Source organism: Arachis ipaensis, chromosome B5 (genome assembly GCF_059453495.1).
Source record: "Arachis ipaensis isolate K30076 ecotype BB chromosome B5, ASM5945349v1, whole genome shotgun sequence".
In the NCBI taxonomy this organism is placed as follows: domain Eukaryota; kingdom Viridiplantae; phylum Streptophyta; class Magnoliopsida; order Fabales; family Fabaceae; genus Arachis; species Arachis ipaensis.
In genome coordinates, this window is record NC_142440.1 from 125153097 (window position 1) to 125258650 (window position 105554).

The 105554-nt window shown below is 35.7% G+C and overlaps 2 protein-coding genes, 2 non-coding genes and 2 pseudogenes across 8 annotated transcripts; 5 read left to right on the forward strand and 1 right to left on the reverse strand.

Annotated features, from left to right (window-relative positions):
- The first annotated feature begins 4903 nt into the window (after positions 1 to 4903).
- On the forward strand, positions 4904 to 7559 carry LOC148565682 (uncharacterized; annotated as a pseudogene).
- Positions 7560 to 8656: 1097 nt separating this feature from the next.
- LOC107640928 (uncharacterized) lies at positions 8657 to 25648 on the forward strand. The gene is made up of 8 exons (XM_088487213.1): positions 8657 to 8906; positions 10029 to 10276; positions 10368 to 10518; positions 24412 to 24473; positions 24549 to 24641; positions 24722 to 24823; positions 24929 to 25095; positions 25537 to 25648. Exons 1-8 carry the CDS (start codon positions 8657 to 8659, stop codon positions 25646 to 25648), a joined length of 1185 nt encoding a protein of 394 aa, XP_088343339.1.
- Positions 13412 to 13519, forward strand: LOC148565683 (small nucleolar RNA R71). Its single transcript, XR_015884242.1, has one exon. It is a non-coding gene; the product is annotated as a small nucleolar RNA R71 (small nucleolar RNA).
- Positions 19978 to 20085, forward strand: LOC148565684 (small nucleolar RNA R71). Its single transcript, XR_015884243.1, has one exon. It is a non-coding gene; the product is annotated as a small nucleolar RNA R71 (small nucleolar RNA).
- A 15423-nt stretch (positions 25649 to 41071) lies between the features above and the next one.
- LOC107642003 (uncharacterized) lies at positions 41072 to 47835 on the reverse strand. 4 transcript variants are annotated; one of them, XR_015883778.1, is made up of 5 exons: positions 47381 to 47835; positions 46482 to 46661; positions 43067 to 43793; positions 42575 to 42930; positions 41072 to 42469 (listed from the first exon to the last, which is right to left on the reverse strand). XR_015883778.1 is itself a non-coding variant. In XM_088489063.1 (3 exons), the coding sequence occupies exons 1-2, from the start codon at positions 47717 to 47719 to the stop codon at positions 46482 to 46484; spliced, it is 519 nt and encodes a 172-aa protein (XP_088345189.1). In that variant the 5' UTR covers positions 47720 to 47835; the 3' UTR covers positions 41072 to 43793. The 4 variants fall into 4 exon arrangements, 2 of the variants coding, with proteins under 2 accessions (XP_088345189.1, XP_016200828.1); XR_015883777.1 differs by having other exon boundaries at positions 42575 to 43793; XM_088489063.1 differs by having other exon boundaries at positions 41072 to 43793.
- A 9724-nt stretch (positions 47836 to 57559) lies between these two features.
- On the forward strand, positions 57560 to 60353 carry LOC107642004 (putative calcium-binding protein CML25 pseudogene; annotated as a pseudogene). Its single transcript, XR_015883627.1, has 2 exons — positions 57560 to 58347; positions 59864 to 60353. The product of XR_015883627.1 is annotated as a putative calcium-binding protein CML25 pseudogene (transcript).
- The last annotated feature ends 45201 nt before the right edge of the window (positions 60354 to 105554 follow it).

The window sequence follows — 105554 nt, forward strand, 5'->3', positions numbered from 1 at the left end:
ATGATTTTCGTGGCGGTTTTAAACCGCCGCGATACCTGCAACATATTTTTTTTAAGAAAAACTAACTTATATATAAACTACTTTCTAATGCTTCGATCCTAATAAAAAAAATGTACTACAATATTAAAATCTACAACTCAAAATAAAATAGAAAAAAGTACCAAAATAATATGAACATTGTATTTCAAAATATAATATATATTTAATAAGTCTTACATAATCATAAATCAAACACAATCAGTGTTTAACAACTATATCACTACAAAAAAAAGACTATATTGTAGGAGTTTGTTAACGGAGGTTTTAAAAAAATCCTACAAATTTAAATTTAAAAATAAAAAATTATCTTTTATCTTTTTAAAAATTTTATTAACAACATTTTTTGTTTTAAATATTAGGATTTTAAAAACCCCCTCAAAATAAAATTATTTCCCTCAAACAATTTGGCAAATACATAGCCAAAAATCTTTCTTCCCGCGAGACTCAAATCTCCTGCCCCTACCATTTTCTGCTTCCACTCTCATCATATTCTAACTGCTTCTTCATTCTTCATTATTTGCATTTCTTCATTGGTTGCTGCTGTTTTCGGAGTTGTGCCGCGCCACTGGAACTCACGTTCGTGTTTCTGCTGCTGTTCACGTTCTGGTTAATGCAGCTGTTCGCGTTTGGGTTGCTCCTGCTGTTCCGTGGGTTCCATTGTTGATGCTGTTCGCGATCATAGTTGCAGGTTTTCTTCTATGCAAAGGTATGTCTATGATAGCATATAGAGATAGAAACTATTAGGGTTCATAAACTAATTATCCCCCTTCTGATTATAGTTTTGTATCACACTATTATGAATTTGTAGCTGTAAATTTAAGTTTAATCTTATATGGAACACAGCCTTTCAATACTTCTCTCCTGTTCTCCACGTTTCACAATGACCCCTCTTTCTGTTTCTGCAGTTTTCAATCTCTTTCTGAATACAATTAGAGATATTAATTAATTAAAAGCATGAAAAAATTTAGTTGATTTAATTTGGAGAATTCTCATCATTAATCAATTGCTATGACATAGTAATAGTTAAAGACTGTTTAGAGAAGATGTAGATGTTGTCGATTTGAACATAATTCTTAAGTAAGACAATTGAATTGATCAAAAGGAAATATACCTTTCTGCCATCATTGATACATTAAAGAACCAAACCCTGATTACATTGTGAAACAACGCTGACATTGCTATGCTTAACTAAACTAAATAACTAATTAAAAACTAAGCACACTCACAAGCTTGGATTAGCATTTAATACAATGAGTTTCAGTAGTAATATCTACTCTTTTTAGTACCATTTATAGACATAGTGACTCATTTATGGTTTCAAGCACAAATTTAAATTATTAGAAACTATTGATCCATCTTTCATTTCAATTTTACATAAATTTGAATGGCTGAAGTGATTCACCATCTAAGTAACTTTTTCATCACTCATGTAATTAGTAGTTTTCTTGGCTCTGTTCCCATATGCGATCTATATATATATCAGAATGAACAAACTCTAAAAATAAGAAATCACAAGTAACATCATGATCACCATCTTTAGTTTTTTCTATAAATGTGTGTAAAATTTTAATTTCAATTTTAAATATTCAACATTTCACTTACGTCCCAGGTTTGAAGTTTTAGTTTCAATTTTAAATGTTCTGCATTTTATTTACGTCCCAGGTTTTCTAAAAGCAAGACTGACTTAATTGTTTTCTTTCTTTTTTTCTTTTTGTTTTCTGATCTGAATAAGAATAATATTAACTTGAGAAACTTGAATAGAAATATTATTTATTTGACGTCCATACTCACTTTATTGTTATTTAATTTCGTTAATGATCATCATTCATTACTAGTTAATTTTTAGATATTTGAATTAGGAGGAATATTGCTTGCTATTGCTGTGCCTAATTTGGGATAGTATGTTGCTAATATTAATTATTAGTATTTTTTATAACTCTGTGGGTGGGGATTGAAGATGATCTCTTAGTAAGTTTGTTAGTGTTATTGATTTTTTCCAATTTGATATTTGGCTTGTTGAAAGGTGAAATAATATTTTAAGGTTCCAAGCTCATTTGGAATAGAGAATGCTTCATGCTTTATTAACTTGGATCTTCTTCAGTTTCCAATTAAATTCTGTTGAGAAAATTTGAAGCAAATCTAATCCTGGGAAATTTAAAGCTTTCAATTTTTGTAAATATTTTTTTTTCTGTTTCCCTCTTGTAGACCTATCATAATGTTCTAGACTGGGAGTCGTTCAAGTTGAAATTTAAATAAATTCTCCAACATACACAAAACTTTAAGCTTTTTGTTTAAACTGAGTAGCGTTTTTATACAATTATACTCCACACGTTTCTCTTGAGTTTAAATAGTCTATTTATGCTTTCTATAAAGCAACAGTAATAAGCTTTTGACTTAATTATTAGTAATGCTAAGTAACCAGAGTAATTATTAGTCAAAAATGGAATCAAAGTATGAGCTTCTTTGTGTACGACTCAATACATAGCTAAGTCCAAATCATGCCTTGATTTTTATTTTATATTCTTTGAACAGTATGATAGGATTTGTATATATGGAATCAGGAAATAATTCATGTATTATGCTCATAATTCCTTTTTGATCTACAACAAATAATACATACAATTGAGCTTTATCTTTTTACCTTTTAAGGAAACAAAAAACTACTAATACAACAACTCAGTTTCCTTATTTCATGCGATGTTACCTTTGTTTTCACTTTTTACTTGTTGTCTCTTTTTTATATTTTCTGTTCTGTTTTCTCTAGTGGTCAAGAAGCTTATTTGCGTTCTGCAGGGTCAGTCTTGTTGTCCAGTTTCTTACCAAGCTTTCATTTTTCTGTTAATTTTGAATGCAAATCCTCCTCAGTATGTTTAAAGTTCCAATTTTTCTTATCTGGGTCATCTTGGTAAAAACAGAACCATTCCAATTTTCATTTAGCTATCATTTTTCTTGTCTTAAACAACTTATGTTGAGTTATTCTTTAGCTTCCATTTTTCTTGTCTTAATCAGGAATTATTTGTATTAGTAGTTTTTTTTTCCTTAAAAGGTAAAAAGATAAAGCTCAATTGTATGTATTATTTTAAGGTCTTTCTTAGTTTTTCAAATTTGGTTTTTGTTTAGTTTATTGTTTGCAAGAAGTTGAGAGTAATAGAATCAAGTATCTCAGAGATTGGATTTTGTTCTTGTTGGTGCTTTTCTGAATCATCATCAAATGCTGCTGCATTTTTTATGTTATTGTTCTGCATATACCATTTAACGGTAGTGTATGTGTAGTGAAACTATATTAATATAGGGAAAGAAATTCAAGTTAGGTGTAACTGCAACTTGATTAAAAGAACATTATTTTTTGTTGTAGTGAGAAATTAACAAATGAATAGTGGTAGCATAAGACTCGGCGTAAGAAATCCTTTTCTTGGAAGACTTTTAATTGGATGACCGTTTCGTTCTTTGGAGTAATAGTAACTTCTTTCTTCTTTATTTTGGTCCACAAGGTTGGCTTATTTATATATAGCCGCTGGCAGGTGACATTTATAAGAGTTGAAACCAAATTGATCTAGTCACTTGGATTAACTATATGAGCTTCAATTTCAATGCTTATGTTTTGTCATATCCACATAAGATGAAGATAACACTTGATAATATTATGTGCTTTTATGGACTATACTAATTAATATAGCCATATAGGTCTAATATGATAAAATTTTAAACTAATTTTTAAATATAGCTTATCAAAAGTCATAACAATTATATTAGATATTGAGTAGTTTCGAATATTAATTATTGGCTCTTGCTTTGTGTTTAGACAACTCTTAAAATTGATCACATATATTCGTTGATTGCTGCTGCTTATCGCGGTTGTGTCTCTGTTACCCGCGCTCGTGTTGCTGCTGCTGTTCGCGTTCGGGTTTGTGTCGCTGAAGCTGTTCGCGTTCCATTTCTGCTATAATTGGCGTTCCTAATCGCAGTTGTGCTTCTATGCAAAGGTAACAATTTGATAGCATATAATGGAGCTTAGTAATTTGTTAGTGTTATTGAATTTTTCCAATTTGATATTTGGCTTGTTGAAAGGTGAAATGATAGAGCTTAGTAATTGTTATTGTTGAATTTTCTATGTTATAGTGATTTGTTTCTTTTTCTAGTTTTCGGTTTATTTAATTGATTGGCAATGATAGAGCTTCAAAAATATTTTTGAACAGCGAAAACTTGAACATAAAAAACACATAATCATATTTACATGAAAACAAAATTTATAAAATAAAACTCTTTTTATAATTTCTTACCGAAATGAAAATAAATGATTACATGTATAGATAAATATTTTAATCTACATTTTAACATACTTTTGAATAATATTCTTTGAGTCTTGAATGGTATAAAATATCCAATAAGTTAATTAGAACTTAACTTTTTATAGTTAGAATGCCTGACATAAAATATTATAATATTTATTAAATATTGAATATATTCATGACTAAAAACTTAATTAAAAAACTAACCAAGTATAAAACAATACCAAATTAATTACATATAAAATAATGATTCAAATCCTTAAATGTGATATGAAAAATATATTTTCTTACAATTTAGTGTAGAAGATTAAAACTTAAAAAGTTGTAACATGTTAAAATTCTCTATCAGTTTACACCAATAAACGACACCAATACTTAAAGAATATTTTAATAATTTTGTGTAAAAAAATTAAAGAAAATCAATGAGACATAAAATAGCATCAAAAAAATAAATTACTTATCATAATGATTATGAAGACTAGTTTAATGTATTAATTACTTTAAAAAAATAAATTACTTATTTCTTCTCTATGTTACAACTTTGTTTACTTTTTGGTTGAATAAATTAGTTACAAATGGATAGAACTTGGATTGAAAAACCTCGAACAACAAAGGAATACAAGGATGGCATAATTGGATTCCTTGATTTTGCTTTTGCGAGAGCGGCCATTTCGGATAGAATATGTTGTCCATGTCCACGATGTACATTTGGAAAATGGCATAAAAGAGACACAGTTCAGGATCACTTGCTCCTAAAGCCATTTCCCAATAACTATGTTGCTTGGAATCGTCATGGTGAGATACAACCTGCTGAGCCAAGTAGTATAGAAGTGCAAGAGACACCATCTCAAGAGAATCCATTAAATACATTAATGAATGATGTATTCGGCCACCATGGGAATGAAGGTATAACGGGAGTGAATGATGCAGTTATACACGATGGAGACGAAGACATCGCAGATGAAAGATTACATGAGGACTCTTTTGATGATGGTGGCGAGTTCAATGAATTTGTCAAAGATGGAAATGAAAAATTGCACGAGGGCAGTAAATGCACAAAGTTGGAGTTTATAATCAAATTGTATCATATAAAGGTCTTGTGTAGAATAAGCGATAAGGCCATGACTATGATCTTGACTTTGTTGAGAGATACTTTTGATGGAATACAACTGCCTTCTAGCTTTTATAAGGCCAAGCAAGTCATTTGCAAACTTGGCTTGGATTATACCAAGATAGATGCTTGCCCAAATGACTGTATGTTATATCTGGATGACACTCCAGATAACGTACAAGATACATGCAAGTATTGCGGTATATCTAGATGGGTCCCTAAGAAAAAAAGAAAAAGCAAGCTGCAAAAGTCATGCGATACTTTCCACTGAAGCCAAGGTTGAAAAGATTATATATGTGTAGCAAGACAGCTGAACACATGCAATGGCATAATTCTACACATGCAAAAGATGGATTACTGAGACATCCAAGGGACGGTGAAGCATGGAAGAATTTTAATGCGACGCACACTCTGTTTGCCGAAGAGCCGCGAAATGTTCGCCTAGGTCTTGCAACTGATGGTTTTAATCCTTTCGGATCCCTGAGTTCTACTAATAGCGTTTGGCCTGTGTTCTTGATTCCATACAATCTTCCACCTTGGATGTGTATGAATCACACTTCCTTCATCTTATCAATGGTTATTCCAGGAAAGAAGTCCCCGGGAAATAAGATAGATGTGTACTTGCAGCCCCTTATAAATGAATTGAAAGATTTGTGGATTGATGGTGTGGAGACATTTGACTCATCATCCGGAAACACATTTAGAATGCATGCAGCTCTTATGTGGACAATAAGTGATTTTCCCGGTTTAGGTATGCTATCTGGTTGGAACACACACACCGGTTTAGCTTGTCCCACTTGTAACTTTGATTTTTTTTCCCTGTTATCTTCGTCATAGTTCTAAATGGTGCTTCATGGGTCATAGACGTTTTTTGGGAAGAAATCATAGATTTAGACTGAATCGTGTTCGTTTTGACGGAAGCATAGAGGAGCGTGGTCCACCTAAGAAGTTATCAGGTTTTGACATTCTTGAACAGCAACAGGATGTTGAAGCACGAGATCAGCAACGAGAAGAATCTCATAGCGGTGGGAAAAGACCTCGACGAGAAGTTAAGCAGTGGAACAAGCGAAGCATTTTCTTTGATCTTCCGTACTGGAAAACCAATTTGTTGCGTCATAATCTAGACTTTATGCACATTGAGAAGAATGTGTGTGATAACATTTTGTACACTTTGCTTAATGACAAAGCAAAATCAAAGGACAATCTTAAGGCACGGAAAGATTTGAAAGAAATGGGCATAAGACGTGATCTCTGGCCAAGTGATAATGGATCGTATCATTTATCTTTATTTTCACTAACACGTGACACCAAGAAGCTATTCCTTTCGACATTGAAGAATGTTGTGCTACCAGATGGATACTCAAGTAATATTTCGAGATGTGTGGATGAAGGACAGAAAAAAATTTTTGGATTAAAAAGTCATGACTGCCATATTCTTTTGGAGGAATTGTTACCAATAGCAGTTCATAATTTGCTGCCAGATCATGTTACCGCGGTATTGGTTGAGTTTGGGTCATTCTTTAAGATCCTTTGTGGGAAAAGCCTAAGTACTTTTGAACTTGACAAGCTCCAACAACGCATAGTGGTTGTCCTTTGCCAGTTGGAAATGTTATTCCCTCCATCATTCTTTACCGTCATGGTTCACTTGACAGTCCATCTAGTAGAGGAAGCAAAGCTCGGAGGTCCAGTGCATTATCGATACATGTATCCAATTGAGAGGTAAAATGTTTAATATATTTAACTAAAGATCAGTAGAATTGCATCTCTTGTCATGTCATTTTTACTTGACTTTGATATATTATTTTAGGGAGTTAGGCCATCTAAAATCCCATGTGCGAAGTAGAGCACAAGCAGAAGCATCTATAGCCGGAGGATACTTAGCTGAGGAATGTCTCACCTTTTGTTCTCGCTATTTTGAGGATATAGAGACAAGGTTCAATAGACCTAGACGTGTATGTGATGACCCACTTGACAGGGAATGCTCAGAATATTGTCTCTTTCCGCCAGTGGGTAAAGCAGGGAGTTCTGGTACAACTTTTATGTTGAGTGAAAAGCAAAAGCTACAAGCCCATAGATATGTATTGCTAAATTGTCAAGCCGTCAAGGATTATGTGAAGTGAGTAAAGATAGAGGTTATTTGTAGTAATATATTCAGAATCTATATTTGTGGGTGACATACTCTGAATCCAATTTAATTTCTCATGCAGTGAATTTAGAGAATACATAACAAGAAGTTCAAAGGGAAGGAGACCGAACCCCACAGACATAGAGAAGAGAGTATTTAAGGATTTTGTTTCGTGGTTTGAAAAACGAGTAAGTTACTTAATTATTATAGTTTATGAAATGGGAATGGTGTTAATATATAAACGTTTTAAACCTCATAACTTATCCCTATTTCAGATAATGAACCCGGATACCATAGAACAGCTGTCTACTGATATGAAATTTTTAGCCCGAGGCCCCTTATCAAATGCAACGAGATATAGTGCTTATAAAATTAATGGTTGCACCTTTCGAACTATTGCTCGTGAAGAAGGTTTGAGGACACAGAATAGTGGAGTATATTTAACCTCTAGTACACCATGTGTTGCAAGTCGAGTTGACAGAAATTTAAGACAAGGTGATGTACCCTATTATGGCAAGTTGGAGGATATAATTGAGGTTAGCTATTATGGGCGATTCACTGTTGTTCTCTTCAAATGTAAATGGGCTGATTCCACTCGACATAGAGGATATAGAAGAGATCAATGGCATTTTCATTGTGTTAACTTTGATAGACCAATTCATACTGGTGAACATGAAGAAGATGAGCCTTATATTCTAGCGTCACAAGCATCAATGGTATACTATGTAGATGATGTCGTTAACAAAGGATGGAGTATTGTTGTTCATTTAAAACCAAGAGATTTGTATGAAATGGGTGATGAAATTGAAGAGGCTGAAGATGAGGACGAGCCACATCAAGAGCAAGCTCTTGATCAATTTTTTGGTAACAGTGATGAATACATTCAATTGGCAACAAACGACTTGATCGATGACGTAGTTGACTCATAATGAGAAATCTAAGGTTTAAGCTTATTTATATATTTGTTAATTTTAAAGTTATGGTTAATCCACTGATTTGTTCATAAAGTTTATCTTTGGCCTACTTTTGTGTGAAATGTAACATGCTTTTTGAGTTATTTTCTCTAACTTGTTGTTAAATTCATTTACAGCAATGCCGAAGTGTAAACGCTTTACTAATCCTTTGCGATCAGCTCCTCAACCTAAAAATGGTTTTGACCAGTTTAATGACGATGTAGTTCACAATTCACCTACGGATGTCTCACCACCTAATCATGATTCAACAATGCAAAGCAATCCGGATAGTGCTACGGATCATTCACTGCCTAACCAAGGATCCCAAGAACATATTAGGCACTTTGGTGGACGTCAATCTTCTGAATATTGGACTGTGGAGACAGTAGGTATGGTGCACAATAAATTTGTTTTTTCATGCTGAGTTGCTAAATAAGTGCTTTCTATATAAATGCAGATTTTTATTTTTCAAACATTATATGTAATATTTTTTTTTGTGCAATCTCTTGTATAAAAGTAGAGAAGTGATGCATTGATAACTGAACATGCACTATGCCAATTGTTATAGGTCAAACTCTGATCATTTAGCTTTCTATGTTGCTATGGTTGAATAATGCTAAAGTTTATTTATTTTGAGGTATATGGTAAAAATTTCAATTGTACGAAAATCTAGCCCAAAAATTTTTTTAATAAAACTCTTAAAATTTTCACCCACCTCCTGAGGCATAAAATGAAAATACAAAATAATACAACTCCTATAATATCACTAGATGACAAAGTGATATGCATATGCATGGTTTTGGGTTTTTTGAAATCACATAATTTATCATCAAATCATCGTGATCTGTACCCTTTTCTTTTTTTTTTCTTAAGGTCAAAAGTGTTATTTATTTATCATCTTTCTGAAGTAATAATGAAAACTCAGTAGGAAATTAATGAGTGATGGTGTGGTCAATTATGCAAATTGCTTTGTCTCTCTCAATCGGCTGTCCAATTAATTAACTTGTGCATTAGTTGCTTTATAATTTAAATAGTGTAATGATCATATTCAATAGTTAAGGTGGCCAAATTTCATTCTTAATTAAGTGATATCTCAATCCAATTAGGCCCTTGGTAAGTAAGACTAAACTACTTTTGGGCAACGATTTTTTTAAATAGTTTAGTTATGTATTTTTATTCAGTGGTATATGGTTTTCAATTTGTTTATTTCAGTTTCGTTTTTATTTTTTTTAGAGGTACTTTACTAATGTTATGTTGCAATCTTAGTCTTTGCCCAAGTGATCTTATTCGTTATTGATCCTAGTGTCTAGGAGTGGAATTTTATTCTGGGCTTTGTGCTCCTTTGTGTTATATGTGAATTTTTCATAATTGTTTAAAATTTAAAAGCTTTCAATTGTAAAAGGTTAAAAATTTAATTTTTTAAAATAAATATATACTGACATATAATTAATTTTATATGCAAATACTTTGTGTTAAAATTTTTAATCTAGTTTAAAATTTTTTAAATAAAGGCACAGATGGAACTATTAAAACTAGAAGGCTAAAAGTTAAAGAAATGGATAACTTATCTAGAGATGAGCAAGTTGTTGTAAACTTTGAAGATCAACAAGCTATTGGAGAAGCCCAAGGTTTGCTTGCTGGATATCTAGGAACATTGGCAGTTGATTGTAAGTTATTTCCAATCAATTTCTCAAAGTGGTCAGGACCTTTGGGTGTACCTCGATCTAGATTTGAAGAGTGTTTTAGTAACTTGCTGAAGGTATGTATTTGAAATATTGAGTTTTATCAAATTCCTATTAATATTATCTATTATTAATGATATCTTGTTTGTGTATGATTCTTTTTTATAGCCGAAATTTCATTTCAAAATTTCTGAGGGCATTGCAAAGCGATATTGCAAATTGAGCCTTGCAAAAAAGTGGTCACAACATAGAATTAAGTTATGGAGTGAGTTCTATGATCCATGCATGAGTAGCCAAGAAATCATTGATAATGTTTGGTGCACAAAATTGTGATGTCCAGGCTCAAACAATCCCTGGCAACGTGAGCAACTTGGTACGCGTAATCGTGATTACACATTCATAATTTGTCACAACTTCGATACAACTAACCAGCAAGTGCACTGGGTCGTCCAAGTAATACCTTACGTGAGTAAGGGTCGAATCCCACGGAGATTGTTGGTATGAAGCAAGCTATGGTCACCTTGTAAATCTCAGTCAGGCAGATATAAAGTGATAATGGTGTTTTCGAATTTAATATAATAAGATAGGGATAGAAATACTTATGTAAATCATTGGTAGGAATTTCAGATAAGCGAATGGAGATGCTTTTCGTTCCTCTGAACCTCTGCTTTCCTGCTATCTTCATCAAATCAGTCTTACTCCTTTCCATGGCTGGCTTTATGTGATACATCACCACTGTCAATGGCTACTTTCGGTCATCTCTCGGGAAAATGATCCAATGCCCTGTCACGGCACGGCTAATCGTCTGGAGGCATCACCCTTGTCAATGGCTTCATCTTATCCTCTCAGTGAATAATATGCTCACGCACCCTGTCACGGCACGGCTATTCATCTGTCGGTTCTCGATCATGCTGGAATAGGATTTACTATCCTTTTGCGTCTGTCACTAACGCCCTGCAATCGCGAGTTCGGAGCTCGTCACAGTCATTCAATCATTGAATCCTACTCGGAATACCACAGATAAGGTTTAGACCTTCCGGATTCTCTTGAATGCCGCCATCATTCTAGCTTACGCCACGAAGATTCCGGTTAGGAGATCTAAGAGATATTCATTCTAGCTTATTTCATGTAGAACAGAAGTGTTTGTCAGGCACGCGTTCATAAAGGAGAAGGATGATGAGCGTCACACATAATCATCACCTTCATCACGTTCTTGGGTGCGAATGGATATCTTAGAAGAGAAATAAGAAGAATTGAATAGAAAACAGTAGTACTTTGCATTACTCTTTGAGGAACAGCAGAGCTCCACACCTTAATCTATGGAGTGTAGAAACTCTAGGGTGTGATTTTTCTTCTGCTATTTTTGATTCCGTTTTCAATTTTTCTATTTATTTTGTGACTCCACATGATCATGAACCTAAGAAAACATAAAAAACAATAAAAATAAGAATTAGATAAACATTGGGTTGCCTCCCAACAAGCGCTTCTTTAATGTCAATAGCTTGACAGTGGGCTCTCATGGAGCCTCACAGATGTGCAGAGCTTTGTTGAGACTCTCCAACACCAAACTTAGAGTTTGGATATGGGAGTTCAACACCAAACTTAGAGTTTGGTTGTGGCCTCCCAACACCAAACTTAGAGTTTGACTGTGGGGGCTCTGGTTGACTCTGCTTTGAGAGAAGCTTTTCAAGCTTCCTCTCCATGGTTGCAGAGGGAGATCCTTGAGTTTTGAATACAAGGGAGTTCTCATTCCATTGAAGGACTATTTCACCTCTGTCAACATCAATCACAGCTCTTGCTGTGGCCAGGAAAGGTCTTCCTAGGATGATGGATTCATCCTCTTCCTTTCCAGTATCCAGGACTATGAAATCAGCAGGGATGTAAAGGCCCTCAACCTTTACTAAAACGTCCTCTACTTGTCCATAAGCCTGTTTTCTTGAACTGTCTGCCATCTCTAATGAGATTTTAGCAGCTTGCACCCCATAGATTCCCAGTTTCTCTATTACAGAGAGGGGCATGAGGTTTATTCCTGAACCAAGGTCACACAGAGCCTTAAAGATCATAGTGCCTATGGTACAGGGTATTATGAACTTTCCAGGATCCTGTCTCTTCTGAGGCAATGTCAGTTGATCCAGATCTCTTAGTTCATTGATGAACAAGGGAGGTTCAACTTCCCAAGTATCAATGCCAAATAATTTGGCATTCAGCTTCATGATTGCACCAAGAAACTTGGCAGTTTGCTCTTCAGTAACATCCTCATTCTCTTCAGAAGAGGAATACTCATCAGAGCTCATGAAGGGCATAAGGAGGGTCAATGGAATCTCTGTGGTCTCTAGATGAGTCTCAGATTCCTTTGGTTCCTCAGAGGGAAGCTCCTTATTGATCACTGGACGTCCCAGGAGGTCTTCCTCCTTGGGATTCACGTCCTCCTCTCCCTCATTGGGTTCGGCCATTTTGCTTATGTCAATGGCCTTGCACTCTCCTTTTGGGTTCTCTTCTGTATTGCTTGGGAGAGTACTTGGAGGGATTTCAGTGATCCTTTTACTTAGCTGGCCCACTTGTGCTTCCAGATTTCTAATGGAAGACCTTGTTTCATTCATGAAACTTACAGTGGCCTTAGATAGATCAGAGACTAGATTTGCTAAATTAGAAGCATTTTGTTCAGAGCTCTCTGTCTGTTGCTGAGTGGATGATGGAAAAGGCTTGCTATTGCTAAACCTGTTTCTTCCACCATTATTAAAGCCTTGTTGGGACTTTTGATCCTTCCATGAGAAATTTGGATGATTTCTCCATGTTGAGTTATAGGTGTTTCCATAAGGTTCACCTAAGTAATTTACCTCTGCTATTGCAGGGTTCTCAGGATCATAAGCTTCTTTTTCAGAAGATGCCTCTTGAGTACTGTTGGATGCAGCTTGCATTCCATGCAGACTCTGAGAGATCATATTGACTTGCTGAGTCAATATTTTATTCTGAGCCAATATGGCATTCAGAGTATCAACCTCAAGAACTCCCTTCTTCACAGGCGTCCCATTACTCACAGGATTCCTTTCAGAAGTGTACATGAACTGGTTATTAGCAACCATGTCAATGAGTTCTTGAGCTTCTGCAGGCATTTTCTTTAGGTGTATGGATCCACCTGCAGAAGTGTCCAGTGACATCTTTGATAGCTCAAATAAACCATCATAGAATATATCCAGGATGGTCCATTCTGAAAGCATGTCAGAAGGACACTTTTTGGTCAACTGTTTGTATCTTTCCCAAGCTTCATAGAGGGATTCACCTTCTTTCTGTCTGAAGGTTTGAACATCAGCTCTAAGCTTGCTCAGCTTTTGAGGAGGAAAGTACTTGGCTAAGAAAGCCGTGACCAGCTTATCCCAAGAGTTCAGGCTGTCTTTGGGTTGAGAATCCAACCATAATCTAGCTCTGTCTCTTACAGCAAAAGGGAAAAGCATGAGCCTGTAGACTTCAGGATCTACTCCATTAGTCTTAACAGTATCACATATCTGCAAGAATTCAGTTAAGAACTGAAAAGGATCTTCAGATGGAAGTCCATGAAACTTGCAGTTCTGCTGCATCAGAGAAACTAACTGAGGTTTCAGCTCAAAGTTGTTTGCTCCAATGGCAGGAATGGAGATGCTTCTTCCATGTAAATTGGAATTAGGTGCAGTAAAGTCACCAAGCATCTTCCTTACATTATTGTTGGGTTCGGCTGCCATCTCCTTTACTTGTTCGAAATTTTCAATCAAGTTGTCTCTGGATTGTTGTAATTTAGCTTCTCTTAATTTTCTCTTCAGAGTCCTTTCAGGTTCTGGATCAGCTTCAACAAGAATGCCTTTTTCTCTGTCCCTGCTCATAAAAAAGAGGAGAGAAAAAGAAAAGAAGAGGAATCCTCTATGTCACAGTAAAGAGGATCCTTATTGTTAGTAGAAAAGAAGAAGAAGAAATTCGAACACAGATAGAGGAGGGGGTTCGAATTTGGTGATGATGTGAGGAAGAGATGTTAGGATATGAATGAATAAATAGAATGAGATGTGGGAGGGATAATTTTCGAAAATTATTTTAAAAAAGAGTTAGTGATTTTCGAAAATTGGTTTTTGAAAATTGTTAGTAGTTTTTCGAAAATTAAGATTTAAAATTTGAAATAATAGTTAATTAAAAAGAAATTTTTGAAAAAGAGGGAAGATATTTTCGAAAATTAGAGAGAGAGAGTTAGTTAGGTAGTTTTGAAAAAGTTAAGAAACAAACAAAAAGTTAGTTAGTTAGTTGAAACAAATTTTGAAAAGATAAGAAGTTAGGAGGTTAGAAAAGATATTTTGAAAAGATATTTTTGAAAAAGATAAGATGAGAAGATATTTTTGAAAAGATATGATAGAAATTAGTGTTTGAAAAAGATTTGATTTTTAAAATCACAATTAATGACTTGATTCATAAGAAATCACAATATATGATTCTAGAACTTAAAGTTTGAATCTTTCTTAACAAGCAAGTAACAAACTTCAAATTTTTGAATCAAAACATTAATTGTTTATGTTATTTTCGAAAATTTAATACAAAAATAAGAAAAAGATTTTTGAAAAATATTTTTGGATTTTTCGAAAATAACTAAGAATTTTGAAAAAGATTTGATTTTTGAAAAAGATTTTGAAAAAGATAAGATTTTCAAATTGAAAATTTGATTTGACTTATAAGAAACAACTTGATTTAAAAAATTTTTGAAAAAGTCAATCCAAATTTTCGAATTTGAGGAGAGAAAAAGGGAAAGATATTTTTTTTTATTTTTGAAATTTTTATGAAAAACATGAAAATTATGCAATGCATGAAATTTTTAGATCAAAACATGTGATGCATGCAAGAATGCTATGAATGTCAAGATGAACACCAAGAACACTTTGAATGCCAAGATGAACATCATAGCCACAATTTTGAAAAACTTTTAATGCAAAGAAAACATGCAAGACACCAAACTTAGAATTCTTTAATGCTTAGGCACTAAGAATTCAAAAATGCATATGATAAACATGAAAAGACACAAAACAAAAAATCATCAAGATCAAACAAGAAGACTTACCAAGAACAACTTGAAGATCATGAAGAACACTATGAATGCATGAATTTTCGAACAATGCAAGATGCATATGCAAGTGACACCAAACTTATGATATGACTCAAGACTCAAACAAGAAACAGAAAATATTTTTGATTTTTATGATTTTCTAATTTTTTTTTTGGATTTTTTCGAAAATTTATTGAAAAGGGAAAATAAGGATTCCAAAATTTTTTAATATGAATTCCAGGAATCTTGCATTCTTAGTCTAAAGCTTCAGTCCAGGAATTAGACATGGCTCACTAGCCAGCCAAGCTTTCAAAGAAAGCTCCAGTCCAAAACACTAGACATGGCCAATGGCCAGCCAAGCTTCAGCATTTAACACCAGAGTATATTGCTCTTGATAACAAATTGCTGCTCATCATTTATCAAGTATGTAACTTACCTCTGATGGTTTGGAAGCCTCAGTCCAAAAGAATTTAGACATGGCTTTACAGCCAGCCAGGCTTCACATGCTTCATGAAACACTAGAATTCATTCTTAAAAATCTTGGATAAAATTTTTGAAAACATTTTTATTTTTTCGAAAACAGATGAGAGGTTTTTGAAAATATTTTTGAAAGATTTTTGAAAACAAAACGAAAAGAAAATTACCTAATCTGAGCAACAAGATGAACCGTCAGTTGTCCAAACTCGAACAATCCCCGGCAACGGCGCCAAAAACTTGGTGCTGTTGCCGGATCAAACTTGGCACTGATGTTATCGGACCAAAAGCTTGCCGAAAACTCAAACAATCCCCGGCAACGGCACCAAAAACTTGGTGCACGAAATTGTGATGTCCAGGCTCAAACAATCCCTGGCAACGTGAGCAACTTGGTACGCGTAATCGTGATTACACATTCATAATTTGTCACAACTTCGATACAACTAACCAGCAAGTGCACTGGGTCGTCCAAGTAATACCTTACGTGAGTAAGGGTCGAATCCCACGGAGATTGTTGGTATGAAGCAAGCTATGGTCACCTTGTAAATCTCAGTCAGGCAGATATAAAGTGATAATGGTGTTTTCGAATTTAATATAATAAGATAGGGATAGAAATACTTATGTAAATCATTGGTAGGAATTTCAGATAAGCGAATGGAGATGCTTTTCGTTCCTCTGAACCTCTGCTTTCCTGCTATCTTCATCCAATCAGTCTTACTCCTTTCCATGGCTGGCTTTATGTGATACATCACCACTGTCAATGGCTACTTTCGGTCATCTCTCGGGAAAATGATCCAATGCCCTGTCACGGCACGGCTAATCGTCTGGAGGCATCACCCTTGTCAATGGCTTCATCTTATCCTCTCAGTGAATAATATGCTCACGCACCCTGTCACGGCACGGCTATTCATCTGTCGGTTCTCGATCATGCTGGAATAGGATTTACTATCCTTTTGCGTCTGTCACTAACGCCCTGCAATCGCGAGTTCGGAGCTCGTCACAGTCATTCAATCATTGAATCCTACTCGGAATACCACAGACAAGGTTTAGACCTTCCGGATTCTCTTGAATGCCGCCATCATTCTAGCTTACGCCACGAAGATTCCGGTTAGGAGATCTAAGAGATATTCATTCTAGCTTATTTCATGTAGAACAGAAGTGTTTGTCAGGCACGCGTTCATAAAGGAGAAGGATGATGAGCATCACACATAATCATCACCTTCATCACGTTCTTGGGTGCGAATGGATATCTTAGAAGAGAAATAAGAAGAATTGAATAGAAAACAGTAGTACTTTGCATTACTCTTTGAGGAACAGCAGAGCTCCACACCTTAATCTATGGAGTGTAGAAACTCTACCGTTGAAAATACATAAGTGAAAGGTCCAGGCATGGCCGAGATGGCCAGCCCCCAAAACGTGATCAATAGATCAAAATATAATCCAAAGATGAACACTGGATTAAAACTGAGACCAAAGATACCTAATACAATAGTAAGAGGTCCTATTTATAATAAACTAGCTACTAGGGTTTACATGAGTAAGTAATTGATGCATAAATCCACTTCCTAGGCCCACTTGGTGTGTGTTTGGGCTGAGCCTGAGTGTTGCACGTGTAGAGGCCATTTGTGGAGTTGAACGCCAGTTTCTGTGCCAGTTTGGGCGTTCAACTCTGGTTTTGGATCCTTTTCTGGCGCTGGATGCCAGATTTGGGCAGAAGGCTGGTGTTGAACGCCAGTTTACGTCGTCTATTCTTGGCCAAAGTATGGACTATTATATATTTCTAGAAAGCCCTGGATGTCTACTTTCCAACGCAATTGGAATCACGCCATTTTGAGTTCTGTAGCTCCATAAAATCTACTTTGAGTGCAGGGAGGTCAGAATCCAACAGCATCAGCAGTCCTTCTTCAACCTCTGAATCTGATTTCTGCTCAAGTCCCTCAATTTCAGCCAGAAAATACCTGAAATCACAGAAAAACACACAAACTCATGGTAAAGTCCAGAAATGTGAATTTAACATAAAAACTTATGAAAACATCCCTAAAAGTAACTAGATCCTACTAAAAACATACTAAAAATAATGCCAAAAAGCGTATAAATTATCCGCTCATTAGGGGTCCACAGATCCTGAGTGGATCAAGGATTTACATCCCTACACCCATTAGGCATGTAAAAATGCCTTTGTACCCAACTCTGGGCGTTCAGCGCCAGGTTGGTGGCCATTTTGGGCGTTCAACGCCCATTTGTGTGCCATTTCTGGCGTTGAACGCCAGAACCATGCCTGTTCTGGCGTTCAGCGCCCAGAAGCTGCCCATTTTGGGCGTTCAGCGCCAGGACCATGCTCTGTTCTGGCGCTGAACGCCAGACAGATGCTCCTCCAGGGTGTGATTTTTCTTCTGCTATTTTTGATTCCGTTTTCAATTTTTCTATTTATTTTGTGACTCCACATGATCATGAACCTAAGAAAACATAAAAAACAATAAAAATAAGAATTAGATAAACATTGGGTTGCCTCCCAACAAGCGCTTCTTTAATGTCAATAGCTTGACAGTGGGCTCTCATGGAGCCTCACAGATGTGCAGAGCTTTGTTGAGACTCTCCAACACCAAACTTAGAGTTTGGATATGGGAGTTCAACACCAAACTTAGAGTTTGGTTGTGGCCTCCCAACACCAAACTTAGAGTTTGACTGTGGGGGCTCTGGTTGACTCTGCTTTGAGAGAAGCTTTTCAAGCTTCCTCTCCATGGTTGCAGAGGGAGATCCTTGAGTTTTGAATACAAGGGAGTTCTCATTCCATTGAAGGACTATTTCACCTCTGTCAACATCAATCACAGCTCTTGCTGTGGCCAGGAAAGGTCTTCCTAGGATGATGGATTCATCCTCTTCCTTTCCAGTATCCAGGACTATGAAATCAGCAGGGATGTAAAGGCCCTCAACCTTTACTAAAACGTCCTCTACTTGTCCATAAGCCTGTTTTCTTGAACTGTCTGCCATCTCTAATGAGATTTTAGCAGCTTGCACCCCATAGATTCCCAGTTTCTCTATTACAGAGAGAGGCATGAGGTTTATTCCTGAACCAAGGTCACACAGAGCCTTAAAGATCATAGTGCCTATGGTACAGGGTATTATAAACTTTCCAGGATCCTGTCTCTTCTGAGGCAATGTCAGTTGATCCAGATCTCTTAGTTCATTGATGAACAAGGGAGGTTCAACTTCCCAAGTATCAATGCCAAATAATTTGGCATTCAGCTTCATGATTGCACCAAGAAACTTGGCAGTTTGCTCTTCAGTAACATCCTCATTCTCTTCAGAAGAGGAATACTCATCAGAGCTCATGAAGGGCATAAGGAGGGTCAATGGAATCTCTGTGGTCTCTAGATGAGTCTCAGATTCCTTTGGTTCCTCAGAGGGAAGCTCCTTATTGATCACTGGACGTCCCAGGAGGTCTTCCTCCTTGGGATTCACGTCCTCCTCTCCCTCATTGGGTTCGGCCATTTTGCTTATGTCAATGGCCTTGCACTCTCCTTTTGGGTTCTCTTCTGTATTGCTTGGGAGAGTACTTGGAGGGATTTCAGTGATCCTTTTACTTAGCTGGCCCACTTGTGCTTCCAGATTTCTAATGGAAGACCTTGTTTCATTCATGAAACTTACAGTGGCCTTAGATAGATCAGAGACTAGATTTGCTAAATTAGAAGCATTTTGTTCAGAGCTCTCTGTCTGTTGCTGAGTGGATGATGGAAAAGGCTTGCTATTGCTAAACCTGTTTCTTCCACCATTATTAAAGCCTTGTTGGGGCTTTTGATCCTTCCATGAGAAATTTGGATGATTTCTCCATGTTGAGTTATAGGTGTTTCCATAAGGTTCACCTAAGTAATTTACCTCTGCTATTGCAGGGTTCTCAGGATCATAAGCTTCTTTTTCAGAAGATGCCTCTTGAGTACTGTTGGATGCAGCTTGCATTCCATGCAGACTCTGAGAGATCATATTGACTTGCTGAGTCAATATTTTATTCTGAGCCAATATGGCATTCAGAGTATCAACCTCAAGAACTCCCTTCTTCATAGGCGTCCCATTACTCACAGGATTCCTTTCAGAAGTGTACATGAACTGGTTATTAGCAACCATGTCAATGAGTTCTTGAGCTTCTGCAGGCGTTTTCTTTAGGTGTATGGATCCACCTGCAGAAGTGTCCAGTGACATCTTTGATAGCTCAAATAAACCATCATAGAATATATCCAGGATGGTCCATTCTGAAAGCATGTCAGAAGGACACTTTTTGGTCAACTGTTTGTATCTTTCCCAAGCTTCATAGAGGGATTCACCTTCTTTCTGTCTGAAGGTTTGAACATCAGCTCTAAGCTTGCTCAGCTTTTGAGGAGGAAAGTACTTGGCTAAGAAAGCCGTGACCAGCTTATCCCAAGAGTTCAGGCTGTCTTTGGGTTGAGAATCCAACCATAATCTAGCTCTGTCTCTTACAGCAAAAGGGAAAAGCATGAGCCTGTAGACTTCAGGATCTACTCCATTAGTCTTAACAGTATCACATATCTGCAAGAATTCAGTTAAGAACTGAAAAGGATCTTCAGATGGAAGTCCATGAAACTTGCAGTTCTGCTGCATCAGAGAAACTAACTGAGGTTTCAGCTCAAAGTTGTTTGCTCCAATGGCAGGAATGGAGATGCTTCTTCCATGTAAATTGGAATTAGGTGCAGTAAAGTCACCAAGCATCTTCCTTACATTATTGTTGGGTTCGGCTGCCATCTCCTTTACTTGTTCGAAATTTTCAATCAAGTTGTCTCTGGATTGTTGTAATTTAGCTTCTCTTAATTTTCTCTTCAGAGTCCTTTCAGGTTCTGGATCAGCTTCAACAAGAATGCCTTTTTCTCTGTCCCTGCTCATAAGAAAGAGGAGAGAAAAAGAAAAGAAGAGGAATCCTCTATGTCACAGTAAAGAGGATCCTTATTGTTAGTAGAAAAGAAGAAGAAGAAATTTGAACACAGATAGAGGAGGGGGTTCGAATTTGGTGATGATGTGAGGAAGAGATGTTAGGATATGAATGAATAAATAGAATGAGATGTGGGAGGGATAATTTTCGAAAATTATTTTAAAAAAGAGTTAGTGATTTTCGAAAATTGGTTTTTGAAAATTGTTAGTAGTTTTTCGAAAATTAAGATTTAAAATTTGAAATAATAGTTAATTAAAAAGAAATTTTTGAAAAAGAGGGAAGATATTTTCGAAAATTAGAGAGAGAGAGTTAGTTAGGTAGTTTTGAAAAAGTTAAGAAACAAACAAAAAGTTAGTTAGTTAGTTGAAACAAATTTTGAAAAGATAAGAAGTTAGGAGGTTAGAAAAGATATTTTGAAAAGATATTTTTGAAAAAGATAAGATGAGAAGATATTTTTGAAAAGATATGATAGAAATTAGTGTTTGAAAAAGATTTGATTTTTAAAATCACAATTAATGACTTGATTCATAAGAAATCACAAGATATGATTCTAGAACTTAAAGTTTGAATCTTTCTTAACAAGCAAGTAACAAACTTCAAATTTTTGAATCAAAACATTAATTGTTTATGTTATTTTCGAAAATTTAATACAAAAATAAGAAAAAGATTTTTGAAAAATATTTTTGGATTTTTCGAAAATAACTAAGAATTTTGAAAAAGATTTGATTTTTGAAAAAGATTTTGAAAAAGATAAGATTTTCAAATTGAAAATTTGATTTGACTTATAAGAAACAACTTGATTTTAAAAATTTTTGAAAAAGTCAATCCAAATTTTCGAATTTGAGGAGAGAAAAAGGGAAAGATATTTTTTTTTATTTTTGAAATTTTTATGAAAAACATGAAAATTATGCAATGCATGAAATTTTTAGATCAAAACATGTGATGCATGCAAGAATGCTATGAATGTCAAGATGAACACCAAGAACACTTTGAATGCCAAGATGAACATCATAGACACAATTTTGAAAAACTTTTAATGCAAAGAAAACATGCAAGACACCAAACTTAGAATTCTTTAATGCTTAGGCACTAAGAATTCAAAAATGCATATGATAAACATGAAAAGACACAAAACAAAAAATCATCAAGATCAAACAAGAAGACTTACCAAGAACAACTTGAAGATCATGAAGAACACTATGAATGCATGAATTTTCGAACAATGCAAGATGCATATGCAAGTGACACCAAACTTATGATATGACTCAAGACTCAAACAAGAAACAGAAAATATTTTTGATTTTTATGATTTTCTAATTTTTTTTTTGGATTTTTTCGAAAATTTATTGAAAAGGGAAAATAAGGATTCCAAAATTTTTTAATATGAATTCCAGGAATCTTGCATTCTTAGTCTAAAGCTTCAGTCCAGGAATTAGACATGGCTCACTAGCCAGCCAAGCTTTCAAAGAAAGCTCCAGTCCAAAACACTAGACATGGCCAATGGCCAGCCAAGCTTCAGCATTTAACACCAGAGTATATTGCTCTTGATAACAAATTGCTGCTCATCATTTATCAAGTATGTAACTTACCTCTGATGGTTTGGAAGCCTCAGTCCAAAAGAATTTAGACATGGCTTTACAGCCAGCCAGGCTTCACATGCTTCATGAAACACTAGAATTCATTCTTAAAAATCTTGGATAAAATTTTTGAAAACATTTTTATTTTTTCGAAAACAGATGAGAGGTTTTTGAAAATATTTTTGAAAGATTTTTGAAAACAAAACGAAAAGAAAATTACCTAATCTGAGCAACAAGATGAACCGTCAGTTGTCCAAACTCGAACAATCCCCGGCAACGGCGCCAAAAACTTGGTGCTGTTGCCGGATCAAACTTGGCACTGATGTTATCGGACCAAAAGCTTGCCGAAAACTCAAACAATCCCCGGCAACGGCACCAAAAACTTGGTGCACGAAATTGTGATGTCCAGGCTCAAACAATCCCTGGCAACGTGAGCAACTTGGTACGCGTAATCGTGATTACACATTCATAATTTGTCACAACTTCGATACAACTAACCAGCAAGTGCACTGGGTCGTCCAAGTAATACCTTACGTGAGTAAGGGTCGAATCCCACGGAGATTGTTGGTATGAAGCAAGCTATGGTCACCTTGTAAATCTCAGTCAGGCAGATATAAAGTGATAATGGTGTTTTCGAATTTAATATAATAAGATAGGGATAGAAATACTTATGTAAATCATTGGTAGGAATTTCAGATAAGCGAATGGAGATGCTTTTCGTTCCTCTGAACCTCTGCTTTCCTGCTATCTTCATCCAATCAGTCTTACTCCTTTCCATGGCTGGCTTTATGTGATACATCACCACTGTCAATGGCTACTTTCGGTCATCTCTCGGGAAAATGATCCAATGCCCTGTCATGGCACGGCTAATCGTCTGGAGGCATCACCCTTGTCAATGGCTTCATCTTATCCTCTCAGTGAATAATATGCTCACGCACCCTGTCACGGCACGGCTATTCATCTGTCGGTTCTCGATCATGCTGGAATAGGATTTACTATCCTTTTGCATCTGTCACTAACGCCCTGCAATCGCGAGTTCGGAGCTCGTCACAGTCATTCAATCATTGAATCCTACTCGGAATACCACAGACAAGGTTTAGACCTTCCGGATTCTCTTGAATGCCGCCATCATTCTAGCTTACGCCATGAAGATTCCGGTTAGGAGATCTAAGAGATATTCATTCTAGCTTATTTCATGTAGAACAGAAGTGTTTGTCAGGCACGCGTTCATAAAGGAGAAGGATGATGAGCGTCACACATAATCATCACCTTCATCACGTTCTTGGGTGCGAATGGATATCTTAGAAGAGAAATAAGAAGAATTGAATAGAAAACAGTAGTACTTTGCATTACTCTTTGAGGAACAGCAGAGCTCCACACCTTAATCTATGGAGTGTAGAAACTCTACCGTTGAAAATACATAAGTGAAAGGTCCAGGCATGGCCGAGATGGCCAGCCCCCAAAACGTGATCAATAGATCAAAATATAATCCAAAGATGAACACTGGATTAAAACTGAGACCAAAGATACCTAATACAATAGTAAGAGGTCCTATTTATAATAAACTAGCTACTAGGGTTTACATGAGTAAGTAATTGATGCATAAATCCACTTCCTGGGCCCACTTGGTGTGTGTTTGGGCTGAGCCTGAGTGTTGCACGTGCAGAGGCCATTTGTGGAGTTGAACGCCAGTTTCTGTGCCAGTTTGGGCGTTCAACTCTGGTTTTGGATCCTTTTCTGGCGCTGGATGCCAGATTTGGGCAGAAGGCTGGTGTTGAACGCCAGTTTACGTCGTCTATTCTTGGCCAAAGTATGGACTATTATATATTGCTGGAAAGCCCTGGATGTCTACTTTCCAACGCAATTGGAATCACGCCATTTTGAGTTCTGTAGCTCCAGAAAATCTACTTTGAGTGCAGGGAGGTCAGAATCCAACAGCATCAGCAGTCCTTCTTCAACCTCTGAATCTGATTTCTGCTCAAGTCCCTCAATTTCAGCCAGAAAATACCTGAAATCACAGAAAAACACACAAACTCATGGTAAAGTCCAGAAATGTGAATTTAACATAAAAACTTATGAAAACATCCCTAAAAGTAACTAGATCCTACTAAAAACATACTAAAAACAATGCCAAAAAGCGTATAAATTATCCGCTCATCAATGTTCCAGTTGGCATCGACAGAGATCAATGGGCATCCTTTGTTCAGTATCGATTTCTACCTTCTACAATGGTAACATGCTAAATTTTTAAAAATATAATATTAATACGTAATCACTTTTCTAATCTTTATTTTATTTTTTTATAGGAGATGTGTAAGAGAAACAAGGAAGCTCGCAAGAAGCAAACAATTCCCCATACTGGTGGCTCGAAACCTATCTCAAGGAAAAGACATGAAATAGTATAAACCATCACTCATTTTTTATTTTTACTAAATTATCATATGCTCTTTAACTTTTTTTTTTATATTCTTTTGCATAGTTTTTAGAAACTGGACGAAAACTTAGCCGTGGAGAAATGTACATAGAAACTCATAAGAAGAAAGATGGGTCGTTTGTGACTGATGAAGCAAGGGACATAGCAGTAAGTTGTACTTTTTGGTCTATTTTGGTAAAAAGTATAACTTCAAAATTTGCCACATCTTAATGTTATTTTGTTAAATTTTTGTTGTTTAAATCTCAACTGTAGGAACAAATTGAAGTACTTATGACTCAAAATGAGAGAGATGAATCAAGCCCATCCACAAATGATGCTATTGGCAAAGTGTTTGGAGAGGAGCATTCTGGTAGGGTGCGATGCATGGGAATGGGAGCAACACCTACTAATACTTTCAGAAATGCCAATCATCCTAGCCAGTTTTTTAATTCTTCAACTTCAAAGTCATCTACTACCAATTACTCGCAAGCAGATTTTAAACGTTTGGAGTCTAAATTTGATGGGACATTGACTGCATTCAAGGCTTATTTTCTTGCTAAAGAAGGAAGAATTCCTGTTGAACTTATTAGTATATTTGACCACAGAGCTCAGGTAAATTGTCTTCTCTTATCGAATTTATGTTGCACTATTAATTTTAAAAATTATGATAAATAATATTTGTTATATTATGCTAATGTTCTAGCATGGTATTAGTCTCGTATATTCTAACCTTACATCCCTTCTCTTACTAATTTGTATTTCAAGTTTTTGACACAAGAAAAGGTTAATGTCTTCTAAATTTTTTTTTCTTTGGATTGTTGTTATAGTGTCATAGATATGGTAATTTTTATGTTGACATTTTTGTTTTTAATTTATTTTAGGATGATGATGTTGAGAACGAAATTATTATACCGACAACAGGAAGGACATCATCAGATGGAAGTAATGAAAATTGTGAAGACATTGTTTAGTATTGCTTTAAAGATTGATTAGTTGTTTATTGTTTTACATTTGTTAGGGTATTATGTTGCATTTTTTTACTAAACAAGGTTATTCAAGTAGTGAACTTATTAGTGGTGGTTGTGAGTTTATATTATTTTAGCTTTGTTTAATTTTTAGGATTAGACATATAAAGACAGTGAAGATTCAGATATTATACATTTTACTATAATATAAAAAAGTTATTATTTATTTTAATGGCTTACATTTTAGAATTATACTTCAAAGAAGTTTACTTTTATTAAATTTTGCATTCTAATTAAAATTTTATAAAATAAAAAAAAAAGACTATATATAGCAAAGTATAAATATTTTGGTGTTACATTTCGAATTGCGGGAGTTCACAACTCCAACAAAATAAAAAGCTAGTTTATGTATAAGATTTTTGCAGGGGTTTAAAACTCCCCACAACTAGAAATAAAACTCCTGCAACATAGAACCATTTGAGATCTTTAAAAACTCATGCAATTTAATTGAAACCGCCGCAAACAGCGGGGGGCAAAAAACTCCCGCAATTCTGAGTTCGAAATAGCGTCGGTTCCAAAAAAACTCCCGTAACTTATTGCAGGACACCTAACTGCGTCATTTTACTAAACCCCCGTTACGCAACTTGCGTGGGTTAAAAACCCCCACAAAACAAAAAAAAACTCCTGCAAATTAGCGTCTTTTTTGTAGTGTATATTTACATATCAAAGTAAATTCAAATAACGCAATCCTAAAATTGAATTAGAAAAGAGTTTTGCTTCTATTATTTAACTATGGTAAAAGCCTAAAATAAACAGTCACTTTGATAACAAAAGTCTTCAGTCAATTCAATCATAAAACTCTATAATCAAGTCATGGAATAGTAGAAGGTGGCCTTGTCTCCATTAGTGAGTCTGCAACCTAGGATTAAAAATAAATAAAAATACGTTAGAATAAAAACAAAGACCATTATATAATTTAAGTCTAACATTAATAGGCATAAACCATCCGAACAAATAAGGATAATGACCAACAATAACTAAATAATTGTTTTACTAAATCATTTACAATGAAAGATTCAGGAAAAAAGAACAAAGTATAATATTTACCCCATTATTTGTAGTTGTAGGAAAGTCATGTGGCACTTTTTCATCCATACAATGATTAATGAAATATGTCACATGGGCTTGTAATAAGAAAATTGTTGCTTTATTCTCTTGTAATTCTACTTCCATAGAGCAAACTTTAGCCATATCAAAGTCATGATTGCATGAAGAAGATACCCCTCTTAAACTATTTTTTTTCTTTTCTTTTCCTGTCGTTTCTTTTTAGAGCATTAATGATAAAGATAAATGCAATTGCAGATTGTATCTGCATGCAACTTCTTCCTTTGAACATAATCCATCACATATTTATGTTGTGTGACAATACACATTGATGCCACCATAACAACTTACACCCAAATTGTGGTATTCACACTATTGATGATATTTTTCCTTATCAATGATTTCAAAAAGGTAATGACAAGGCAATAATTGAACAAAATATCAAATAAAAATGGCCATTTTTTTAAGAATTTAAGTTCATCCTTATTAAACCACTGATGATCACAATATTTGTAGTCCTTGTCAAACTGACGAACCACTGAGATATCATTTTCTTTTCTTTTCTCTTTTCATCTAAATTATTAGAATTCAAAAATTGCAAGTTCAACCTCAACTAATTTAATTTGAGTTAAGTCCTTAACATTGATTTCATATTCAGTCAAATAAAGAGATTTAATTTCCATAAGTTACGTACATAGCAAAGTGTTTGGAGTTGAAATTAAATTAGGGATATAGAATTGATTTTGATATTTGTAAGAAAAAACTAATTATGTATTAGGCTGTAACTCTAAAGAGAATAATCTAATCTATATCAATAATAATAAAAAAACCTTATAAGATTGACCTTTTATCCAAGACTAATTAGAATAAAAATGAAAATACTGATGCTTTCTTGGAAGAAATTCTTGGAAGACGTTGCTTTCTTTGTTACATTATTTAGTACTTAGGATCCATCTGGTAAAAGCAACATTTCTGAAACAATAAGCAGCTTTTACTTACAATCATAAACCTCAAAAAAGATTTATACTTCAAAAAAAAGATTTATACTTATAAACTATTTCGCAACTTAAAAATCTATCTTTTTACTTACCAAACTACTAGATTGTTTCAAAAAACTGTTTATAGAGATTATAAAACATGCTCTAGGTGTATTAGTAATAAGGGGTTCATTAGTCCTAATCTTTCCATCTAATTTTTTCAATTTTAGCAACACCACACTTGACTTCATCTTATGGATTTTGACTCAAAAACATATTTGAGACAAATACAAAAAAGGAAAAAGTATGCAGGCTGAATGACTTGCTCAATTTCTCAACTGTCACAGGTTCACTTGAGATTTGAGAATAAAGTACACATAATCCTAAACATATCAACACACACAAACTGCACTACATCTCTTTGTGTAAGTATCTATATAAGAAGATATATATAAAAAGTCTGTATTAACATGAGAGTGCTGAGGATAAATTTGTTAACCTTGTTTCCTCCTTGCTTCAGCTTTTGCAAAGAATTCTCTCCATTCATCAATTAGAAAAAAATTGGCTCATCGTCTTCTTCCTCGTTATGTAGCTCCACATGCTCCAGCTCTTGTGAACTCCTGATACGAACAAAAAAGCATCAGAATAAGATCACCTTTCAAAGATAATGTAATCACAAGCTTATTTGTTTTGTGCAACATTGTATGAATGACTTCTAGGAGCTTGCGGATTTGAGGGAGGAAAAAGATAGCCCTACAGCAACTGTTCTACATACTCGTGAGATACAAAAATTGAAGTTGGAATTGGAGCAAGAACGCAATAAATTGGCAAACATTGAACTAAAATACCAAGGTCTATATTCAGCACTTCAGTATTTATTAGATTTTGGCGCATTTTGGGAGTGTAAACTAAATAATTGCTAACTATCATGTTCTTTCTTTCAATTTCAGAGGAACAGAAATTGAACAAGTCTTTTCAGGATGAGCTTAAATTATCAAAGCTGGAAAGAGAAAAAGTAAGTTAGTAAACAATATAAAGTTTTTTATGATCATGCTGCTAAAACACTACATCTTCTATGTTAGAAGCTTCCCGACGAAACCCATCATGTATGGTTATAGTATTTAGAGAATTTACGAGCTATAAGAGCTTTTGGAATAATCAATAGGCTTATATTATCAAACTAAAGTATAGTTATACTTCAATTTCTGTGTAGTCTGGTGTGTCAATTTCCAACTCTTCAAAATCTCCAAATCATTATCTCAAACTGGGAAGGAATAATCTGATCATTTTATTGAAAATTTTAATTTTATTATTGCCACAAAAATAGAGCTTGTAACTCTTACCTTTTCCCACTTCACTCTGTCTCTCATCTGCTACCCAATTTCTATCCTTACTCTCTCCCATTCTGTTATTAGTGTCCCCTCACTTGTGTCTCAAACTCTACAACAAACACAGAAGGTATATGCTCATGTTACTTGCTTCGTTGCACTTACACAATTTGAATTCATTATTTTTTGGGTCATTCTTGCAACAAAATATTATATTTCCATATCTGACATCGCTCTATCTTAATGTATGAGAAACTACAGAATTAATCAACATTTTTCAATCAAAAGGTTATGTGATCATATTATATATAACACTTTCTAAACTTACACACTAAATTATCCATCAAAAACTGTGCGTAAGAAAAGTAGAGAGGGAAGAAAATCCTAATAGAGAAAGAGACAGAGTAACCTTAAATTGAAGAAATTTGCACTTCCAAGAGAGAAATTCGTGCGTTCAGAGTGATGAACAAGAAGGAGAAACAAAACAACCAGAGAATAAGATAATGGGTTATCGGTGATTGTTAACTAGAAGAAGCATAAAATTTAATCAGAAAAGAACAAAGAAAAACACAATTAGCTTACCAGGGACAAGAACAAATGCGTATAGTTTTGCTAAGCAATGATTCGTTGCAGATTTTCATTTTGCACGAAGATTTTCTTTTCACTGCACTTGGGATTCTGGGTGTGCTAGGTTTGGGAAGAATGAAAAATTGGGGTAATGGCAGATAGTAGTGGGTAGTGGAGCTAGCGAGAAGTGTGAACGAAAGAGGAATTAGGCGGTCTGAGCAGGTAATGGCGCAAATTTCATAAACCGCCGTGGAGCGAACGTGATGGCCGCTGCCGGATTTGTGCTTCAAAGGCAGTTGCATTTTACCGCTGGTATGTGAAAGTAGGGATTGCAGCGACGACAGTTCTATTTGACCGCTTCCCCCAAATGGTCGCTGGAATTAGGTTTTGTTGTAGTGGAAGACGTATGAGATAATCTTCTGGGGAATGACTTTTGGGTTAGGAATAGTGTGTCGACCATGGATGGTAGCAGCCATTCTTTGTTTTGTTAATTGGTTTCTGTAAATGACTATGTCAATGCATCTAACTTCTAGTTTGAACCTATGGAGTATTTCGTTTTAATTGCACTTGAATTTTGAATTACTTTGTGTACAGTGATGAACCGATTATCACAACAACACTATCGTCAGTTAATATGACTATAAAACCCAGCCCGGGGGGGATCTAAGAGAAGCTTCCAAGTTGAAATAGAGGTTAACAGTACAACATAAAGATTGTATAAAACAAAACATTAAAGGGGGCTAAAGTAAAGAAAATTTTGTTCATTAGTGGTAAACAAAAGTGGACAGTTGCTGTGGAGACCATAACTAAGCTTGGAATTATACATTATACAAAACAGGTTTAGATAGCGATTTACAAGCCAACCAGTTGCCCTGCGGACCACTAGCCCAAGTAACTCCATGTAACTGATTTGTTGTATCTGTAACCAAATACAGGGGGTTCCATAACCCTGGCCAAACTCACATAGCCACATTTGACCTCCTGCAATAAGGCTTAACAACCTGTGGGTTAACCATCAGGTGCTCCCTTGCCACTCCATGGGCTGGCATGGATGTTCGGATCGGCCTTACTTTGGTCACAAGCCACTCGATTGGCCTGCGGAGCTTGAGAGGGCCAAGACTACTAGCCCACGTAACTCCATGTAAGCGATTTGCTGTATTCGTAGCCAAATGTGAAGGGTTTTATAACCCCGGCTAAACTCACGTAACCATATTTGACCTCTCGCTAGAGGGCCTTACAGCATATTGGTTAACCATTAGGCACTTTCCAGCCACTCCACAGGCTTCCATGGCCATTCGGGGTGACCTACTTTGGTCACAAGCCACCCGATTGGCTTGTGGGGCTTGAGAGGGCCAGAACCATTAGCCCACGTAACTCCATGTAACCAATTTGCTGTATCCATAACCGGATGCGGGGGGTACCATAACCCTGGCCAAACTCACATAACCGCATTCGACCTCGTGCTAGAGGACCTTGCAACCCGTGGATTAACCATCAGGCACTCCTTGACCACTCCACCGGCTGCCATGGTGTCTGGGATGGCCCTACTCTGGTCACAAGCCATCTGGTTGGCCTGCAAAGCTTAAGATGGCCATGACTACTAGCCCACACAACTCTATGTAACTGATTTGCTATATCCGAAATCGGATGCGGAGGGTTTGATAATCTTGACCAAACTCACATAACCGTAATCGTCTTCCTGCTAGAGGTTCTTGTAACCTATAGGTTAACCATCAGGCACTCCTCGGCAGCTCCATGGACTACCATGGCCATCAGGACGACCCTACTTTGGTTACAAGTCACCTGGTTGGCCTGCGAAGCTTGAGAGGGTCATGTTCACTAGCCTACGTAATTCTATGTAACAAATTCACTGTATGCATAACCAGATGTCGGTAGTACCGTAACCCTGGACAAACTTACGAAACCATATTCAACCTCTGGCTGGACGGCCTTGTAGCCTGTGGGTTAACCATCAGGCGCCCCCCAACCACTCCACGGACTGCGATGGCCGTCTGGAATGAAACTTGGGTCACAAGCCATTGGTTGACTTGTGGAGCTTAAGAGGGTTAGGACCACTAGCCCATGTAACTTCATGTAACCGATTTACTGTATCTGTAGCTAGATGCGGGAGGTTTTGTAACCCAAACCAAACTTATGTAACCACATTCGATCTCCTACTAGAGGGCCTTGCAACCTGTGGGTTAACCATTAGGCGCTCCCTGGCCATTCCACCGGCTACCATAGCCGTCTGGGACGACCCTACTTGGGTCACAAGCCACCCGTTTGCCTGCGGAGCTTGAGAGGGTCAGCACCACTAGCCTGCGTAACTTCATGTAACTGATTTGCTATATCCGTAATCGGATACGAAGGGTTCCATAACCCTGGCCAAAATCACTTAATTGTGTTCGACCTCCCAAACTCCATGCCAAGTAATCAATTTTTATTTTTACACATAGTTGGCCATGCTTGTTGGTAGGGGTGGCAACACTACCCGAACCCACGGGTACCCACCCCGCCCCTACCCGCTCGGGGCGGGTAATTACCTACCCCCGCACCGGGGCGGGTTTAACCGAGGCGGGTTCTTAGGCGGGGTCGGGTTTAGGTTAAACCCGCCCCTACCCGCCCCGGTATATATAATATATATATTTTTAATATATAATATATGTAACATATATAAAATAATTAGTAAAATGATTAATAATATTATATTATATATAAATTTTTACTTTAATTTATGTTATGTATGTAAATTGTGGTTATATAATTTTTAAAATTTTATTTTATTTGTTGGATTTAATAATTATAGGGGCGGGAAGGGGCGGGGCAGGTACCCGCAGGGGCGGGTTAGGGTTTAACATTTTACTACCCGCGGGTAGGGCGGGGCGGGTTTTATGCGGGTTTTTTGTCAGGCGGGGCGGGGTCGGGTAGAGCAAAAACTCGCCCCTACCCGCCCCGTTGCCACCCCTACTTGTTGGTGTTAGTTAATTGTCATTTAACTATTCAATTAATTAATGGACAAGTTATATGGTAAATAGTCATGTGTAATCACAACTACAATGAAATTTGTTGCCCTGGTATTGACCACTGTTCCTCAGGACTTAGGGTTCATTCTGCAATGGCCTCCCAAAGTTTAACATATTCTCGGAGCCATTCCAATGCATCGAGGAAGCCTCTTTTATGTGGCCACAAGGAGTGGCTTGTACTGCGTATATCAGACATGAAAGAGAACCCTGACCAGCAATTTTGGGATTCTGCCTACTATCAGGTTCACGATAATATTTGTGTGTTGGCAATCTGTAGGGTCAACTATCATATCTTTTTCCTTTATCTTATTCGTGTTTGGTATCTGCAGGTTTAGCAAAGAGTGTCAATTCTTTTGCTGGGTAGACTTAGAAATAGAGGAAGAGGATCCACAGGTTAAGAAGTTAAGGAGGAAGGTGTCGACTCTGAAATTGAAATTGAGGGAAGCGCTATGAAACTTAAAGTTTGCTGGGGTAGTGGGTTTAGTTGGTCGGGTTGGTTTGTTATATTTTTGGATGCAGCACACTAAAAAGTTGACTCCACCATATGGACTGTCTTATTAGGTTATGTTATTTGAAGGATGTATACTGTCTTGTATCACTGATCAACAAACAAATATAAATATGGTTAGTGTAATCTCATGTTGAGTTCATGATTAATGGATATTAATGTTTAGTTGTCGTTATTTATGAGTTTTTTAAGTTGGGGTATCGTTAATTGGATCCATGATATCAGAAAGTTCCTACAAGTATGGAATTATAGCTAAACCTCAACACATTACAGATAACTGAAACACAGTATTGTATCTTCAAAAAGAGGGTGAGAAGAGTAATCGATGTAGCATTCAAGGAACTTTCCCATAACATTCATCTGGGTACAACAGTTTATATCCAACTACAAGATTTTAATTGTTCCAAATCCCAAGCCACATCAGCATCGGGTGAGGTTATAAATTAGCAACCTTTATATGTAAATAGCGCTCCTCACTGGTATGCCATTTGACATCATCTGCGTATATGCAAATCAAAGACGTACGTGATGAACGGAATTTTGATGGTATAGAATTTCCAATTGAAATCTCGTCGAAGTATAGTTTCTAAATCAATCAATAATCCTTTCATACAAACATTGTTTGTCACAAGTAACAAACCCCTAAAATTATAAATCGAAGTATTTAAACCTCGGGTCGTTCTCCCTAGGAATTGCAATAAAGTGTTCTTGTTATTGGTTATGAGGTATGTTTTGGGGTTTTGAGATAAGAGACATGAAATGTAAATGGCAAAGAAGTAAACTAATAGCTAAAAAGATCTTGGCAAGGTTTGGTGGTCAAGGATCTCTATCCCTATCACTAACCACAACATGAGAATTGGCAAGGATCAATCCCATTAAGTCATCCTCTAACTAGGTAAAGGAAAGTCAAATGAGCTATATCAATCCAAGTCCATAAGTCCTAGCTCTCCACCAATTCAATTAGTGAGACCTAGAGTTAATGGCTCCCAATCATCAATCACTTGGACATTAGTAACTCAAGAGTTCCTAAGTTACCTTCCGAAGCCAAGAGCATAAAATTCTACTCTAAAATCCAACTAAGCATTTTATCAAACACTTGGGAGGCATAAAAGGAAAGCATAGTAAAATTGCAAGAAAAGTAAATCTACACTACTCAATTGCAAGGAATTAACAACAATAAAGCAAATCAATAAAGGAAATCAAGACATAAATTGCATTAAAGAGAAAATAGAAGAGCAAAAGTACATCAACATAAGAGTAGAGAATTACAAGAACTAAATGCTAAAATAGAGAAAGAAGACGTAGAAGAAGAAGAAATTGCAAAGGAAAAGTAAATCAAAGCATGAAATTAACCTAGATCTAAGAAATCCTAATCTAGATCTAACCTAATCCTAATTCTAGAGAGAAATAAGAGCTTCTCTCTCTAGAAACTAACTTTCTCTCCAAAACTTAAACTAAAACTAACTAAGTGTCTAAGTGTGTAAGTGTATCATCCCTCTTCAATCCTTGGGTTAAATAGCATCAGAAGTGAGTTGGATTGGGCCCAAAATGCTTCAGAAATCGCTGGCCACGAGTTGCACTTTAGTGAGTCACATGCAACATCGGCACGTACGCATATAGTGCACGTGCACGTCTTTAAACGCGATGAAACTATGGCAAATTTTATATTATTTTGATGCCCTAGATGTTAGCTTTTCAACGCAACTGGAACCGCCTCATTTGGACATCTGTAGCTCAATTTATGATCGATTAAGTGCAAAGAGGTCGGGCTTGATAGCTTTGCAATTCCTTCATTTCTTCATGAATTCTCCATTTCTACATGCTTTTTCTTCATTCCCTCAATCTAATCCTTGCCTCCTAAATCTGAAATCATTTAACAAACATATCAAGGCACCTAATGGAATCAAGGTGAATTAAATTTAGATATTTTAAGACCTAAAAAGCACGTTTTCACTCTTAAGTACAATTAAAGGAGAATTTACGAAACCATGCTATTTCAGTGAATAAATATGAGAAAAGGTTGATAAAATTCTCTAAATTCAACACAAGATAAACCCTAAAAATGGGGTTTATCAGTACGCATGCATTCCCAGACTTAGAAAATTTTACAAAGTTGCAGAAATCTGTTTTAAACCCCAAACTTTAAACATTCATAATTTCCTCTACAAAAAATCTATTTTCATCAACCTTTATATCAATTTAAAGATCTTTGAATAAACTTTAATTTAAGATAAATTTCAACTAATTTCAAAAACTAATTCTCAAGTTATGATCCGTCAAAGTTCACCAAAAATCAAGTTTTACATAAAAACATCAAAGTTCTCAAATTTCCAAATTCCATAACCAAAACAAACCAAAACATACCCAAACATCATAAAACACTACCACACACTACACCTTACCGTTCTATTGTACTTCCATCACTTCCACACCTAATACACTCAACCTTCCCACCATAAATCAACACAAATCCATAATTCCCAACTTAAGATCTCAATCATCAACAATTTGTACAATTCACTCATCATAAACATCATTCATCACCTCCAATCATAAATATTCATAATTATCATTATTCAATCTCAATCTCCATAATCAATACCATGAACATAAATAACACCAATACTCATCATATTATTATCATAACTCATATATCACACATTCCAACACTCCATATCATACTTCTCATCATCAAACATAAATTCACATATAATTAATCATACACAACCCTCATTCAATCTTATCTAAGGGTCAACTAGCCTAAGTGTCCAGAAACATTACATATTACATAAAGAAAACCAAAACCATACCTTGGCCGATTCCCAAAATGCACCAAACACCAAAACAAAGCCACCAAGCTCAATCCAAAGCCTCAAACCAACTCCAACACGCACCAAAACTCAATCTAACATCACATAACATATAAACATCAAACCTAGGGTTCATAAAAATAACTAAACACAAGGGTTTAGTGACACCTAACCTTATCCAAAGAGATTAGGGGTAAAACCTAACAATATTCCAATGCTAGATCACCCCTAAACAAATAAAACCACAAAATCTACTCAAGAACTAGAACCAAAAACGCAGAACTATTTGGGATGGAAACTGGAGCATAGATTTCGAAAATCTTACCACTTTTTTTAAATAGAAATGAAGATCTCGGCAAGAGCTTCGCGTGGCCGCAAATGACTCGTCAATCGGAGCTCCATAGCTCAAGTTATGGTAACCAGAAGTTGGATGTGAATAGTGACCAAACCCTTTTGCTCTCTTCTCTCTCAAGATGCGCCCCCTTCTTTGTTTTTGGGCAAAAATGAGCTGAAAACTCATTAAACATATATATATATTGGGCCTTGGACCCGGTTTGGGTCTGGTCCAACCCGTTAGCGTTTTAGGTCCATTTGGCCTACTTTGGGCCAAAACCTTTAAGATTAGTGCCCGGTTTTCAATTCTAAATAATTTTTGTCCTTTAAAAACAATAATTCAATTTTCAAATTCTTATTTTCCAAAATACGTGGTACTGGACAGATTAGAGCCAGTACTGCCGGCTTAAGCGCCAGTACGCATTGTTACAAAACTTTTTGAAAAAGATACATTTTTCAATTTCAGAAAAATTCATTGAAATCAAATTTTACCTTTTTATTTTCAATTTAAAACTTTTAAATTTTGAATCTACTCCAGGAACTTAAGAATTATTATTTTATTAAAACGGTTTTACGTGAAAATTCTGGTTCTTACAAGAAGCATAGGAACTGGCGTGCAATGCCTTCAATAGCGAGTAAGTTGGCATGTAATGCCACCACAAGGCATGTAACGCCTTCAAGGAAGAGGAGAAGTTGGCGTGCAATGCCAAGCCCAAGTGTGCAATGCCTTCAAAGGACACTAAGTTGAAATGCAATGTCAAATAATGCTGTAACACCTAAGAAGCCATGCAAGAGGTGGTGTGCAACGCGAAGCCCAGGCGTGTGACACCTTCAAAGCCCACAATAAGTTAGCGTGCCATGCCACAATGCCAAGTGTAATGCCAATCAAGACCCAATCCCGAGAGATGCAATTTCGGTCAAGATTAAGGAAGATTCTGTTAAGATTGGATTTGATGTGATTTGGTTTTAGTTAGGATTTGAATTATTGTTATTAGTTATCTTATTCTTCCTAAAAGATAATGATAAAATTTTGTTTTAAATTTGAATTTTAGGTAGAAGTAGAATATAAATAAGTGAACGTAGTTCACATAAGGGGGAAATCCTTTCCAACATAGTTTTCATATTTTGTTTTCATCTTTCTCTATGAGTAACTAATTCCTTTTTGTCAAGGGTTAAGAGCTTTGTTTACTTTTTCATGGATTATTATTCTAAGTATTTTATTTTAAAGTATGCATTAATCTATTTTCAAGATTGAGTTTTCATTCTTCATTCTTTAAAGGTTAGAAGTATTGAAAAATATTCTAATTCTATTTTGGATTCTGTTATTACTTCAAAAATTTTAATATCAGAATTAGCTTGAACATTCTTTCTCATGACTTTTTAACTTAACTAAAAATAATATTTTAAAGAGTGTGCGACTTTTTCATTCTCATAATTCTCAACTATTTAGGACTAGTTTTGAATATGTGACATATAAGTTGAACTAGAACTACTTTTTTTTATTATTATTTGAATTTAAATCAGAATTGTGCTAAACCTCTTTTCTTAATTAGTTGACCAAGGAATTGGCGATTAGTTAATTAAAGAAAAATTGAATTAATAATAATTTGAAATTCAATTATATATGATTTTTTGTGAAAAGATCTTTGCATGCATTAAAATAGATAATCACACGTATTAACATTCCCAACCACTGCTTTCTCTCAATCAAGTACATGTTAATTTCTACCTTCACAATCATTCAATTATTAAAGATTCATTAAAATCCCAAAACCATTAAAAGTTTCTATTACGGTGTCTCTTCCGAGTTCTCTTAAGGAAGAGCTAATAAAAGATGACTTTGCCTATGACACTTCCGAATTTCAAACACAAGAAGCTTCTGTTAATGAGTAAGTTGCACATAAAATTCTTTCTATTAGATTTAATGGTATAGGATAATAATTTGGGGTCATTATTGAACTTTTTTACGTTTAATGCAGCAACCCTCCAGAACCGCAACAACAACCGTGCCAAGAAGCTCTGGCGGCAGATCAATCGGAAGAACAAGCACACATTGATAGGTAAGTTTTACTGCTTATTTAGATCTGGGTAAATTTTGGTTCATTACATGCTCTATTTGTGGTTCATCAGAATCCAGAAATCAATTACTTTTTGTTTGTTACAGTTGTCCTCCGAACTCGAAAAGCAGGTGGGCGAGGAATCTTCCCCGAGGAAGGCAGAGCCAGAACCTCTGTTGAATGTGTAAGTTTTAATTAATATCATTTTTGTTAAATTTTGTCTTATATGGTACTGCTTTTTCCTTATTGCTTGAAACTTTCCTCTGTCGTCTTGCAGTGCTGCTTGTCTTAGACAATGGAAAGATGATGTACCTTCCTTGCCATGGGATAAGTCCCCCAGCATCTCAACCAAATCCCCCCTCTCAAATGACAGTGACTCAACCAAGTCAGTCCTCTCAGCCGACAGTGTCACAGCTTGAAATCCTGGCAGAGACGATGATAGATGCTGGGGTAATGGCGGCATTGAAATTTGCTGAAGCAACAAGTACCGAGACGAGCTTCACAGCCGCTGAAGTTTACAAAACTCCGAAGAAAGAGAAAGAAATCACGGAGGAGTTGAAGGAGAAGTGTTATCATTGGATGACACATGTGAAAAAAACCAAAGATAGTACCAACAAATATGACCCCATATTCATCTTGAAGCATCAAGTGAATTTCAAGGCGGTTAGACATCATTTTAAGTCTCTAATGCCCAAACAATATGTGAAAAGAACGGTAAATATTTTCCTATTGCATTAACATTAATGATTTTTCTAAAGACTCATATACTGCTAATATTGTAAATTTTCTTCCTGTAAGTGGTCAATGCACATTGCATGATTTTCAACACTAAAATGTCCCCAGTTTGAGAAAGATATATACCGTGTGCCAACGGATATTGTGGTAAGCCAAATTTTTTATTCCTTGCTGGTTGAATGTTTATCACATTTTTTTCAGCACATAAATTGCATTTGGTTCAGTGGAGTTGGTCAAGTTGATTCATTTGATTGTCAAGTGTTCAGTTGAGTCCTTTTGCATGCAGAAATATTTTTCTTGATGATTGAATATTTATCATGTTTTATTCAAAACATGAATGGAGTTCTATTCAGTGGAGTTGGTCAAGTTGATTCATTTGATTGTCAAGTGTTCAGTTGAGTCCTTTTGTATGCAGAAATATTTTTTCTTGATGATTGAATGTGTATCACATTTTATTCAGCACAAGAATGGTGTTCGGTTCATTGAAATTGGTCATTTTGATTCACTTGATTGTTAGTATGTTCAGTTGAGTTCTTTTGAATGCAGACAAGTTTTTCTTGATGATTAAATAATTTGGTTTATTTGTGATTTAACTGAAATTTATTTTGCAGATGTTTATGTTGGGGACCCATGGCGAGAATTACATTGATCCAAAGACCAACAAGGCCTACCGGATGGATGTCGATCAATATGCACAATACCGCCAGTTTTTTGACAAAAGAAAACTCGCATCGCATCCATTTGTAAGTTGTGATTTCTAAAACTTCTTTGATAATTCTCTCGTTTGTTATCGTTTGGACTGAGATATTCTATCATGTTCCCAAACATCAGCTGTTTGTGTCGATTTGCAATGGAGGGCACTAGTGGTTGTGGATTGCCGATGTCCGAAAAAAGGAATTCTATATGCTTGACCCTGTGAACAAGAAGAAAGATGAAATACCTGATTTGAGAATTGAACTGAACAAATTTGTTGTAAGTTATTTAAATGTCTCCCTTGTTGATTCAATGTTTATGATGTTTTATTCAAGTCATGATTTGTGTTCGGTTCAGTGGAGTTGCTGATTTTGATTCACCTAATTTTAATTCACTTTTTTTTATCACTTTCAGGGATCAATAGTCTCCTAGATGAGAGTTTACGCTGGGGCAGAACCCTTAATGGAGGACGGAGAGGGAGAAGAAGCAGAGCATATCAGGCTGAATGGTCAACATACAAGGTAAAAATCTTTCTCTGCTATAGTGCTATTTTTAATGTGTTTTATTTTTGTATACTATTAATCGTATTTTACTTAATTCTTGCTTAGCTATGATTGTGCGATATACGTCATGAAATGGCTTGAAATAATCGATCATCGAAAGATCAAAAGTGAGAAGAGTATTAATATAAATCTTGGACACAAGTAGTTTCTAAATTCATAAAATTCTTTCATTTCTTATTTAAGTTAGGTTCATTTCTTATGTAACTAATTCCTTTCAATTGAAATGTAGCAAGATATTGATGCCTTCAGGCTTAAATATGGTCCAAATATTCTATTGCACAAACTGAACAAATTTAGAGACCAAATGATTCAGGTATATGAAGTAATATGACTCCCAAAGTCATCTGCTGCCCTCTCCAGCCCTTATTGTAAATTCACGTCTGGGGATACATATAGTAAATAGGATATACTTTGTTTGACTAGTTGTAATTAACACTATTTTATTTAAAAAAGCAAACACTGCTTCTTTCAATGTATATATGTGAATATTAATGTAAATGTTAATGTATATATCTAATGTTAATGTTAATGTATATATCTAATGTTAATGTTAATGTATATATCTAATGTTAATATTTATATCTGATTCAAGATACATTAGTTCTTGTCCTGTCAGTTTGAGATGTTAATGTATATATCTGTTGGAACTGTCTGGCTACTGTTTTGTTCTAGGTTGACAGTGAATGGAATCAGGGTGTTTATCAAACATTAAGAGCCCCAAATAAACAAATAAACCGAAATTAATACACAGGGTGAACAAAAAAAGTGCATACATCAATATAGCAGAGAGATAATTTGAAAAAAAAATGTATAGATCAGTATTCAGTTTCAAAAACACCTGAACTCTCTGACATAGCACAATAAATTGACTATTCAATAAACAAAAAGGTGACTATTGAATAAAGAATTTCACAAAAGCTAATATCAAAAACAAAAAAAAAGTGACTATTCAATAAAGACTAACAGCAATCCGAAATTAACCCTCCTATAACTTTAGTAAATCGAAATTTGCTCATAGATGAAAGGAAAATTATGTTAATAAAAACTGAAACTCCTATAATCCTCTCCGGGATAATTCATATCTGGTGCAATATAAAAGCTGGAGCTTGACTGAATCATTGATCCGCCGTCTAAAAGGTTCAACTAAAAAAAGAGAAAATAAATCATATATTAGCAAAATGCACAAATGAATGTTTGCCTAAGCCTAATCTCAATATTACCCCACTTGGAGATGGCTTTTTCTTTTTCTTCGTGGTGTTTGAGATCTTTTTTCCAGGTTTGATCCCAGTCTGTTCTTGGGTCGGCCTCTTGTTCTAACACGTGGCGGGTTTTGAAGGTCGTTCACATCGCTCAACGTCGCTTCTTCGTGGGATAAAAAACTTTTTTTTTTGCTTCTTTTTTTATATTTTTGCATCTCGGCCATCACATTGTCAAACGCCCTGTGCAGAATTTGGTCAGCTCATCGGACTCTGATGCAAATTCACATATATTGTGTGATCGAAACACCAAATCATCGAATCTCTTGCTTCTCGGCTCCAGTAGAGGCTCGTCTTGGCTGCTCTTGATGTGTGTGTGCCTCCTCTTTATGTTCTTGCTCCAGCACTCCAGTATGTATTTTGGTGCCACGTTATCTACTCGCTCGAAGCTTAGGACGCACAGAGAATGGCGGCAGAGTATGCCCCTTGACTCAAACAACAAGCGCTGGCACTTTACCTCTCATGATGCTGTGTGGTAGGTGACGAAAAACTTGTTGAATGTGGAGTTGGAAACCTTCTCCATTACTTCGTATATTGTGAAACCTAGGGTGGAATTCTTTGATCTTGTGATGCAGTTCACCTTTCCTCTGAATTGTCCTTGAACTTCCCTGAACTTCTCGTCGGTATACATGTGCTGAAATTGTGCCTCTATTACTGATTTTGTTGCGCACGGTATCACTGTGTGAAGATCTACAGCGTTGAATTCTCTTTCTTTGCTATCTGCTTGCTAGGCAATTGTCGTATTGTTTCACGAATTGACTCAAGGAGCTGTTACGTATGCTGAACTTGTTGAAAAATGCATGCATGCTCTCGCTTCTTTGTGTGCTTCTCATCCCAGCCCAGAAGTGGTGATCTAGGTAAATTGGAATCCATATATGCCGATCCTCGTACAACTCTGCAGAATGAACCGAACAAATGAGCTGTGTTAAACCAAAATCTGTGCATGTTTTGACCTAAAAAGTAACGACATGAAAATAATTCAAATTAAAATCTCGGTTACCTGAGAGCCACTTGTTGCCTCCGAGGCCATACTTTGTGAGGAAATCATTCTAGTTTTTGTCGAATGCATCTTTTGTGAACCAGTTCCAAATGACGTGGATCATCTCTTGTTCAATTTCTTCGTTTCGCTTGTAGCCATTTAGTTTGTTTGGGATCTTCCTCATGATGTGCTAGATGCACCACCGATGAGTTTTTGTTGGCATGCACATCTCGATGGCCCTTTGAATCGATGCGCATTGGTCGGTGAGAATGCCTTTTGGTGCCCTTCCCTCCCATGCAACGAAGCCAACACTCGAATAGCCATTTGAATGATTGGATGTCCTCATTTTTCATCAGGACACATACGAGAAGTGTCGACTAACCGTGGTGATTCACGCCAACAAAAGAACAAAAAACCATATTGTACTTGCATAAATGGACACTCTCACAATGTGATGAACCGAAATGTGTGGATTTAGTGAATGTAAATACTTATTTTGGGTGAACCGAATACCTGTTTGTGTTGTAGGTGGTGTCTAATGAAACAACATCTCTGAAATATTCGCATGCAACCCTGCTTCTTGCGTTGGCCCGAAATGCATTTTTGATGGAGTGATCGCCTTCGAGGTTGAGCTCGAAAAAGAAATTTTGGTTCTTCTCTTTCATTCTTAGTAGGTACTTCCCGAATTCTTCGGCATCTTCTTGTTCGAAAATATTCTGTACTTCCCTTGTGATGTAATTCCTCACATTTTTTTCTATAAAACTTAGTTTCCAGTGATTGTCGACTACTGCTATACGAATGATTGGTAAGTTTTTATCGGTCTAATTTTGGCTTCCTCGTTGGTTTCGATGGTGCGACGCAAGAACATGCTTAGCTCCCTGTGTTATTTGAGCATCTCTTCCCGGTCTAGACAGCAAGGGTGTGAGTGATTCAGAACAACTTTGGAAATTATCCAAAGACCGACGTCCTTCAATATGTGTACGTAGATCTTGGCTGGATAGTTTATGCCAGCTGAGGGATTTATCTTTAGAGTAGGAGATATCTTGGATTTTCACCTTCCCTCTCTGCTGCATACGATTAGTTGATTCTTAATCTCATCTCCCTTCCAAGTCGTATTCCTTATTTTGGTAGAAAAACTGGCAAGTTTAAAATAATTTTTGTAGAACTTTTCGGCTTCTTCTAGTGTCTTGAAAATCATCCCGACCTTTGGGACAAATCGTTCATCCACAACACACCTGGTCTGCAGAATGAACCGAACATGTTATTATAGTGAAACAATTGTATAGAACTAAATGAATGGAACATTATCCATTATATAAATTCATATTCAAACAACTTTCTGCATAATGAACCGAACACGTCATTATGGTGAAACAATTGTATAGTACTAAATGAATGGAACATTATTCATTATATAAAATCAAATTTAAACAGATTTTTGCATAACAAATCAAACACGTGCTCATGGTGAAACAATTGTAGACTACTAAATGAATATAACATTATCCATTATATAAAATCAAATTCAAATAGCTTTATGCAAAATGAACTGAACACGTTATTCTGGTGAAACAATTGTATAGTACAGAATGAACGAAATATTATCCATGATATAAATTCAAATTTAACACACATGTGTCTACAATTTAGAGATTATTAATTCAATTCAATTCAGAACATTTGCGTACCTTCAATTCAATTCAATTCAATTTAACAATTGTATTCCATTCAATTCGATTCAAAAAATAATCCAAACTTTGTCCTCTTGATTCGTTTCAGAATAATAATCCAAAATGCTCTCATTCAACTGATTTGAAGTTGAATCATTCATTGTTTTGATAGAATATTGAAATCTGAAAACGAAGAAGATAAATCCACAAAATCGAAGAAGAAAACAAAGAAGAATAGGAAGAAGAAAGATGAGCAGTAGAGAAGAACAACGAGCAGAAGAGAAGAAAAAAGAAGAAGAACGATGAGCAGTAGAGATTGCAGATCCGAAAATTACAATGCAAATCGTTAACGTTGAAGAAGAGAAGAAGAAGAAGAATGCTTACGTTGAAGAAGAGGTTTACGTAAATCTGTTACATTAATAGGAGGGAGAGGGGGTGCGCGTGTATTTCAAGTAACTTGGGGGGAGGGGGAGGCGCGTTTAAAAAAAAATGCTTGGATGACTTGGTTAAGTTTTTAATATGGATGTAGAGCATTATTGGAGTAATTAAGCCTTTTTTTTTTTAAAGAACAACACGTTATGAAACAAATTTTTTCTTTGTTTTAATAAAAGTACTATAAAATGTTTTCAAATAGCCTTATAATTTTATAAAAGTACCTTTCTTTATTAAAAAATTAATGGATTTTTTTTAATAATTATCCAAATCAGTTTTGAGAGTTTTTAAAATTGGATATTTCAATCTCTCAGATTTTAATACACAAAATAGCTCCTAACGTTTATTTCTATTAAACAATATAATTCTCTCCGTTAATCACTAACGGTAACTGCTGACATGGAACGTTAACTCACACATATAAACAAATCAGTTCTTATGATAAAATACAAAATAATTTCTAAAAATTTTAAAAACTCTCAAAATAGTTCGTAAAAAAAATTTAAAATTTTAAATAGTCCTTGCTTTCGAATTATGTATATATAATTATTTCTAAATTAATAAATTTTAATTTTTAACATTTTGGCCTATTTATCCCAAATTTAATTATTTATATACAAAATTTTTTTATGTATTTTCAATTAGAAAGGCACTATTTCAAAAAAGGATAATTTAAAATAAATGAATCAATATTTATTTTTTACCATGCAAGATATTAATTTAATTTAATTTAATTTAATTTATAGGTACTATATTCTATGATCATTTTTTAATGATGAATAAGAGAATGAACTAGTGTTGTTTGAAGAGAGAGAAGAATTTTTATTTAACATAAACATAAATTTTTTCTCATAAACATTTGAAAATATTTGTGTAAATGTTTATGAAGGCAACACTTTAGAACTTACATGTAATGCGAACCAAGTCATCTATGAAGATAAATTTGTAAGTTTTGGTCAACCATAAGGTAATGTAAATAATTTACAAAAATACAAAATTCTATTGTGAAGCTCCTAATACTATGCAACATTTGAAGAAGAAATGTCTTGGCAAATTTAAGTATTCTATTCATGTTCATTAGAAATTAAAGTTTTGGAATTTAATATTTGTAATGCTGCACAAAATAAGCTTGTAATTAAAACTGTTTGTAGAAACACAATTAGTAATTATGTCAAGAAAAAATAGATTTTTTATTTAGGAATATTTTTCTAAATTTATTTACTGTCAATATCTTAAGAATTTAGATATATAAATATTGTTATTCATAATTCAATAATCTCTTAAATTTAGTTATTATTATTCTAGTTTCTATTTTGTACATTACCTCGATGTAGGTATTATAGATTAATGATTAAATAATATTATTTTTTATGATATTTTAGTATTAATAAAATTATGTTTTAATATATATTTTTTTATTTTCTGTATTATTTATATATTATATATTTTTTAATAATATTTTATTATTCTAATTAACAAAAATATTATATGATGTTGATTTTTGAAAAAGATTAAAAATATTAGAAGGAACTATTTTAAAATTTTTAAAATTTTCAAGAATTGTTTTAAGATTTTTTTTTTATTTTTTTAGAGATTGTTTTATACTTACTCCGAGAACTAATTTGCTCAGTTCACATATGTGAACACTTAATGATTTGTGTACGAATTAATGTTTCACGTCAACAGTCATTTCTAATGACTAACGGAGAGAACTATTTTACATATTTTAAAACTTGAAAAAGTATCCTATTTTAAAAATCATTACTGATTTGGGTATTTTTTTTTTCACTTTTTTGTTGCTGAAAATTAACGCAACTGAAACTCACTTAATTAGATAGCAGATTTGTCTTGAAATCTTCCCATGGTACATCTTTTTGCAGGTACACTATATTGTTAGGGTCGAAAGGCCCTTTGATTCTATCTATGGTCTTTATCACTGCCCTTTCTGGTAGAATGCTTCTAGTTAAGTCTGGGGAGGTACTGTAGCTCAAGCTTGAAGAAAGGCCCTGAAATGTAATTATATATTGTAACTAAATTATATTTGCCTTGACAAAGCAATTATATTGTAGCCAATAAAACAAAATTTGCTATTAAAAGGAAAAGAGAGCTATGTAGATTGGTCCTAATTATTATTTATGATTTTTTTTAACCCAAAATAGCAACTTGGGAGGGGGATATATAAGAGTGGAAGAGGACCCTAGATACAAATAAGAAAATCACTAGGCTGTGAGTTCATCACAACATTTTTTACTCTAGGTCACAGTTTTGACCATAGATATAACAAACTATGACCTTTGATCTATGGTAGTATATTTTGAGCAAAAGTCATGATTTTTAACTGTGGCTAATACTATACCATAATTTAATAGCCACAGTTTCATAGGCAAAAGTCACGGTCCTTTTTTTATAAAGTAAAAAACGTGACTATAGATTAAACGCAAGTATATTAGATTTATACTAAAAGTAATTACTAGTATAAAATATACATTAAAAATGAGTTAGATATAATAATTGAGTTTACGGGTTAATTTTAATGTACAAATTAAATAATATTTTTGAATTAAAAGGTCACGTTTATGACTATGATCTTAGCCGTTCTATGGTCACGTTTAATTGCATTTGTTTACTATTATTAATGATAGAGCTGATGTATTGCTATATTGGTAGTTAATATAATAATCATATAACAATCCAAATCTAAATATGAAGCAAATAAACAATCGACCTTGAAGATGAGCAGATCTACTTCCTCTTGGTCCACAATGGCATGAACAAAGAGTACTTCATCTCTTGCTGATTGACTGTACAACTCCAACATTGCGATTTCCTTATTGTGCCCATATTCATCATCATCATCAATATCCCCATCTTGATATCGAACCTGCCTTCTTGCTGCACATAAAAGACTCGAACCTCTTCTGTGGTTCAAATCCAAAATTCTGAGGGGACATGACAAGTTGACATCGTGTGTAGTAATGTCCTTTAGAGAACATGGTATGGAAAATGGAAATAATAGAATCATCCTAGAAAGTTTGGATACCATGGGAAGTGCTGCAAGATGCATGTTGCATATAATAAATATAGGAGATGTATGTTTAATTCTGTGAAATTAGAGGCCAATAAATATACGGGAGTTAAGGATAAGGCTAGGATGGGTCTGAATTCAATCATAGCAAGTTCGCCACGCCAGTTTGGGCTCTAAACAAATGTTCTTATTGGTAGCATCTTAAAAGGGGAACATAAAACGTTTTTTGTGTGGAGTAACTGAGTTTTCTTCTTAGAAAAAAAATTAAAAAACCTGAGTTTTCTTCTCCTAACATTTTTTTAAAATAATTTATTTCTCCCTTGTTTTTTAATAAAAAAATTTAAAATTTAGTACGTAAGATTTAGAATTTAAAATTAAAATTTAATTTTATATATGCATCACTACAAAAAAAAAATATTGAGTATCGTCAGATTTAACATCGTATATTAGCATTGGATTTACCAACAGATTTATGGACGGTTTTAATGTGAAATTCGTTTGGTCAATTCGTTACTAGCAAATTTCAGTTTCCAACGGTAAATTCACTGGTAATACTTGGAGGGATAATGGAGAAAATAGGAGCGAAATTTAGCACGGGATTTACTATCGGAACAATCCGCCAATAAACCCAATTTAGTGAAACGCTGCGTTTTGATGACCCGGCATAAGTTACCGTCGGATTCATCTATCAGATTCATCCGCCGGTAAATCCGACGGTAACGAGCCCTAAAATTTTAAGCGTGAACCCTCTCCCCCTTCATTTCGAAATTTCCTCTCTCTCTCTCTCTAACCTCTTTTCTCCATTTCTCTCTCTAACCGCCGCCTCTCCTCGCCGTCCGTCTTCAGCCTTGCCGCTGCCTGCCCCTCTGTCAGCTCCGTTAGCCCGTTCGTCTTCTCCCCTCCATCGGCTGTGACTCCCTCTTTCTCTTTGTTCGTTTGCCGTCGTCGCCACCCAACACCATTGCTGTCGCTGTCCAGCACCGACGTTGTCGCCGTTCATGAAGACAAAGAGCAGAGTGGTAAGTAGGATTTACTGGCGAATAAATCGTCCGACGGTAACTTGGCACCTAAACACGTGATATGGCGCCAAAGTTACGGTCGGGTTAATCCGACGGTAAACATCAACTCAGTCTCAACAAATCCATTGAAAATACCAGCGAATTGGTAAAGATCAACTCAGTCTTGACAAATCCATTGAAAATATCGATGGAAAATCCGCCAGTAAATAGCGTCGAACAAAAATAATCCGCTGGTAAATAGTTTTAGACGTCGTTTATACCGTCAACTCCAGTACAACAGTAAATCCGATGGTAAACTTTTTACCGGCAAATTTATTTGATGAATCCGACAATAAATCTGACGGTACTCAATATTTTTCTTGTAATGCATCTAATTATGTCATATCATATCAAAAAAACAATTATATTTTATATTAAATACGTGAATAATCATCCAAAACAATTAAACATATGTGATTTAACGATTATGTAAATAGTTTATACTATAAATACATCAAAATCAAACTCTTAAAATTTAAAGTAAAAATGTAAGTATTTAATTTTGATTATATAAAACGTTATGTGAAAGATTGATGTCCAACTTTTTATTACTACTCTTCATTATATATAATTTATAATTTTTTTTATTGTATATAAACTTGAACCCAAAAGTTTTTAGTTAAGTTATAAACAACCTATCATCTTAACTAATTTAGTTTTTAATATTTTTAAATACATTTAATAAATAAAAATAAATACCAATAAGCACTCTAATAATAATGGAAAATTAGTGCTAAAAATCATTAAGAGATTTTAATTAAAAAAATCAATTATATTAAAATTATTAAAAAAAAACAAATAAAAATTATATTAAAAAAGAATTAACAAATAAAACTTGAAATGACAAAATTATTCTATTATTCTCTTCTTCACTCCCTGTTCCTTGCTTTGTGTTTTTTCTCCTCTATCATCTTCATTGTCATTGTGTTTTTTCTTCCTCTTTCTTGGCATATTTTTTTCATTTCTGTCGGTTTTATCTTCTTGTACACAAATGCTTTTGCCATACTTAGGTGACTCTGTTATGCCTTTGTCACTGTTGGAGCTCTTCTCACGAATTCCTCTTCGCCCCTGAGTTCTCCATAAATCCATTTTCTTAGGTGAACTATATAATTTTTGCCAAAATTACTAACTTCTTTTTTATATTTGGCTTGATGGATTTTGGACTTTAACACTTGTTTGAATTTAATGCAGGTACCTAGGTTTATTTATTTGTCTATGATGAATAGAAATAGATATAAAAAAAATTTATATATGTTCCATTTTAATTTCATTTTGCTATTGTAAAAAATATGTAATTTACTTTGTTGAGTACATTACCATTCTTGGTTACAAATTGCAATAAACATTTGACTTGAAGTCAAAGTAAAATTCAGCTAGTGTTTCAAAAGGTCCTTATATTCTGTTTATGTTAGGAGAATTTAAAATTTTTTAATCTTATGTTCTATATTTTACTTTTCTTTGTATTGATAATCTCTTACCCAAATTGAAAAACAATATCTCATGAAGTTTTCATAGTTTTGTACTTTGTTTGATATGTATAGTGGATTGTAACTTCATAGTTTTGTTTTTAAAATTTAGAAAATGAAAAACTTTTTAACATAAGAAAATTCTCAAATTGCTTTATGCAGTCTAATGGATATTCTCATGCATTAGATAATCAAGACTGCTTCAACTACAATTCAAGTTTAATTTATACTTGAAAGATCATTTTTATTTGCATACTATTGAATGATCAATTATAGTATATGTTTCTATTGTTAGTCTAATTGTTTTATTTTGAGTTTAATAGAATCCTATTCATTATCAAATGGCTCTTCATTCTTATCACGGAAGATAAACAAGTAAGAAAAACGTGAGCTAAAAGACTTAGGGTTTGTTTGGGTGAGTTTCTAAGAAAAGATCTTTTTTCGAATTATCTTTTTTTAAAAGATCTTATAAAAAAGTAAAAGTAATTTTATGTTTGGGTATCTCATGCAAAAAGATTTTTTTATCTAGCAATTATGTTTGGGTACAATAATATAAAAATACTTTTTTGTTTATTTATTACATGAAAAATATCTTATTTTCAAGGAAAAAAGATCTTTTAAAAAAAGATGTAAATTACAACTTCTCAAAAAAGATGTTTTTTTTTTTATTTTTCTAGTACTTTTACTTTTACTACTAGAAATTTGCCAAACACGCTAAAAAATAAAAAAAAAATATTTTTCATTGAAAAAAGATCTTTTTTTATCAAAATAATGGCGCCTAAACAAACACTTATTACTAATGGTGAATTGGAGCTTAGGGGATTCACTAACAACAAATTATTGTTATAGATGAAAGTGTGTAAATAAAGACTCGAATATAATAGAGAATAAAAAAATATGTTTACAAAAAAAATAAATAAAAAATTACCTAAAAATATGTCTTTCTAAAAAAAATTTGGTTTTTCTAAATATTATAAAAAATAGTTATTTTTAACAATTTTAGTATTAACCATAGTTATTAAAATTGGACTGGATCGACCGAAAAACCGATGAACGAGATCCTATATTGATCTAGGTTACTGTTCTAACCGTTTAAAAAAATAAACCGGTTAAAACCGATCAAAATCGGCACAAACTGGTCCGATCAAATAATCAACAAGTAAGATCAACCGGCGCGCTGATGACGTCAGCGCAGAATTGAGAAATTTGTAAAATCACATAGCAAGAGGTGGAAGCCAAATTGTAAAATCACACCGCAAGGGGTAGGAGTCGAACTTGACTCTTGGCTCTTCTAATATGAAGAACAAACTAACAACCACTGCACTAATATTTTTTTGTATCTTTCATGGTCTTTATGGTATATATTGCATTTTATATAATATCCTAACTAATATATATATATATATATATACAGAAATACTTAATTCAATATTTTTTATATTCAACATTTTTTAAATTGATTAGTTTTTTAATTGAAGTACAAATTAATTAATTTTAAAATAAAAATAATAATTAATATAAAATAAAATAAAAAAATACTTATTCTGAGAAGAAAAATAAACTTATATAATTATTTAATTATATAAAAATTTTCAAACTTTGAAATTACTTTTTGGATATAGTTTATGCATTGTTATTCTTATTGTGTCCAATTAAGATGTTATTATGGTAGTACAGATTAATTTTATGTCTATCTTTATATTAGTTATTTTTAGAATTCGAAACTTAATTATTTTTAAAATATTAGTAAAAATATATATTTCAAATTTTAATTTTAGATTTTTTACTATTTTTTTATTTTTTATTTATATATGACCAATTTTTCCGGATGGACCAATAACTTATCCGTCAAACCAACAAATTAGTAATCTGATCGATTTGATCGCCGGTTCGATTCTGACAACTATGCTATAACGGTCCTTTTTTAATAATTAAATCTCTCATAGGATCCTTTATAATAATTTTTCCTAATAATAATATGAAGGTTGGATTCATCTCATGAGGGAGGAAAAGCGTTACACTTCTATCTTATGAAGCACGGACACTTCGTTGCGTTACGTGTCTGCGAGTCAAATGTATTTTGGACACGATATTCACTAACATTCATAAGACATGTGTGTCTGCTGTGTCCAATTGTGTTTTAATAAAAAAAAAATTCTTTTTTGGACACTCTTGGACACACTAAATACCATCACGTGTCAGTGTATCCAATCTTATTCTTAATATGTATTCTCGAAATAAATTTAGAAATAGTATATATTATTATTTATTAAAATAAAAAATATTTTAAATACTTTATATAATTAAAATAAGACATTAAAAATAATTAAAAACTTAATTTATGTTTTAATATCAATAAAATATTAAAATATCATTACGATTTATCGAAAAAATATTTTATATTTTACATGTATACATGTCTCAATGTCTTATAAGATTTTAAAATTCGTGTGTCGACGTATCCATGTCGTGTCGTATCCCATATCCGTGGCAGTGTCCGTACATCATAGCCTGTACCCAGCATAGAGGATATTGTGAACAACTCCGCTAGGGAGACAATGGAGAATTTAAACAATGTCAACAATGGGCTGTAGATTTAGTCCAATACATGTAAAAAAAAAATACTCTACAAATTACCTAAACAAAAAATCTACTTAGTTATTCTAAAAGAATAACCATCCCAAACCCTAATTTACCAAAACATTTCACTCAAATACCCTCTTCTTTTCCAACCGGTTGCCACCCCCACATTCATCAATAATCATCCCACTTCATCGTCGCTGTTTGGCTTGCCACACGCCGCTACCGGCGTCGTTCACCCCTAGTAAAAATAACCATCCACTTAATGATAAAAATAATCATCCGCATACCTAATGAATTGAATATCCAACATATTTTAATTATATGTAACTAAATCCAATCTAATCCAAATAATCATCCACATAAGAATTAAAATAACCATCCGCATACCTACTAAAATGACCATCCTAAACTAGCCATTGAAGTAGAAGAAGAAGGAGATGAATGAACAGAAGAAGCAACCATGATCAAACTCCATTAGCCGCGTATGTCCCTGTATATTGATCGGGTATGTCGCTGATGGTGACACTGGGACGGTGAATGTAGTGGGCTGCGGGGGAGGCTGCAAGGCCGGCGGCAGGTGGGCAGCGCAAAGGAGGCTGTCCGAGACTGGTGCGGCGCGATCAGACGTTCGCGGAGAGGCTGGGCGGCGGCGGGTGGGCAGCGTGAAGGAGGCTGTCCAGGGCTGGTGTGGCTCGATCAGACGTCCACAGAGAGGCTGGGCGGCGTCGGCTGAAGGCTAGGCAACGGCGGCTAGAGTCTGGGCAGCGTCAGACCGGAGAACGGGGAATTGAAGCAGCAACTGAGTTACTCTGCAGACCGGAATTCGTGAATGGAGAAGGGAGGTTAGCGTAATATTGGGTGTAACTGCACCGTTTGTGATTTGGTTTAATTTAAAATTTTTATTTTTTAAATTTCAAAATTTGAAATTATTAATAATTAATTAATAATCTGATTTATGATTTTAATTTTTTTTAATCTATTGTTCATGTTGTTTACCATTCTCATTGTTTTCCTATACTTTTTTTTACTAGTGTTAAACCCGTGCGATGTACGGACTTACATTTTAATTTGACATGATAAATTGAAAATAATATTTTATAATCATAAATTTCTTAAGTTTAGTATAATATTATCATCGTCTTATATAATAAACATGCTTAATATGTTGTTTTATCTTTATTCAAAGTAAAATGCAAATGGAACAATTTGAAGTCTATAATATTCTTGAGCTATAAGGAAAGAGACCTAAAAAAATAAGAACATATATAACCGTAATAGTAGCATGTCAATTTTACACTAAATTTTATATTATAAGGCTAATGGAAATTTATCGAAAACCTAGTATTTTACTAACCTCATTAGAAAAGCAATTGGCATATAATGTTGTGCTCCATGTTATACATTTTATTTCAAATCTAAAAGTATAGTTAATAAATTAGTTATATATACGACAAATATTTGTACAAAAGTATAAATCATAATATGTTACTAAAATGAAAATATTATTTTTTTATCTAAATATTATTAAAAATTTTGTTGAACACGACATTTGTTGTTGATGACTTTGGATTGCTGTCTTCATCTAGAATTAGAATGTTCAAACTATTGTGACTCTTAACTTTTGACAAAGCAACGTAAAGTTACTCATTGGTGAACACTAATTTTGGCAAGTAAAGTCCTATATATGATAATAATTTACCACATAGTGAAATACCTTAGTTTTTCAATATTTTTCTCCTCATATATAGTATCCCATCAGCCAATAATATCTAAGTTGCATTCCAAATACGATTTGGTTTATTAACACAGTAGTCCCATAAAAATAGAAAGCATCTTGAAAGTTAGGATATGTAATCCTGTTAACTGTTCTAATAGACTCATATGTTGTGTAACCTTTTTGAATAATTAACAAAATTCTCATATAGTAGATATCACATGTACCCGGTGGAACACAGTTTAACCTCCTGATAGAATATTCTCTTACGTGAATATCATTTCCTTTCTTCTCTATCATAAACAAATTGATTTAGAAACTCAGCATACGTTAAAGTTTGACCTACTTCAAATTTTTTCTTGGCCTCTATTCATACTAAGAATATCGTACATTTCTTTTTCTCTTGATCGGGGATTTTCTCAAGATTGTCATTGTCTTTAAATATGATATTTTGCTTTTCAGGTAAATAAAAAATTAATCTCATCACTAAAAACCATCTCCGATAAATATCATAAGTCAAAGTTTTTCACACAGCCTCCCGTAGAGACAAATATCCACAATCATAAAATTATTTGATTTTATAATACATTTTTTTTAAGTATGCTTTATCTTCTATATTTTCAATACTAACATACCAATAATAACATTTTAAATAAAAAGATACAAATATTTATTCACCGAAAATAATTTTTTCCTCAACAAATTAAAATCTTTCGAGTAAAAAAAAGTTTAATATTACAAAAATATTTATAACAAAATAAAGTTAAAATAACAATCTACATAAAAAATGCTAAAATAAATAAATTTAAATTTATAGAAAAAATTCTTAAAACAAATCTAAATAAATAAATTTACATTGAAGCCAATATTAAAATTTCTAAATTTCATTTTACTCATTTAATATGTGTATGTTTATATGAAAAAAAACTAATTACAATTTAAAAAATAACAACAATAAAAAATTATACCAAACTGCATACATATATATTTTATATTTAAAAATTTAAAAATTCATAAAATTTTAAACACAATTTATAAATTATTTTTAATACTTAATTAATTAATTTAATTTTATAAAGAACAAACGACGTACAGTATTTTTTTAAAGTATGTTTATTTTTTATATTTTTAATATTAACATATCAATAATAATATTTTAAATAAAAAGATAAAAAAATATTTATTTTCAGCAAAAATAAATTTTTTTAACAAATTGAAATCCTTTAAGTACAAAAAAAGAATTAATATTATAAAAAATTTTGTAACAAAATAAGGTTAAAATATCAGTCACTACCATCGCTTTAATTATGTTGTTGCCAAGTTCGTTAACTATTAACTTTGTCTTGTTGTATAAATTTAAAGTCTGATATATGTTTTGCAATAGCATTACAGCAATTTTGACTTCAAAGTCAACGTACGGTTAGATAGTCCTGAATATTTAACATCATTTAGGAACTCTGGTGTGAACCACTCTTGTTGTACATCTTTATTCTCATTAGCTTGACATGTTGTGTCAGAACTCAGAGACCCCTTTCTCCTTTTCCATCTCTGAAAAGATTGTTAAGACGAAATCGTTTACCTTCTTGACACTCTCAAGCGTGGGTGCTAAAATTACCCTAATCTAAAAATATCTGTAATTTGACATATTTTGCAACAAATCTAGATATGCAAAGTTTACCAAATGAGGGAGAGGATCATCAGTAGTTGTAATCAGCAGATCATCTGAAATTTTAACTTCTAACTCATCACCATCATGTTGATCTAAAGAAGACATTAAAAATCCCATGTTTGTATACAGCTTCAGAACCTAATAAAACAACCACAGATGGGATGAGTTAATAGCTGATGACAATATATCGTGTCTACTCCCTTTTGAAATTACCGGAAGTATGTGTCTGAAATCACTTCCTAAAACCACAATCTTACCACCAAATAGTTGATGTGTCTTATGTTGCCATAAATGATTTTTTAGTTTCATCACAAGTAGTATCGATCTTATTATTTGCCAATAAAAATAAATAAAATTAAATATAATTTGTAAATTAATAATTTGAAAAAAATATTTTAAATTTTTTGAAATACTAAATTAATTCAATTTTATCGAAACAACATTAGAAACAGAATTAAGAATAAAGGAATGTCAAATTAAAATTTTCTTTTAAATAACACAAATAACCTCATATTTTAATAAAATTGGTAATTTTATTTATCAATTTAATATAATCTTTTGTAGTTATTATATTTGCTTATAAATTATATAAAATTTTAAAAATATTCTTAAACTCATTTGTTTACTTAAAAATTTAAAAAAATTATATTTTAAATTTAAATTTAAAATTTTAAACATGGTACTTTAATTAGAAATTTGAATAAAATTTTTTTAAATAAGTACATATTAAAAATTAATAACCATATAAAAAATAATTCATATGAAAAATTTATAATTTTATGAATAACCTAAACAAATAGCTTAACTTAAGCAAAATAATCTAAGTAAATAACTTAAAATTAAAAATAAAGTTAAAAAATGTCTGGTGATTAAATTTTCAGATAAAATAAATATAAACTTATTATTAGTCTCTTTTTTTAAAGAGTAACATTGTCAATAAAATAAATTTTATAAATAAAATGTAACTACAATTTAAAAATTTAAAAAATAACAATCTAAATAAATAATTTTTAATTTATAACTATTTTTTTAATTTAGTTTAACAATATTAAAAACTAAATACCTAACAACCTAAGAAAACATATTTTAAAATTTAAAAAATAACAACCTAACTAAATAATCTATTATTTTATAAATAAACATTTTAAAATTTCTAGTGACGACAACTAAACAAATAAATTCTTAAACTCAACGTACTCCCATTTGTATTACACTACTACTACAACTAGAATACTATAAAGATAAATATAAAAATAAAGATTCCAAAATATAATCAAAAGTTAAATTTAACTTGAATTTGTTTTCCTAAATAAAAAAATAAGGAAGGAATGAATTAACAAGAAACAACCTCCTAAACCCGATTCCTTTGCTGTAATCACGCATGTCTATCGCCAAACATAGCAAAGATGATATTTAGAGAAATAAGGCATGGCAAAGCCCCACCACGTTCGAAGGAGTTGGTTCCCATTGGCAGTTGCGCAAATAACTAATTCGCTTTGCACTGGGGACTCTCCTCCCAATAACCCCTTTGCCGTCTCTTCGATTTTCCTTCGTTGCCTCCCCCTCTTTCAACTAAAATCATAATGGGCTTCAGATCCCTCTTCAACCGCAAGAAGAAACTCATCAACAAATCTTTATCATCGCCATCCGACGCCGCCACCGCCGGCACCACCGGCTCCCCGCTCATCTCCCGCTCGCCGTCCTTGGCGGTGTACACCCGCGCCGAGTTCGTCTCCGAATTGGAGCAAGTCTTCAAGAAATTCGACGTTAATGGCGATGGCAAGATCTCTTCCTCGGAATTAGGATCCATAATGGGAAGCCTTGGGCAATCTGCAAGCAAGGAGGAACTTGACAAGATGATTCGCGAGGTCGATGCAGATGGCGATGGATTTATCAGCCTTGGCGAGTTCATTGAACTAAACACCAAAGACATTGATCCCAATGAGGTTCTAGAAAACCTAAAGGACGCGTTCTCCGTTTTCGACATCGACGGCAATGGCTCTATCACTGCGGACGAGTTGCACAACGTCATGGCCAGCCTCGGCGAATCGTGTTCTCTCGATGAGTGCCGGAAAATGATCAACGGTGTTGACAGTGACGGCGATGGCGCCATCGATTTTGAGGAGTTCAGGACGATGATGACGGGTTCTCGCTTTGTGTCACTTGAAAGTTAAATGGTAAAACAATGTGATGATGCTTTGTGTGCTTTTTGCCATTATTATGAATATAATTACCTTTTACATGAATTTGGGAGATTTTGTTTTAGCTTGTTTTCTCTTTGTTTCGGAGAAATTGTTGGTTGGAAAGGGTTTTGGTCATTAATTATCTTGTTTACGGGAATGACATTTAGATTTTAAAGTAAGTTAATTTGACCGGTCCTCCATTCTTTTCCTCCGTTCATGGATGCCATCGTTTTCTAAAGTCATATTCTTATCCTAGTCTTATTTTTCCTGCAGTGGGTATTAAAAAAAAAAAAAAGCCCGCCAGAATTTTTTATTTTTTTATTATTATTTAGTTATTTATTTAATTTTTTAGTCTAATAATTTAATAATATATTATATTTTATATTTTTAAATATTGATAATTAATTAATAATAAAAAATAATAAATTTTTATAATTTTTTAATATTTAAAAATAAATGTTAAAATAAATGTTAAAATTAACTACTAAAATATATAAATAATTAAATATATATAATTTATTTTTTTATGTAAATTTTATATTTTATTGTGTATTTTTTATATGTGATTGATTTTTGTAGTTGATTTTAATGAATCATATTAAGTATCCAATTATCAAATTTAACTATCTATATAAAATATAATATTAGAATATAAAATATATATTAAAAATAAAATCAATAACATATTTATTTTTTATAAATAAATTGGTGAATAATTTTAATAATTGATTTAATGTACACATAATACACATAATATTATATTATTTTTTACATGGTGATTATTGTTGGTATTAATTAGCGCAGCTATTATCTAGTTATCTGAGAGCTGTGAAATGAGTCATGTTCATAACTTTATAAATTATAATCATACCACCAACGTGGTTGCCGGAGACTTGATCAGACTTGATCTTTTAGACCACCCATTGATATCTCTAACAATAATGTCATATATGACCATTGCCCAATATTTGTATACACCCGTCTGTAAGTTTTTTATTTCTTTTTATATTTAAAGTTGATATGGTGGTTATAACTCCGTTGATTGTGCTCATAATTTGGATAGAAAAATACTAGGAAAATCAAAAGAATTTATTATTTTTAGTCAACAATTAATCATTAATATTTAAAATATAGGCTAAAAATATATTTAAAATGTTAGATTAAAAAAATTGAATTAATAGTTAAAAATAATAGTAAAAAATAATAGTATTGACCTTCTAGTATTCTTTATTTGGGTATGAATATACTTCATTGTGCCTTATATATCGGTTACACAAGAAATGTTTATGATGAGTAATGATTTGATTAACAAAATAGTAACCAAATAATGGGATATACAGATGCCATACTATTTATAAAAGAGAAATTCATACAAGAGAATACGTTGTTAGAAATTCATTTAGATATAATTTTACAAAATATTAGAAACTAATTTGAATGTGGTAGTATTTTTTGCAGTTATTCATTTTTGGTATTTTTCTTTTCCTAACGTATACTTTATCCATTCAAGGCATATCAAGTTTGATTTTGGTTCGACGAGCTTATACCACGAACGGAGATTTATCAAGCAAGAACAGAAGTGATCAATAAGAAATGAAAAAAAATATATATCTTTTATAGTGATTATATATGGGGTGTGATCTAGTATGAAGATGATTTAATGGCTATTGTGACTACATAATTAACCATGCAATGAGGGTACAACTGCTGGCAAAAAGCATCAACTTTAATCATTATTACTAGCATCAGACTAATCCGTGCCCATGAATGTTTTAATTAGCAGTAAAGATCTTGAAGTTACCACATGGACAAACTAGTAAATAGCAACGCAAGGCTATTCATAATTTGTGTGATTTTTATCCTAGTGATTTTGTGTTCTTTTATTTTTGGTGCGTCAAATTTTTGGTGTACCAAATTGGTCTGGACAAGTTCTAATCACAAAATCTTTCAATTGTAAGAATTAAATTAACCTTACATTTAGGAAGAAATTAATTTTTATATTTGTAGAATATAGTTTCCGAAAGAGAGATGAATTCTTTCTTACCATGGGGGGAAATGTTATCAAATTATCATATGTTGTATTTATGAGTAAATATTTTCATAACTCCCGGAATTACATTGCTTGTGACATGAGGGAAATGTTACATCTATCCTAGTTTTTTTCTAATCAAGTTTATTATTTAATAATTAATTAATTAAATTTATAATAATTTAAAATTTAATTTCATAAGAAAATTTTTTAAAAATTATTAGAAGATAATACACTTGAAAAATTAAGATATCTAATTTAAAATTTAAAAATATAACAACAAAAATTTTAGTAAATTTCTAACCGATAATAAACCTCTTTAAATATTATCGTTACGATTCATTTCATACTTATTGGATTTGAATAACCTTTGGCTATATGAAAAGATTAGAAAACTAGATTTATTCTTTGAGTTCAGTAAAAAAAAATCAAATTCAAATTCAATTAGATAGATAAATTAAGAAGAAATTTTTTTTTTGCCCCTATTTTGGTTGCGTATATATATCCTTGTTTTTCTTCGCTTTTCTCTTTCTTCTCTTTTGCCACCTTTTCTATTCTCTGTTTGGTTTCTCCAAATTTCTTTCTTCCTTTCTTTGGCTCTCGAGACTTCATTAGTTGCGCTCTTTTGTGTCTCCTTCATCTCTTCATCCTCAAGGTTATTGTTGTTAAATCCTTTTTCTTTTCCTGTGTATATGAATGTTGCTGTTTTTGTGCTTTTCTTGCGTTTCCTGTATCCTCTTTAGTAAAGGGTTGTATCGATCAATTTTACTTTTTCTTTTATAAAAAATATTTGATCTTAACAATTTTTTGTCTTATTGGTGTTATTTGCTTTGATTTCTAGAAATTCTTCTAGTAAATGCCTTCTAGTTTCTATTTTTCATGTGTTTTGAGTTTTTGTTTTGGTACTTGGGTTTTCTTTGCCCCGGAGTAGTGGTGTCACCTTTTTAGGGGATAGTGTCGCTGTTACCATGTTAGTAGAAGCTGTGGTTTAATACTTTAAAAGGGATTCGATTTGTTTTGAATGTATCCAACTTTTTTCCTGTCTTTAGGCCTTTCTTTTTTCTTTTGTAGGTCTCGGTAAATCCATGTCTCGTTATATAGTTGTCATTATGCCTTCAAATATATATACCAGAGATTTTTATGTGGGTAGATTTGATCGTGTTGAGTGTTGTTTTTGTGGTGGGAACAAAAATGTCAGCGGAGTTCCGACTTACTCGGGCTTTTTGTAAAAATCAAAATGAGGAGGAGAACTATGATCTAGTAGCACTTGATCCTTAGGAGAGAATGTGTTACCTTTTTCTTGACAACTCGGAGCCTTATTTTATATAATATATGAATGCTTTTTTGATAGGATAGGAATTAAGATCCCTTTTACTGAGTTCGTAATGGGTATTTTATTTTCCTCCAAAGTATCTCCTTTTGAACTTCACCTCAATTCTTGGACATTCATGCGCATTTACCAGGTTGTATGCCAAGTCCTTGGACTTATTGTTTCTCTCTGATTTTTTTTTTATCTTTTTACTTGACAAAACCTTTTAGCTCAACCAAAAGACAGTAATGGACATCCTTCCAAGCTCAGCAAGGTCGAAAGATTTTTTTCATCTTTTAGGAATCCTTTTATAATTTTAAAAACTATTATTTTAATTTTCAACCTAGGGGAAACTTCCGACCTTTTTGGCTAAATGAAAAATCAGAATATATATTTCATTTGTACTAGAACTCTGAACCCGAGGTTGTTTGTTATCATTTGGATGACCTAGATGAGGAAGATGCTATGATTGTGGAGATGTTTCAATAGTGTTGTGGTCAATCTCCTAATCTACCCACCAAAACCTTACTAATTAGTAAGCCTAGTTACGTGTAAATCAAGTTAGGTAGGTTTCTGTAGATTCAGTTTCTGGCTTTCCTTTATGTCTGTTCTAACTGGAAATCATTTTTTCCTTTTCAGAGAGAATGATTAGTTCTTCAACTTCATATAAGAGGTTAATAGCTTCCAAAAAAAAAGTGCCTAGCGCCAAGCCCAGGAGGATCAGCAGGTGCAGCAGGTCAGTCAATCATCAAGCCCTTCTCCGACTTCTTCGCTTGTTCCTAGAACAGCATAGCCCTAGGTATAAGCTCCTAAGACTACTCCTAAGCTCCCTCCTACTCCAAGAAGAGAAATACCTTAAGCAGCAAATATAGGAGCTTCTTTGAATCTGATTTGGATGCTCAGGATTTTGTAGACGAATTCGTGATGCATGGCAGTGTTGTTGCTGTCAATGATGTAGGCTCAGGGGAGAATTAGGAAAGTTTAATAAAGGGTGGGATCTGTACGTTTGTTGTATGCCAGACTATATAGAAGAAACTAAAAGATTCTCCTATTAGGGCTTTGAAGGTTGAGTTGTTTGCATTGAAGACTTAGGTGGAGACCCTTTAGAAGAAGAAGAATCAACTTGAGACCGAGAAAAACGCCCTCAATTCGAACAACACAATGCTGAGAGGGATGATGAAGCAGGCAGACACGGATTATGAAGCAGCGTTGGTAGCTTAAAAAAAAGGCTAAGGAGAGCCATGTCCGAGTTTTTAGCAAAAAACTCAAGTTGGAGAAGGAGCTCGAGAAAATAAAACAAAATTATGAAGACTTAGAATACGCGTCAATGAAGTGCTTGGATGATACAGTAGATAACTTGAAAGCCCAATTTCAAGTCTTAGTTCTCGAGTTCAATATCTCAATCATAGATCCCGACAAGATCATGGTCGGTGATCAAATTGTCCTTATCCCAGAGGAGCCCAAGCTGGACAATCCTTAGACTTTTTCTTCTACTCTTGCTTCAACTGATGAAACCTCCCAGCCTGTTGAGGATGAAGCTGCTCCTACCTCTTCTTAGTTTCTTTTTCTTTTATATTGTACATTTGATGGCTTAGGTTGTGGGCTTTGAACACTTTTATTCTGCAATGGTTTAAGTACAATTTTATCTCCTTTTTTATGGCTTTTAATTTCTTGTTTATTTTCTTTTACTTGGCTTGTTACTTTTGTTTGTTGTTTTATATAACTTAGATTGTAAGTTATTTTGCAATTTTGGTTGTAGCCTGTATTGCGTATATAACTCGTACATCCCAACTCAGGCCTCGTCGCTTTTCTGTGCTGGCCAGATAAGGTCGGTTACAACTTTTGTGTTTTCTCGAGCTTGAGTGGGTGTGATTAACAAATAAAAGAAAACAGTTGAATGAATTTACTTTTTTATTGATGAAGTAATTTTACAAAATATGTATTAGTTGCTACTAAGAGTCTTATAAGTATCCACTCCTATTCCTTGCTTTGATGCCTCATTAAATCCCCTCCAGTAAAACCCCTTGGAGAAAAACTATGAAGTCAGAAAAAAGACTGCAGCTCATGTTATGCTTTTCTGGTCGTATTGAATACTTTCTGTAGGTCGGACACCAAGGTTGATTACTCCCTGCTCTTAACAAGCATGTTGTCCACATATACTTCCATTAGGGACCTGATGTGCTCGTGGAAGAGTTTGTTCATTAAAATTTAGTATGTAGATCTTGTGTTCTTTAGTACAAATGGCATTACTACATAGCAGTAATTCACCTTTGGAGTGATGAATGAGATCATCTCCTGGTCTGGGGCGTGCATGGATATTTTGGTTGTACTCAGAGTAGGCATCCACGAATGATAAAAATCTATAACCTGATATTGCATCTAGCAAGGAATCAATGCTAGAAAAAGGATAGGGATCTTTAGGACATACTTTGTTCATGTTAGTGTAGTCAACACACATCCTCCATTTTCTATTTTGTTTCTTGACCAAGATTACATTGGCCAACCAAAGCAGGTGCTCAATTTCCCTAATTAACCTGGTTTTAAAGAGAGCTTCCACTTGTTCCTATACTACACGAGTCCTTTCTTCACTTAATTTTCTTCTTCTCTATTGAATTAGTCTTGAACCAGGATATATTGATAGCTTTTGTCACATTAGCTCGTGCAAGATACCAGAGATATCAGACGCTTTCTATGAAAACAAATCCAAATTCTTTTGTAGGAGTTGGATTAGCTCCTGCTTGAGTTCTTGATGTCGTTTTGCTCTAATTGATGAGCGGATATTTTATACGCTTTTTGGAAATATTTTCATATAGTTTTTAGTATGTTTTGTTTAAGTTTTATTGTGTTTTCATAGGTTTTAGTGCAAAATTCACATTTTTGGATTCTACTTTGAGTTTGTGTGTTTTATGGTGATTTCAGGTATTTTCAGGCTGAAATTGAGGAGCTTGAGCAGAAGTCTGATTCAAAAGCAAAGAAAGGACTGCAGATGCTGTCAAGTTCTGACCTCCGTACACTTAAATGAGCTTTCCTGGAGCTACAGAAGTCCAAATGGTACGCTCTCAACGACTATGGAAGGCTAACATCCAGGGCTTTCCATATATATATATATATATATATATATATATATATATATATATATATTAGAATTGAAGGCCCAAAACTGGCGTTCAACGCCAGCCACCAGCCCCATTCCTGGCGTCCAGCGCCCACAAGGGAGCAACTAGAGTTCAACGCCCAAAAAAGGGTCCCTAGCCAGCGTTCAACGCCCCTAAGGGACATTAGCACATGGCGAGACACTCAAGCTCAGCCCAAACACTACCAAGTGGGCCCCAGAAGAGGATTTTCGCACTCCTAAGTCTAGTCTATCATAATTCTGTAATCCTTAGTAATTAGATTAGTATATATAGGAGAAGATCACCCATATTTAGGATCTTCTTCCTCCCCCATTCGAATATTTTCATTACTTTTGTACAGTGCCTCCTAAGGTTAAGGTTAGGAGCCCTGCTGAATTTTATGAATCAATAATATTACTGTTTTCATTTAATATGTCTGATTCTATTCTCTTATGCAACCTCGTTCTTCATCTTATGAATTGAGGGTGACCCGTGACAATCACCCTTGTTCTACATGGGTTTCGTGCGATTCCTGACCCAGATAGCGTTGAACTAAAGCTAGAGATTGCATTGCGGATTCCTATAGAGCATCTGAGCAACTTTGGATATGTGACATATAATCCCATTGACTATAGGTGCGTGAAGTTTTTGTGGCGTTAAGGCTGGAATTAGAGAAGTAGCACTTTCTGATCTGGAAGATCTGCCTTGTCTGTGGCACCTTGAGTAGGATCGTGAAGGGAAGTGAACTGCTTAGAGTTTCATCTTCTGCTACAGTGAGAAACCTAGAGGTGGCTTGATGAGAGGACATGAGTCATCTCAACATGGTGGATTGCTGCAGTAGAGGAGGTTAACTTGATGAAAGGACATGAGTTAATCACTTACGGCTGCCATTGAAGGAATCAGAAGGTTATTGAAGAAGACAGTAAGAAAAGTTCATCCGGAAAGACAAAGCATCTCCAAAGCCTCAACCATTCTATACCACTGAATTCTCATCTCATTAGTAACGTTCTATTTAATTATTCATTTTATATGCTTTCCGTGACAACTTATAATTTTCTATCCGCATAACTAAAATCTACAAGGTGTCCACTGCTTGCTCAAAATAACAATCCTCGTGGGATCGACCCTGACTCACCTTAGGTATTACTTGGACGACCCGGTATACTTGCTGGTCAATCTGTGCAAATTCTGCGAAGCCAGTTTCGTGCACCAAATTTTTGGCACTGTTGCTGGGGATTGTTCGGATTTGACAAACTACCGGATTATCTTGTTGCTTAGATTAGGTACTTTTTACTATTTTGTTTGAGTCTTTTATTTTTCTTTTTTAATCTTTATCCTTTTGTTTGAGTCTTTGTTCTTGTTCTTGTTAAAGTTTCAAATTTTCTTGCTTTCTTTTAAAAAAAAAATTTTCAAAAATAGTGTCTTCTGTTTGAGTCTTGTATCAATCTTTAAGTTTGGTATTTTTTGAGTAATCTTGAGTCTTTAAGTTTCTTTTCTTTTCTTTTCTAAAATTAGAGTCTTTGATTTCAAAATTCTTAAGTTTGGTGTCTTTGAGTATTTTCCTTTAAAATTTTTGAAATTAGTGTCTTTGATTTTTCAAAGTTTTTAAGTTTGGTGCCCTTTAGTTGTTCTTTATTTGCTTTGAATTTTTGAATTTGTTCTTTGTGTTCTTTCTTGGGATTCAAGTTGTTCTTGTTTCTTTTTTTGTTTTGATCTTAAAATATTTTAAGTTTGGTGTCTTTTGGTGTTTACTTTCTTAATTTTCGAATTCTTTTTTTCTTAGATCTAAAAATTTTAAGTTTGGTATTTTTTGGTTGTTTTTCTCTTTCTTCATTAATTAAAAAAATTAAAAAATATATCTTTTCTATCTTTACTCAAAATATTTTTGAAATTTTCAAAAACTTTTTTCGAATTTAATTTTCAAAATCTTATCTTATCTTAATTCAATTTCAATTTTCAAATTTTAAAATTCAAAATTCAAATTTCAAATTTCAAATTTCAGAATTAAATCTTTTTCAAATCTTCTATCTTTTCTTGTTTTCAAATCTTTCTTAATTAGTTACTTGTTTTTTCTTTCTTCTTTTTAAAACTTTGTAACTAATTCTTCTCTCTCCTATTTTCGAAAACTTCATACTTCTTTCTCTCTCTTCTTTTTTCGAAATTCATCATCCAATTTTCAAATCTTTTTAGTTAATTAATTTTTATTTTCGAATTCAATGAATAAATAAAATAAAAACAAAAATATTTTAATTCTAGTTTCTCTTTTCACTTCTTAATTTTCGAATTCTCTAACCCCTTTTATTCGAATTCTTCTTTTCTTCTCTCCATCTTCATTCTTCTTCACATCTCACAGGGAGTCCTATATTCTTTGACATAGAGCTCCCATTATTCTTCTTTCTTGTTTTCTTTTTCTTGTTTATGAGCAGGAACAAGGATAAAGAACCTCTCTTTGATCTTGATCCTGAACCTGAGAGGACCCTAAGGAAGAGTTTACAACAAGTTAAAGCACAACATTCTAGAGGAAACCTCACAAAGCCATTTGAACAAGAGGCTGAAAACACAGATATGGCAGCTGAGCCGAATAATAGAGGAGATGCAAGGAAGGTTCTTGGTGACTTTATTGCACCAACTTCTGACCTCTATGGAAGAAGTATCTCCATACCCTCCATTAGAGCAAATAATTTTGAGCTAAAGTCTCAGTTAGTCTCTCTTTTGCAACAGAATTGCAAATTTCATGGACTTCCACTGGAAGATCCACATCATTTTTTATCTGAATTCTTGCAAATCTGTGACATTATTAAGACCAATGGAGTGGATCCTGAGGTCTACAGACTTATGCTTTTTCCTTTTGTTGTTAGAGACAGAGCTAAGATGTGGTTGGATTCTCAACCTAAGGAAATCCTGGACTCTTGGAAAAAGTTGGTCAATGCTTTCTTGGCCAAGTTCTTTCCACCTCAAAAGATGAGCAAGCTCAAGGTGAAAGTTCAAACCTTCAGACAAAGAGAGGGTGAATCCCTCTATGAAGCTTGAAAAAGATACAAGCAACTGATCAGGAGGTGTCCTCCTGACATGCTCTCAGAATAGTCTATCTTAGGAATCTTCTATGATGGTCTATCTGAGATATCCAAGATGTCCTTGGATCATTTTGCTGGTGGATCACTCTACTTGAAGAAAATGCCTGAAGAGGCACAGAAACTCATTGAAATAGTTACAAACAACCAATTCATGTATACTTCTGAGAGAAACCCTGTGAACAATGGGATAGCTCAGAAGAAAGAAGTTCTGGAAGTTGACACTCTAAATGCCATATTGGCTCCGAACAAGATCTTGACCCAACAGGTCAATATGATCTCTCAGCACTTGACTGGATCATAAGCTGCAACTGGTAGCACTCAAAATACCTCCTATGATGGAGATGCCTATGATCCAGATCAACCTTCAATGGAGGAGGTGAATTACATGGGAGAATCCTATCGAAACACCTACAACCCTTCATGGAGGAATCATCCTAACCTTTCATGGAAGGATCAACAGAAGCCTCAGCAAGGCTTTAACAATAATCAAGGTGGAAGAAACCAAAATAGGTTCAACAACAGACCACCATTCCCATCTTCTCAACAGAAGATGGAGACTTCTAAGCTAAGAAGAGCCTTTCTAACTGAGCAACCATAGTCTCTGAGCTCTCTAAGACCACTCATAGTTTCATAACTGAAATAAGGTTCTCCATTAGAAATCTGAAGGTACAAGTTGGTCAGCTGAGCAAGAGAATCCCTGAAACACTCCTAACACTCTTTCTGGTAATACTGAAGTGAACCCAAGAGAAGAGTACAAGGTCATCACAGTGGACATTCAGGTCAAATCTGGAGGAGAGGAACTAGCATTAAATGCCAGTAAGAAAGACCTTACTAGGCGTTCAACGCCCACAAAGGCATCATTACTGGTGTTGAACGCCAGTAAGGAGGACCTTACTGGGCGTTCAACGCCCAAAAAGGCACACTCACTGGCATTGAACACCAGTCAAGGGACACAACCTAGATGTTCAACGCCCAAGGAATCACCATTATTGGTGTTGAATGCCAGTAAGAAAGCCCTTACTGGGCGTTCAACGCCCACTCAAGGCTTCCCTATTGAAGATCTGAAGGCAACTAAGGATCATGAGGATACTATAGAAGTTTCCTTGCAAGCCTTGTTGCAAATCATGGATTATGAGGATCACTCTTCCTCTGATGAGGAAGAGGAAACTAGGGAAGAGCAAGTTGCTCGTTACCTAGGAGTCCTCATGAACCTGAATGCCAAGCTGTTTGGCACAGAGCCATTGGAGGAAGAACCTCCAGTGCTCACCAAGGAACTCAATGCCTTGGTTCAGCAGAAACTACCTCAGAAGCTGTCGGATCCCGGACGCTTCCTGATTCCCTAAACCATAGGCACTATTACCTTTGATAAGGCTCTGTGTGACCTAGGGTCAAGCATAAACCTTATGCCACTCTCTGTAATGGAGAAGTTGGAAATCTTTGAGGTACAAGCTGCAAGAATCTCACTAGAGATGGCAGACAAGTCCATGAAAAGGGCTTATGGATTGGTAGAGGATGTCTTAGTGAAGGTTGAAGACCTTTACATCCCTACTTATTTCATAATCCTAGATACTGGGGAGGAAGAGGATGAATCCATCATCCTTGGAAGACCCTTCCTAGCCACTGCTAATGCCATCATTGTTCAAGATGCCTAGCCCTAACTCTCCCCCTAACAAAAGAGAAACAGTTGTGCAACACCTAGTGTTCCAACCTTCTCTCTCAGTGTAAAGTTATACAGAGTCCCTAGACACCAATTCTAACTTTGGTGTTGGGCAGCCATTATCAAGCACTGAGAACACAGGTACTAAGAAGAAAGTACCTAAAGGCTAGAGGGATAAGAAAATCTCCACTGAAGGCCTCTCGCCAGGCATGAGAGTCATTTTCACTGACAGTCCAGTCATTCCATACACTGTGAACAGGATCCTATCTCTGGAACATGTGGAACTTATCCATGAGAGCATAGGCAAGAAGTTCACTGTAAGGGGCGAAATTTTGAGCCCCTATCCATCTCCGTAAGGAGCTAATCGTCAAGCTAGTGACATTAAAGAAGCGCTTGTTGGGAGGCAACCCATCAATAATTAATGTTTTCTTGTTTTTCTTTAAGTTTATTTAAGTTATTTCAGTTTAATTTTCATATTTGTTCAAGTTTGTGATCATGTGTAGTAGTTAGAACAGAAACAGAAACAGTCAGAGCTGGAAACAGACCCCCCGAAGCAGAGACTTTGTTGACGTTAAACGTCAGCCAGGGAGCACATTGCTGGCGTTGAACGTCAGTCAGGGGGCAGAACCTGGGTGTTCAATGCCCTGACAGAGGCACAGACCTAGCGTTGAAGCCAAGAAGGAGGTCCCTCAAGGGCGTTCAACGCCTAATAAGAGGCATATAGCTGGCATTGAATGCCAGCCAGGAGCAAGAGCTAGGCGCTCAACGCCCATAAGGGGGGCAGGAAACTCGAATTCCCTAGCCTCTCAGGATCAGTAGGTCCCATAAAATATCCACCTACCCCACCTTTTTCTCTCTCTTCCCTACACACTCTTTCCTATAAACCCTAATATAATCATATCCATTTCACTTTCCAAAACCATCACAACTCCCATCAACCTATCCCACTCCTATATATAACCCCTCATACCACCTCTCCAACACACACCATTCATGCACTATAGCCCTTCTTGGCCGAATCCACTATCCCTCCATCTCCTCTATTCTCCTCTTTTTCTACTCTTTTCTTTCTCATTTTTCTCAAGGACGAGCAAAGCTTTTAAGTTTGGTGTTGGAAAAGTCTTGCTTTTTGCTTTCCATTCACACTTATGGCACCCAAGGTTGGAGAATCCTCTAGGAAGAGAAAAGGAAAAGCAGTTGCTTCCACCTCCGAATCTTGGGAGATGGAGAGATTCATCACCAAAGCTCATCAAAATCACTTCTATAAAGTAGTGGCAAAGAAGAGGGCAATTCCTGAAGTCTCCTTTAGGCTAAAAAAGAATGAGTACCCGGAGATCCGAAGAGAAATCCGGAGGAGAGGTTGGAAAGTCCTAACCAATCCTATCCCAGAAGTTGGGATCTTGATGGTGCAAGAGTTCTACGCCAATGCATGGGTCACAAAAAACCATGATAGAAGCGTGAACCCAAGTCCTAAAAATTGGCATACCATGGTCCGAGGGCGTCTCTTGGATTTCAGCCCAGAGAGTGTAAGGTTGACACTATATTTGCCAATGATGCAAGGAGACCCACATCCTTACACTAGGAGAGTCAATTTTGACCAGAGGCTAGACCAAGTCCTTTCAGACATTTGTGTGGAAGGAGCTCTGATAAACCATTATTTTATGATTTATATTGTGTTTAATTGAGTGGTTTTATCAAGTCTTTACCCACTTATTCATATGATTATCATGATATTACAATTCCTTCCCAAAATGGTTCCATGGTTGAAAACTTGCTTCCTAGAAATCTTTTAATTATGTATTTTAATTCTCCTTTATACCATTCGATGCCGTGATCTGTGTGTTAAGTGTTTCAGGCTTCATAGGGCAGGAATGGCTTAGAGAATAGAGAGGAAGCTTGCAAAAAAGGAAGGAACACAAGAAACTAAGGACATGACCAGCGAACACCGACACGAGCGCATGGCTCACGCGAGCACGCAAAATAAAAAAATCACAGCGACGCGAACGCGTGGATTGAAGTCTGCACGAATGATGCGAACGCGTGGATGACGCAAACGTGTGACAAGAAAAATCGCTGAATGACGCGATCGCGTGGACGACGCATACGCGTGACATGCGCGATCTGCAAAAAATACAGAATACGCTGGAGACAATTTTGGGCCGTGTTTTAACCCAGTTTTTAGCCCAGAAACACAGATTAAAGCTAGGGAACATGCAGAGACTCAACACGCATCCATTCACATTCAGATACATCGATATTAGGATTGCTTTTAGTCTTAGATCTGAATTTTTAAGAATTGTTTTTACATTAGTAGTTTATGCTTTTGCTTTGAATTTTGGATGCTGAAGAGTCATTACCTCCGTTGAAGACACTACTTTAAGTTTGTTTCCTTATTCCTTTACTCTTTTCAGTTGAACATTGACCCTATTAAAAAAAGTATGTTGCATTTTGGATTTATTAATACATAGAATTGCTTTTACTTTTAATTAATTTTAAATCTATATTTTATTTTATTTTATTCAAATATGTCCTCTTATATTTTTATGAATATTAATTCCATGTCAATGGAGTAGATTTTCTACTTGACATGGGGGTTGATTAAGAGGAGACACTTGAGTTGGAATGCTCAAGTGCTTAGTTAAATTGAACATTGTTGGCTAATTCTATACCCACTAACACTAGACCTTCCCAAGGGAAAGGACTAGGATCTGCGGATAAGAATCAGTTCAATCACTTGACTTTCCTTTACTCAGTAAGGATTAACTAAGTGAAAACAACAACCGCTTTACATTACACTTGAGAAGATTCCAACAAGGATAGAATTTCCAATTAATCAATTCCCCAGTCAAGGCTTTTTATATTAATAATAATTCTTAGTTTTATTGCTTTAATTTACAATTATTTTAATTACTCATTATCCAACTCAAACCTTCTGGAAAATTTCTAATTAATAAATTAGCACTCTTTCCTGCAACTCGTTGGGAGACGACCTGGGACTCATACTCCCAGTAATTTTAATTCTAATTTTTTGTGACAACCCCTTTTAAATTGAGAAGGCAGATCTTAGCTGGTTGAGAACTGTACTTGCAATGCATTTCGTTTCTTAATTTCTTAACTGGTCAATTTTCGCCACCATCAATTTTTGGCGCCGTTGCCGGGGAGTTGCAATAGTGTGCTAAATTATTAATTAGTGTACATATTTTTATTTTTATTTGCATATTTTATTTTTTTTATTTTGTTACCATGAGCTATATGTCTTTCTCATTGAATGACGTGTTCATTGCCTGATCCGGGCTTGGCCGCTTTTGATCCTGAAATTGAAAGAACTCTTTCACGTATTAGGCGAGCTCGACGTTGGTTAGCCTCTGAGGGTGGTGAAGTGATTGTTATCGATTCACCAGTCTCATCTGAGGGCGAATCTGAACTGCCATCTAAGAGTGAGACAAGCTCCTTTACTACTAATTCAGTTGATTCACGTGCAGGTAACATGGCAACACCTAGGAGGATTACTCTCTAAGAAGCTGGAGCCCCAGACTTCACCCTGCAACCGTATCAAGTGCGTCATCCAAACCTGGCTGTAGACTTTGAACTGAAGACTGCACTAATCAACTTGATGTCCAAGTTTCATGGCTTACCTGCTCAAGAGCCTAATAAGCACCTTAGGGATTTTCAGACATCTTGTTCTACTGTTAGGCGTCATGGTGCAGATGAAACCTCTATTCTGTTAACCGCTTTCCTGTTTTCTCTTGAGGGAAAAATGAGGGAATGGTACTACACCCAACCTGAAGTGACTGTTACTAACTGGGATACGCTTAGAAGAGAATTTTTGGAAAAATACTTCCCAGCTGAAATTACTGATAGATTGAGGAAAGAGTTTTTAATGATTATTCAGGGCGAATCTGAGACTCTCTATGAATATTGGGAGCGCTTCAACAATCTACTGGACCCATGCCCCATCACATGATTGATAGACTGGTATTGATCAGCTACTTCACTCAAGGTATGAACCCCCAGAATAAGACAATACTGGATGGTGCTAGTAATGGTTCCCTGAAAAAGTACAGGACCGCAGATGAAGCATGGCAATTGATCAGCGATTTAGCTGAATCCACTAGGAATCACAGGCCGAGGCGCAGCCACTCAAAATCTATTGCAGAGATCTCCTCTAGCGTTGAAACTACTGCTCTTACCCAGAGCATATGTGAAATGACCAACCTACTGAAACAGATGCAGATAAACCAACAACAAACACATAAAGCTCAGTCTCTCCCACCACAGCAAAGCCAACAGTTGGTTCCACAAAGAGTATACAGGATCTGTGCTTATTATAGTCATTATAATGATGAATGTCTGCAGCTCCAATAGGAAAACAACACTGTGGCAGCCACTCATAACTTCTATGACCACCCAAATCAAGGATACAATCAACAAGGTGGCAACTACAACCAAGGTGGAAACTATAACCAAGGATGGCAAGACAACTCCAACCAAGTTTGGAGGGACAACTATAACAGAGGAGGCAGAGACAACAATGGAAACCAGAGGTGGAATAACAATAATAACAACAGACAGCAGAATCAGAACCAACCTTACAGAGTACCTCACCTAAAACAGCCCCAAGGACCCCAGCACAACCAACAGCAGGTTCCTCAGATCACTTACTCCAATTCCTCATCAAATGACGAGATGCTCCGTTCTCTTGCACAAGGGCAACAAGACATGTAGACGCAACTGAACTCTACTTTAAATGGTCTGACTGCCACTTTACAAGCTCTTGTGTCCCGATTAGATTCATCACCTGATTCCACCAATTAACCTTCAAGCTCTAGTGGAATTCCTTCTCAACCTCTACCTAATCCCAAAGGTGGCATCAATGCCATCACTTTTAGGTCTAGAACCACACTGCAAGAGAGGAACCATGAGGAGCCAAGCTCACCAGAACACGTCCCAGCTGAGGATGTAGTGGAAGTGGAAGATGCTGAAGAGGAAGAGGACGTGCAAAACATAGTTGAAGAAGAAGCAGCTCAACCACAAAATGAAACATCAAAGGATGCAGAAGCTGCAAGTAATGCCATCCCTATCCCATTTTCACACCTTGCAAAGAAATCCAGGAAGCAGATGGAACTTGACCCCAAAAGGTAGAAATATTCAAAAAGGTTGAGATAACTGTTCCCCTTTTTGATGTTATTCAGTAGGTACCTAAATACGCAAAGTTTCTAAAAGATTTGTGCAGACATAAAGATAAAATTAATGAATTAGAAATTATTCCTCTAGGTAGTTCTATATCTGCTTTAATGGGAGGTATACCTGAAAAATGTAGTGATCCAGGTCCATGTATGGTTAACTGTACGATTGGAGGTGTAATTTTTTCTGACTGCATGTGTGATCTAGGAGTGTGTTAGTATAATGCCTTTGTCTATATATGATACTTTGAGACTCCCTCCCTTAAAAAGGTCGGCAGCTCATTTTGTGTTAGCAGATAAAAGCATTATTACAGTAGTTGGAATTGCTGAAGATGTATTAGTGAGCATTAAGGGGCTCACATTTCCCATTGACTTCTATATCCTGGAAATGCCCCTTAATAACTCAAGAAGACCATCATCAATCCTGCTTGGAAGACCATTCCTGAAGACTTCAAAGTTCAAGCTTGATGCATTCTCAGGAACTTACTCCTTTGAGATAGATGGCAGAACAGTGAGTTTCAGTTTAAATGAAGCTATGAAGCACCCTCCAGAAGATCATTCTATCTTCCAGTGTGACATTATTGATGAAACTGTAACTGAAGTCCACCAAGAAGAAATAGAAGAGAAGCACATGGAGCAAGGCCCAAGTGTGGGGACACTTTCTGAAAATAATGAAGACCCCTTGCCATTATCACCAGCCCCGGATGATCCAGAACCTAGCTATGAGCAGAAATCGGAATTAAAGCCCCTCCCTCCACACCTCAAGTATGCTTACCTTGAGGATAATAAAAAATTCCCAGTTATCATTGCAAGGGAACTTACCTCTCAACAAGAGGAACAACTGCTCAGTGTGTTGAGAAAACATAAGAAAGTAATCGGATGGAGCTTGGCGGATATAGTAGGCATCAGCCCCTAAGTTTGTGAGCACAGAATATTCTTAGAAGAGAGATCAAAGCATGTCCATCAGCCTCAAAGAAGATTGAATCCCACCATCTTAGAAGTTGTCAAGAAGGAAGTGACCAGGCTATTTGAAGCAGATATCATTTATCCCATCTCAGACAGTGAATGGGTCAGCCCAGTACAAGTAGTGCCCAAGAAGTCTGGAGTCACAACAATAAAGAATGAGCACGGAGAGCTCCTGACAACTAGAGTGCAGAATTCATGGAGAGTTTGCATTGACTATAGGCGTCTCAACAAAGCTACTCGCAAGGATCATTACCCCTTGCCATTTATTGATCAGATGCTTGATCGCCTGTCAGGTAAATCTCATTATTGTTTTTTAGATGGTTATACAGGATACTTTCAAATTCATATAGCTCTTGAAGACCAGGAGAAGACCACTTTTACATGTCCCTTTGGAATGTATGCTTATAAAAGAATGCCTTTTGGCTTGTGTAATGTACCTGTTACTTTCCAAAGATGTATGATGAGTATCTTTTCAGATCTTATTGAGAACTATATGGAAGTTTTTATAGATGATTTTAGCATATATGGTGATTCATTTAGCCTTTGCTTGGATAGTTTATCTAGAGTATTAGACAGGTGTGTTAGCACAAACCTTGTGTTGAATTTTGAGAAATGTCACTTTATGGTAAAACAAGGAATTGTACTAGGACACATTGTGTCTAATACTGGTATTTTTGTAGATCCAGCAAAAATGGATGTCATTTCTAGTTTACCTTACCCCTCCTCCGTGAGGGAAGTCCGTTCATTCCTTGGCCACGCAGGTTTTTACGGGAGATTCATTAAGGACTTCAGTAAGGTAGCATTGCCTTTATCTAGATTGCTGCAGAAAGATATTGAGTTCGAGTTCAGTAAGGACTGTATGCAGGCATTTAATAAGCTGAAGATTGCCCTAACTCAAGCTCCAATTGTGAAAGGACCAGATTGGAGCCAGCCATTTGAAATTATGTGTGATGCTTCCAACCATGCAGTAGGAGCGGCCTGGCTCAGCGCGAAGGTAAGGATCCTTTTGTAATTGCTTATGCATCTAAGACTTTAGATGCTGCTCAATCTAATTACACTACTACTGAAAAGAGCTTCTAGCTATTGTTTTTGCTCTGAATAAATTTCGAGCCTATTTACTTGGTACTAAGGTAGTAGTGTACTCAGACCATGCAGCTCTAAAATATTTATTAGCTAAAAAGGAGTCCAAACCAAGGCTAATACGTTGGATACTACTGCTGCAAGAATTTAATTTAGAAATTAAGGATAGGAGTGGTAACCAGAATTTAGTGGCAGACCACTTGAGTCGCCTTGAGCACACTAAGGATGATTCCACTCCTATAAATGATAATTTCCCATTTGATAGCTTACATGTAGTATCTGAAGTAGTTCCTTGGTATGCACCTGTAGCTAATTATCTAGTTAGCCACACTTTTCCTCCAAATTTCACTAACATCAAAGAGACAAACTGAAAAGCGAGTCTAAATACTTTATATGGGATGATCCATATTTGTGGAGGTGTGGTGCTGACCAGGTAATTAGACGATGTGTGCCTCAATCAGAATTTCAGTTCATTTTAGAGGACTGCCACTCATCTGAAAGTGGAGGACATTTTGGCCCTGAAAGAACAGCTAGAAAAATTTTAGACTGTGGATTCTGGTGGCCTACTCTTTTTAAAGACGCTGTTGAATTTTGTAAATATTGTTCCCCTTGCCAAAGGTTTGGTAATATATCTAAGAGGGATGAGATGCCTCAACAGATTATGCTTTTCTGTGAAATTTTTGATGATTGGGGCATTGACTTCATGGGTCCATTTCCAAATTCTAATGGTTACTTTTATATACTGTTAGCTGTAGATTATGTTTTTAAATGGGTGGAAGCAATTCCTACGCGTACTGATGATGCTAACACTGTTGTTTTCTTTGTTAAAAACTATATTATTTGCCATTTTGGATCACCACGAGCAATCGTGAGTGATCAAGGCACTCACTTTTGTAATAGGATTACTGAAGAGGCATGGGATAATTCACAAAGTAGCAACAGCTTACCATCCCCAGACCAATGGGCAAGTAAAGGTCTCTAACAGAGAGATAAAGCATATTCTGGAAAAGACAATAAAACCTCATAGGAAGGATTGGAGTGCCAGGCTACAAGATGCACTCTGGGCATATAGAACAGCATACAAGACACCCATTGGGATGAGCCCCTTCTGCTTAGTATACGGAAAGGCTTGCCACCTTCCAGTGGAGGTGGAACACAAGGCTTTCTGGGCTGTGAGGGAGTGAAACATGAATCTTGAGAAAGCTGGTGCTGAAAGAAAGCTGCAACTAGCAGAACTAGAGAATCTTCGCCTAGAAGCATATGACAACTCCAGGAGATACAAAGGAAAGATGAAGGCTGTCCATGACAAGCACATAAAAAGGAGAGAATTCAGACCAGGGGAGTTGGTTTTTCTTTATAACTCCAGACTGAGGCTTATGCCAGGCAAACTGAGATCAAGATGGGAAGGTCCATACAGAGTAGAAAAGGCAGATCCATACGGAGTTTTCTACCTGGGTCATCTTTCTAGCTCCAAATTCTTAAAGGTCAATGGACATCGCCTGAAGCTTTATCATGGTGAAAAGATGAAGAATAACAAAGAACTAGAGATTTTTCTCTTGGAAGACCCACCAACAGAAGCAGAATGAGCCTAACGAGCGTCCAACTTAAGGACGTAAAAGCAAAGTGCTAGGTGGGAGACAATCCACCATGGTATGATTGTTCTTTTTCAGTCTTAGTTTTATTTTACTTTATTCTATTTTTATTTATGATGATGACTCTTCTCATAATCTCAGCATATAGCTGCATATAGTTTACAGTTGCATTTGCATTCTGCATAAAAAAAAGCACGCACGCGAAGCGTAAGTGTCGCTGACGTGACGGTGTCATAGGTGCATTGGCAAGAAAATATAATTGAACAGAAAGTCACGCGAAAGCATGGCTGGAGGCGTGCCTTAGGCACAACCATGCCCACGCGACTGCGTCAATCACGCGCCCGCACCATTTTGGAAAAAGCGCCTCCCACGCGTCCGCGTCACCCACGCGACCGCGTGCCCTTAAAAAATCGACGTAAAGGAGGTGTATGGCAGCAAGTTATGATGGAGCTGGGCTGGAATGATGCTGGAAGCACCAGCCCTACCACGCGACCGTGTGCCCCACGCGACCGCGTCGTTTCAAAATATGGCCATTCACGCGATCGCGTCACTCACGCGAACCCGTTACCCTAAATTTTGGCAAAATGAGTTTGAAACAGAGAGTCGCACAAATGCGAGGCTGCTCTTGCGCCACTCGCACAAATCAAGTCACGTGACCACGTGACCCACGCGTCCGCGTCACTTGAAAAACATCGCACATCATGCGACCGCGTGACTCACGCGTCCGCGTCACATGCGGCGCACAGCTTATCCAGATCAGCCAAAATATCTTATCTTTTCTTCCCCAAATCCTAATTTTTCTTTTCCCTTATTATTTCTTTCTTCTCCCTTCTTCTCTCTTTACTCTTTCTCACTTTTTACTTCCCCATCCCTTATTTCTCACATCCATTATCAAGGTTTTTTCCTTTTTTTTCCTTCCCTTTTTACTTTTCTATTATTATTCTTATTTTTATGTTTTCTTTTTCTTTTCTTTTTACTTTCATTATACATGTTTTTCTTTTTTCTTTCTTTTTTTTCTTTTATTCCTTTAATTGGTGTTAGATATTTAACTAGGTGATTCCTTTCTTTTATATTTTGCTTGTGAGATATTGTGGAATTGTTTGACAATTATATATTACTTTTTATAGGGTTGCTTGCATGTTCAATTTAATACTTTCAACAGCATATTTACCATGCATGCTAAGCGTTTGTGAAGAAGCCCGTATGGCATTTTGCATTTTTTTAAAAAATATTCTATTCTACTACTCTAATGCCTGTTTTTTCACAAAACCCCTTTTATATTTTATTAATTAAATATAATTGTCAATACAAACAGATTATTAGTTTGAAAGGCTTGGTAATCTAACTTGGACATTGAATGCTTGATCTATGCTACTCATGCCTTTGCCAGCATGCCAATAACATCTTGCATTTAATTGCCATCACATGCACTTACTTTATCACCTTTGATGAACTTTTCACATGTAGTCTAGACCATGTGTTAACGACATCCTTCTTTACCGTGCATTGATTATCACCCATAATGTTCGCTCCCTTGCTTGAACCCTTAGCTTTACATATTACTTTCTTTTTCTTTTTTCAGGATGGCCACCAAGAAAAGTAAAGAGAAAGCTACTCCCAAACCACCAGCAAGGAGAGGAACAAAAAGAACATTAATGGCAGAACCATCTTCAACAGCGGTGAACCCCTCAATAAAACGAATCAAGAGGATCATCAAGGTCGATAAAAAAGAGAAAGCCTTTCCAGCAAAGGACACTGCGCGGTTCACTAACCGCTAATGTGAGCAGATGTTCCCCATCCTGGCTGCAAGGAATTATAACAATGAGTACCTTCTTATCCTCCTGACCAACATTGCTGAAATTGTTGAGCCCCACATTGAGCAAAGACAATGGGAATTCCTACGGAGATAGCCACGGCAGGTTAATCTATCATGGGTAGTTGAATTCTACTCAAATTTTTACATGCCAACCATGCAGTCTGTCTATGTCCGTCAGAAGCAAGTCCCCATAACTGAAGAGGCCATTCAACAAGCTTTAGATCTTACCCCTGCTCCAGAAGGATTGGACGCATTCTAAAAAGCTTCACTCAAGCGCCAGACATACCAATTTGACTGGGATGCCGTTCTCAGAGTTATCGCACAATCTGGCAGTATATGGATCTACGGATACCATCGTTCCCGACCTAAGGGAATATTGGCTTTAGCACTCATCTTGTAGGCTCGCGTATGGGCACAGATCATGTCCCATTATGTCTTTCTGAGCACTCATGAGTCCTCCTTCACTGCAGATATGGCTGGTTTACTCTGGTGTATCCTTACAGACCAGCACCTCAATTTACCAAGACACATTCGGCATGCTATGGGACACGTACAAATTACGGGCAACTTACCTTTCCCTACCTTAGTTTCAGATCTCGTCTCAGCAGCCGGAGTCTCCTACAGGGCTGGGGATACTAAAGCCATGATTCCACGAGATGATCAATACGTCCCTAACGGAAAGTATATCAGACCTCCAGCAGCCACTATCAACCGGAGCACAGAACCAGTAGAAGACATTCCTTATTCTTCCACACCACAAGCACCTTCAACAAACCAACTGCTCAATCAGATACTTGAGAGGTTAGAACGGCTTGACCGGAAAGGAAAGCAAAGAGAGCGCCGTAACAAGCGCAGATTTACATACCTCAAGGAGCTACTTGTTGGTTCCCACCCACCTAGAGAAGACCCAGACACCCCAGACTCCACTTCATTTACTAGCACATGGAGCCATGACGGTCTCAATGGTGGAGATGCTGCTACCAACCCCCCTTTGTTTCTGATAGATGGCACCGAGGACGGTGCAAAGCTTTAAGTGTGGGGAGGTCGGTCAGTACCTGACTTCCGGAGGTAATTTCTCTTCCCTAACACCAATAAAATAGGATATTTAGTTAATTTTTCTTTCATTTAGAATAGAATAGATTGCATAGTAATAATTAGTTGCATGCATGTTCTACTTGATTGAAAAATAATAAGTTTCTTCTAAGACCCTATTTTTGAAAATTTCACTGATTTAAATTAAAAATTTTTGTTAAAATTTGTTAGAAGTTGTATTTGGAACATAGTTTAAAAAGCTAAGAACACACAACCCGTAAGATTTTGAGACTAATTACATGGTTACATTATTTAACTATAAATATTTTATTCTTGTGTGTTTACTTCTCTATGATTGTAATCTTTATTTTGTTTCATTCTATATGTCCAATGTTTAATGTGTTATATGCATGCATGTGATTGAGGCCATTACTTGTTTAGCTCACTTATCCCAAATAAGCCTACCCTTTAAGTCACCCTTGTTAGCCACTTTAAGCCTTTTAAATCCCATCTGTTCTATATTTTACCACATCACTAGCCTTAAGCAAAAAAACAAGTAATACCCCAAATTGAATCTTTGGTTAACTTAAGATAGAAAGTGTGTGTCAATTGAGTATGGGAAGATTATGGGAACATGGGTCAATAAGGGAATGTGTCATGATAAAATAACGGGAATTTGGGTACCTACTCATGTGAAACTAGAAAAAAAATTGAAAATCCATGTGCATTGATAAGCTATGTTTATTTTCCTAATTAAAAAAATCTAAAAATATTCAATTAAATAAGTAATTAGATAAATGAATAAGGGGGCAAAATTACCCCAATGCTAAGTTAAGTTAATAAAAAGATCAATGCATATGTGATACAAGTTAAGAGAAAAGGTTAACACATGAGTATGTAATGCAAAAGTGAAAACTATGGGTAGCTAGGCATGAATTAGAATTACATAGAGTATGTATGTTAGGTAAGAGCTTAAGTTAAGTTAAAGATTCAATTTATAGCTCATTTAGCCATATGTATACCCTTACCCTTACCTTAGCCCCATTACAACCTTAAAAGGACCTCATGATATTTTGCATTAGTACATTAAATATTGTTGATTGGTTAGGTGAAGAACAAAAATTTAGAAAGCATGATTAGAGAAGGAAAGAGTGATTACCCTATACACTTGAGAGACTAGAGTGCACATACACCATCAGTGAGGGTTCAATGCTTAACTCTATGTTCCCTGCTTTCATGAGCTATCTTCTTGCATTTTTATCTGTTCTCACTGTATAAATTGAATTAGTGGAATTTGATCTATGTTTGTTTTGAAGAGCTTATTTACTTTTAACCAAGTAGACAAGAATCATATAGTTGCATTCATATATATAAGTTGTATTGCATTGCATGAGTTTTACATTTCCCTACTCATTTACTTTATCTCCCTAAGCTAAGCATGAGGACATGCTAATATTTAAGTGTGGGGAGATTGATAAACCATTATTTTATGATTTATATTGTGTTTAATTGAGTGATTTTATCAAGTTTTTACCCACTTATTCATATGATTAGCATGATATTACAATTCCTTCCCAAAATTGTTCCATGGTTGAAAACTTGCTTCCTAGAAATCTTTTAATTATGTATTTTAATTCTCATTTATACCATTCGATGCCGTGATCCGTGTGTTAAGTGTTTTAGGCTTCATAGGGTAGGAATGGCTTAGAGAATGGAGAGGAAGCTTGCAAAATGGAAGGAACACAAGAAACTAAGGAGATGACCAGCGAACACTGATGCGAGCGCATGGCTCACGCGAGCGCGCGAAATGAAGAAATCACAGTGACGCGAACGCGTGCCTGACGCAAACGCGTGGATTGAAGTCTGCACAAATGATGCGAACGCGTGGATGACGCGAACGCGTGACAAGGAAAATCGCTGAATGACGCGATCGCATGGACGACGCGTACGCGTGACCTACGCAATCTGCAGAAATTATAGAATACACTGGAGACAATTTCGGGCCGTGTTTTAACCCAGTTTTTGGCCAAGAAACCCAGATTAAAGCTAGGGAACATGCAGAGACTCAACACGCATCCATTCACATTCAGATACATCGATATTAGGATTACTTTTAGTTTTAGATCTGAATTTTTAAGAATTGTTTTTACATTAGTAGTTTATGCTTTTGCTTTGGATTTTGGATGCTGAAGAGTCATTACCTCCGTTGAAGACACTACTTTAAGTTTGTTTCCTTATTCCTTTACTCTTTTCAGTTGAACATTGACCCTATTCAAATAAGTATGTTGCATTTTGGATTTATTAATACATAGAATTGCTTTTACTTTTAATTAATTTTAAATCTCTATTTTATTTTATTTTATTCAAATATGTCCTCTTATATTTTTATGAATATTAATTCCATGTCAATGGAGTAGATTTTCTACTTGATATGGGGTTGATTAAGAGGAGACACTTGAGTTGGAATGCTCAAGTGCTTAGTTAAATTGAACATTATTGGCTAATTCTATACCCACTAACGCTAGACCTTCCCAAGGAAAAGGACTAGGATCTGCGGATAAGAATCAGTTCAATCACTTGACTTTCCTTTACTCAGTAAGGGTTAACTAAATGAAAACAACAACCGCTTTACATTACACTTAAGAAGATTCCAACAAGGATAGAATTTCCAATTAATCAATTTCCCAGTCAAGGCTTTTTATATTAATAATAATTCTTAGTTTTATTGCTTTAATTTACAATTATTTTAATTACTCATTATCCAACTCAAACCTTTTGGAAAATTTCTAATTAATAAATTAGCACTCTTTTCTGCAACTCGTTAGGAGACGACCTGGGACTCATACTCCCAGAAATTTTAATTCTAATTTTTTGTGACAACCCCTTTTAAATTGAGAAGGCGGATCTTAGCTGGTTGAGAACTGTACTTGCAACGCATTTTGTTTCTTAATTTCTTAACTGGTCAATTTTCGCCACCATCAAGCTCAGTAGAAGAGGGATGCTCAAGGCAAGCCTATCCAACTGAGAAGGCTTGACCTTAAGCCCGTAGCTAGAGAATAGTTGGAATTCATCCAACGCTCTATCATCCGTACTAGTAATTAGTCAGAAGTGACCATTGACAAAGCCACCATGATTCATTGAATCATGATTGGAAGTGAGGTGGAGGTACATGAGGTAATACCTCAAAAGTTGTACAAGAAAGCTAAAAAGCCTTCCCTCTTAGCAAGGTTGCCTTTCCCCCGCCTTATCTATCACCTATGCAATTCAGCTAGAATTGTCATAGAAGGAGACATTCCTATTGAGGAGGACAAGTCCATCACCAAGAAGAGGATGGAGCAAATTAGAGAGCCAGCACATGGACCACAGTAAGAGCATGTGGAGCTGCCTCAACAAGAAGTCCCTGAGATGCCTCAAGGGATGCATTTTTCTCCCCAAAGCTATTGGGACCAATTGCACACTTCTCTAGGAGAATTGAGCTCCAGCATGGATCAACTAAGGATGGGACATCAAGAGCACTCCACCATCCTCCATGACATAAGAGAAGATCAAAGAGCCATAAGAGAAGAACAAAGAGTTATGAAGGAAGAACAACAGAGGCAGGGGCGTGACATAGAAGAAATCAAGCACTCCATTGGATCCTCCAGAAGGAGTAGTGGCCACCATCACTAAGGTGGATTCGTTCCCTTTACTCCCCTGTTGCCTATGTTATTTTTTCTATTTTTCATGTATTTTGTTTTATTGTCTGCTTCTAGTGCATGATCATCTATCTTTATGTCTTAAAGCTATGAAATATTCCATGCATCTTTCACCTTGCTTAAAAAAAATTATTTTATAAAAAAAAGAAAAGTAAGATGCATGAGTTTCGAGTTTTATATTAGGAATAGTTCAATTATGTGATATGGTGGCAATGCTTTTATTTTCTGAAAGTATGAATAAACAGTGCATATTTGATGTTGGAGTTAAGATTGTCGGCTCTTGAAAGAATGAGGATAAAAGTGAAATATTATTGGTGATATGAAAAATCTAAAAATTGATTCTTGAAGCAAGAAAAAGTAACAAAAAGCAAATATATATATATATATATATATATATATATATATGCAAAAAAATATAGCAAGAAGAAAAAGAAATAAAAAGCAGAAAAAGCCAATAGCTCTTTAAACCAAAAGGCAAGAGCAAGGATCAAAGGATTTGAGCATCAATGGTTAGGAGGGCCTAAAAGAAATATCTTAGCCTAAACAGTTCAATTGTGCTGGTTCCCTAACTATATGCTTGTGGTGTGAAGGTGTAAGTGAAAAACTTGAGACTGAGCAGTTAAAGTCGTGGTCCAAAGTAAAGAGTGTGCTTAAGAACTCTGGACACCACTGACTGGGAATTCTAGCAAAGCTAAGTCACAATCCAAAAGGGTTCACCCAGTTAAGTGTCTGTGGCATTTATGTATCCGGTGGTAATACTGGAAAACAAAGTGCTTAGGGTCACGGCCAAGACTCTAAAAGCTGTGTTCAAGAATAAAAAACAACTTAACTAAGAGAATCAATAGTATCATTTGGATTCTAAGTTCCTAAATATGCCGACTATTCTAAGGTTCAACAGAATGTGAGATGCCAGAACTATTCAGAAGGAAAAAGCTACTAGTCCCACTCATCTAATTGAAACTGAGCTTCATTGAGAACTCTAAAATTTATTGCATCCTTCTATTTATTTTTATCCTACTGTGTTTTTTGTCGCTTGGGGACAAGCAATAGTTTAAGTTTGGTGTTCTGATGAGCGGATATTTTATACGCTTTTTGGCATTATTTTCATATAGTTTTTAGTATGTTTTGTTTAAGTTTTATTGTGTTTTCATAGGTTTTAGTACAAAATTCACATTTTTGGATTCTACTTTGAGTTTGTGTGTTTTAATGTGATTTCAAGTATTTTCTGGCTAAAATTGAGGAGTTTGAGCAGAAGTCTGATTCAGAAGCAGAGAAAGGACTGCAGATGCTATCATGATCTGACCTTCGTACACTTGATGGAGCTATTCCGGAGCTACAGAAGTCCAAATGGCATGCTCTAAATGGATATGGAAAGCTAACATCCAAGGCTTTCCATAAGTATATAATAGTCCATACTTTATTTCGGAATTGGAGGCCCAAAACTGGCGTTCAACGCCAGCCACCAGCCCTATTCCTGGCATCCAGCACCCACGAGGGAGCAACTGGAGTTCAACGCCCAAAAGGGGGTCCCTAACCAGCATTCAACGGCCCTAAGGGACATTAGCACGTGGGAGACATTCAAGCACAGCCCAAACACTCACCAAGTGGGCCCCAGAAGTGGATTTTCGCACTCCTAAGTCTAGTCTATCATATTTCTGTAATCCTTAGTCATTAGATTAGTATATATAGAAGAAGAACACCCATGTTTAGGATCTTCTTCCTCCCCCATTCGAATATTTTCATTACTTTTGTACAGTATGAGTCACTAACCTCCTAAGGTTAAAGTTAGGAGCTCTGCTGAGTTTCATGGATCAATAATATTACTGTTTTCATTTAATATGTCTAATTATATTCTCTTATGCAACCTTGTTCTTCATCTTATGAATTGAGGGTGACCCGTGACAATCACCCTTGTTCTACATAGGTTCTGTGCGATTCCTAACCCAGACAGCGTTGAACTAAAGCTAGAGATTGTATTGCGGATTCCTATAGAGCATCTGAGCAACTTTCGATATGTGACATATAATCCCGTTGACTATGGGTGCGTGAAATTTCTATGGCGATAAAGCTAGAGTTAGAGAAATAGCATTTTCTGATCTAGAAGATCTGCCTTGTCTGTGGCACCTTGAGTAGGATCGTGTGAAGGGAAGTGGACTGCTTAGAGCTTCATCTTCTGCTATAGTGAGAAACCTAGAGGTGGCTTGTTGAGAGGATATGAGTCATCTCAACATGGTGGATTACTGCAGTAGAGGAGGTTAACTTGATGAGAGGACAAGAGTTAATCACTTACGACTGCCATTGAAGGAATCAGAAGGTTATTAAAGAAGATAGTAAGAAAAGTTCATCCGGAAAGACAAAGCATCTCCGAAGCCTCAACCATTCTATACCACTGAATTCTCATCTCATTAATAATGTTCTATTTAATTATTCATTTTATATACTTTTCGTGACAACTTATAATTTTCTATCTGCCTAACTAAGATCTGCAAGGTGTCCACTACTTGCTGATGTGTGGAAAACGATCCAACACAAAACTCACCGGCAAGTGTACCGGGTCGCATCAAGTAATAATAACTCACATGAGTGAGGTCGATCCCACAGGGATTGAAGGATTGAGCAATTTTAGTTTAGTGGTTGATTTAGTCAAGCAAACAAGAGTTGATTTGAGTGATTTGTGTTCAACAGAAGCTAAATTACATGAAATTTAAAGGGGGAGTGGTAATTGACACGAAATTAAAGTGCAGAAGAATTAAAAGAGCTGAAGCTTAAAGTGCAAGTAATGTAAATTGCAGAAACTTAAATTGCAAGAAATGTAAATGGCTGAAGCTTAAAGTGCAAGGAATGTAAACGGATTGAATCATATAAAGATTTGGGAGTTGGGATTGCAGAAATTAAACAAGAGAAAATAAAATGGCATTAATCAGAGAAATAAAGTATGAATTAAAGTGCATATTTAAACAGAGAAGAACAATTGCTTGAAGAAACCACACACAACGTAAAGTGTAGCTCAAGTGCAATAGTTCAAGGGAAATTGAAGATCTCAGGGGTTGGATGAGACTAGAGAACAAGTCTAGATCTCAATTCCTTCCTTGATCCCACCAAGAACAATTTCAGAAGTATTAAAGATGAAATTCAGTAGAGAAAAGTAGATCAAAACACAAATCCTTGAATTATGCAGTAGAATAAAACAGAAGATTCTCAAGGTGAGATTGAAACAGAATTTCTTCAATTCTCAACCCAAGATTCAAAACAAAGAGTAGTACAAAAAATAGAAGTAAGAACAATTTCAGAATAAAAATTCAAATTCACTCCCAATGACAGAAGCTAAGAGTAAAGTAAAAATAAAAATGTCCAAAGGTCATTTCTCAATCAAACTAACTCCTTTTTATACACTTTCTATTTTTGTTCTTCAAGCCTTGAATTGGGCTTTTGGCTTTGATGGAATTGGTTTGAAGATAACTCCAATTGATTGCTCTTGGTCTGAGGAAGAAATCCCTGTAAAAATTGGATGTTGATGCTTCAAGTTTGAGTCCACGTTTGAGTGTCAACGTTGACTCAAACGCCAATTTAGATTATAGCAGTGAAAACTAGAAAACCAGAAAAGGCTTACTGTCATTGGCGTTTGACCCAACGTTGGAGGGCTAACGTTAGCTGAGTCGCGCGTACGCGTACCGTGCGCTTAAGCGCACCAAGCTAAAAATGCTCATCCACGCGTACGCGCACAGTGCGCTTGCGCGTGGATGCATAAATTCCAATTTCCAGAATTGAAATAGGGAAGTGTGGCGTTGGCCTCAGCGTTGGACCTCCAACGTTTCTTCCAACGTTGGCATTATCACGCGTACGCATACTGCACGCTTACGCGTGCATTTCTTTTTTTCTCCAGTACGCGTACGCGGCAATGGTGCGTGCGCGTCGATTCCATTTTTTTCAATCTCAATCATGGGTTGAGCATCGAAGACGTTGGAGGTAGTGTTTGAGGTAACGTTGAACCCCAACGTTCGATTGTGATGCGTGCGTGCACCGTGCGCCTCCGCGCACATCGGCTAAAAATGTGTGTTTGCGCGTACGCGCTCTTCAAAAATCATTTGGCCCCAGAATTGACCATTTTCTCACCACGTTGGGGTTAACGTTGGACCCCTAACGCCATCTAAAACGTGATCATCAAAGTTTCTCTTCTCCAAGTCTCTTTTCTTCAACCTTCCTCCATGCCTTTCTTTACCTGTTATCAACCAACAAATCCATCAAAGCTATGCCAAAATCATGATAATTCTTATCATTCTTAATATATAGGCAATTATAGCACAAAACCTCATGAAAATGCATCAATTTACTCATGGTTGATTGAATCCAAGTACACATGAATTTCTACCAAAATGGCTTACTTGTAACTCAAGACAGTGTATAAAACCTATTAAAAACAAAGGAAAAAGGCTAGTAAAACTAGGCTAAGATGCCCTGGCATCACAACACCAAACTTAAACCTTGCTTGTCCCCAAGCAAGAAAAGAATTATGCTCAAAGGTTCTTTCAATTAGAAGTGGATTAAAGAATAACTTGTACTATCCTGTGAGTGAAGTGATTAAGTGACAGTGGGGTGAACTCTAAATTATATGCTCATGCAAGGGCTTCAGTGCTTACTAGTCCCTACATCTTGGAAGTCTTAGGTCCTAGGACTTTCATCCAAATGATATCATGGAAATATCTCTATATGTAATCACCTTGAAGCAGCTTATAATTTCTGTGTTTTGGCCTTGACTCTAAGTGTCATGTCTCAAAGTGGCTCTTTAGATAAGCTTTCAATCAATACTCCTAAACCAGTTGGTTTTAAGGTATTAGGTGTTAAAGCACCCCTAAGGATTTACTTGCTCAACCCTCTCTCTTTGACACAATTCGACCACAAGCATTTACCAGGATAATAACTCTTTGAGTTCTTGTTTCTTTCTTCTTTTCTGCCTAGTAATTGATGCTCAGAACCTTGGGCCATGTTCTTTTGTTTTTGTATTTTCTTTATTTTCTTTTGTTTGCTGCTTCTTGGATATATAAATGTTTGAGAATCTCCAAAATACTTCTTTGAACTCCATGTCCTGCCTATGAGCTCCCATGCAAGTTTTCATAAGCATGCAACCTCAATGCATAATCATACAACTAGAATCACCACTTCTCCTAATCTTTTGCTTGCCTCAAAACTGTTTAATTTTTCAATCCTTCTTTTCTAAGAACTGTCATGTGATGCCCTTTTTGAGACATTGAGTGCAAGCAAGTTCTAGAGAGTATAGTATTGTGAACAGCCAAGTATCTCAATTATTGAATTACAGAGAAACTATACTAGACAACAGACAGATAGGGGTACAATATCACTTTCAATCCTAGCAGTGTCTGATGTAAAATAATCACTTAACAATACAACCTTTTTGGAGTTTACTTGCTTTACTCCTCATCATCATCGCTGGTCCTCACATTCCTCTTTCATCTCTTTGGTTGATGATGCTTAATCTTTCCAAAAACTTGTATGATACTCTGCAATGATATTGAAAGTTGCTTGTTCCCCAAGCACTTGAAAAATGGTTAGCATGCATGAATTATTTATGGGCTTTTGAACTTACTTTGGTGTGGGAACACCAAACTTAGTACCTTGCCAATGGTTCTCATGCATCAAATTGACCATATGTGGAACTCTTTTTCTTTGCTAAAGGCAATAAGACTAAAAACTAGAAAACAGACATTGGTTAAGTAGTGTTTCTACTTGCTTGGAGCTAGCAACCATTTATGAAGAGGGTGAGAATGTGTTTTTAAATGAGATTTTTGGTGGAACACCAAACTTAGCATTTTCATTCTCCCTTAAATTGTTTTGGTGTGCAACACCAAACTTAGCTCCTTGCAATATAGAGAAAGTTACTTAGCCTTTTTATTGAATGGAAAGAAAACTACCTCAGGTTGGGTTACCTCCCAACAAGCGTTTCTTTATTGTCATTAGCTTGACATCCTTCATTCTTTGATCATGAAAGTTGAAAATCCTGTTGCCTTTGATTTTCTCCTCTCACTATGGGCTTCCTTTCCTCTGTTTCTTCTTGTGGAACTTCTCTGTGATGCTTTTCTTAGATGGTTGTTTCTTTTTCCATAGCCCTCTCACTTTCCTCTATGATTGCTTTCCATTTCTCCCACCTAGCAGCTTTTTCGTTGTCTTTTGGGTCATCTTTAGTGGCTCTGGGGAAGGTAATTGCTCTCTTCTCACCCATTTTTGTAATGTTTTTAGCCATTTACTCCATTTGCCTTTCAAGTTTTATGATTGAGGCTTCTTGGTTTTTGCTTGTTATGGCTTGATCCTTCCTTGCTGCTTCCTGATCTTGTCTCGCCATCTCTTGAATTTTTATGAACTTTTCCATCATTATCTCTTGGTGCTTCATCATCTTTTCCATCAATATCTCCAAGTTGGAGATCTTTTGAGTGTTTTGTGATGTATGTGGCTGGTTGTGGGGTGTTGAATGGGATGGTTGATGAGAGTTGTTTTGGGAGAATTGTGAAGTATGATGGGGTTGGAAGTATGTGTGATGTGGTGGTACGTAATGGTTGTTATTGTTAGGGTGGTTTTTGTGCTGGTTTGTGAAGCTGAGGTTGTTGTAATAGAGGTCCCTTGATCCTTGATTTTGGTGCTCACTCCTCCTCCAGTTGGAATGAGTCCTCCAGGGTGGGTTGTACACATCACCCTGAGACTTGTGTTGGAACAGGCTAGAGGTACTGTTTGGAGAGTGTAATCGCTCATGACTTTGTTGCTCATAGTTAATTGCTCCAAAATTTCTTTCAGATTGATTCCAACCATGTGAGTGTTGAGGTAGGTTGTGTGCATTTACTACAGCAGTTCGCAGCTCATTGATTTTTCTGACCATCAGCTCCATTTCTTGCTGAAGTTGTTGGTGTTTCTGCTTGTTTTGGGTCATGATTGCACTTACACCTTCAATTTCCATCACTCCCTTCTCTAGTGTGGATGGTTGTACTTCTGTCTCTAGCTTACTAATTTCCTGGGGTGGTTTCAACTTGGCCAGGAATTCACTCACTAGATCCTCCCATCTGGTGATGCTTCCTTGTGGGAAGGCTTCAAGCCATTGAGCAACTTCGTTCATGGTGATGAGCGGATGCTTTAATTCATGGGTTGCATTGTCATCTGGGGTGAGGACACTACTCCCACAATGACTGGGATTCGTTGGGTTCTCCTCCATGATCTGCACAATCACAAACAGTCCAAATAAAGATTGAATATACTCATGCCAAAATATGGTTAGAGGGTTAGTTGACACAATGTATCAAACAGTTAATAGGCTTGAAAGATCAATAGGAAAATGTTGCTTTTGTCATTTACTCAGCAAGCAAAAATACAAGAAACGCACAGGATCAGAAAAACCAGGAAAACTTCACTCAATTGCTAAAGTGAGGTTTTGGTTAGCTTAAGCAAAGATTCAAACAGTTAGTGGGTTAGTAAAAAATTTAAAGAAACAGAAAAGAAAAAATGCTTGATCTAGATCACCACCTCACTTAATCATTGTCAATCTAATCAATCCCCGACAACGGTGCCAGAAACTTGATGTGTGGAAAACGATCCAACACAAAACTCACCGGCAAGTGTATCGGGTCGCATCAAGTAATAATAACTCACATGAGTGAGGTCGATCCCGCAGGGATTGAAGGATTGAGCAATTTTAGTTTAGTGGTTGATTTAGTCAAGAAAACAAGAGTTGATTTGAGTGATTTGTGTTCAACAGAAGCTAAATTACATGAAATTTAAAGGGGGAGTGGTAATTGACACGAAATTAAAGTGCAGAAGAATTAAAAGAGCTGAAGCTTAAAGTGCAAGTAATGTAAATTGCAGAAACTTAAATTGCAAGAAATGTAAATGGCTGAAGCTTAAAGTGCAAGGAATGTAAACGGATTGAATCATATAAAGATTTGGGAGTTGGGATTGCAGAAATTAAACAAGAGAAAATAAAATGGCATTAATCAGAGAAATAAAGTATGAATTAAAGTGCAGATTTAAACAGAGAAGAACAATTGCTTGAAGAAACCACACACAATGTAAAGTGTAGCTCAAGTGCAATAGTTCAAGGGAAATTGAAGATCTCAGGGGTTGGATGAGACTAGAGAACAAGTCTAGATCTCAATTCCTTCCTTGATCCCACCAAGAACAATTTCAGAAGTATTAAAGATAAAATTCAGTAGAGAAAAGTAGATCAAAACACAAATCCTTGAATTATGCAGTAGAATAAAACAGAAGATTCTCAAGGTGAGATTGAAACAGAATTTCTTCAATTCTCAACCCAAGATTCAAAACAAAGAGTAGTACGAAAAATAGAAGTAAGAACAATTTCAGAATAAAAATTCAAATTCACTCCCAATGACAGAAGCTAAGAGTAAAGTAAAAATAAAAATGTCCAAAGGTCATTTCTCAATCAAACTAACTCCTATTTATACACTTTCTATTTTTGTTCTTCAAGCCTTGAATTGGGCTTTTGGCCTTGATGGAATTGGTTTGAAGATAACTCTAATTGATTGCTCTTGGTCTGAGGAAGAAATCCCTGTAAAAATTGGATGTTGATGCTTCAAGTTTGAGTCCACGTTTGAGTGTCAACGTTGACTCAAACGCCAATTTAGATTATAGCAGTGAAAACCCGAAAACCAGAAAAGGCTTACTGTCATTGGCGTTTGACCCAACGTTGGAGGGCTAACGTTAGCTGAGTCGCGCGTACGCGTACCGTGCGCTTAAGCGCACCAAGCTAAAAATGCTCATCCACGCGTACGCGCACTGTGCGCTTGCGCGTGGATGCATAAATTCCAATTTCCAGAATTGAAATAGGGAAGTGTGGCGTTGGCCTCAGCGTTGGACCTCTAACGTTTCTTCCAACGTTGGCATTATCACGCGTACGCATACTGCACGCTTACGTGTGCATTTGCTTTTTTCTCCAGTACGCGTACGCGGCAATGGTGCGTGCGCGTCGATTCCATTTTTTTTCAATCTCAATCATGGGTTGAGCATCGAAGACGTTGGAGGTAGCGTTTGAGGTAACGTTGGACCCCAACGTTCGATTGTGATGCGTGCGCGCACCGTGCGCCTCCGCGCACATCGGCTAAAAATGTGTGTTTGCGCGTACGCGTTCTGTACGCTTCCGTGCCAATGCCAAAATTTGCTGTTTGTGCGCATACGCGGTATGTACGCGTACGCACTCTTCAAAAATCATTTGGCCCCAAAATTGACCATTTTCTCACCACGTTGGGGTTAACGTTGGACCCCCAACGCCATCTCAAACGTGATCATCAAAGTTATGCTCTGTTTCTCTTCTCCACGTCTCTTTTCTTCAACCTTCCTCCATGCCTTTCTTTACTTGTTATCAACCAACAAATCCATCAAAGCTATGCCAAAATCATGATAATTCTTATCATTCTTAATATATAGGCAATTATAGCACAAAACCTCATGAAAATGCATCAATTTACTCATGGTTGATTGAATCCAAGTACACATAAATTTCTAGCAAAATGGCTTACTTGTAACTCAAGACAGTGTATAAAACCTATTCAAAACAAAGGAAAAAGGCTAGTAAAACTAGGCTAAGATGCCCTGGCATTACTTGCTCAAAACAACAATCCTCGTGGGATCGACCTTTACTCACCTCAGGTATTACTTGGACGACCCAGTATAGTTGCCGGTCTATCTATGCGAACTCTGCGGAGCCAGTTTCGTGCACCACTAACATTTGTGGCCTTCTCTCCAAATGAGGTCGAAAAGTTTCCCATTCCTTGTGGCTACCGACTTCTAGTACCGAAACTAGTCCACCCATTTTTTATCCTTTAAAACTTAAGTTCTCGTTGTAGCATCGTCTTTCGAGGGCATCATCCCCATTACGATTCCTTATTCACTTCAAAACTTTATGCATAAATGTGGTGTAAAGACCACTGCTACCAACTGATTTAGTGTGCCTCACCCAATGAGTGCATTGTAAACTAAGGGAATATCGACCACTACGGAGTCAAAGTATGCCTTCAGATCTTTCACGTCCAACCCGAGTTTATTGAACACTTTTTGAAAAGGATGTCGGCCAAGCTACCTTGGTCAACTAAAGTGCTGTGCAGGTTGGCATTCACCAAAACCATTATGATTACTACTGGATCATCATGGTAGGATAACACTCCCCGGGTGTACTCTTTGGTGAAGGTAATCTTAGGTAGATAAGGGTTCTTGCTGTCCCGTTCTGACCTAGTACACCTCCTTCTTTTGGGTTCATCTGATCCCTTGGTTTCTCTTATCTTGTTAACTTCCCTGGGTCTCTTGTGCTTTTTTTTCACCTTGTCAGTTTTCAAATACTTATCAAGCTTTCCATCTCGCACGAGCTTTTCAGTGACATTTTTCAGGTCACAACAATCGTTGGTTTGGTGACCATAAGTGCGATGGTATTCGCAATATTCCAACTTGCTATCCCCTTTCTTGCTTTGGATGGGTCGTGGGGGTGATAACTTTTCCACTTGACAAATATCCCTGTAAACTTTAACTAGGAACACCCTTAATGAAGTGTAGGAATGTATATTTTTGTTCGACTAGAATAGTCTTTATTCTTTCTCTACTCCTCCTTTCTATTGGTTTGTTTGATCTTTTCGTTCTGGTGAGACTTTCTTAGTTGTGAAGTTTCTTCCATGTTAATATACTTCTCTGCTCTTTCAAGTACCTCGTGGAGGGAGGTCGGGTGCTTCTTCAAAATTGACTGTGAGAACAGTCCATCTTTGAGGCCATTTACTAATCCCATGATGGTCACTTCTATAGGTAGGCTCTGGATTTTTAACCAGGCTTTATTGAACCTTTTCATATAGGCTCTAAGGGATTCTCCTAATTCTTGTTTCATCCCTAACAAACTTGGAGAATACTTAGTTTTGTCTTTTTGGATAGAAAAGTGGATAAGAAAATTCTTTGCCAAATCATCAAAACATGTTACCGACCTTGGGGATAGGTTATCAAACCACTTCATTGCCGCCTTATTTAGGTGATTGAAAATATTTGCATTAGGTCGCATCATAAGCATCCGCTAGATACATACAACTCTTGGAATTATTAAGGAGATGTTAGGAGGGTCTGTTTTGTTGTCATAAAGGTCCATGTCTGGGTTCTTAAAGTTCTTGGAAACTTTAGCATGTATGATCTCCTCAGAAAAGGAATCACTTCCTAAGGGAGCCAATTTTTTTTCTTCTAGACTTTCCCTATTCCTTAAGTCAGTTTCCAACCTCTTCAACTTGTCTTCCAGCTCTTTGCGATTGTGCAACTCCCTCCACAACTGTCGCCCGGATTCTCTTTATCATTCTAATTCGATTTCTAATTCCTCGAGTCATCCTTAGTAACCATGGACAACGTCCATGATCTCTACTGCATTTCTAGTTTCCAGTCCTTATGGGATGTGAATTTGGGAGCTTGTTCTTTGCCTTCTTTGTTCCCTTTTATCTCTTTTAGAATGATGATATATAGAGAGAGTGCTCGATCATCATTGTGGTGACCTCCACTTTGTAATTCTGAGTCTGATGCAGTACGTCTATCTTCTGGGTGAACGTCTGCCACGGTTGATGGTAGATTTCTACTTCTCTTCAACAACGCAAATGTTCCGAAGGACTACCTAAAACAAAAGTGACATGGGCCTAGACTTGAGGTCCAAACTCCATTAGATGAAGGCTCCGACTTATTTTCCAGGATAATAAAGTTATCCGACGTCCATGAATAGATGATGGTGGGGTACTTGCAAGAGACTCCATTGTTTAAGTTAGCAAGAGTTTTAAATAGGTTTAAATAGATTGGCATTGAGAAATATTTGACATTAATGGGGTATTTATAGAGGAAGTGATGACTTGGCCATCACTTCTGTATCTCTACACTTGTAGTAGTTGGTGACTTTTCCTAGTTTTTAGGGAGGTTATCCAATGCTGTAGTAGATGATGATGTTTAGATAGCATTGAGATAATGGGGTGAGAGAGGCCCTACTTGTTGCACAACTCGGGTTGAACACAGGTAGTGGAACCTGGGTGAACAAGTCGGGTTGGCAGATCCAGAATCTCGTTGGACTGGATCTTCAGGCTTAAAGACTTTCTTAGAATGGCCCAATCTTTGTAGAGTCCCTGGTCTTAAACTATTTAGGCCAGAATTTGAACGGATATGACTTCTCTAATTTTTAGCAAAAGCAACTAAATTCTTAAACTTTTTTATTTAAAAATGTTATTTAAACGTATGAATCTAATTAACTAATTGTGTATAGATTTTTACAAGGTGACATCAAAGTTAGTGGCTACCTCACTACACTTTTAATTTTAATATTGGGCCAACAATTGTATTTTTCAACGTTATTGGGACTTGGCATGTTTCACCATGATGTGGAGTCGAATATCAACATATCGAAGAGTCAAATTTTGGGTATACAAATTTAAAGAGGTTTTGAATTTTTTATTTTTTTAAATAAACAAATATGACTGACAGATTTATGTTCCATAAATTTTAACACAAATTGAACCCTTCAATTTGTGTATCTACAAAATCCACAATAAATTATCATGAAATCTAAGGGTCAAATTTCTTTATCAGTTTTATAACTCCTTAAATCTGAGAGTTAGATTTCATAATTAAAATTTAACAAAAATTAGCATTCATAATTAAAAAATATACCAACTTACTACAGTATATTAGGTGAAAATTAGAAAAGTTAATTTTAGAAAATAAATAAATAAATAATAACTAAATAAAATGAAAGGTAATAAACAATCTTAGTCTATAACCTTAGAATTTTAAGGGTTGAAAGAGAGAAGAATTATATACCTCTAATTGACGGATGGTTCATATTGAAGAGACTCACCTATAAATTGAGTTTTTCTTTAATTCATTTCAATTAAGTCATCCAAATAGAATAACATAATATTTCTTTGAGTAGTTTTCTCCTATATATAGAGAGAGAAGTGTGTTCTCCTTTTGTCAAGAGAGAGTGTTATTTAATCTCCTTGTGATAGAGAGAAGTTGTAATTCTCAAAGAAAGTTATTCAATTGTTTCCATATTTTATACAAATTTCTAATTTTTTCATCTCTATATTTTGCTGTGTCATTTCTTTGGTACCTAACAGTGGTATCAGAGCCAAAGGTTGCTGATTAATATTTTTTTTTGCTGTGAGTTACCGTCTAAAAAAATGGCAGCAAAGTATTAAATTCTGAAATCCAGTGGGAGTAATTTTTCCGTATGGAAATTGAAGATAAAAGCCATTATGAGAAAAGAAAATTGCGTTACAGCAATTGAAGGTAGACCCACTGGAATTACAGATAAAAAATGGAAGGAGATGGACAACAATGCTGTTGCAAACTTACACTTGGCACTAGCTGACTCAGTTTTATCAAGTGTAGCAGAGAAAAAGACAGCAAAGGAAATTTAGGATGCTCTCACCAAATTATATGAAGTCAAGTCACTTCACAATAAGATATTCTTGAAGAGAAGACTTTATACTCTTTGAATGAGTGAATCCACATTGGCAACGGATCACATCAACAATCTAAATACGCTATTTTCTCAACTCTCATCGTTGGAATATACCATAGCAGAAAACGAACGTGCAGAGCTCTTACTTCAAAGTCTACTAGATTCATATGATCAGCTTATCATTAACTTAACTAATAATATTTTGACTGATTATCTTTCTTTTGATGACATGGCTGCTGCGGTTCTTGAAGAAGAATCTAGGCGCAAGAATAAGGAAGATAGATTAGAGAGCTCAAAACAAGCAGAGGCTTTGTTGATGACAAGAGGGAGATCAATGGAGCATGGTTCCAGTGGGAGTCAAAGTAGACCAAAGTTACAAAGTAAGAAGCAGGTCAAATGCTACAATTGTGGAAAAAGAGGGCACTTCAAGAAAGATTGTTGGAATAAGAAGAATATAAAGAAGGTTCCAGAAGGATCAAGTTCTCAAGGATGTGTTGCGAGTACCTCTTATGATGGAGAAATTCTGTATGGCGAAGCAACAATTAGTTCTAAAGGCAGTAAACAGCTCACTGATGTTTGGATTATTGATTCAGGAGCAACCTGGCACATGAATCCTCATCGCGATTGGTTTTGTACATATGAACCTGTCTTAGAAGGATCGGTGTTTATGGGAAACGATCATGCCTTAGAAATTGTTGGAATGGGTACTGTCAAAATAAAAATGTTTGATGGTTCTATTCGTTCACTTCAAGGGGTAAGACACGTGAAAGGCTTGAAGAAGAATTTTTTTTCGATTGGGCAATTGGATGAAATTGGTTGTAAGACCCATATTGAAGGTGGGATCTTAAAAGTTGTTAAAGGAGCTCTTGTGGTAATAAAAGCAGAAAAGATTGCAGCAAATCTATACATGCTTGTGGGAGATACTTTGCAAGAAGCAAAGGCATCAGTTGCTTCAACAAGCCAAGAAGAAATGACGATGATATGGCATTACAAACTAGGCCACATGTCAGAACGAGACTTGAAGATTCTTGTAGAATGTAATCTCATTCTTGGGCTCAAATTGGTAAACTTACCATTTTGTAAGCACTGCGTTACAAGCAAACAACATAGATTAACGTTTGGTATATCAACTTCTCGGAGCAAGCACATATTAGAGTTGATTCATTCTGATGTGTGGGAATCACCGGAGATGTCCCTAGGAGGAGCAAAATATCTTGTATCATTTATTGATGATTACTCTAGGAGACTATGGGTATACCCGATCAAGAAGAGGTCAAACGTGTTTGCAATGTTCAAAGAGTTCAAAAAAAGTTAGAACTTGAATCTGGAAAGAAGATCAAGTGCTTAAGGACAGATAATGGAGGAGAATATGTCGATGGTGATTTTCTAACATTTTGCAAGCAAGCAGGTATTCAACAACAATTCACAGTTGCATATACGCCTTAGCAAAATGGTGTAGCAAAGCGAATGAATAGGACTCTCCTAGAAAGAGCACGAGCTATGTTGCAAACTGTAGGTTTAGCCAAGTCTTTTTGGGCAGAAGCTGTTAAAACTGCCTGTTATGTGATAAATCGGTGATAAACCACTATTTTATGGTTTATCTTGTGCTCAATTGAGTGGATTTCATCAACTCTTTACCCACTTATTCATATTATTTGCATGGTTTTACATTTGCCTTCCTAATTATGTGCTTTGATTGAAAACATGCTTCTTTGATCTTATATTTGCTTATTATTAATCCTCTCTTATTACCATTAGATGCCTTGATATGTGTGTTAAGTGATTTCAGAGATTATAAGGCAGGAATGGCTTGGAGGATGGAAAGGAAGCATGCAAAAGTGGAAGGAATGCAAGAAGTTGGAGAAATTGCTAAGCTGTCCAGCCTGACCTCTCTGCACTCAAACGGCTATAACTTTAGCTACAGAGGTCCAAACGACGCGGTTCTAGTTGCGTTGGAAAGCTAACGTCCGGGGCTTCGATTTAATATATAATATGTTATAGTTTCCCTAACACTAGGCAACGCGACCGCGTGATCCATGCGGCCGCATCACAATGACAGAAATCCAGCGTGGCAAAATTCGAACCCAGCGAATTCTGGACTGTTTTTGACCCAGTTTGCGGCCCAGAAAACACAGATTAGAGGCTATAAAGTGGGGGACTGCACCCATTCATAAGAAGATTCTCATAATTCATAATTTTAGGAGTGGATGTAGTTTTTAGAGAGAGAGGTTCTCTCCTCTCTCTTAGGATTAGGATTTAGGATTTCTCTTAGTTTTAGGAGTGACTCTCAATTCCAGGTTCTTTATTTTTATTTACTTTCTCAATTTAATTTATGAACTCCATGTTAGAATTGATTTCTTTATTTAATATATTTTTGAGGTATTTCAGGCTTATGATTGCTCCTTTTTATTATATAAATAATTTGGATTTTTCTCTTTTGGCTTTGGTTGAGACCTTGGTAACTCTTGAGTTATCAAACTCATTGTTGATTAAAAATTGGAATTAATTTGTCCACTTAACTTACCTTCATAGTTAGAGGTTAATAAGGTGGGAGAAGAATCCAATTCTCATCACAATTGATAAGGATAACTAGGATAGGACCTCCAGTTCTCCATACCTTGCCAAGAGATTTTATTATTGTTAATTTATTTTACTTATCATTTAAATATACCTGTGCACATTGCCCAAACTCCAAATTTCTCAAACCCCCAAATTTACAATCTCCATAACCAATAATAAGAACATACCTCCCTGCAATTCCTTGAGAAGACGACCCGAGGTTAAATACTCGGTTATCAATTTTAAAAGGGGTTTGTTACTTGTGACAATCAAAACGTTTGTACGAAGGGATTTCTGTCGATTTAGAGACTATATCTACAACGCGACTGTTTTTATGACATTCTTTACTGGCAAAAATCCTAACGTCAAAATGGCGCCGTTGCCGAGGAATTGCAAACGTGTGCCTTATTATTGGTTATTGTAAATATTTTATTTTTGCTTGTTTATTTGTTTTTAAGAGGTTATTGATTTTTATTTTAAAATTTTTATCTTACCTTATCTTATTTCAAAAAAAAAAATCAAATTTCAAAATTCAAATTTCAAATTTTAAAAATTCAAATTTCAAAAATTTAAGTTTCAATTTCAAAATTTATATAACCTTTTAATTTAAATTTATTTTTTTATTTTTATTTTTAATTTTTTATTTCTATTTACTATTATGAACTCTCACCCCTTTGGCTATGAGTCTGGTTACAATAATGTTGTAGGAAGAAGAAATTACAATGAGAACAGGCATCAAGGTTGGAACAATCAAAGATGGGAGGAGCCACAAGGATTTGATCAACCCTCATGGCAACAACCACCTCCAATGGACTATCAACAACCACCACCATATGCCTATAAACCCTTTCCTCAACATAACTTTGGACCACCATACTCACAAGCCCCTTTCCACCATTCACCTCCATATGACCCTAACCCTCAACCACCATACCAACCACCTTATGAGCCATATGAACCATATATAGAACCACCCCAATTCCAACCCAATTACTCACAAGAACTACCACTTCAATATTCACCATCTCCATATCCATCAATCCAAGAGCATTATGATCCTATTTATGAAAACCGAGTGCATCAAGAGGCAAAGAATCGTCTCAAGGAAACAATGGATCGATTTCAGGCAACCACTCAACAACTAGGGCAAGTATTAATTCAATGGGCTTCTAGACGCTTAAATACACAAGGATCAGCCACAGCCCCATGTGGACAGTCTAGTGAAGAGCATAGCATGAAGGAGATACCAGAAACCCCAGTGGACAAGACAGAGAATGAATTCGTACTAGAACAAGTAGAAAAAGCTGTCATTGTTCAAGAAGAAGAAAGAGTGGTTGAAGACTTAGGAGATGCAGAACCTCCATGGGAAAGTCCAGTCATAGAGCCTCCTTCCAAGACGGTTGAAATTGATGCTGAGGAGGGTGTACAACCTCCAAGGCATATCATAGTTGAAGACTTGGAAGAGGTTGATCAAGAGATGGAGATTCAAGAAGAAGAAGCACAACCTCCCATGCCCTTGGAAAGCAATGAAGAGGAGATTGAATTGAAAGAGAGCTACCAAGAGGAAGAGGTTGAAATTGAAGAAGCTTGCAAAGAGGTGGTAATTATCAGAGAAGAGCACAAAGGAGTGGAGCTTGCAATTTCATTAAAAATACCTCCCCCTAAGTTGCCATCATCCTTCACAACATTCAAGTGGGTAAAATTCATATCCCGTAGCTTTCTAATCCCACTTGAATATGGGCTACTGGAGATGGATGGTCAACTTAGAGCTCTTTGTGACATTAAGAGTAAGAGGAAGATGGCCATTGGTAAGAATTGTCCTGCAAGGTTCATTATGGTTGGAAGCTTTAAGTTCAAACGCAAAGGTTGGTATAAAGCTCAACTGAATGGGTCTAGGAAGCTGTTTGATCACTGCAGTGAGAATTCAGATCACCTTTCATCCGGCTGAAAAAATACAGATCCCGACAAAAATGGGTGTAAAAGCAAGGTCTGGGATCCTGGAATATGTTCTGACATCCAACACCCCGGGAGCCTAAGAATCTGTTTGAAGCTTCTTAAGGGCTTTACATGCTTAGTTTGGGATCCCAGAGGACATTGGAATCACAAACATTGGTGGAGATTCCTGGATGAATACAAGCACAAGCCACCATAACAGGAAGCTCACCAAATGTCCAACTTAAGGACTCTAACTAAAAGTGCTAGGTGGGAGACAACCCACCATGGTATGATTGTTCCTTTTTCATTTTTATTTAGTTTTATTTGTTTTCTAGTTTTATTTTATTTTATTTTATTTTATTGAACCTGGAGTTTTGCATCACATTCATATTAACACTGCATTCTGCATCTTTTCAGATTAAAAAAAAGAGCAAGCACGCGACGCGATCGCATCAGCGACGCGTCTGCGTCGCAAAGAGGGTGGAGAAAACAAATAAACGAATAGAGAGTTCGGCTGGAGTCCGGCTGGAGGCGTGCCAATGGCACAAATCGACCCACGCGGCCGCATCGCTGACGCGACCGCGTCATATGGGAATAATGGCCTCCCACGTGACCGCGTGCCCCACGCGGCCGCGTGACCTAAAAATCGACGTTAACCAGGTGCATAGCCGAAAGTTGAGCTGGAGTTGGGCTGGACCCGTGCTAGTAGCACAAGCCCTGCCACGCGAACGCGTCACCCATGCGTCCGCGTCATATTGGAAATAAGGCCACCCGCGCGATCGCATCGACCACGCGACCGCGTCACCCAGAATTTTGGCAATACTGAGTTTTGAACAGAGAGTTGTGCGACCGCGAGGCTGCACTCGCGCCACTAGCACAAATCAAGTCACGCGATCGCGTGCCCCACGCGTCCGCGTCACCCAACCTTATCGCGCACCACGCGACCGCGTCACCCACGCGACCGTGTCGCTAGCGTCGCACAACCTATCCAAATTAGTGCCAATTTTCTTATCTTTTCTTCCCCGAATCCTTATTCTTCTTATCTTTTCTTAATTCTTTCTTCTTCCTTTCTTATTTTCTCTCACTTCCATTCTATTTTATTTAATTTATTTTCATACTTTCATTCATTGCATATTTTTATAAAATTATTATTGGTGTTCAATTATTCTTATTCAACTGTTACATCTTTTCTGGTACTTTCTTGGTGCTTAGTGACTTGTTTCATTCTTATTGAGTGATATTATTTAAATCAATGCCAATCTTTCATATCTATATTACTCTTGCATTGACATGAATTTATATTATCTCTCCTTCCCCATTCTCTTCTCCATTGTTGCAAATTTTCGCACCACTGGTATGCCATGTGCTTCTATTGTTTTCTCACTTGCATGTTGTAGCTACCATGTAATTGAGACCCTCATTATTTGGCATCAACCAACCCATGTTTTATTTATTTTCCTATCTTTATTTCTGGGTTACTCTTCTTCCCTTTTCTTTCAAGATGGCCACCCGGAAGAGAACCGGAAGACGTTTACATGGGGAGACAGACAAGTCCATCTGCACAATCCTTAGAGAAAAGCAACAGTTGAAACAACCCGTCCACCTGCACATCTCAGTATGCACCGAGGACGGTGCAATTTTTAAGTGTGGGGAGGTCGATACCGATCTCCGTGGGTTAGTACCTTCCTATCTCAAACACCAATGGTTTATTTTTCTTGTTAGTTGTTGCATTTGCATATTTAATTGCATATTTATTTGATTTTTTTTTTTTTGCATATTTTACCACTTGGTTAAAGTAATATTTTCTTTTTCAAGAAAATTTTTAGAAAATTTTACTAATTTAAATAAAATTTAATGTTACACTTGTTTGAAGAGATATTATACTGGAACATGATTTAGAGCTCGAACACACAAAACCAGTAAGATTTTTGAGCCTATTTAATTGGTTGTATTTTATCAACCAATATTTTATTTTTGATGTGTGTTTTTCTCTCTAAAATTGTGATCTTTGTCTTGCTTAATTCTATATTTCCATGGTTTGATGTATACATGCACTTATATGATTGAGGCCTTTGTTTCACTTAGCTTACATACCCATATGGCCTTACCTTTCATTATCCTTTGCAAACCAATTTGAGCCTATTATACCCCTTTGTTCCTTACTTTAGCACATCATTAACTCTAAGCGAAAAATAATAATATCCTTAATTTGAATCCTTAGTTAGCTTAGATTAGTGAGAGTGCTCATAAATTAAGTGTGGGGAAGCGAATTTGGAAACAATTGGTTTGAGAATTGAGTATGTTAGAATTTTTTGAAAATGTGAAAAAAATGTTTAGGACATGATTCATGTATCCAATAATTTAATCATATACATTGAGAAAAATAAAAGAAAAAGAAAAATTATGTATAAAAAAAAAAGAGAGGAAAAAGAGCAAATAAGAAAAAGGGGACAAAATGCCCCAAAGTAAATGTTGAAAACAATGCATATGAATTGTACTTGAAATTAGAATGCATGAATATATGGAAAACATGGTTGATGCATAGTTAGATTTTGTACTGTGATTACATGGATTGTTTAAGTTAGGTGGAAAGTTTAAGTTAATTAAGGATTCAGTTTTTAGTCCACTTGACCAAATACAATCCTACCTTGACCCTAACCCCATTACAACCCTTAAAAGACCTCCTGATT

What these genes read in the sequence shown, in the direction of transcription:
- LOC107640928 (XM_088487213.1), top strand. Translation starts at nt 8,657, where the DNA reads ATGCCGAAGTGTAAACGCTTTACTAATCCTTTGCGATCAGCTCCTCAA. An exon ending in GTTTTAGTAACTTGCTGAAG is followed by an intron (nt 10,277 to 10,367) that starts GTATGTATTTGA and finishes TCTTTTTTATAG; the next exon opens with CCGAAATTTCATTTCAAAAT. An exon ending in ATGAAGCAAGGGACATAGCA is followed by an intron (nt 24,824 to 24,928) that starts GTAAGTTGTACT and finishes TCTCAACTGTAG; the next exon opens with GAACAAATTGAAGTACTTAT.
- LOC107642003 (XM_088489063.1), bottom strand. Translation starts at nt 47,719, where the DNA reads ATGCATCTTGCAGCACTTCCCATGGTATCCAAACTTTCTAGGATGATT. An exon ending in TAGATCTGCTCATCTTCAAG is followed by an intron (nt 46,662 to 47,380) that starts GTCGATTGTTTA and finishes ATTACATTTCAG; the next exon opens with GGCCTTTCTTCAAGCTTGAG.